The sequence below is a fragment of the Phacochoerus africanus genome, chromosome 6 (assembly GCF_016906955.1).
Source record: "Phacochoerus africanus isolate WHEZ1 chromosome 6, ROS_Pafr_v1, whole genome shotgun sequence".
Classification (NCBI taxonomy): domain Eukaryota; kingdom Metazoa; phylum Chordata; class Mammalia; order Artiodactyla; family Suidae; genus Phacochoerus; species Phacochoerus africanus.
In genome coordinates, this window is record NC_062549.1 from 41,618,582 (window position 1) to 41,731,805 (window position 113,224).

Below are 113,224 nucleotides of genomic sequence, written 5' to 3' on the forward strand. Positions count from 1 at the left end.
AGTGGATCCTTGGAGAAGATCAGCATTCTAGAACTGTAGCTTATTTCAAGATACATTTTTATTATCTCTTGAAGCTCTCAGCTGAGATGAAAAGATTGGGGGCAGAGGTGAAGAAGAGGGGTCACCCCAAAGATGAAAATAAGATCATGAAAGTTGACTTGGGATGGAGCAGCTGAAATGAAAGACTAACCTGGAGTGGCAGGGGAGTGTTTGTTGCTGCCAAGAGTGTTTAGCAGGCCCACTTACAAGCTGGCTGGAATGTCAGAGGCGACTAGCAGTTCCAGCATGTCTCAAGGGCAATGACTGCATGGAGTCCAAAGTAGGTGAGTCATGGAGTTCCCTGGTGGCTCATCAGGTTAAGGATCCAGCATTGTCACTGCTGTGGCTCAGGTTGCTGCCATGGCGCGAGGTTCAATCCCTAGCCTGAGAACTTCTGCCTGCCTCAGGCATGGCCAAAAACAAAAAAGTGGGTGAGAACGCTGTAAACCACCTATAATGGAAAAGAATAAAAATTATTAAAAAAAAAAAAAGTGGGTGAGACAAAGGCCACGGTGGCTCTTGTGGATGAGCATCTCAGGGTTTCACAGTTTGACATATGGTCTAGCTCCTTGTTTGAATTTGTACTGACCAGAAGAATATTCATTGCAGCATTGTGTGTCAAATGTACAATATTAGAAACAACCTAAATGTTTATACATAGGAGAACAGTTGAAAATATCATGGTATGTCGCACAATGGAGGAAAACGCACATCAACCCAAAAAAGCTGAAGAACTGATCTGCTGCTCCTACATGAGAAAAAAGCAAAGTGCAAAAGAATATCGAGAGTAAGAAACCCTTCATGTAAGAAAGAAGGAAATATAAGGAAACACACATGTATCTGCTAATTTGTACAAAATGAAGAATAAACCAAAAACGAAACCTTCAGAGGGCAAGTGGAAAAGTCGGAAGAGAGGAATCAGAACAGGTTTGCAGGGATGCGGAAGGAGCAGCATCTCTCTGAGTGTCCCTCTGGAATAGCCTTGGCTCTTGGAACCATAGTGCTGCTTCCCACACCCTCCATGTGAGTGAAGGAGGAATCCCAAGTAGGAACCAGTTACAATCGCACCTAACTATTCCAAACGAGAACATAACCACACTGCAGGGAACTGCGGAGGAAAGAATTAATTAAGGGGAAATTATGATTCTGACTTGTACTGGAAGGTTAAGACAGAAAGAACTGCACAAATAAACTCAGTAGTAAATCTGTCGCCCACAGAGGAATGAGTTAGCAGTTCTATCCTTTTATGTGTATAGGAGGACTGAACATATGCACTGAATATATGGTGGATGAAGAGAGCTGGTTTCACACCCCACGAGGCAAAACACACCCTGAGGTGACCCCTAGTGAGTCATAGATTCTGGATTACCTTCCCCTTCAGTGAAGGGTGAACCAGTGGTTACTTGTAACCAATAGATTTATGACAGAGGTGCAGGGAGGGACTTTGCAGATGTAATTAAAGTCCCTAATCAGCTGATTTCAGGACGATAAGATTGGGACTCACCAATTGGGCAGGGCATTTGAAAGAGAGTCCAGAGGTCACAGACTTGAAGCATTTGAGGCTTTCCATTGCTGGATTTGAAAAAACAAGCTGCTATCAATTCTTTAGCCACAAAGAAATGGCTCTGCCAACAACACAAGGGAGTGTGAAGGCAGAGTCTCCTCAGTCAAACCTCCAGATGAGAAGGCAGCAGAGAACCCAGCTGCTGTGCCAGACTTCTGACTTACACAAACTGAAATAATAAAGGCGTGTTGTTTTTAGCCACTAAATTTGTAGTAACATGACGCAGTATAGAAAATGAATTACACTGTTGGAGAAAGAAGTTACAACTAAGGAAATGGGGAATACTGGAATAGGCTCTATGGTGCTGGAATGGAAGGTGTCGGGATGAAGTGATTTTTAATATATGTACAGATAAATAGGGAAATACATGTAGATGTGTATGTGTGCTAATGTACACACAAATACACGCACACTTCCTTGAGAGTGCCCCTGAGAGTGTCGGTGACAACACCTAGCACCCAGAGCTTGGTGCCTAGACTGTTTCTGCAATAAGAACAACCAGAGCTCCTTGAAGAAGTGGTTCATTCCAGGGCTGGGCAAGGAATGCTAAAGATGATTTTGGGACATCTTGGGGAGCCAGAAAATAAATCTTTAAAAAAGAATGGGGGGGAGTTCCCATCATGGCTCAGTGGTTAACGAATCCGACTAGGAACCATGAGGTTGTGGGTTCGATCCCTGGCCTTGCTCAGTGGGTTAAGGATCCGGCGTTGCCATGAGCTGTGGTGTAGGTCACAGACATGACTCAGATCCCTCATTGCTGTGGCTGTGGCATTGGCCGGCAGCTGTAGCTCCGATTCAACCCTAGCCTGGGAACCTCCATGTGCCGTGGGAGCGGCCCGAGAAATGGCAAAAAAGACAAAACAAAAAAGGATGGGGGTATGACAGACAGACACGACTTAACTGATGCAGCTCTGAATGGTGAAAAGCTGGAATAATTTGAAACCACTACCATTGTAAAATATTGAATTATTACTCATAGAATGAAATAAATATTCTTGACTCTATGCTGATAAAACTGAATCCATGGAGAAGAGTGAGCTCTTCTATACAGAAGAATTTCAGTTAATAAATGGAGTAGGTGAAATTCAAGATCATCTGTAGACAAACATCATAGCAATAACTGTCATAGGCAAATTATTGTGGGCAGAAATTTGAAGAGAAACGTGGAATCATAGTCCCGATGTATCTCTCCCATTATATTTATCAATTATCAAGGTTAAAATAGTAATAAATAGTTAAAATAGTGGAGAAACCTAGTGGACACCACCTCGGCCAAGTGATCGGGGTTAACAGCACCAATAATAAAGACGTATTAATATCATGTGTCCTTAATATGATAATAGGATCCACGGAGAAGAACACCGTATCACTTCTGCGGCAACCGTTTGACTCTTGTCAAAAAAGGCCTAACCTTGGAGTTCCCGTGGTGGCGCAGTAGTTAACGAATCCGACTAGGAACCATGAGGTTGCGGGTTCGGTCCCTGCCCTTGCTCTGGGGGTCAAGGATCCAGCGTTGCCGTGAGCTGTGGTGTAGGTTGCAAACGCAGCTTGGATCCCGTGTTGCTGTGGCTCTGGCGTAGGCCGGCGGCTACAGCTCCGGTTCGACCCCTAGCCTGGGAACCTCCATATGCCACAGGAGCGGCCCAAGAAATAGCAAAAAGACAAAAAAAAAAAAAAGCCTAACCTTGATCCATGAGAAAACATCAGACAGCCCAAATTGAGACACCCAACCAGCACGCAGGTGTCAAGGTCATGAAACATAAGGAACAAATGAGGAACAGCTTGTCAGAGAATGAAGTATACCAACTACTAAATGAAACATGAGGGTCCTAGAAGTTCCCATCGTGGCTTAGCAGAAACGAATCTGACTATCATCCATGGGGACGTAGCTTCGATCCCTGGCTCGGTGGGTTAAGGATCCTGCCTTGCTGTGAATGTGGTGTAAGCCAGCGGCTACAGAGCCCATTTGACCCCTAGCCTGGGAACCTCCGTGTGCCACAGGTGCGGCCCTAAAAAGACAAAAAAGAAAAAAAAAAAGGAAATGTGTGGGTCCTAGAGTAGAAAAAGGACCTTAAGCGCCATTCAAATAAAGTTGTGATCTTATTTAATACATTGTTAGTGTTTGTGTCCTCATCATGATCATTGTACTGTGATCATATATTTTTAACATTAAGGGACGTTCAATGAAGGGTGCTATTTTTGCAACTTTTCTGTTAAGTCTAAAATGACTTCAAAATAAGAAAGGCTCCAGTGAGTGAAGAGACAGGCCACAAAGTGGGAGAAGGTGTTCACAGCACACAGTCCACAAAGGACTGGTATCTAGAATACATAAAGAAATCTGACAAAACGTTTTTTTTTTTAAAAAAAGTTAAAAATGTCATAGAAAATGGTTTAAAAGCCTTGAACAGTAATTTCACAATAGAGGAAACTCAAAGGGTCAATTCATAGTTGACAAGATGCTAAACTTCATTAATTATCACAGGAATGCATATGCAAATCATAATGAAATACCATTGTATATTCATTTGGCAAAAATTCAACACTGACAGTACTGAGATGTCCACTGTGTCCTAGCAATTCCATTCCATGCAGAAATGTGTGCTTCTGTGCTTCAGAACCTGTGCACCAGAACTTTTTTTTTTTTTGGTGTGTTTTTTTTGGGGGGGGGTTGTCTTTTTTTTTTTTTTGTCTTTTTGCCTTTTCTAGGGGTGCTCCCGCAGCATACAGAGGTTCCCAGGCTAGGAGTGGAATTGGAGCTATAGCCGCCAACCTACGCCAGAGCCACAGGAACGAGGGACCCCAGCCGCATCTGCAACCTACAGCTCACGGCAATGCGAGATCCTTAACCCACTGAGCCAGGCCAGGGATCGAACCCTCATCCTCATGGTTCCTAGTCGGATTCATGAACCACTGTGCCATGACGGGAACTTCGTACCAGAACTTTCTTTACAGCATCTTTTCAACAGCCAGAAGCTGGAAACAACCCCGCTATCACCAGTGGTAGACTGGATAAATTGTGGTGCCCTCATGCAACGGACTGCTCTGTAACAGTGCGAGTGAACAACCTATAACCGTGCACATCAACAGAGATGGGTCTTAAAATATGTGAAGAGAGTTTCTGTCGTGGCTCAGAGGAAACGAACCGACTAGTATCCATGAAGATTCGGGTTTGATCCCTGGCCCCGCTCAGTGGGTTAAGGGTCTGGCGTTGCCGTGAGCTGTGGTGTAGGTCATGGAGGGGGCTTAGATCCCGAGTTGCTGTGGCTGTGGTGTAAGCCAGCAGCTACAGCTCCAATGCAAACCCTAGCCTGGGAATTTCCCTATGCGGGTGTGGCCCTAAAAAGCAAAAGAAAAAAGAAAAAGTCACAGAAGAATGTTTGCAATATGATTTCAACAGTGAGAAATTCAAGAGTTAGGCTGAGCCAACAATGTCATCTGGGAGAGCACATGTAGCCGCAGAAATACAAAAAGCAGGGGACTCATGACCACTCACATTTGGATGGTGGTCACCAGGCGGAGGAGGTGCAATTCAAAGGGCCCAGTCCTCGGAGTTCCTATCATGGGAAACGAATCCAACTAGGAACCATGAGGTTGCAGGTTCGATCCCTGGCCTCGATCAGTGGGTTAAGGATCCATCGTTGCCATGAGCTGTGGTGTAGATCACAGATGCAACTCAGATCTGGCGTGACTGTGGCTGTGGCGTAAGCCAGTGGCTACAGCTCTGATTTGACCCCTAGCCTGGGAAGCTCCATATGCCACAAAGGTGACTCTAAAAAGCAAAAAAAAAAAAAAAAAAAAGAAGGGCCCAGTCCACGAGCTCCTGAAGCCCTGGCCCTGTCCTATTGCTTCGTCTCAGTGTAAGACTCTGGATACGTTTCATTCGTTCTCATACATGAACAGATGGATATTTCACAGTTCTTAAGAGAGAGATACACACACATAGCCAAGTACTGAATACCTCCCAAAAGAAAGACATGAAACTCCTTGTAGGGAGAATTGGGGTCTAGGAACTAGGGCTGGAGTGGGATCCACTTTCCACTGTGTATATCCTTTTGTATTTAATACTACTCAAATAAAACTAAAGAAAATTTTTTTCAGTTTCTTGGTTCTACTCCAGAGCTACTGAGTCAGAATCTCGGAAGACGCCTGGGAATCTGGGTTCTTCAAGCTCCCTGTATGATTTTTTTTAGGCAGCTGAGGTTGAAAACCCCTGGTGTAGTGAGCAAGGTATCAGAAGAGGAAGTTGGCATCTGTGCTGTCAGGGATTCCATGCACTAGAACCCAGAGCTCCTCCTCCTTCCCCAGAAGTTGGGAACCCTAATCCTTTTCTTGGGAGAGGAAATCCAGGCCCAAGTTGGATGGGCTCTGACTTTTGAAGGCTGCTGGTTCACTCTGCTGCTCTGGAAAGAGCAGGCGCTGGTCCACCCACCATCAAGTTCCTTCTTGATCTCAGGTGACCAGCCAGAAAAGCCTGTGACTGCTTCCTGAGTTGTTGTTGGGGTTTCCTTCTACCTTGATCTTCTTCCTTCTTTTAGTGGTACTCAGTCATCTGTTTCATTAGATCATGGATTAGATGCAGTTGAGACTTAGCAGGACCTGAGTTCTGTGTCTTTGGGTTAATTTTTGGTTTAAAATACTAAGGTATCCTTTAGCATACAAATTCATATTTCAAATAAAAACGTCTGTCTGAACTTACAATTTAGGATCCCATAAGACTGCAAACTCTAGACCTGGCCTGTCTAAATATGGCACCCCCAAGCCATATGTGGCTATTTTTTGAGGATTTTTTTTTCTCGTTAGGGCCACACCTGTGACATATAGAAGTTCCCAGGCTAGGGGTTGAATCAGAGCTACGCTGCTGGCCTACACCACAGTCACAACAACGCAGGATCTGAGCCTTGTCTGTGACCTACACCACAGCTCACAGCAACACCAGATCCTTAACTCTGCTGAGCAAGTCCAGGGATTGAACCTTCATCCTCATGGATGTTAGTCGAGTTCATTAGTGCTGAGCCACGGCGGAAACTCCCATGGCTATTTTAATTTTTATTAAAATCAAATAAAATTTAAAATTCAATTCCTCAGTCACACTAGTCAGATATCAAGTGCTCAGGAGCCCCATGTGGCTGGGGGATACCATATGAGACAGCTCGGATATAAAACATTTCCATCATCCAGAAAAGTTTCAGTGAGCATTTCTATAGACCTATCACTAGTTCCACAGCTCCTGTGTAGCAGTCCCAGACCACTACTCTACCACGCAGCTTTCCCCCCAACTTTACCTGCTTCAAGTTATTAGAAATATTCGGGCTATCATCCTCTTTCTTCATGGCCACCCTAATTCCTATCCAGCCTTGACACCATGCTGCCCCGTCTTGACAATTCACATGATCACATGCTCAACTCTGAATCGGTTCTCTTTCAGACATACCTGCTCTGCTAATCTCCAATCTCATTTCAGTCTAAGTGCAGAACTGAGTTGCTTTTTCTTTTTCTTTTTTTTCTTTTTTTCTTTTTTTTGCTTTTTAGGGCTGCACCCAAGGCATATGGAGGTTCCCAGGCTAAGGATCGAATCAGAGCTGTAGCTGCCAGCCTACACCACAGCCACAGCCACACAGGATCCGAGCCACGTCTGCCACCAACACCACAGCTCACGGCAACACCAGATGCTTAACCCATGGAGTGAGGCCAGGGATCGAACCCACAACCTCATGGTTCCTAGTTGAATTCGTTTCCACTGAGCCATGACGGGAACTCCCAGAACTTAGTTTCTATGCTTGAGCTGTCTAAGAGCTAGTGGAGGAAAACCACACAATGTGGGGCATCAGGGCCATGAGACACTCCGGGATACAACTTCTGATTCGACTCCTAGCCAGGAAACTTCCATATGCCTCAGGTGCAGCCGTTTAAAAAAAAAAAAGGAATGCAGATTCTGACCCAGTAGGCCTAGGGTGGGACCAGAGATGCTGCACATCTAACAAGAACACCCTAGAAAAGTCTGTAAAGCTGGAAAATGGATTAATAATTCAAGAGCTGACCAGGAGTTATCTGTGATAAACGAAGTAGCAGTAACAGAGTCTGCTGTGGTCACTTCCCCGGACAGCATATTTCTCCACCGGTCTCCCAGGACCCGACCTGTCACTATAATCTCTGAAACCTGGGGAGGCCTCAGCCAAGGACCCCTGCTTCAAACCAAGCCTGAGGCCCAGGGGACACTGAGAGCACCCTGCTTTGTTTCCCTGATGAGCTCAAACTGTGTCCCTGGCACTAGTCAGGAAGGGAGTCAAACTGATTACTATGATGTACTTAAAGTTTCCTGAGCTTTACACTTTAAGCAGTATTTTTTTCTTTTTTAGGAAAAAAAATTAGAAATATCTATCCTGAAATCCAGAGCAAGTGAGAAAGTTTTGAAACTAAGGCACAACTTACAAAAAAAGAAAAAAGTTTTGCTAATGCAAAAACATTTGACAAAATTTTGCTGATCCGAAAACATGTTGCAATTGGCAACATGTGCTGGAGAATGAACTTGCAGTCCCAGAGGCTACAGAAGTACCAGAGGGACAGTCAGCATAATGAGCTTCTCTTAATATTCTCACTCTTTAAGAGGCAAATGATAGAGAAATTCTTGTATTTTATATTCTTAAAGCAAAGTGAGTAAGCTTAAGAATTATTTCTTGTAGGAGTTCCCACAGTGGCTCAGCAGAAAAGAATCTGACTGGCATCCATGAGGACACAGGTTCGATCTCTGGCCTCACTCAGTGGACTAAGGATCTGGCGTTGCCTTGAGCTGGTGTAGGTTGCAGACTCAGCTCAGATCCTGAGTTGCTGTGGCTGTGGTGTAGGCTGGCAGCTACAATTCCGATTCAACCCCTAGCCTGGGAACCTCCATATGCCATGGGTATAGCCCTAAAAATGCAATATGTATATATATTTCTTGTAAAATTTGTCATAAGATTGTATTGGTAAAACATTAACACAGGAGTTCATAACATTTAGGGAAAGACTTGACAAAGTGAGATGACATTAGTTTTATTCTAAAATTCTTGCCCCATTTTTTAAAAATAAAATTTGTACATCTCTTTGACATTTTCTAAAATTTCTTTAGTGTTGACACACTGAATTTCTTCTTAGAGATTCTTTTGTGATTGTATTTCTTTCTTTCTTTTTTTTTTTTTTTTTTTTTTTTTTTTTTTTTTTAGGGCTACACCTGTGACATATGGAAGTTCCCAGGCTAGGGGTCAAATTGGAGCTGCAGCTGGAGCCTAGGCCGAAGCCACAGCAAATGCCAGATCTGAGCCGCATCTTCGACCGATGCCGCAGCTCATGGCAACAGTGGACCCTTAACCCACTGATAGAGGCCAGGGATCAAACCCGCATCCTTATGGGTACTAGTCAGGTTCTTAACCTGCTGAGCCACAACAGGAACTCTATAGTATTTTTATTGGAGGAACTTATAATTGATATTACTCTTTTCAGTGGTTAGTCTTTTAACTTTATTCTCTGTGGCTGTTTTTTTTTTTTTTTAATAGGTAAAGCTAAAATTGGACCTACTGTGTAGTGATTTTTTTAAATATAAATACTAAATACACTTACGTGGCTGACGGGATGACAGCTGGGATGTAAGAGGAACTGGGTCATTTGTGAGGTATTAAAGGCAGGGCACTGGCCTTTCCCCTTCCGACGGATGGACCAGTGGACAATGGCTCTATTAAGGAAGTTTCTTGCTGTTGGGTGGTACTGATCCCACAGGACAAAGATCTGGCTGGCCTCTGTGTTATTCCTTGTGTTAGGACCACCTCTGATTCAGCATTGAATCAGAAACAGCAGAAGGAAGAGTATTGCATCTAGCTCTAAGAAATTGCATGAGGCTTTATTTCTTCTCCTTTCTGTACCATCTTGCTACCTCCCTCAGCTACTCAGTGACCTTCAGACTCACACTTTCATGCCTCACCGCCTTAGCTGTATACACCATTTCTGCTTATATGCCACTGGGTAGAATTCAGTTGGTGGCCTCTCCTCGCTGCAAAGGAGATTGGGCAATTTAGCCCTTCTTTTAGTAAATAAGGAGATCTATTACTGATGCAGAGGAGGGCACAAATATCAGGGTGGGGGATCCCTAGCAATCTCATCCACCCACCCACTAAAATCCCACTCATCCTACAGGTCTAGGACAGGCGTCACTTACTCTGTAAGGTCTTTCTCTTTCTTCCCCGATTTCCCCAGGCAGACTCCTAATCACTCATCCCTTTGAAGTCCCACTTCTACTTCTAGTTGCTTTTTGGCCTTTAATACAAGATTCATGAACCTATTCAGGTCTCACCCTGAATTATAAGTCCTGAACCATGGACACCTATGCGGCTTCCTCTGTGTGGCTCCACATGTAACTCACCTTTGTACTTTTAAGAACTGTACATTTTTTGGAGTTCCCATTGTGACTCAGCAGGTTAAGAAGCTGACATAGTGTCCATGAGGATGTAGGTTTGATCCCTGACCTCGCTCAGTGGGTTAAAGATCCGGCGTTGCTGTGAGCTGTGGCATAGGTCGCAGGTGTAACTTGGATCCGGTGTCGCTGTGGCTGTGGTGTAGGCCGGCAGCTGCAGCTCTGATTTTGACCCCTAGCCCGGGAACTTCCATATGCCATAGGTGTGGCCATTAAAAAAAGAGAGAGAGGAGTGCAGTGGTTAACGAATCTAACTAGGAACCATGAGGTTGCAGGTTCGATCCCTGGCCTGGCTCTGTGGGTTAAGGATCCGGCGTTGCCATGAGCTGTGGTGTAGGTCGCAGGTGTGGCTCGGATCCCGAGTTGCTGTGGCTCTGGCGTAGGCCAGCGGATACAGCTCCGATTCGACCCCTAGCCTGGGAACCTCCATATGCCACGGGAGCGGCCCAAGAAATGGCAAAAAATAAAAATTAAAAAAATTTTTAAAAATTAAAAAAATAGAACTGTACATTTTGTGTGCAAAATCTGGGACACGTGACTATTTGCAGCCTAAGACCCTTGGGCTTCTGGTAAAACAGTAAAAAGAATCTATGCTATTTTCAATATATATTTAAACTACAATATGTATTAAGGTAATAAATTTTAGGCATCATAACATGAATTGGTCTACAAGTCAAGATATTTGTTGTTTCTATAAATGAAATCATTTCAGTGTGGTTAAGTAAGCTAGTTATCCATGCTAATTAGAAACTTCGGCAGTTGTCTCCAAGGCTAAAGGGTTCTATGGTTAAAAACAAACAAGCGAAAAATTGGGAATCACTGTCCTAGGTGTTCAGGAAACATTTTTTTTTAATTAATGTATGAAGGAACTGTAACTTCTTTCATTCCATAAGAAAATTTCTTCCAAAAAATTAGGCCCAGGTTCCTTATTTACAGTTCTGAAGTCCAAAAATTCTTAAAACCAAAAATTATTCCATAAGTTTGGCACAAAACTTATTTTGCAGCAAAACCTGGCTTGAACTGACCTAAGCCTCAGTTGTGTCATAACATTCCTCCCGAAGTCTTTCCTGAGCGCTGGTGTTTTGTTGCTTTTAGATAAACTAAAATAAGAATAAATGATCTGGCAGGAGCTTGAATTTCAGACAACTGTCAGAAGCCCTCTTCTTTCCTCCCCACTTCACAGCTGGGTGACTAGTAACTGAGGTACCAGATAAATAACCCCTGGAGGGCTGAGGCACCATTGTGCATTATTCTTTAACTCTATAAGTAAAGGAGGGAAGAGGTCCCATCTTGGCACAGCAGAAACGAATACGACCAGGGACCATGAGGTTGTGGGTTCGATCCCTGGCCTTGTTCAATAAGTTAAGGATCTGGCGTTGCCATGTGCTGTGGTGCAGGTCACAGACGTGGCTTGAATCTGGCATTGCTGTGGCTGTGGTGTAGGCCAGCAGCAACAGCTCCGATTCGACCCCTAGCCTGGGAACCTCCATAGGCCGTGAGCGTGGCCCTAAAAAGATGAAGACAAAAGACAAAAAAAAAAAAAAAAAAAGAAAGAGGATGAGCAGGGAATTCCCTCTTTGGTAGGCCAATGCCACATCGCCTACATCAGGATAACACACACGGGTAGCATGTGTTTTATTATTTATTCTACTCCAAATTGCTTGTGTAGAAGGAAAAAGAAACTAACATTTATAGAAGGATTGCAGGAGTTCCCTGATGGCCTAGTGGTTAAGGATTCGTGTTGTCATTGGTGTGGCTCAGGTTGGATCCCTGGCCCAGGAACTTCTGCATGCTTCAGGCACAGCCAAAATGCTTTTAAAATAAATAAATAGGAGTTCCTGTCATGGCACAGCAGAAACAAATCCAATTAGTATCCATGAGGATGCGGGTTCGATCCCTGGCCTCTCTCAGTGGGTTAAGGATCCAGCATTGCCATGAGCTGTGGTGCAGGGTCACAAACACAGCTCAGATCCTGAGTTTCTGTGGCTGTGGTGTAGGCCATCAGCTGCAGCTCCGATTCGACCCTTAGCTTTGGAACTTCCATATGCCATGGGTGCCGCCCTAAAAAGCAAATAATAAGATAACAAATAATAAAAAATCAAAGAGAAGGATTACAATGTGCTACATGCTTTATATACTTTACTTCCTTTAATCAAACAGTAAAGTAGATATTATTCCCCTTTTCAGGTTAAATACTTTACCAAACCTCTCTCAACTATTCAGTGACAGAAGCTAGATTATAACCTATCTGTCTCTCGAACCCATTTTCTCAAAAAATTTTTATTTAAAAAAATCACAATATCAGAGTTCCCAGGTGGCTCCATGGGTTAAGGACCCAGTGCTGTCACTGCCATGGCTCAGGTCACTGCCGTGGCATTGTTGGATCCCTGGCCTGGGAGCTTCCGCAAACTGTACTTGGATTTTGTTTTTATTCTTTTTATTTTTTGTTTTTTTATTTTTATTTTTATTTTTTTTTGTCTTTTGTCTTTTTAGGGCCGCACCCACCGCATATGGAGGTTCCCAGGCTTGGGGTCTAATTGGAGCTACAGCTACTGGCCTACACCACAGCCACAGCAACACCAGATCCGAGCTGCATCTGCGACCTACACCACAGCTAACGGCAACACCGAATCCTTAACCCACTGAGCGAGGCCAGGGATCGAACCCACAACCTCATTGTCCCTAGTCAGATTCGTTTCTGCTGTGCCATGATGGGGACTCCTGTACTTGGATTTTGAATGTTGATCTTTACCCAGGTTAGCGATGCTGGGCAGCAATAGCAGCAGCCAGAACCCCCAGGAAACCACATGATCACAGGCGTAAACATTTTCTACAGGATTCAATAAATTACATGAACACTTTATATGTTTTAGTATAAAATAGGCTTTGTGTTAAATGATTTTGCCCAACTGTAATTTAATGAAAGTGCTCTCAGCACATTTAAGGTAGCCTAGGAGTTCCCGTCGTGGTGCAGCGGAAACAAATCTGACTAGGAACCATGACGTGGCGAGTTTGATCCCTGGCCTTGCTCAGCAGGTTACGGATCCCAAGTTGCTGTGAGCTGTGGTGTAGGTTGCAGACTTGGCTCGGATCTGGTGTTGCTGTGGCTCTGGCATAGGCCAGCAGCTACCCTGGGAACCTCCATATGCCACGAGAGTGGCCCTAAAAAGGACAATAGACAAAAAAAAAAAAAAAGCGTTGCCTAGGTTAAGCTATGACGTTTAAAAAGTATTACACACATTTCCAACTGGCAGTGGGTTAATTGGGAGGTAACCTGGAAGTTCTGTGATCACACATATACAAAGATTTCCTTATTTTTTCCGAAAGTAAGATCATTCCGTTACTATTACTTCGCAACTCTATCACTATATTTTCATAATATATTCACAGACAGCTTTCCAAGTACACAAGGGTAATCTTAGCTCATTAAAGAAATAATTGCATGATATATTCTGTATTACAGATAAACAATAATTTATCCAGCATTTCCTGACAGAAATTCCCATTGTTTTGGGGGTTTTGCAATTACAGACAAAGCTTCGGTAAGCTTTCTTGAGCACTAACCTTATAAACTGGAACCTTGATTTCCACAGGTTAAATGAACAAAAATGACATTACTGAATGTAATCTCTGTGCTTTTTATTTTAATAGGCAGTAGGCTGCATTCCCCAAAGGTACTGCAGTTCCTGTTCACAGCAGCAATGGATGACATGTGTGAGTACTCACGTTCTCACCTTCTTGCCAGCACAAAATATCTAATTTTTTGCCTATATGATTGAAAGTGGTCTTTCAGTGCACTTCTTTGCTTACTGGTAAAATTTTGGTTTGTGCTCTTCTGTTATCAGGTTTGACTCATTAAAAAAGAGTAACTTTCAAGACCAGACAATGGAAACTGTCTTCTCTAAGGCCTAGTAGTTATTCCTGCAAGACAGGGGCCAGATTCTGTTGAATTCAGTGCAGAGCGCATCCTTGATTAGCTAGCAGGGTCTATACCTGGGGCATCGGAGAAAGAAAAGAAAACAAAACTGGACTCTGAGGTGTGAACAGTTCAAAAACAGTAAATAAATGAAGAGGGAAGTGGGATTATTTTTATTAGCTTTCAAACTTGAAGATTTATCCACACCAGATCTTAATGGGGAGAAGTAGGGAACTTTGGAAACTGGATGCCTTTTTGACAACCCTCACCCCTTACCTGCAAGGTAAATGAGAATGAGGAGGAAGAAATGACAGTTGGAGTTCCCGCATGGTGCAATGGGATAGACGGCATCTTGGGAGCGCTGGAACGCAGGTTCAATTCCTGGCCCAGCACAGTGGATTAAGGATCTGGCATTGCCACAGCTGCTGCTTGGGTCTCGACTGCAGCTCAGATCTGATCCCGGGCCCGGGAACTCCTTATGCTGAGGGGTGACAAAAAAAAGAAAAAAAAGAAAAAAGAAAAAGGAAGGGAGGGAGGAAGGAAGAAAAACCAAGTTTCCTTTAGTGAGTCCAGGCCCCTGGCAGAAAGGGCGGAGCTTCCAGGGGCCTCTGGTGCAGAAGCAGAGGAGAGCCTGGTTTCCTACAAGCTTGGTGCACAATCTCCAGCTGAGAGTGAAATCTGAGGACAAACCAGAAGCAGTCAGTGGAGGAGCGAGCTTCAGTGTAATTACTTCTCACACTGGAGGTGTGCCTTTGGATATGCCATTGAAATTCTCCAAATCTCTTCCTATTTTGAAAAATGAGGTGGTGGTGGTGGGGGTGTTTGTGATATGTAAGGCCACTTTCATCTCTAAGATTCTATAATTCTAATTATAACATGTTGGTAGTTTTCTAATAATTAGGTTCTCATCTTCTACTGGTATTCATGAAAAAGTTGAAAGATGACACAATTTGGAGTCAAGGCTTACATTCACGTCCCAAACTGCAAGCTACATAATCGTAGACAAGCCTCTGAGCCTTTTCTGCACCTATAAAACTGACAAAGTGAATCTCATAGTGCTGCTGTAAGATTCAAGTGAGGGGACATTTGTAAGAGTACTTATAAACTGTAAAGGTTAAAACAAACATAGCAGAATATTCTTACTGAGTCTGAGCCAGTCATTTCCATTTCTCTGCTTAAACTTCACTAGTCAAATACTTGAATCATTTTGAGTTCCCTCTGTGGTGCTATGGCACTCTTGGGAGTGCTGGAATGCAGTTTCATTCCACAGCCCGGCACAGTGGGATAAGGATCCAGCATTGCCACAGTTGCGGCTTAGGGCGAAACTATGGCTTGGATCTGATCCCTGGCCTGGGAACTCCATATGCCACAGCCCCCCCGCCAAAAAAACTTGAATCATTCACTCCATAAGTATTGACAGATGGTCTCCTGTTTTAGGCACCAGAGGTATTTTAGTGAATAAGACACTGGAGGTCACTGATTTCAAGGGATTTGGACTTGAAGATGTTCTTTTAACATCTGCATCAGATAAGGAAATCTGGACACGTAAGTATTTTCCCGGAGTTTCCACTGTGGCACAATGGAATCAGTGGCATTTCTGCAGCACCAAGGATGCAGGGTTTTGTGTGTATGTGTGTGTGTGTGTGTGTGTCTTTTTGCCATTTCTTGGGCCGCTCCCACAGCATATGGAAGTTCCCAGGTTAGGGGTCGAATCGGAGCTGTAGCCACCGGCCTACACCACAGCCACAGCAACACAGGGATCCGAGCCGCGTCGGCAACCTACCAAAGCACATGGCAACACCGAATCCCTAACCCACTGAGCAAGGCCAGGGATCGAACCCGCAAACTTGTGGTTCCTAGTCGGATTCGTTAACTACTGAGCCACGACGGAAACTCCAAGAATGGAGGTTTGATCCCTGGTACAGTGGGTTAAAGGATCTGATGTTGCCACAGCTGCAGCATAGGTTGCAACTGCAGCTCAGATCTGATCCCTGGCCCAGGAACTCCATATGGCCAAAAAAGGGGGAAAAAATTACTAAGATACATAAAAGGTAAACAAGGTGTGTCCAGGGTTGTAGAGATAGGAATTCAATAAGTATGTATGGAGCTCCTACTATGGCCCCAGACATAAAGACCAGCACTGTTTTAGGTGTTGGGAGGCTGAGCATTGAACAAGACAGACCAAGTCTCTGGCCTTCTGGAGCTTACTCTCCATCAGAAGAGTTGTATCAATCAGATTACTACTAGTTATTATTATTTTTTGTCTTTTGTGTTTTTAAGGCTGCACCCGCAGCATATGAAGGTTCCCAGTCTAGGGGTCGAATCGGAGCTGTTGCTGCCGGCCTACACCACAGCCACAGCAACCCTGAATCCTTAATCCACTGAGCAAGGCCAGGGATCGAACCCACAACCTCACGGTTCCTAGTCGGATTTGTTTCCACTGCGCCACAATGGGAACTCCAGATTACTACTAGCTATATATGGAAGGCACAGCCAAAGAAAAGTATGCAGCTACTGTCAGATGCGGCTAATGTGAGAGGTATGAACACAGTTCTAGACCCAGAGCTTCTGGCCTCTTCTCTTGGCCACACTCAGTTTCCCCTTATCAGAACGGAAGGCATTATAAATTCTGACTTGCTCTCCCCATGCCTCATTTCTTCCTTCCAATCTTCCTTAGACAAGCTAACAGCTCTTACCAAGAGAGGAGGCATTTGGGCATAGAAAATAACCACAGCAATTTTTCAGCTGTGGTCAATTGTTGCGACTTAAGTAGATTTTCAAAGAGCATTCATGCATTTTGCAAAAGTGGGATTCAGCTTTACCCTTCTTGCAGGTTCCATGCCTCAGTTAACATGAGGACTCCCATAGCTGTAGCTCTAGTGGAAGGAAGAGGCAGGGAGGGACGCTGATCCTACCTGGACCGTTTTGCTTTCCCTGAAACTGTGGCCCAGGGAAAGGGCACCAGGATTAACAAGCTGGGGTTCTGCATCTATCCCTGGTGGTGGGTGGTGGGTAGCTTCTGATACCAGAAGGAGGACAGAGGGAGAAATTCATCTGGGTCACCTAAAACATTGGCTACCATAATGAGGCTCCTGGAAGAAGCTCTGCAGTTGTGGGAAACAGCTGGAACAGAGAAAACAGAATGTGCACCGTGCATTCCTGGGATGGAGGGAGCTTAGTCTGGCTGGAGCTGAAGCCGTGGTTACACCTAAGAGCAGGAAGAAAAATCAAGGCCAGACTGTGGAGGACTTTGAGTGCCTGGATAAGGACTCCAGGACAGTCTGATGGGTACGTGGTGACAGCTTTGTTCAGAATCTCTCCACTTCTCCTGAAAATCATTCAGAGCAATGAGAACAACGGTTTGACACACTGCAAGCATACATCTTCACTGAAACAAGGACGTGAGAAATTTCACACATTTCATATGGTGTGTAGCACCGCCCCCAGAACCAGCACAGGAAATCATATGTGTGGTTTCGTGGGTGCCACAGGGAAGATCAGAAATGGCACAAGAGTCCAGGGACTGCAGATCCCAGCAATTTTCAGCAACCCCCAGAAAAAACTCAACCAGGAGAGGACACAGGCTGGGTGGGAATGGCTGTGAGCAAGACTAAGAAGGAAGAGGGCAAGAGCACTGGGAAAGGAACACCTGGAGGAACCACAGGTGCAACTTAGGAGAAGAAGAGCATGCTGGCAGGAAGGGCAGGATGCCTGGCACTCACTGACTGGGAGAAACCAAAGGAGCTCCAGATTGGTTGCAGGAACTTACCTGAGGCAGGTTAGAATCCTAAATCTAGAGGATGCCCCGTCACACAAGAGCACCACAAGGTAAAGTAGACACCACGGTACCGAGAGAGGGAAGCTCCCTTATTCCCATCATGGGATTCTCTTGCTAATAGTTATTTTAGAAAAATCCAACTCATTCCAAAATGATAAAAGGTTATAACTCAACATCCAGGAGTTCCCGTTGTGGCTCAGTGGTTAATGATTCTGACTAGGAATGGGTTGCAGGTTCGATCCCTGGCCTTGCTCAGTGGGTTAAGGATCTCTCATTGCCATAAGCTGTGGTGTAGGTTGCAGACACGGCTTGGATCCCACGTTGCTGTGGCTCTGGCATAGGCCAGTGGCTACGGCTCCGATTCAACCCCTAGCCTGGGAACCTCCATATGCCATGGGAGCGGCCCTAGAAAAGGCAAAAAGACAAAAAAAAAAGTTATAACTCAACATCCAATCAAAAGTACCATAAGAAAAACATCTATACAAAGGTACTTGCCATGGAGTGCCTGTCGTGGCTCAGTGGAAATGAATCTAACTAGTATCCATGAGGACGCAGGCTCAATCCTTGGCCTTGCTCAGTAGGTTAAGGATCCAGCATTGCCATGAGCCATGGTGTAGGTCACAGACATGACTCAGATCCTGCATTACTGCGGCTATCGCGTAGGCTGGCAGCTGTAGCTCCAATTCAACCCCTATCCTGGGAGTCTCCCCATGCCATGGGTGCGGCCCTAAAAAAAAAAAAAAAATCAAAAAAAGGACAAAGCTACCGCAAGGAAAAAAATCTTCAAAGGAGGAACAAAACTTCCTTGCAGACTAAGAAAACTCATCAGAGAAATGTAGCCCCAAAGCAGAGGAAAATGTTAACCCAACAGCCTATTATAAATTTTTCTAAGTGTCATGAGGCAGCTATGCAGGAAGCTGACAGAGCAGAAATAACGCAAGGGAGGGATGGTCAGGCCAAGGAACAGAAGGTGACAGACAAGAGGAGGACAAGGAACAGAAATGGGTAGACTTAGGAAGTATGGGTAAGAAAAATAACACAAAATATTTCAACAAAACCCAAATTGAGAGACACAAGAAAAGAAGAGACGACTTAAGGGATACCATGGAAGATATCAAGAATAGAAATAAGGAGTTCCTATCATGGCTCAGCGGAAACGAATCTGACTAGGAACCATGAGGTTGCATGTTCGATCCCTGGCCTCACTCAGTGGGTTAAAGATCCGGCATCGCCGTGAGCTGTGTAGTTCGCAGCAACAGCTCCAATTAGACCCCTAGCCTGGGAATCTCCATATGCCGCAGGTGCGGCCCTAAAAAGACAAAAAAAAGAAAAAAAAAAGAATCGAAATAAAAATGAAGATAAAATAGAAGTGAATAAAAATCATTAGCGAGATGTGATAAGGAAGACAGGCAAAGGAAATTGCACAAATGTTAAGTCAGAGTCCCTGAAAGAAAAAAGAGAACAGTTACTTTAAAATAAAGCTCAATTTTAAGTAGGGTTTGGAACTGGGATGGGAGGGAGAAGTAGGCCCAGGTCACAGGCCTAAATTTAGGAGTGAGGTGGGGAAGGCAGCTCTGGAAGGCATTCTCAAGTCTTCGGGAACCAGAGCATTTGTCAGGCCCCACTCCCTCGGGTCTCTAGGGAGCCACTCCTGAACCAGCCACTAGAGGGAGACTCTGAGTGGATGAGCAGCTCTGCTCCCAAGTCATAGTTCAGCCCAGTCTCAACCACCTGCAGAAGTGGAGGGGGAAGGACAGTGCCTACACACGTTCGCAATCAGAGACCCCAAAACTGCAGAGATTAATATAATGAACATGTATACAGCACCTAACTTTATAAAATCTTAACATTCATTTATTTATTTATAGGGCCGTGGCATGTGGAAGTTCCCCAGCTAGGGGTAGAATCAGAGCTGCAGCTGCTGGCCTACACCACAGCCTCAGCCATGCCAGATCCGAGCCACATTTGTGACCTACAGTTTATGCCATGCAGGAGCCTTAACCCACCGACTGAGGCCAGGGATTGAACCCACATCCTCATGGAGATGAGTCAGGTTCTTAACCCACTGAGCCACAGTGGGAACTCCCTGCCTCAAATATGTTTAAGGAAATACACCTTTACCAATATAGTAGAAGCCAGTTTTGCACCCCTCTGATTTCATCTGTCTCCCCAACCCCTACTTAAGATACCACCATCCTGGAGTTCCCGTCGTGGTGCAGTGGTTAACGAATCCAACTAGGAACCATGAGGTTGTGGGTTCGATCCCTGGCCTGGCTCAGTGGGTTAAGGATCTGGCATTGCCGTGAGCTGTAGTGTAGGTAGCAGACGCGGCTCGCATCCTGCATTGCTGTGGCTGTGGCAAAGGCCGGTGGCTACAGCTTGGATTAGACCCCTAGCCTGGGAACCTCCATATGCCACAGGAAGCGGCCCTAGAAAAGGCAAAAAGACAAAAAAAAAAAAAGATACCGCTATCCTGAAATTGATTATTTCTGCAAAACTTGCCTTTATGCTATTATTGCATGAGTAAGTATCCATAGCTATAGGTGATATTTGTTTCACAAGCTTTCAAAGTTTATATAAAGGTAACATATTGAATGTTTCAGTTAAAAATTGCTACCCCTCCTAAACATTATGTTTTTCAAATTTATCCATGTAGATACATGTGGCTTTACTTCATTTCAACCGAGGCACAGCATTCCATAATATGAATATATCATATCACAATGTATGTGTTCTATTGTTTCTGGGCCTTTGGGAAAAGGTCTGACAGTTCCTTATAAAATTAAAGCATATATCTCCCCTCTGACCCAGAAATTCCCCTCTTAGCTATTACCCAAAAGAAATGAATATGCCTGCCCCAAAAAGGAAAGAATCCAGCAAAAAAAAAAGAGAGTATATGTAAGATAATATCTGTCTGTCTATCTATCTATATTCATATTCCATAGTATAGAACTAGTAAAACCAATCCTATGGTGGAAAAAATCAGAAAAAATCAGAGCAGTGTCTCCCTCAAGAAGGTGGAAATGAGAAATAAAATGCAAAGGAAACTTTCTGGAAGTGACAATAATGTTCTATAATTTATCAGGAGTTTGGGTTACAGGTGTATCCATTAAAAATGTACAGTTAAGATTTGTACTTTACATTGAAATTTTACCTCAAAAAAACTAGACAAATATTGAACAATGGAGAAAAGACAGTCTCTTCAATAAGTGGTGCTAGGAAAACTAGACAACCACACGTGAAAGAATGAAATGAGAACATTTTCTCACACTGTATGCAAAAATAAATTCAACATGGATTAAAGACCTAAATGTAAAACCTCAAACCATAAAACTACTCGAGTAGAACATAGGCAGAACACTCTTTGACCCAAATCGCAGCAATATTTTTTGGATCTCTCTCGATTAAGGCCAAAAAAAACAAAAGCTAAAATTAAAGCCAAAAGTGGGACCTTATTAAGCTTAAAAGGTTTTGCACAGCAAAGAAAACCATCAGTAAAATGAAAAAATAACCTACTGAATGAAAGAAAATATTTGCAAGTGATATGACTGTAGAGGGTTAATATCCAACACAAATAACTAGCTCACAGACCTCAATATAAAAAAAATTTTAAGTGGGCAGAAGACCTGAAAAGACTCTTCTCCAAAGAAGATGCACAGATGGCTAACAAGCACATGAAAAGATGCTAATTGCACTAATCATCAGAGAAATGCAAATTAAAACCACGATATCACCTCACACTTGTCAGAATGACTATCATCAAAAAGTCTACAAATAACAATTGTTGGTGAGGATGTGGAGAAAAGAGCACCCTAGGACCATGTTGGTGGAAATATAATTGGTGCAGCCACTATGGAAAACAATGTGGAGTTTCCTCAAAAAAGTAAAAATAGAACCACAATATGATCTAGCAATTCCACTGCTAAGTATATACTCAAAGAGAATGAAAACACTGATTCAAAAAGGTACATACAGGAGTTCCCGCTGTGACACACAAGGTTAAGGATTCGGTGTTGCCACAGCGGTGGCATAGGTTGGAGCTGCAGTTCAGACTCAGTCCCTGGCCCAGGAACATCCACATGCTGCAGATGCAGCCAAAAAAAGGTAAATGCAACCCAGTGTTCACAGCAGCATTATTTACAATAGTCAAGATATAGAGGACTGACAAGCTTTTACACAGCAAAGGAAACCATAAAAAAAAAAAAAAAGACAATCTACAGAATGGGAGAAAATAGGTTCAAATGATGCAACTGACAAGGGCTTAATCTCTAAAATATACAAACAATTTATACAACTCAACAGCAACAACAAAACAACAACCCAGTTGAGTAATGGACAAAAGACCTGAATAGACATTTCTCCAGAAAAGATATACAGATGGCCAACAAGCACATGAAAAAATGCTCAACATCACTAATTATTAGAGAAATGCAAATCAAAACTACCATGAGATACCACCTCACAGCAGTCAGAATGACCATCATTAATAAGTTCACAAATAACATGCTGGAGAGGGTTGGAGAAAAGGGTACCCTCCTATACTGTTGGTGGGAATGTAAATTGGTATAACCACTGTGGAGAACAGTAGAAGGTACCTCAGAAAACTAAATATAGAACTACCATATGACCCAGCAATCCCACTCCTGGGCATATATCCAGAAAAACTTTCCTGGAAAAAGTCTCGTGCACCCGCATGTTCATTGCAGCACTATTCACAATAGCTAAAACATGGAAACAACCTAAATGTCCACTGACAGATAAATGGATTAAGAAGATGTGGTATATATACACAATGGAATACTACTCAGCCATAAAACGAACAAAATAATGCCATTTGCAGAAACATGGATGGATCTAGAAACTCTCATACTAAGTCAGAAAGAGAAAGACAAATACCATATGATATCACTTATATCTGAAATGTAATATATGGTGCAAATAAACCTTTCCACAGAAAAGAAACTCATGGACTTTGAGAACAGACTTGTGGTTGCCAAGGGGGAGAGGGAGGGAGTGGGATGGACTGGGAATTTGGGGTTAATAGATGCAAACTATTGCATCTGAAGTGGATAAGTAGCAATATCCTGCTGTATAGCACAGGGAACTATATCCAGGCACTTGTGATGGAACATGATGGAGCATAATGTGAGGAAAAAGAATGTATATATGTATGAGTGGGTCACTTTGCTGTACAGTAGAAATTGACAGAACACTATAAACCAACTATAATGAAAAAGATAGAAATCATTAAAAAATAATAAAATAGTACTATCACAGCAACATGGATGCAACTAGAGATTAACATACTAAGTGAAGTAAATACCATATGATATCACTTATGTAGAATCTAAAATATGGCACAAACAACAGTGTGGTACTGGTATCAAAACAGACAGACAGACCAATGGAACAGAATAGAGAATCCGGAAATAAACCCTGACACCTATGGTCAATTAATCTTTGACAAGGGAGGCAAGAACATAAAGTGGGAAAAAGAAAGTCTATTCAGCAAGCATTGCTGGGAAACCTGGACAGCTGCATGCAAAGCAATGAAACTAGAACACACCCTCACACCATGCACACAAATAAACTCAAAATGGCTGAAAGACTTAAATATACGACAGGACACCATCAAACTCCTAGAAGAAAACATAGGCAAAACACTCTCTGACATCAACATCATGAATATTTTCTCAGGTCAGTCTCCCAAAGCAATAGAAATTAGAGCAAAAATAAACCCATGGGACCTCATCAAACTGAAAAGCTTTTGTACAGCAAAGGAAACCCAAAAGAAAACAAAAAGACAACTTTCAGAATGGGAGAAAACAGTTTCAAATGATGCAACTGACAAGGGCTTAATCTCTAGAATATATAAACAACTTATACAACCCAACAGCAAAAAAAACAATCAATCAATGGAAAAATGGGCAAAAGACCTGAATAGACATTTCTCCAAAGAAGATATACAGATGGCCAACAAACACATGAAAAAATGCTCAACATCGCTGATTATAAGAGAAATGCAAATCAAAACTACCATGAGATACCACCTCACACCAGTCAGAATGGCCATCATTAATAAATCCACAAATAACAAGTGCTGGAGGGGCTGTGGAGAAAAGGGAACCCTCCTGCACTGTTGGTGGGAATGTAAACTGGTACAGCCACTATGGAGAACAGTTTGGAGATACCTTAGAAATCTATCTATAGAACTTCCATATGACCCCGCAATCCCACTCTTGGGCATCTATCCGGACAAAACTCTACTTAAAAGAGACATATGCACCCGCATGTTCATTGCAGCACTATTCACAATAGCCAGGACATGGAAACAACCCAAATGTCCATCGACAGATGATTGGATTCGGAAGAAGTGGTATATATACACAATGGAATACTACTCAGCCATAAAAAAGAATGGCATAATGCCATTTGCAGCAACATGGATGGAACTAGAGACTCTCATCCTGAGTGAAATGAGCCAGAAAGACAAAGACAAATACCATATGATATCACTTATAACTGGAATCTAATATCCAGCATAATGAACATCTCCTCAGAAAAGAAAATCATGGACTTGGAAAAGAGACTTGTGGCTGCCTGATGGGAGGGGGAGGGAGTGGGAGGGATCGGGAGCTTGGGCTTATCAGACACAACTTAGAATAGATTTACAAGGAGATCCTGCTGAATAGCATTGAGAACTTTGTCTAGATACTCATGTGGCAACAGAAGAAAGGCTGGGGGAAAAATGTAATTGTAATGTATACATGTAAGGATAACTTGGCCCCCTTGCTGTACAGTGGGAAAATAAAAAAAATTATTTAAAAAAATAAAATATGGCACAAACAAACCTACCTACAAAATAGAAACATATTCGCAGGCATAGAGGACAAAGTTTTGGTTGCCAAGGGGGAGGAAACTGGGGAAAGGAAGGATTGGGAGTTTGGGGTTAGGTAGATGCAAACTACCACATTTAAAATGGATAAACAACATGGTGCTACTGTACAGCACAGGAAACTATATTCAACCTCCTGGGATAGACCATGATAGAAAAAAATATTTTAAAAAGAATGTATATATGTATATGTGTGTATATATATATATAGTGTGTGTGTATAACTGAGTCACTTTGCTGTACAACAGAAATTGCCACACACAGTAAATCAACTATAATTAAAAAATTTAAAGAAAAGAAAAGATACGGAGGCAACCTAAGTGTCCATCAAAAGGTGAATAAGATATATACACAGTAGAATATTCCTCAGCCATAAAAAAGGAATGAAATTCTGCCATTTGCAACACCGTGGATGGACCTAGAGGGTATTATGCTTAGCGAAATAAGTCAGAGAAAGACAGATACTGTATTTCATCAGTTATATGTGGGATCTAAAAAATAAAACAAATGAATATAACAAAACAGAAACAAACACAGATATAGAAAACAAACTGCTGGTTACCTGTGAGAAGGAAGGGGGCAGGGGAAAGGCAGGGGTAAGCGATTAAGAGGTACAAACTACTATGTATAAAATAAAATACAAGGATATATTATACAGGACTAGAAAAACACCAAGATTTTCTAACTTTAAATGGAGTATGATCTATGAAAATACTGAAACACTGTGTTGTGCACCTGAAACTAATATTATAAATCAACTATACTTCAGCAGTAATGAACCTGATTAATATCTGTGAGGATGCAGGTTCGATCCCTGGCTTTGCTCAGTGGGTTAAGGATCCAGCATTGCCATGAGCTGTGGTGTAGGTCGCAGACGCAGCTCAGATCCTGCTTTGCTGTGGCTGTGGCGTGGGCCAGTGGCCACACCTCTGATTCGACCCCTAGCTTGGGAACTTCCATAAAAAGACAAAAAAAAAAGGGGAAAGAAAAGGGGAAAAGAAAAACAAAGACCAGAACTCCTGCTGTGGTGCAAGGAGATCAGCAGGGCTTGGGAGCCCTGGCACATGGGTTCTTTCCCATGCCCAGCACAGTGGGCGTTGCTATGGCTGTGGCTTAGGTTGTTACTTGTGGCTTAGGTTGCAACTGTGGCTCAGATCTGAGCCCTAGCCCAGGAGCTCCACATGCCACGGGGTGGCCAAAAATGGGAAAAAAAAGAAGAAGAAGAAGAAGAAAAACAAAGACAAAAAACAAATATCGAAGTCTCTTATTACTATGATGCTAAAGTATTTGGGGGAAGTGTATTGATATCCCCAATTTTTTTGAAAGGGTATCAAAAAATAAGATGGAATGATGGAGGGAAGAAAAATGGATAGATGGAGAGCTCAAGCATGGCAAAATGTTGATAAATACAGATGATGAGCATATGGGTGTGCATGACTTTTGACTTTGACGAACATTTACAATTTTCATAATAAAAACTTCCCCTTACATTTTAACATTTAACCTGTCCAAAACCAACTCTCATTCCGCCCAAAAGGCACTTTTCCCTTCATCTTCCCCATTCCAGTAAGTGACAGGTATTCAACTAGGTGCTCACCTTTGGGTAGTCTCTGTCCCCTGCATCTAATCCAGCAACCATCTCATGCTTTTGGCTCTACCTTCAACATATGTCCTGAATGCAACCACTCCTCATCAACCCTCCCACCTCGCCCTATTCCAAAGCCACCACCATCTTCTACCTGGACCTACTGGTCTACTAACTAATCACCCTGCCGCTACTCCCCCAGTGAGAATCTATTCTGCACACAGCAGTCACCCTGATCATTTTAAAATGCTTCTTCCTGCTGCCTCTGCTCCCACTCTCTCTCTTGCTCACTCCATCCCAGCCATCCTGACCTTGTGGTCCATTAACTATGCCAAGGTCCCCTGGACCCTCTGTTTCCCAGCCTGGAATGTTCTTCTCCTTTATCTGCAGAGCTCATTCTCTCACTTCACTGTTCTCTGCTCAGCTGTCACACGTGAACATTTATCTAAGAGAGCGCTTCCCATCACAGCCCTTATATACCTGTATTTTTCTTCTGAGTTATTACTATTTAACGTATGTTTGTTTTCCATGCCCCTCCCCCACTAGAATTACGCTCCAAAGGAACAGGGATTTTTCTCTACTTCATTATATATTATGGTCAAGAGTCTGTTGAGTTAATGAATGAAATAGATAAAATAACACTCCCTCTGTGACTCAGTCCTATGTCTCTCCCCACCACCTACAGCTAAAGTAGCCCCCTCTCGGAGTTCCCATTGTGGCGCAGTGCTTAACAAATCCGACTAGGAACCATGAGGTTGTGGGTTTGATCCCTGGCCTCACTCAGTGGGTTAAGGATCCGGCGTTGCCATGAGCTATGGTGTAGTTTGCAGATGCAGCTCAGATCCCGCGATGCTATGGCTCTGGCATAGGGCAGTGACTACAGCTCCGATTAGACCCCTAGCCTGGGAACCTCCATATGCCGTGGGTGTAGCCCTAAATGACAAAAAAAAGAAAGAGAGTAGCCCCCTTTCTTATAATATTTTATCTTTTTCATAGTGCATAATGATAGTTATTCATTAACACATTTATTCTCTGTCCCCAACCCCAATAGAATGTAAGCCGATGTGGACAGTCCATGCCCTGCAGTTAACAAGAATAGTGCCTGGCCCAGAGCAGGCTGACCTAACTGGCACCATCGTGCCTGTTTCAACCTCCACCCAGAACTTCTGAATTTCCAATGCTGCCATTTATCCCTATTCTTTTTCCACACTATGCAGTATCGTGGACTCTGGAGGAGCTTAACCACCCGTCCTTTAGGGGGTCACACCCTAAGACGCCCTCCTTCCCGAGAGCTCCCTTCTGAGATGGTGGCCAGCGGCAGCTCCCACAGAGCCAGGGCTCTCTGCCTAGACTGCCTGGTGCCTCTAGAGTCCTAGAGACCGGGAAACAGTCCTGCCTCTAGAGGGCAGTGCTCAGCTGCGACCCTGCTGGCTCTGCAAGGTGCCAGCTGCAAGGCTCTTGCAAGGGAGTGTTCCCTGGAGTCTGGTTAGGAGGACCATCCCACAAAGGGGGCTGTGGGTTGTGGTCAGCGAGGCCCCAGGCCCAGTGTCAGGGTCTCTGGGAGGAGAGGCAGCCCTTGCCCCAGGAGCTCCCTGCAGCCTGGGAAGGGCAGTGGTAGAGGCAAGAACGGGAGAGGGGAGGAGGAAGGGGTGCAAAGAGAGCCCTCCCTCCTGCAGGGCAGGGCAGCTTCTAGAGAAGGTGGTGTTTATTTGGCTATTAACAGGCGGCTGGTAGGAGTTCTCTTCGTGGAGCAGTGGAAACGAATCCAACTAGGAACCATGAGGTTGTGGGTTTGCTCCCTGACCTTGCTCAGTGGGTTAAAGGATCCGGCTTTGCCGTGACCTGTGGTGTAGGTCGCTGACACGGTTGGATCTGGCATGGCTGCGGTGTAGGCTGGCAGCTCGGATTGGACCCCTAGCCTGGGAACCTCCATATGCCAAGGATGCAACCCTAAAAAAAAAAGCAAAAACAAAACAAAACCAAAGCCACTCCTTAGGTGGCTGGAGTTAGTTGGCAGAGACAGTGGAGGGTCGGGGGGTGCAGGTGCAAAGGTGAGAAGGCAGGGGGCATAGAGAACAGCATTCAGTTGGATTTCCCGGGTTCGGGAAGCTTTGTGTGTTAAGTTAGCGGCTTGGCCTTTAGCCCAATGTGATCCATAACAGGCCAGTGGCTGTATGAGCAGATCCATGCTTTAGAAAGAGAGCTTGGGAGATACACTGGAAGACGGGTTGGAAGGGGCAACACGTGTCAGGAAAAGCAGTTAGGAGATTCTGCACTCATTCACCGAGGAGAGAATGGAGTCCTGAGCTAAGGTAGAGGGAAAAAAGAGAATCTGGAGATGATGCGATGGTAAGCAGAGGCAGCACGGCACAGGGCACCAGGGCCAGACTCCATATGGGACTTGGGCAGGTGACCTTTGTGCCTTGACTTCCTCATCTGTAAAGTGGGAATGACAGTAACAGTGCGAGTCCCACAGAGGTAGAAAGTTCCAGAAGTTAATACAAGGTAAAAAGCTCAGAGTAGAGCTTCACATCATCTTATTCAAGAAGAAAGGAATGACTCAGATGACTCCCCAGCATTCTGGGTAGGAAACCAGGTCTGTAGTACCCAAAGTGTGTTCCATGGGCATTTTGGGGTAGGGCAGAGGGTCCCAAATATCCTTTAGGGGACCAAAAGATCACAACTATTTTCACAACAAAATTAGGATATTTGTCTTTTTTTTTTTTCACAGTGCTAATGTTTGCTGGATGAGGCAAATGCAATGGTAGTTAAAACTGTTGGTGTCCTGGCACAAAGCAAGACAGAGGCACCAGACTACACTAGTAGTCATTGTATCACCACTTGCCATATAAAAAATAAAGAACGTTTACTGAAAAAATGTCCTTGATGAGGCAATAAAAAAAGAGTCTAATGGGTAATCCAGCAATAAACTTGCATTTTTTTCTATAGTTGTATTTTTGGCTACTATGGATAATAAGCAAGTCTAATTAAATGGGAAAAAAATTTATTTCTCTTATTATGTGAGAAATGCTGATTATCATTTAGCCATATTTATTTTTGTTTAACTTCAAATTATCCCTCTAACAATAAAAAGGTATTTAAAAAAATACTCTGGCTAGAGCTAGAACAACTTGAGCCACAAGATAAGGATATAAATAAATGGAGGAGGAGTTCCTGCCTGCGTGGCTCAGCAGAAATAAACCTGACTACTATCCATGAGGATGAGAGTTCGATCCTTAACCCACCTCCTCCCTCAGTGGGTTAAGGATCCAGTGTTGCCATGAGCTGTGGTATAGGCCACAGATGAGACAGGATCCCCAGTTGCTGTGGCTGTGATGTAGGCCAGCAGCTCTAGCTCCAATTTGACCCCTAGCCTGGGAACCTCCATATGCCACAGGTGCAGCCCTCAAAACACAAAAAAAAGAAAAAGAATACCAAAGAACTTATGTAGGTATTTGACCCTAAAGGAGGGGAAGCATGGTGTTCCAGTCCTTCGGTGTTGGGCCTCACGGTGTCATCCTTCCAAAGAGTATGCAGAGCAAGGAAAGGCAGAGGGGTGGGAGCGACGTCACAATGCAGAAACTTAACAGATGCTGCCAGATAGATGATCAAGGTCAACACCAGCACCATGATCGCATGTATCTTTGCTATGATATGATGAAAACCAACACTTTACCTACCTCCATAATCTTCTAGCCGTGAGAAAAACACTGGATAAATTCCCATAGAAAGGTATCCAGCAAAATACTTGACCAGCACTCCTCAAAACTGTCAAGGTCATCAAAAAGAAGGAAAGGGAGTTCCCGTCGTGGCGCAGTGGTTAACGAATCCGACTAGGAATCATGAAGTTGCGGGTTCGGTCCCTGCCCTTGCTCAGTGGGTTAACGATCCGGCGTTGCCGTGAGCTGTGGTGTAGGTTGCAGACGCGGCTCGGATCCCGAGTTGCTATGGCTCTGGCGTAGGCCGGTGGCTACAGCTCCGATTCGACCCCTAGCCTGGGAGCCTCCATATGCCGTGGGAACGGCCCAAGAAATAGCAACAACAACAACAACAACAACAAAAAAGACAAAAGACAAAAAAAAAAAAACAAGGAAAGTTTGAGAAACTGTCACAGCCAAGAGGAACTAAGGAGATAGGACTTCTGAATGTGATGTCTGTATCTTGCAGCAGTTAAAAAAAAAAAAAAGACTTTAGGGTAAAACTATGGAAACTCAATGAAGTATGGACTTATTAATATTTTAAATTTTGAATACTACTAATAATAATAATGTATCAACACCGGTTCACACGGTAACAAATGCACCACGCTAATGTGAGATGTTGACAGGGGAAGCTGAAGTGGTGGGGGAAGGCGGAGGAATATAGGGAAGCTCTGTTCTATCTGCTCAATTTTTCTGTAAATCTAAAACTTTTCTAAAAAATAGTTTATTGATTTAAAAAATCCCAAGAGTTCCTGTTGTGGCTTAGTGGGTTATGAACCAGACTAGTATCCACGAGGATGCGGATTCGATCCCTGGCCTCTCTCAGTGGGTTAAGAATCCAGTGTTGCCATGAGCTGTGGTGTAGGTCACAGTCAAAGCTTGAGATCCCACCTTGCTGTGGTGTGATGTAGGCCGGCAGCTACAGCTCCGATTCAACCCTAGCCTGGGAACTTCCATGTGCCTCAAGTGCTGACCTTAAAAAAAAAAGAAGAAAAGAGAAGAAAAAAAAATCCCAGTGTTAACTGGGAATAATTCTGCCACCCATCCCTCTAAACTTACAGAAGTTCTATAATGGGATATCCTATCCACAATTCAGTATTTACCAAGGTCATTCGACGCATGCTTCTGAACTGCTGGGTTCTGGATATAAAAAAAATGAACAGGAGTTCCCGTCGTGGCGCAGCAGAAATGAATCCAACTAGGAACCATGAGGTTGTGGGTTTAATCCCTGGCCTTGCTCAGTGGGCTAAGGATCTGGCGTTGCTGTGGCTGTGGCGCAGGCCAGCAGCTGTAGCTCCAATTAGACCCCTAGCCTGGGAAGCTCCATATGCCAAAGGCTCGGCCCTAAAAAGAGACAAAAAAGACCAAAAAAGGACAAAACAAGTCCAAGCCCTAGTTGGAGATAAAAGACATTTTAATAGGTAATTATAATTCTGGGAGGTGAGCATAACAGAAGAGCACAGAGAAAGGGGTCTGAGAAGGCCTTTGAAATCGCAGTAGAGGCCAATTTACTATGGTGTTTTAACTGCATGGACAATGAAGAAAATATACTTTAGAAAATGCCAACATTTATAAAATTGTTACAAGTATAAAGAAATTTTGTACATTTCGAAGTACAAAACTGGGATGAGAAGAGGGAGCCAAAAATAAACGTACACAAATATGAAACAAAGAGAACATACTGAAAGATGATACCTAAAATAGATACCCACAAAGACAACTACAAGAATAAAATTCTGGGAAAGAGCGACTTTACAATTCAGCTTTCTGTTCTGTTCAGGAGTCTTAATTTCTATGGGTGTAAACTAATTAAGGGAGTGGATTGCAGAGTGAAGAGCTCACAATTAGCATGGGCTCTGTGACAGGTACATATGCAAGAGAGGGTCTCTATACACATTATAAAATGTAATCTTTGAAACTACCCTTGAAATAAGTGTCTTGTTTCATCTTTTCTAGAAGAAATCCATGCTCGTGGCAATTATCTTACAGTAGAGCAGGATCAGACGATTCATCCATTAGAAAAGTAAGTTCTTTTAAGTCCAGTGACCAGATACTTGTAATATGGCAGAACTCATCCTGTCCCTTTCCACAAAGCAGTCTTGGGATGGTTATGAATTTCTCCTTTACTAGGATGGCACTCTGTTCACTTCATAGTCAGCTGGCATTGTGCAAAGAACATTTCTAATTTACCGTCTCCTTAAGAAGTTATTTACTAGTTAGCCCAGTGCTGGGCATCAATATGCAAGACTGGTTCTCAGTTTATTTCGATTACCAAATTCAGTCATAGAGGCCACAAGTTTTGCTTGTGTTCAGGTCACACACGCTTGCTGGAAGACCTCTTACATCGCGTTAGCTCTCTAAAGCTCTACACCGGAACAGCACAGCGTTTTGAAGTGACTGTAAAAAGGAGGCAACTTCCCCCCATAGAGAAAGCCATCATAAGCATCCTAAGTGGTATAAAGTTTCCAGGGACTTCCGATTCCATGTCGCCTTGGGCAAGACTCATTTCCTTTTGCGTCGATCTAGGAGAAAAACAATTATTTTGTAGGCGTCACGTGACTATGGTGAGACTCGAAGAAGAAATTGTGACAGAGGACTTTGCCGACCCGAAAGCCCTCAGGTGCTATGGTTATTTCTAGGGTCTGAGGCCAGCACCGGCGGCGCGGCACAAAAGGCGCGGGGCGGGGACCCCGGGACCTTCCGCGCCGCCGCCTCCTGGTGCATCTCGGGAAGGGCTCCCTCCTGGGCGGCGACGCTGGACGGGCGCTGGAGGCTCCATCTCCCCAGCCTCTCCCAGAGGCTCGCTCCTGCCACGGCAGAGAGACAAACACTGCTAGCCGGCGTCTGGCACGAGTTGCCGCGGGTTCAAGAAAGTCGTTGCACCGCTCCTCCGCCGCAGGGGTCTTTGTTCCCTCCAGCGTGCCTCGCCCCATGCTCCTGCAGCAAACCCTGCTTGCAGAGTATAATCGGCATGTCCTACTTGGAGATGTCCAATCTTGGGACGCACTGGAGCGGAGCGTCAGTAGAGGCAGTGAGGGAACCCAAAATTTAGATACAGGGCGGGGAAAGAGGGAAATAGGTCGGACCGCCCCCCATTACCGCTCGGAGGCGGGAGGCTCCCTCCCGCGCGGGCGGCTAGCGCGGGCTCTGCAGGGCGCGCTAGCGGCCGCTGGGCGGGGCGCGACGGGCGGGTCTGGGGCCTACACGGGGTGGAATCGTGCACCCTGACGGGCGCTGCCCCGGGAGAACTATTGTCTCCTGAGGAAGGGGCAGTGCCACTCCAGGCGCACCTCGGGAGAGGTGTATACCCTTGGGGGCCCCAGAATTGGAGGTTGGGAGGATAAAGAGGGAGCGCGCGGCTTGGCGCGAGCGTTTCCTGTGCTGGGACTTCTGAGTGGGAAGCTGTCAGGCAGGGACAGGGGGCGGAGTGACCCACCCACGCGGAGGATAAACGGGTCTGCGGAGCGGAGAGCAGGAAAGCAGGGTTGATGCGTAGTCAGCAGGCTGAAGCAAAGTGCAAGACAGGCATCCCTGAGCATGGCTGCCCTCGGATGCCACAGCCTTCTCCTACACACACGTGGCCTGCGGCGCGCCTGGCTGTGTTTACATTCTGCAGCCACTCCACGTTGTGCTGCCGTCCTCGCCTCCCATTGGCCAGCTCGCCAGCCAACGCTGCGCCCCTCCCTCCGGGGCGGGCCTTCTAGGTCCCCGAGTCTCTTAGGAAAGCCCGGGTTGCTGGAGGCCTTGGCGGGACAGCCAGGGTGCGCCACAGGATGGCCACTTCCTGACCACTCCATACTCGCCTGTGCTGCCTCCACCTGGCTGTACGTCGAGCCCAGGCCGCGGCCTGACACTCCCGGAATCGGAGAGTTGAGGGAGAAACGGGACGGAAAAGTACTGGGGGGAGATGCGGAAGCCAGGCGGCGGGGACCTGGGCTGCGGGGGAAGAGCCTCTGCGACTCCCTCTAGCTGCCGGGCCACACGGACAGGTGAAATGCAGGTGACCGCGGACCTAGGGCCTAGACGAGCCGGCCCTGCGGCCTCTCGAGGTGGGCGGGCGCGAATTGACTGCAGGGAGCTGCGCGCGGGCCTGCGGGCGCGCTGGCGGGCGCGCGGGGGAGGGGAGCGCGCTGTCCGGAGGTGTCAGTCTGAGGCGCATGCGTGCGGGGCGGGCCTGGCCCGGCCTATATATTGGGTTGGCGCCGGCGCCAGCTGAGAGTCGAGCGGTAGCGGGTCTGGCGGTGAGGAGCTGCTGGTCGTAGGGCGGGATGCGGGAGGAGAGAGAGACCCCTTGGGCCGATCCATACCGTGGGCGGGAGCCTGGGAGAGGGAAAGTGGGAGGGCTGAGAACTAAGCGGCTGGGGGCGATGGGTCTCGGCATTCTGTCCCTGTCACGACCCTTGGCAAGGGGCCGGGGAAGCGGCGGGGGATGGAGGGCTGCCCCTGAGTGGGAGGCCAGGGAAAATCCCCTCATACTAGGGGCTCCTCTGTGCCACCTCCATTTGGAGAGCTATCCTGCAGGAAAAAGGATGTGGGCCCGGGAACCCTTAACGGGGAGAAAAGTTCCCCCACCAGCCCAGTTTTCCCCTTTTCTTTCATTGAACTCGCTTTCCTTCACTCCCATCCCCCAACTGGAGTCGGGGTCCCGGTGCCCCTCCAAGCGAAGGGCAGGGTCCCGTGGGGCTGGGAAGGAGGGAAAGGAGACTGAAGTACGTGACACCAGTTCCCTCCGCCCCCTGCTTCCCCGCCGCCGCCGCTCTCCAAATTGGCGCGGAACCGGCTTCTCCACAGCGTTTCGCCTCCACAACCCCCTCTCTCCGCCGCTCGTCCAGGATGGGAGGCGGGAAGTGGGGGCGCTGCCCAAGTCCCGCTCGGGGTGTCGGGGGGAGAGGGTACAGGACGCAGAAAAGATACATCTGCCTCCCTGAGCGTTCGGGGCTCTGGCGGTGCTTTACAGATTTTTTGAAGACTGTCCCGGCTGTACATTCAGTTGAGGAAATACTGGCATGTGTCCAAAATCATGAGATAATTAATACAGTGCAGAAGACGCCGTGGTAGATGGCTCAGGTCATCTCCTGAGGGACTTGGTTGTAACCTCTGAATCAGCGTCTACCTGGCACTCAGGGAGTATGGATGACAATGTATTTGACTCTGGTTTTTCCTCTTTCCCCTCCAGAGGTGTCACACACCTGAAAGAAGAGAATGTCAAGACGCAGGTAATTTGTCTTGGAGATATGTTTCAAAGTTAACTGCTGCCTTTGAAACGCATGCCTTACTAATGAAACTTCCTTTTTAAAACTGTAGTAGCCGTTTACAAGCTAAACAGCAGCCCCAGTCCAGTCAGACGGATTCCCCTCAAGAAGCCCAAATAATTCAGACCAAGAAAAGAAAAACGACCCAGGTGAGTTAAAAGGGGAGAGAGAGAGAAAGAGAGGAAATTCCTTGCTGGTGCTTTAGTTTAACAAATGGTCTTTTCTGTTTTCCAGGATGTCAAAAAAAGAAAAGAGGAGAAGGTCACTAAGAAACATCAATATGAGATTAGGGTAATGCAGACCTGGGCTGGGTTTGGGGAAAACTAAGGCAGGACGAAAAAGAATAGCATTGTGTTAATTGCTTCGCAATGGGAAGATTCCTCTGACACTTTTAATGCCTCCAGAGGTCAGCAGGAAGGTGCTTGTCTTTGGGTGGTTTTTCTGTCCCTGAATCCTCTACAGCTGCAGAGTAAGTTTGCCTTGAAGCAGCTGGTCCCTCTTTGTAAATCCCTCCCTCTTGGAGCTGCCTGGTGCACCAGGGCCCGCCTAATCTGTCCAATGTACTGCTCTTTGTTCCCTCTCTGACTATAGTGGAGGGTCCTAATAGCTGCTTCTGGGACACAAATAGGCTGTGAGGTCACTGACAGACTGGCACTCAGCCCTTTGCTACCTTTTCTTCCTATGTGTTGTACAGAAAAAACATTTTAAAAGACAGTGATTGTCTTTGAAACCAGCATTGATTGGCAAAAGGGTCCTCTAAGTATTTAAGTAACTGATTCCACTTTTAAGATTTTACTTACCTTCGTGCATTCTAAAGTAGCAGGACAGGCCTTATGAGCGGAGGGGGTGGGAGGTGGAGTCAGCTTTCTATGGAACAAGGTGCCCTGGTCACTATTGCTAAATATAGAGGGAGAATTTTGTAATTTTGAAAGTGATTGGTATTCGACTACAGATGTGTTTTGTTATTTCTCCTCTCCCTCAGTACCTAATGTCTTGTATTTCCAGGATGTATTTTATTGTCTAAAACATCCCACCTGTTACTCTTTGTGAAGATTGATATGAGCTATATGGCTTATTTATAAAATATGAATTCAGATTAACTAGATTGTCAGCAATGTTAGCTAACAATGGTGTTTGGGGAAAACTATAGACTGTATTAGCTTCATTTATAAAAGGTCCAAGACAAAAGCTGGTTCCTATTGCACAGATATTCTCTTTATTATTTTTTTAAATGACAGAATTGTTGGCCACCTGTATTATCTGGGGGGATCAGTCCTTGCATTATTATTGAAACACCCCACAAAGAAATAGGAACAAGTGACTTCTCCAGATTTACAAATTACAGATTTAAAAATCTTTTTATTAATCCTTCACCTTTGCCTGATTTAAGGTAAGAAAAATTTTAATAATTTAATGTCAAAGATTAAAATTTACTGATGTAATATATGGTGCTATTTTGAGCTTTTTTTGCCTTCTTTATACGGATAGGAAAAGTTGTTTTAAAAAACTGTTTTTTTATTAGCATTTAAGCATATATTATCTGAGAGTAGTGCTATTTGCGAATGACATGGATATTTAAACATTGATTCTATAAAGTTATTTTCATTTGCCTGCTGAGGAGTATATGCCTTATCAGAAGACCTGAACTACCTTTTTTTTTTTTTTTGCTTTTAGGGCCACACCATAGGGCATATGGAAGTTCTGAGGCTAGGGGTCAAATCGGAGCTACAGCTGCCAGCCTACACCACAGCCACAGCGACGCCAAATCTGAGCAACATCTGCGAACTACACCGTACGTAGCACAGGATCCTTAACCACTGAGCAGGGAGGGCCAGAGATTGAACCTGCATCCTTTTGGGTACCAGTCAGGTTTGTTTCCGCTGAGCCACAATAGGAACTCCCTGAACCACCTTTTTAATGGAGTTGAAATAATTTATTTAAAATGTTGAGATGGAAGCATATCTTGTTTTGTTTTGTTTTGTCTTTTTTAGGACCACACCTGTGGCATATGGAGGTTCCCAGGCTAGGGGTCTAATAGGAACTGTTTCCGCTGGACTATGCCAGAGCCACAGCAACTTGGGATCCCAGCCGTGTCTGCCGTCTGCGACCTCCACCACGGCTGACAGCAACGCTGTATCCTTAACCCACTGAGCGAGGCCAAGGATCGAACCGAAACCGCAGCCTCACGGTTCATAGTCAGCGCTGTGCCATGACAGGAACTCCCAAGATGAAAGCATTTTAACATGTACAACATTTTAATTTGCTAGAGCAGCTATTTAGATTTCTTACCAAGCTTACTAATGTCCATACTTACTTCTTTTTTGAAATTAATTAATGACTAAGAGGTACGGCTTATATAAAATGAGTAGTGAAGTTATATTTAGCTTTAATAAGCAAATTAATGGACTCAGACATTTAAACTCACCAATCTTCCTCTTCTCTGTACTGTCCCACCTTGCCTCCACTGTAGTGTATTAATAATCTATTTGGAAGTGATTGAGACTGTCTCTACTGGGATCATATATATATATATATTTTTTGTTTGTTTGTTTTTTTAGGGCCACCCCTGTGGCATATGGAGGTTCCCAGGCTAAGGGTCAAATAGGAACTACAGCTCCTGGCCCACACCACAGCCACAGCAATGATCTGAGCCACGTCTGTGACCTACACCACAGCTCGTGGCAAAAACGCACTGAGTGAGGCCAGGGATCCAACCTGCATCCTCATGGATACTTGTCAGATTCGTTTCCTGCTGCGCCATGATGGGAACTCCTGGGATTAAATGCTTTAAATACTTAGTTTTTTAGTGTTGCTCTTGAGGAAACATGGTTATCTTAAAGTGCCTTTGTGAATTTCATATAAATGGGGACTAGAAAGCATTCTGGAAATCTTACCAATTTAGAGTAACAAGGTACAAGTTCTTGCTGTATAATTTCATGCTAAAGAAATGGTTTCTAAAAGTTAATGCTGCAGTTTTTCCTATTTTAAGACCTTTTCCAATTTCCAATTGAAAGTTGGATTTCAGTGTTCGATAGTTGATTTTGCTGTATATGAAACAGGCAGCTTGTATATTATGTAAACCACACAATTATTTTCCCCCTTTCCACAGCTGGGGATGCTCACAGGATGTTTGGCTAAACATGTTAAAAAAAGAGACCAGATATGTTCATGATAAACATTTTGAAGTTCTGCATTCTGACTTGGAACCACAGATGAGGTCAATACTTCTAGACTGGCTTTTAGAGGTATGTTCCAGCAATACATATTTCATTTTTCTCTGTATAATGGAAAAATATTTAGATGTAAATATGCTTTCCATGTGCTCTCATGGTAAATATTATCTATTATTGCCAGGAGCCACTTGGGGTTGGGAGGGCTGCTTAGTGTATTTGATGATTCCAATGTGGAAAATGACTGTCTATAAGAGCAAAGTCATGAGGGCCGCCACTATGTCCCATACAATCCAAACCCAATTCAGAATTCCTGGTATCTCAGTATTGCTGGGGACTAGGAGCTGTTTGTTCTAGGTGCCAAGATGAACATAATATATGTATAGTTGACAAGGTTCTGATTTTTTTGCTATGCAAGTGAAGGGCTAGTCTTTAGGACATTCAGAAATCCTTTTCCTCATCACCAAAATCAAATTATAATTTGGAATCCTTTCTCTCTGTCCTAAATGATATGGAGGTTTTGACTTCCCCATAGCCCTAATCCCTCTAGGTTCCATGTAGCTTCTTTCTCTTATATCCCTCCATTCCTTTCAGAAATACACTGGGCCATTAATTGACAGGAATAATAGTGACCCAGGAGTCCCTAAAGATCTGTGCCAGAATTTTTCTCTTGTTTAGGCCCATTCTCTTTCTCTAGATAATAATTCTAAAAGAATCTCTAAAATTATAACTGAGGAAATGGTTCCCTGTATTGATGACAAACTGGTTGTTCTCTAGCACTTGGATATTTGGTCTCTAGCCTCCCTGTCCTTAATATAGATAGACAATGAGCTCTAAGGGAGAAATACTGCAGGCTTTTTGGTGGACTGACACACGGCCGGAGAGATCTCAGAAGCTATCAGAAAAGTTCTTAAAACTACCAAGTCCTTTCGAGTCAGGTCGTCTTACTCCTTACTCTGACTAATAGGGAAGATGATGTTTCAGTTGTGTGTGTGTTCAAGAAGGTAATTGAGTTTTTACTTGTTCTCAATGTCTAATGATCATGGATGACGTTTCAGCACAATTATGTTGCTTTTATTTTTCCTTTTTATGTTGTACTGATTTTTATTCAATGGTTGTCTATCAAATTCATCCCTATGTTCTTTTAAATATATGATTATATATGCAAAACCAAATAGAATATAAATCAAATCCAGCAGAGCATTAAACTCTAATTTGTCACATATCCTTTTAGTCTAGGAATGCAAAGATGGTTCAACATTTGAAAATCTATTAACAGTTTAAAGGAGAAAAATCACGGAGCTTCCATCATGGCACAGTGGAAACGAATCCAACTAGGAACCATGAGGTTGTGGGTTTGATCCCTGGCCTCCCTCAGTAGGTTGAGGATCTGGTGTTGCTGTGACCTGTGGTGTATGTAGGTTGCAAACGAGGCTCAGATCTGGCGTTGCTGTAGCTGTGGTGTAGGCTGGCAGCTGTAGCTGCTGTAGCTCCGACTGGACGCCTGGCCTGGGAACTTCCATATGCCGCGAGTACAGCCCTAAAAAGCAAAAAAAAATAAAAAATAAAAATTTTTTTAAAAAACAAAAGAGAAAAATCATATAATTATGTACCATAGATGTGAAAGGAATTTTTTGAAATTCAGTATCCATTCCTGATTTAAAAATGTGTATTAAACTAGGAATAGATTTCCTTAACACAGTAAGTGTTTATTAGAAACTCAGGTATGTCTATCCCTCTGTTTCCTCAAAAATGGAGTAATTTTCAGAATAACTTTATGAAGTTATTTTCAGAATTAAGACTTTTCTCTATGTTAAGTATAAAAATGATAGATACTAATTATTAATAACAATAGTGAAACATTAGGGGGATTCCCATTACAGTCAGAAACAAGGAATAAGATAAAAATTTTGTCTATCACCAATGGTATACGTTCAGCTTTCTTCTATAATTCTTAGCCAGTGCTAAGAAAAATAAAACATGAAAAATAAATGAGGTAAGAACACTGAAAGGAACACAGTTGTCATTTTGTAGTTAAATGTGTATCTGGAATGATGAAGAGAATCAGTTGGAACTACTAGGATATAAACTAAGCATGAGAACTTACCTATTTGTCAACAATTAAAAATTAGGAAATTAGGAGTTCCTGTCATGGTTCAGTGGTTAACGAATCCAATTGGGAACCTTGAGGATGCAGGTTTGATCCCTGGCCTCTCTCAGTGGGTTAAGGATCCGGCATTGCTGTGAGTGTGGTGTAGGTCACAGACGTGGCTCAGATCCTGCGTTTCTATGGCTGTGCAATAGGCCGGCGGCTACAGCTCCAATTTGACCCCTAGCCTGGGAACCTCCATATGCCGTGGGAGCAGCCCAAGAAAAAGGCAAAAAGACAAAAAAAAAAATAGGAAATTAATAGGAAAAAAGTTCTCATCCATAGTCAGCAAAAGTGTAAATGTATCTGGGTATACATTTATAATGTATAAATTACAAATGTAACACATTAAATCTGTGTAAAAACCTATAAAACTAGTTAAGAGTAAATGAGGACAGTAATAGATTTATTTATTTTATTAGCACATGTTAATTTTTTCCCCCATCTTAGCTTTGGTATCCTAAAAAACCTAGTTGGGCTTAAAAGCGCTCTAGGGAGTTCCCGTTGTGGCGCAGTGGTTAATGAATCCGACTAGGAACCATGAGGTTGCGGGTTCGATCCCTGCCCTTGCTCAGTGGGTTAACGATCCGGATCCGGCGTTGCCGTGAGCTGTGGTGTAGGTTGCAGACGTGGCTTGGATCCCGCGTTGCTGTGGCTGTGGCGTAGGCTGGCGGCTACAGCTCCGATTCGACCCCTAGCCTGGGAACCTCCCGTATGCCTCAGGAGCGGCCCAAGAAATGGCAAAAAAACAAAAAAACAAAACAAAAAAAAAAGTGCTCTAAAGTCTGGTATGTTAAGAAATAACATTTTAATTTGGAGAAATTTATGGAATAACATTTAAATGTTTGTATTCTTCTGTAGGTATGTGAAGTATACACACTTCATAGGGAAACATTTTATCTTGCACAAGACTTTTTTGACAGATTTATGTTGACACAAAAGGATATAAATAAAAATATGCTTCAGCTTATTGGAATTACCTCATTATTCATTGCTTCCAAACTTGAGGTAAGTTCTCAAAGTTTACCCATAGACATATTTACCTTTTTTTTTTGTTTTAATCAGTGCATTAATCCTAGAGAATACTATATGCCACTTTCGATATGTTAATTCTTAGGAAAGATGAGTTTTTTTCCAAAAGGTTTTCTGAACATTATGATTTGAATGGAAGGATAAATATCAAAGGTTCTCTTTGAAGTATCTAAGCCTATTACAAGTCTCTGGTTTGATCTGGGAATTAGTATCTAGGTAATATTTTCCATGGCTCATTGTGCCAAACAAAATAATTGATGCTATCTCCTGGGTTAGAATGATGGTCCATATGCAGCCTAACATTCCGGTATCTGATGGTGGTGCCAGCATAGAAGGAAACTCCTTTCCTGCCTGAGATTTTGTTTCAGACAATTTTTTTTTTTTTTTTTTTTTTAGGGCCACACCTGTGGCATATGTAAGTTCTAGGCTAGGGGTCAAAAAGGAGCTGCACCTGCCAGCCTACACTACAGCCTTAGCAATGCCAGATCCAAGCCACATCTTCGACCTACACTGAAGCTCACGGCCTACGCCATAGCCACAGCAATTGGAGATCCAAGCCGAGTCTGTGACCTATACCACAGCTCACATCAACGCCAGATCCTTAGCCCACTGAGCGAGGCCAGGGATTGAATCTGCATCCTCATGAATACTGGTCAGGTTCGTTACCACCTGAACCACCATGGGAACTCCCTCAATCTACTTTTCTTAAATTCAACACATTATGGATATCATTAGTACCTTCATCTGAAACTTTTGAAGCTTGTATCATGTTGAGGGTTAGGAGAGGGACTGTGAATCATGCATTAATTTCCTTAAGCGTATTTTTCTTCTCTTCCACATTTGTCTTTTGAGCTTTAAGGCTGTCCCCAAATTCTGCCAAATTTGATGAACAAGTCTGTATTCAGTGTATCCTTACCTGAAATCATACTGTTTGTTTCAGGTATCTTTCTAGAATAAAATCTTGATCAATAGCCTGTTCTCATTTGTGGCAGGCTTCTACTCCTCTGATCATTCTACTTGTTCTTCTCTAAACTGTTAAGACAGACCTGCCATCAACCAAACTGCACACATTATTTTTTGACTAACCGTACTTTTGCACTAGGGTAAAGGAAATGGTTTCAGTTTCTAGATCTTATTTGTTGAATATCTTGTTTTGGTCTGATATACTAGCCAATCCCAAAACAAGTTTGGCTTTTTGTTTTAATCAGTCACTGAAATGACTGGTTAAACTACTCTAATTGTTTATTAACTAAGATTCAAGATTAGTTCTGTCAGAATGTTTCAGTCAATATAGTTGGCTAATTTAGATACCTAGGTATGAAAAATATCTTTAAATATAAAGTTTCTTTGGTTATTGTAGAATTATTTTTACTAAGATTTATCATCACTTTTGAAGCTGTTCTTTTTTTTTTTTTTAATTTTTTGTCTTTTTTTTGCTATTTCTTGGGCCGCTCCCGCGGCATATGGAGGTTCCCAGGCTAGGGGTCGAATCGGAGCTGTAGCCGCCAGCCTACGCCAGAGCCACAGCAATACTGGATCCGAGCTGTGTCTGCAACCTACACCACAGCTCACGGCAACGCCGGATCATTAACCCACTAAGCAAGGGCAGGGACTGAACCCGCAACCCCATGGTTCCTAGTCGGATTCGTTAACCACTGCGCCACGACAGGAACTCCCTGAAGCTGTTCTTTAAAAATAAAGTCTGGGAGCTCCTGTTGTGGCTCAGTGGTCAAGAACTCAACTAGTATTCATGAGGATTCGAGTTCGATCCCTGGCCTTGTTCAGTGGGTTAAGGATCCGGCGTTGCCATTAGCTGCAGTATAGGTCACAGACGGGGATTGGATCTGGCGAGGCTGTGGTATAGGCTGGCAGCTGTAGCTCCTGTTCGACCCTTAGCCTGGAAACTTCCATATACTGTGGGTACAGCTCTAAAAAGACAAAAAATAAATAAAAATAAAAATGAAGCCTGTATGCTGTTTGTATATAATTCTTTAGTTTTAATCTCACTCTCAATTGTGTTTGATATTAATTATTAAATCCATTTTAAAGGAAATCTATGCTCCTAAGCTCCAAGAGTTTGCGTATGTCACTGATGGTGCTTGCAGTGAAGAGGATATCTTAAGGATGGAACTCATTATATTAAAGGTAATAATAATTATATTTTTGATAATTCTAGTTGTAATTTAGTAACTTTGTAGTTTAGTAATCTCAGACTACAATGTAAGTAGTCAAAACAGAGGTTTTAATATTAGGATACAGTTCCAAGATGGAAGTGGAATTTGCTTAACCTATAACCTCCATTTTTCTGTATCTTTCAATTTTCCCATATTGAGAATATTCTTTTTCTTTCTTTTTTTTGGGGGGGGAGCTTTTTAGGGTCACACCCATGGCATATGTAAGTTCCCAGGCTAGGGGTTGAATTGGAGCTGCAGCTGCTGGCCTACACCACAGCCATAGGGATATGGGATCCAAGCCTATACCGAAGCTCACAAATCCTTAATCCACTGAGCAGGGCCAGGGATCGAACCTGCATTCTCATGGATACTAGTTGGATTCGTTTCCACTGTGCCATAATGGAAACTCCAAGAATATTATTTCTTAATATAAAAGTGTTTAATGATAACACTTTCAAAATATATAGTTAGCGTAGCACATGTGTATAAATGAATTCTAGCAATGATTCTCAAATTTTAGTTCTGATTTTCCACTTCTTTCAGCAGATAGAGAATGAGAATTATTTTACTGTCTTTTTGCTTTTCTACATGCATGGAAGGGGCTACTAACAGAATGGTAGAGGAGAAAAGTGTAAAGGTGTTTACTTGGCCCTGAATTAGAGATTAAAGGGTGAATGTTAGCTACTAGAAAGTATGTTATGAAATCTGAACATGATATCATGGTTTTATAAATAGGACATATAAGAAAACACAATCCGGAGTTCCCATCATGGCTTAGTGGTTAACGAATCAGACTAGGAACCATGAGGTTGAGGGTTCGGTCCCTGGCCTTGCTCAGTGGGTTAAGGATCCAGCGTTGCTGTGAGCTGTGGTGTAGGTTACAGATGTGGCGTGGATCCCATGTTGCTGTGGCGTAGGCTGGCGGCTACAGCTCTGATTCGACCCCTAGCCTGGGAACCTCCATGTGCCGAGGGAGCGGCCCTAGAAAAGGCAAAAAAAAAACACCCGCACAATCCATATAAATGTCATAAAGGATGTTTATAAACGATAAACATTTTATTAGTTATTTATTTGCTTTTTTAGGGCCACACCTGCAGCATATGGAGGTTCCCAGGCTAGGGGTTGAATTGGAGCTGCAGCTGCGAGCCTACAACCACAGCCACAGCAACACCAGATCTGAGCCATGTCTGTGACCAACACTGCAGTTCACAGTCACACCAGATTCTTAACTTCCCTGGGCAAGGCCAGGGATCAAACCCACATCCTCATGGATACTAGTTGGGTTCGGAACCTACTGAGCCACAATGGGAGCTCCTATAAACTATAAACATTTAGGGTAATAGCTCTGTTAGAATGGGATCTTGACCTACCAATATTTTTAAGACTTTTATTCAAAAATTTTTATTTTATTTATTTATTTATTTATTTTTTGTCTTTTTGCTATTTCTTTGGGCCACTCCCGCAGCATATGGAGGTTCCCAGGCTAGGGGTCGAATCGGAGCTGTAGCTGCCAGCCTACGCCAGAGCCGCAGCAACGTGGGATCTGAGCCGCATCTGCAACCTACACCACAGCTCATGGCAACGCTGAATCGTTAACCCACTGAGCAAGGGCAGGGACTGAACCTGCAACCTCATGGTTCCTAGTCGGATTCGTTCACCACTGCGCCACGACAGGAACTCCTATTCAAAAAATTTTAATATAACATAGTTGTCAAGACTGTGTTAATTTTAGGTATACAGAAAAGTGATTCAGATATCTATATATATATGTATGTATGTGTGTATATACATAGATATACACACACATAACTATTTCAGATTCTTTTCCATTATAGGTTATTACAAGTTATTGAATATGGTTCTTATATTGTTGTAATAACCAAGTTACCCAGATTTAGGCTTGAAGTATAGTGTAAGGAGGCTATGTAAAGGAAAGACGGAATTCTCTGGGTGGTCTTACAGACACTTAGGACTGTGTTCTCTAAATATTTTAGACTTCTTAGAAATGGTAAAGTCCCAGGGCTTCATGAAGGGAAAAATATCATAGATTTTTAACTTTTACATTTTGACCAGAAGCCATTAGAGGTCACAGACAGAAAGAAAAGTGTCAAAACTGTTCTTGGAAGATCTGAACAGAATTAGCTGTGGAGTCATTGAATATAATTAAAGGGGCAGTTTATAAGCAGAAAACACATTTGGAAGACCAGGGGGCTATGAGAAATGAGAAAAGTAGGAATGATTAATAGGCCCAATGAACTTTGTAAATAATGACAACTAGAGAATAATAAAGAGGTCTATATCAATAATAGACTGAAATACAAGGGGCTTTTAGATTGTGAGGTATCTATAAATATTTTTATTAAAATAGGAAGAAATAAGCCTAAAGCAAAAAGTTTCTTAAATGGCTGTAAAGCAGCTATAGGAGTAAAGTAGAGCAGCTATAGTTCTTATTGTGGCTCAATGGATTAAGGACCCGATGTAATCTCCAGGAAGATGTGGGTTCCATCTCTGGCCTTGCTCCGTGGGTTAAGGATCCGGCATTGCCATGGCTGTGGTACAAGCCTCAGCTCCAACTCCAGTTTGACCCCTAGCCTGGGAACTTTAACATGCCACATGTGTGTGGCCATAAACAGAAAAAAAAAAATAGCTCATATATGTATACACGTATATTTATTAACAGACATTTTCATTTTATTAACAGGCTTTAAAATGGGAACTTTGTCCTGTGACGGTCATCTCCTGGCTAAATCTCTTCCTCCAAGTTGATGCTCTTAAAGATGCTCCTAAAGTTCTTCTACCTCAATATTCTCAGGAAAAGTTCATCCAGATAGCTCAGGTATTGATATTTTTATTGAGTGTATGCAAATATTATTAATTACAGGTTTTCTTTACTGTATTAAGTGTTAAATAGACTACACCACAAACTGGCAGCATACTGAATTAAATTTACTCCTTAACTGACCAGAGCAAAACTTCTAATGTATAAAATTCTGTCCCCAATATTTACATTGCTTCCTGAAAATTCTAGAAAACAAAGTTTTCACACTTTGAATTTAAATATATTATGAGCACTTTTCCCTCTTTAGGAGTATAAAATAGAGTTAAAGACCTCTTTTTTTTTTTTTTTTGTCTTTTTGCCATTTCTTGGGCCGCTCCCGTGGCATATGGAGATTCCCAGGCTAGGGGTCGAATCAGAGCTGTAGCCACCAGCCTACGCCAGAGCCACAGCAACGTGGGATCCGAGCTGCATCTGCAACCTACACCACAGCTCACGGCAACGCCAGATCGTTAACCCACTGAGCAAGGCCAGGGACTGAACCCGAAACCTCATGGTTCCTAGTCGGATTCGTTAACCACTGCGCCACGACGGGAACTCCAAAAGACCTTTTTGATGTAAAATGGGAAAAGTATTTCTCAGCCAATTGTTTCAGGTTTTATCATGCTATGAAGTTATTTCTGTCTGATTGCCTTAACTTTCTTATATTTGACTACACAGGAAACCTATTTTACATATTAGAATTAAAATCATCTCATTTAGTTATAACATTATTTTAAATTCTAAGTTTAAATTAAACTTAGGCCAGTGTATAACCATTATCCCAAGAGACTGTGGTACTCTGGATGGGTTTGTAAGTAACCTAGGTGGAAATTCAACTTGTGTTTTAAATCTAGTAAACACACTATGAACACAAAAACCTGGATAACCAGTAAATACATTGGAATTGGTTCATTTGGTAGAACTTTCTAATGAAGGCATATTAATTTTTCCCCATCAGATTTCCTAGCATCCCATATTATTAGAGACAGCTATTGTACCCTTTTAATAGGCAAACCTTTGATAAGCTGATAAACAATGTAGAAAATTTCTAAAGGTATATAATTCATTTCCAGTTCCTCAATTTGTGCTTCTATCCTCTGGACCAATGGGGGCAAATAATTTAAGTTTTACTATCACTTCAGGCCTCTGAAACCTAACCCTATTACACGATTGATTTCACTGCTCGAGGGTTGTTCAGATCTTTTATTGCCTGGATTGTACTGCCTCTTAACTAATCTCTTTATTTAGAAACACGTTCCATTCTTGTGTCTCTGCTTCTCTGTGGTTTAAGGGATTGTTTTGTTTTGTTTGGCCTTTTTAGGACTGCATATGTGTGGCATATGGGAGGTCCCAGGCTAAGGGTCTAATTGGAGCTGTAGCTGCTGGCCACAGCCACAGCAACGCCAGAGCCGAGCTGCATCTGGGACCCACACCAAAGCTCATGCCAACGCCAGATTCTTAACTGACTGAGCGGGGCCAGGGATCGAACCTGCATCCTCAGGGATACTAGTCTGGTTAGTTTCCACTGAGCCACAAGGGGAACTCCTAAGGGATTGTTCTTAAAATGTAACTTTCCTGATTTAAAATCTTCCAGTAATTTTAATAATCAGCCAGAAGCTAATAGTTCTGACTTCCTAAAGACCCTATATGATCTAAACTAGGCCAGACCTCTCCAGCAACCTTTTAAAAAGCATGAAGGAAAGCCACTCCTTATTTCATATTTTTTACATGGTGTTCTGAACCACATGAGTTTCAAGGGGAAGTAATACTTTCTCATTTATCTTTGCAAATTCTGTTTCTTATATTTAGAGTATTCTCTCCCTCCCAGTCCTCCTGGCTACCTTGTCTTTTAAGACTCATTTGAGCAGAAGTCTTCCCTGTCTTCCTCACTCTGGATCAGATGCTCTAATAACATGCATCTTGCTGCATCCTGACAGTCCTTTATTTGTCTATTTACAAGACTCTATCCCCTTCAGGGTGGCAGCCTATTTCTCTTTGGATCCCTGTAGTTTTAGTAATTCTTGGCATATGGTCTGCATCTAAGCACTCCAAAATGTTAGCTGACTGATGTTTAGTAATGACATACAGTACTCACTCTTCTAAATACTTCTGCTTTTTCCTCTGTTAGCTTTTGGATCTGTGCATTCTAGCCATCGATTCACTAGAGTTCCAGTATAGAATACTGGCGGCTGCTGCCTTGTGCCATTTCACCTCTATTGAAGTGGTCAAGAAAGCCTCAGGTAAGGTAGTGTATTTTGTTCTCCTCTTACCTGTTCACAACTTTTAGGACTATTGACAAACTTACCATTTTGCTGAACAAGAATTTAAATCCATTTGAAGTTAGTCGACTACAGATTATCGTTGAGAGTTCTTTGGGTTTTGACACTTTCGATTTCCTATGTACCAGGTACTGGCTAGGAAGCTCTAAGACTTTTTCTCCCTCAAAATAGTCACATTATAAACATAGTTTGGAAGTGATAATATGTTTTGACTGGCTAAACTTGTTGTAGATTATCTTATGTGCTTATTTTGGTTTCCTTTTTACATGAGTTTCAAATTAACTATCTTTAAATTTTGAAGCATAAGCAAATACATTAGGCGTGTATGTTAGTTTCTGATGTAACCTTCACATTTTTCTGACTTTATCTAGGTTTGGAATGGGACAACATATCTGAATGTGTCGACTGGATGGTGCCTTTCGTCAGTGTAGTAAAAAGTACCAGCCCAGTAAAGCTGAAGATTTTTAAGAAGATTTCTATGGAAGAGAGACACAATATACAGACGCATACAAATTACCTGGCTATGCTGGTATGTTTCTTGTAGTTTTTTGGTCTTACTATCTGGGAAGTCACTGAAACTGATACTAAGGAGACTATAGAATAATATTTCAGGCAGATGGTAAGGCATAGATGGTACAGGGATAGAAAGTTCCAATGAGCACATTAATTTCAAAATGTAAAGCTAATAAAATGATTTTGAAGTCAAAGCAAGACTCAGGAAGTATCTCAAGATTAATGCCAGTAGTCCAGGTAAGATTTTTAAAAAATACAAGTTGAAGGCAGTTCATCTTGTTGAACCTCCAGAATGTGCCTAGTTACAATTGGAAAGATAAAGAAATGACTACATTAGGCCTAAGTAGCCTCAAACTAGTACACACAAGTCAGGTTTGACTTTGCTTTACTGTATCAATGCTTTAGCTTAGCTATTAATCTCTGCCTGATTTCTTCCTCTGCATAGGATGAAGCAAATTATGTAAACACCTTCAGAAAAGGGGGACAGTTATCACCAGTGTGCAATGGAGGCATTATGACACCACCCAAGAGCACAGAAAAACCACCAGCGAAACACTAAAGAAGTTAACTGAGCAAACAGGTTGGAACTGATGGAGTGCTGCCTAGCACTTCATAGAACTTAACTACTTTTACAGCAAAATTGTGCTGTGACTGTCCTCACCAATTCAGAAGTTTCACTGCCATTCTCTGATTTTAAAAACCACTTAAAATTGGCACTAAGGAAGAAATTTATAAAATTCCTATGTTAGCTGTTTAAAGAAACAGCAGAACTTGTTTACAAAGATGACTTCCTGCCCAACACTGACTGGATAGAAGCCAGCCACAATCTATGCCATAACATTTTTTTTTTTTGATCCAGTGTTAACTATGTTTATCTACAAACTAGGAATTTTATCATTGGTGTTTTCGACTAGATAAGCGCTACCTTAAAGGGTACATTAAGTGATAATAGTACTTTGAATCTAGTTTTTAGATTCTCAAAATTTATCATCAACTCTTGCCTAGTGCAATTTGGTTCTTGAAAATAAAATTTAAACTTGTTTACAAAGGTTTAGTTTTGTACTAAGGTGACTAATTTATAGCTGCTTGTAGCAAGCTATTATAAAACTTGAATTTTTAAAAAATGGTGAACTTTAATCCATTTGACTTATTTGCCATGCCATAACATTTTTAACCAGTAGGGCTTAGATGAATATGGTGTTTGAACTGTGCTCTAAACAGTGGGAATACCAAAGAAATTATAAACAAGGTAAATGCTGTGGTTCCTACTTGGGGCTTTGACATATAGATTGCTTTATAACTTTTTTGTACATCACAATTTGAGTGGAAAACTTAAGTATTCTTTCAAACTATTTACATGAGAAAGTCACTTTATTACTCTAAAAAGAAAAATCCTTAGGGTTATCACAATTTAGTGTGACTAAGGCTTTATTTATGTTTGCAAAACTGTTAAGATCCTTTTAAAATTCCTACATTATGGGTTAAGGACAGTGTCAAAGTGATGAAGCTTAACACTTGACCTAAACTTCTATTTTCTTAAGGCAGTAAATGTATACTGATTCCTAGAAATCTATTTATTTAAAAAAAAGACAAAACCTTGACATAAGAACTTGCTGTATATAGATAGCTACTTCCACATAAATATTGTAGTTTTTTTTAAAATGAAATTTCAGCCTCAAAAGTGGATCTGATTAGAAAAATCATACTAGATTATTAGTTTATTCTGTTACTGGACATGTGAATCTTTTTTTCCTTTGAAGAAATTATAAATTTAAGCTATTGTTGTGGTATGAAGTCTTCTGTACAGTTTTTGTTTTTAAACTAGTATGTTTCAGCATTTTGTCTGAAAAGAAAACACCACTATGTACATATGTATTATATAAACTTAATCTTTTAATACTGTTTATTTTTAGCCCATTGTTTAAAAAATAAAAGTTAAAAAATTTTAACTAACTGCTTAAAAGTAAAGTTTTGCCATTGCTTGGAGAAACTTTTTTTTCCTTCTTTGTGCTGCCAGCTGCAACACTTCTTCTGGGTTGCTTGCATTCAATTCAGTCTGGCCGATGGCTTTGATCTTCCAAGACAGAAAAGTGATGTTATTAGCGGTCTGGTAAAAAATAAAGTCTTGCTACTACACCTAATATAAAAGTACCTACTTGCTAACAATGATAAACCGAACCTCTAAATGCAGTTGCTAAGAGGTGTGGAAGAAATGACCCAAAAGACTAACTGCCACTCAAGGAGAATCAATTACTGAACCATAGTTTACAGACTTAATCTTCCGCAAATGGTAAGTATATCCATGTAAGTTTATTTGACCAAAAATACCAGTAAGGACTTCCTGCTATGGCGCAGTGGGTTAAGAATCCAGCTGCAGCAGCTTAGGTCGCTGTGAAGGTGTGGGTTCATACCCAGCCTCACACAGTGGGTTAAAGGATCCAGTGTTGCCACAACTGTGGCATAAGGTTGCGGCTGGGGCTTGGATTCAATCCCTGGCCCAAGAACTTCCATTTGCTGCAGGTGCAGCCATAAAAACAACCATCCAACCAAAAAAAAAAACCAAAACCAAAAAACCCCCAGTAAATAAACTCTACAAATAATCTGACACATTTTTACAGTTAAGACTCCTACAACATAATTTGAAAAATCAAAATCCACGGAGTTCCCATCGTGGCACAGGAGAAATAAATCTGACTAGGAACCATGAGGTTTTGGGTTCAATCCCTGGCCTTGCTCAGTGGGTTAAGGATCCAGCGTTGCCGTGAGCTGTGGTGTAGATGGCAGACGAGGCTCGGATCCCACATTGCTGTGGCTCTGGTGTAGGCTGGCAGCTACAGCACTGATTAGACCCCTAACCTGGGAACCTCCATATGCCATGGGTGCAGCCCTAAAAGGACAAAAGACAAAAAAAATCCATGTTTCAAGGCTTTACTTTCTAATGTGTAAATATTTAGCTACTTGCTTAGCACTGTAATATACAGTGCCCCATCTTGTTCATGATTAGAAAGAAATACCTCTGCCTGATAAAAATCCATGATAGTAGCCATGGAGTGTTTCGTGAGAGCATGTTTTAGGACCTTACTTACCTTTATACTTACTGAAGAAATTCTAATTTTGTCCTTTTTTAAAAAAAAAAACAAAAACGACTAGTCTGATAGGTAGCTTGAAAAGAGCCAAGACTGTTCAGAAATGATTGTCAGTTAGGTCAGGGGATAGGAGGACTTGTTGCATGACGCCACTTTATTATGGAAGAATGCATGCAAAAAGGCCTAGTAGTGGAGTACAACTAAAGCATTATTTCAAATAAAATACAGCTGGCTATAAAAACCCAAAGACAGCTGGCTATAAAAACCCAAAATATTAGACAGAAATTGGACTAGGAAACAAATGTAAGAAATAACACACCCCAGGTGGGTAGTTGTCCAAACCATGAGTAGATGACGTTACCTAGGGAGAGTTGAGGGCAATCGGAAAATTCCCAAGGACTAACTTCTTGGGAAAACCAAATGTCAGGGGAAGACCGAGGGAAACAAAAGGCAGAAGAGTCAGGGAAAACAGTAAAAATGATGTTAGGGTAGCCAAAGTATTAAAAAGTTTCAAAAGGGAAAGTGATATAAACAATAGGATAAAGACTGAAAAGTATTCACTGGCTTTGACATCTGGGGACCCCTGAGAACAGTTAGAATAGGGATGGAAGAAGCCAAAACTGTCCTGGGTCGAAGGATTCAAAAAAACTAGGCAGAGAAGGGAGGAGAGAAAGGTGGAAGCACGATCAAGGGAAGTCTTTTTTTTAATTTTTATTTTTTACGACTGTAACCAAGGCATAGGCAAGCTCCCAGACTAAGAACTGAAGCTGAGCTGCAGGTGCAACTTGCGCCACAGCTGTGGCATCACTGATCCTTTAACCCACTCCGTAAGGCAGGGGATCAAACCCATCCCTCTGCAACAACCAGAACTGCTGCAGTTGGATTCTTAACCCACTGTGCCACAGGTGAGACTAGAGAAGTTTTTATACAGAATGAAATGATTTTGTGGGAGTGGCTCGCAATATAGAGACGGAGATAACTAACTGAAAGGGACAGAATCAAAAGCCTAAAAGCTTGTCCTCATCAAGGAGTAACTCTGACTAAAAGAGCAGCCCTAACAATGAGTGCAGATGCAGATTTTTCTTTTGGCCACATCATGCCACATGGAAGTTCCTGGGCCAGAGATCGAACCTGTACCACAGTTGAGACCTGCGTCACAGCTGCAGCAACACAGGATCCTTAACCTGCTGCGCCACATAGGAACTTCCCATTGTAGATTTTTTTTTTTTTTCCCCAGAGCTGCACCTGCAACATAGAGAAGTTCCCAAGCTAGGGGTCAAATTGCAGCTATAGCTCTCGGCCTATGCCACAGCCATAGCAACACTGGATCCAAGACGTGTCTGCAACCTATGCCTCAGTTCATGGCAAATGCCGGATCCTTGACCCACACTGAGTGGGGCCAGGAATCAAACCCACATCCTCACGGATACTAGTCGGGTTTCTTATTACTGAGCCACAACGGAAACTCCAGTTATAGATTATTTTAAAAGTGGAAAGCAGGGACTTGAAACAGGAATATGAAGCTAGGTCTCAGAGGGCCACTATTCCCAAGACTATAGCTTTCACAAGGCAGAGAGCTGGTCAGGCTCTTTTTTTCTTTTTTCCTCATCTACCCTAAGCATAGGCATGGAAGTTACTAAAAATGGAAAAGGGAGAAAGAGGACAGGGGCTCAGTAGGGAGAAAGTCTAAAATACTCCCTGAAAAGAACACAGACCACTGATGACTAGCAGAAAAATGAAGGGGGAAAAAAAGAGGGGGGGCCACTAAGGCTGGAGGCTGTGGTTTGGTAGTGGCACAAGTTTACAGTTGCAGGACTTTTTCCAACAGGACTCAACAGCTCAGGAAAAAAAGCATACGTTTTTCTTAATTCAGGGTTGGGACTTTTCCAGATGAAGTGATGGACAGCACAGCAAAGTTGCTGAAAATACTGATCAGAGTAGTTCCAACAGTCAGCCATGGATAGCAGGGATTCCCAAACTGTTCTGTTATCAGAACTAGCTGGGAAACTTGAAATGTGGATCCAGCGCTTCATCTCAGAAGGAATGAATCAGTATCTCTGGCAGTGCACAGACTGATATACGCTGTACTCAAGGTCAGTAGGGAAGGAAGGGACGTTGGGAAAGGGCAGACAGACTGGGAGAACCTAGTCATGAACTTGAACATGTTCATGAGGAACATGGGATCGAGAACATAAGAAAGGGATAGATTACTGGCAGAGAGATCTTCTGAAGAACAGTTCACTCAAAAAGGCTTGGCTGTGGGTATAGGAGGCTGAGGAAGAGTGAAGGTGACCACAGAACTTGGAATGCCAGGAATGCTGAGTAAGCTGATTACACATATTTTGATGCATGTAGAGGGAACAACCAAGCAGTTGGTGAGATGAGCTAGTAAGGAGGTTGGTGTAAACTTCCAAGGAGAAGTGGCTTTGAAAATGATGCAAGTTGGAGTTCCCATGTTGGCGCAGTGGTTAACGAATCCGACTAGGAACCATAAGGTTTCGGGTTCGGTCCCTGCCCTTGCTCAGTGGGTTAACAATCCGGCGTTGCCGTGAGCTGTGGTGTAGGTTGCAGACGCCGCTCGGATCCCGAATTGCTGTGGCTCTGGTGTAGGCTGGCAGCTACAGCTCTGATTCGACCCCTAGCCTGGGAACCTCCATGTGGCGAGGGAGCGGCCCAAAGAAATAGCAAAAAAGACAAAAAAAAAAAAAGATGCAAGTAGAAAGAATCTGGAAATGCCATCAGGCAACAGGGAAATGTTCAGTATTGCCTTCCAGCCTTGGATAGGCTGAAAATGGGAGCCTGAGTAGCTTCTAATCAAATAGAACTGGCACTATTTTTTTCCTTTTTCTTTCTTTCTTTTTTTTTTTTAAGATGCTGTGATCATTCTGTTTCCTCTAAATAATGGCCATAAAATTTAGTCCAAGTACAAAGCTTTAAAAGACACTTATAACAGCACATACTTTTAGTAATGACAGAGCAAGAGAAAATATATATGCTGATACTGGTGTAGCAAATGTTAGGCTGGTATAAATGGCCATGAATTTGTAAATTTTTGGCTTTTAAGTCAAATTTAAATAAATAATTTACCTATCCAGTAACTAATGAGCACCTATATGTGCCAGGCATCATTCTAGGTATCAGTTATGTGGGAACCAATTTTCATCCTTACAGGGAGACAGCCAACAAATAAGTAAATATACAGCATGTCAGATGTAGATAAGTGCTGTAGAGTTTTCCAAGGGGAATGAGAATAAGAGTTTTGGAGGCGAAGGGGTAAAGAGATATTGCTGTTTCATGAGATGATCACTAAGAAGGTGACATCTGAGGAGAGGCCTGACAGAAGTTGAAAGAATGTTCCTGAAAGAGAAAATCTCAAAGGCGAAAGATTTTGGTGGAGAAAGTTCTTGGCATTTTCAAAGAATAGCAAGGGTACTGGTGTGGCAGAAGTTGGCAAAAGGAAGTTGCATGAATAGAGGTCAAATCACATGTGGCCTTGCAGGCCATTAAGGACTCTGACGTTGTATGAGATGGGAAATGGTTTAGTATTAGGGAAATTAAGTCTATCATTGAAGGGTCAAGGCATAAAATGACTTACCGCAATTTGTCTTTTATCTGTTTCTCCTCTTTTATGATGAAGATCTATATGAATCAGTTAATAAAAATCCTGATACCATTAAATATCATGAGAGCATCTCGACTGCTCATTTTTTACTTGGAAAAGATACAATATTAAATGCTTCTTTAATTTACGGAAATGAACTGTTCTAGTATCAGACACACATGTTGATGAAAGGATACAAGTCAAGTATTCCAAAATGGTAACATCCCATATGTAGTCATAGTAGGAGTCCATAGCATCATGACTGAAAAACAGAATTCAGTTACTTCCTCTTTCTTAAGCAGAAAAATCTCAACTTCATTTTATTTTAAAAACCACTCATACCTGTTTTGTTCCTGCAGTGATTTAAAAGCTGTTTTATAGTCAATCTCTCTGAGGAACTGACATAAAATTGCCACCTACATAAACAAAGAATTGAAAATGGTTTCACATAACTAGTCTTCATGGATGACTCTACTGGTTTCGGAGGGGGTAATTTTTAATGGTTCTTATGTCAAGGATATATTTTAATTTAAGAGGCCTTGCAGATCAGGCTGAGTGGATCAGCGGATATTTATGGAATCCATCCAATTTTAATTGTAAAAACTCTTACCCAAGTGTCTATCCAGTATTTTCTTCACCAGTGACCTAAATCATAAATTTTTAGAGCTTTACTTGAATAAGAAGCTGGCAAAAAGCCAGTATGAAAAACTGAAGGGAATGGAAAACTGCCAAACAGAAGGGTCAGGCATTCAAGGACATACAGAGCATCCAATTAAACCTTATTTCACAGCTAGCAGCTAGAGAAGCTCATTTTGGCAAGATGTAGGCTGCCAGTCTGCTAAATATAGAAGAGAGATCCATTTCAATCAGGTATGCAGGTCACGATACTGATCTCATTTTTAAAAATTTAAAGATTTTTTTAATATAATTCATATACCATAATATAACACTTTTAGAGTATAAAATCCAGTGGCTTTTAGTATATTCACAAAATCGTACAACCATCACCACCAATTCCAAAACATTTCATTACATGCCCCCAACAAAAAAACTCCATACCCATCAGCAGTCAATCTCCATTCCTCCCCTACCTCCCCACCCCCCAGTCTCTGGCAACTACTAATCTACATTTTGATTCTATAGGTTTGCCTATTAATACTGAACATTTCATACAAATGGAATCATATAATACAAAGCCTTTTTTATATGGCTTTTTTCATTCAACATAAAACTACCATGGTTCCTCCCTGTTGTAACTTGTATCAGTATTTCATTCCCTTTTATGGCTGAATAATATTCCACTGTATGGAGTTACCAAATTTTGTTTATCCATTTATCAGCTGATAAACATGTGGGTTGTCTCCACTTTCTGGCTATTGCAAATAATGCTGCTATGAACATTTCATGTACAAATTCTTCTGTGGACATATGTTTTCAGTTTTCATGGTTATATACCTAGGAGTCAAACTGCTGGCTCATATGGTAATTCCACATTTAACTTCTTGAAGAAGTGCCAAAGTGTTTTCCAAAGAAATTGCCCCATTTTATATGCCTACAAGCAACATATGAGCATTCTAGTTTCTCCAGATCTTCACCAATACTCGTTACTGTCTTTTATTTACAGCCTCCTAGTTGAGTGTGAAGTGCCATCTCATTGTAGGTTGATTTACATTTCCTAAATGATTCATATATATTTCTACTCTTAAGTATAAGAAAACACACTTGAGAAATGCTGTTTTCCATTTATAAAGTTCAAAGACCAATGTTATCTAACTCCTGCTTTCCTTTTGGTTAAAATTTTGTATTAACTATTAAAAAAATTTAGAGAACATGCCAAATTCTTAAATGCCATAAATTTAAGCAATTATGAGGTGGAAAAATAAAAGCTACTTCCCAGTCTACTAACGCCTTTTACTTATTATAAACTCTAATATACATGAAAATAGACCAACATCAAAATATTATAAACTAACCTGCGTGTGGCAATTCAGCAAAGAACAGCACTTTATCATTCGTTTTATTACCTGCAAAAGCAAAATTCTGATTATTTTCAAAAGCTAATTAATGTCAACTGTAACAAATGTACCACTCTGATGTGGGATGTCAAAATCGTGACATCGGTTGTATGTTTGTGGGGACGCAAAGTACATGAGAACTGTATTTTTCACTCAGTTTTGCTGTGAATCTAAAACTGTTCTAAAAATAGAAATTAATTTTAAAAATCAGGTTACTAAAAAATTTCAAATCATATTTCAAAAGCCATTATTGTAAGTATTACAAAATGCCATTTACTAAATTATGATATTAGCACGTCAAAAGAAAATGAACAAAATTTGCTATTTAGAAGGTAGAATTAACACACCTTGAAGGCTGAGTGGTTGTCGGTGGGAGGGTCAGGAAAGAGGATAACACCCAGGATTTATGCTTGGCTAACTCAAAGGGCTAAACAAAGCTGATTGGTATTTTGGTGGGTTTTTTGTTTTTGTTTTGTTGTGGAAAGGTCATCAGGAGGAGAGAACGGTAAAGGAGAACGTTGAATGAGTTTTGGAAAGGTTGCGTTTGAGGTTTTTTTGGGAAATCAAAGCAGCAATGTCAGTGGGCACTGGACATATGGAGAGCAGTCTGGTCCAGAGCAATTGATTTGGGGGTGACCATCACATACACGGAAATAACTAAATGCACACAAAAAGGGGCCTGAAAGAAAAACACTTATGGATACGCAAGAAGAGGCAGTTCCTGTGTGGTACAGCAGGTAAAGGACTGGCATTGTCACTACTGTGGCTCAGGTCGCTCCTGTGGCACTAGGTTCAATCCCTGGCACAGGAACTTTCACATGCCGCAGGTGCAGCCAGAAAAAAAGAGACAGTAAGATGCAAGCCCACCGAAACAGCTTACCTGGTCTGTATAAACATCTGGGGGCACAGCCTTATTAAAGAAATCAGAACACACGGCCCCTGCTTGGAGGTAATAGTGAAGAGCTGCTGAATACTGATTCGTTGCTTCAAGAAAAAAAAGAGACAAAGAATTAGCTGTCATTAACATACACAAAGCTGGAAAAATAAGGCCTTTTGTGAAGAGTCAGGTATTACTTCATGTTTGACAAAAGCAGATTCAAACCACAGCCCTAGGATAACACTTGGCCATGACAACAATGAGAAAAACTGCCTTTTTTTTTTTTAAACCTCTTTTTTTCTTTCTTTACTTGGCCAGGACAATGAGAAAAATTACCTTTATTTTTTTAAAACCACTTTATTTATTTATTCATTTATTTGTCTTTTTAGGGCTCCAACCGCAGCATATGGAGGTTCCAGCTAGGCTAGGGGTCAAATCAAAGCTGAAGCCATCAGCCTACACCACAGCCACAGCAGTTCAGGATCCAAGCCAAATCTGCGACCTACACCACAGCTCACAGCAACACCGGATCCTTAACCCACTGAGTAAAGCCAGGGATTGAACCTGTGTCCTTATGGATGCTAGTCAGGTTCGTTAACTGCTGCACCATGACGGGAACTTGTTAACCACTTTAAAGAAGCTGTATAGATAGATTCTTTCCTTCTAAAACTGATAGCGAAAAATTTAGCTCAGATGTCTCTGTCAAACTTCCTACTAGAGAATTTAGTATTTGGAGGTATTTCCCAAATGCACATACTAGAAACATTATCTTAAATTTTTCTAGAGTTCCCACAATGGTTCAGCAAAAACAAATCTAACTAGCATCCATGAGGGCGCAGGTTCCATCCCTGGCCTCTCTCAGTGGGTTAAGGATCCGGCATTGCTATAAGCTGTAGCATAGGTTGCAGACGCAGCTGGGATCTGACGTTTCTGTGGCTGTGGCGTAGGCCCTCGGCTGTAGCTCCGATTAGACCCCTAGCCTGGGAACCTCCATTTGCCTCGGGTGCAGCCCCAAAAAGACAAAAGACAAAAAGAAATAACAATCATAGTTACTGTCAACTAGGAAAAAGAGAGATGTCAAAAACAAGACAAGTTTAATAAAATACTCTAACAACGTGTAATATATCTACTTTCATTTCTAAAAGTGCTACAAAAAAAGAAAAACACAAAACAATCTAACTTACCAAAATAAATGTCGGCCTGAATAATTAACCATGAATGGTTGTTTGGGTTTATACTGAGGGCATACCGAACTAGCTCTTTCACTGTGATCGCCACTGCTTCAAAGTCCACTGACTGGAGGCTAAAGGAAAGAAAATAAACATCTCTATTTCAAGAGTCAACTTCAAATTCCATACACACATTTATTAAAAACAAAAATTAAAAGACTCAGTCAAAATTTAGAAGGCCATAAATATAATGCTAAGTATTACTAGCAGTATTTTAAAACTATGAAAATAACTAAATCTAAGAACATGCGATAAGCTAACTTTTTATAAGGGGCTGAAAACAATCTGATTTTTGTTTCCCTTTTTCTCCTCAAATGCCAAAGAAGCCCACTCTAAAAAAGTTATCTCTAAACTTGTTTTACAACACAAAGGATATAAAAGTGGTAACATCAAAACCCTATCAGTACCTTTTACGTACAATTTACAGGCAACAATATTAAAGAGACAGACTCATAAAAATTCCTCAAATGATTTTTAAGTTGTTATCTAGAAGAAGCTACAAAAAACAAGGGCTCAAGCACTAACAATACTGCTTTGTGGCCTTAAATCCATCTTATGGCTTCTTATAAGGGTAACTAACTTCTCTGGTCCTCACAGGGTTAGGGGTTAGAGGTGGCAAGTATCCCTTCAGTGCATTTGGAAACAACAAACAATCCAAAAAAAGGGTAGGGAATGGGACCAGCTACCGCGAGCCTGGTCAAACCTGCAAGTCTTGAGGTAAAGAATGAGGAGGTAGAACTGTGAGGATAAAGTCCAGGCCAGCACCCAAGAAACACACTGACAGCTCCTACCTCCCAGATGCAGTGAGACCCTCTGGTAGAGAAGACAGGCTCTGGATTGAGAAACACCTGAGGTTCAAGTCCTGGCTCTATTAATTTACAAGGTGATCCTGGACAAAGTATTTCTGTTGCCCTGAGGGGTTATATTTTACCATAAGTAAGCACTGTTCCCAGTATAGTGGGAAAGTACTGTGGTGCTATTAGCAAATACCCACCTCTTTAATTATATACAACTAATTTATTTACAACTGCTTGAGTTAAACTAGTTTATGATTATATTTTCTAGAAATTTACAAAATGCTAAGTCTAACAATTCTATCTACATATGAAACAATTTTAAAAAGTCATATTTAATCCATGCCATCCACTGACACCATGAGTCAATGAAGACTCACTCAAGAGAAATTCTCTTGTCGGTCAAATATTTAGTCACATTTTTTTTTACTCTGGGTTGATTTACATTAAAATAATTTTATCATGAAAATAACAGTTAAAGCCTATTAGGTGGCAGTCCTTACACAATAGGGGAAAACAAATGATTCCATTTTGGATCTGTTTCCTTTACCTTAAAAGCTTTGTATTTTATTGCTTTTGCTACAAGAATGTTGCATATATCCTGAAATATATGGGATGGCCCATTCTCAAGGCTCTGACCTTTAAAGGTATAACACTTTACCATTCATATCGAGATAAAAAGTTACAGAACAGAGAATAATATTTGTTCTATGGGAGGTTTAGAGGAACATCATGACATGGAAAGATGCAAGAACAAAGGATTCCAATAAGAAGTCTGCAACAACCAACCACACCTCCTCCCCTTTCAGTATTAAAAGAAGCCTGAGATCTAATTCTTTGGAATACCAGTCTTGGTCTGCTGACTCTCCAGTCATTACTTCCTACCCCAGTAACTCATCTCTCAGTTTATCAGCCTGTTGCATGGTGAGCCAGTACAAGCTTGGACTTGGTAACACTTATCCTAAACACCTAGCTTAGAAGGTATATTATTATTATTATTTAATGGGTTGGCTACACTCTCAGCACCAGAGATGGAACCAAAGCCGTAGCAGTGACAACGCTGTATAGTTATGCTGCAGGCTACAAGGGAAGTCCAGAAAGTATATTGCTTAACTCTTACAAGGTAGGTACTATTCTTACACCCATTTTACAGATGAGGAAATTGGCAGAGAAAGCAACTAACCCAAGGTCATATACCTGATTTAGTGGAGAGGCTGGGACTCAAACCCTCTGGCTCAGAGCCTCTATGGTAAACCATTCTTTTGCCTCGTTTATAAACACTGCAAAATCAATCATTAGTTTACAGTCTAAACTTAGGCCAAAGAGGTAACACCAAAGTGGTGTTACAACTGTTAATTAAAAAGGCAAAATTGACCTCTGTCTGATCCTAGGACTGCTACCTAATATACCTAATTGTATGTAAAAATCTGCAGTTATTTGCTTCAGGGAAGCGTGGTGCTCTTGTGGGGAACAAGCCTCCCTAAGAGGAGGGAAAGGTCACCACCCACTTCCGACCCTCTGATCCTGCCTGAGACGGAGAACTCACCCTCTACGACTGAGATGGAAGCAAATGACTCTCATTCCATTGCCTGCTTTCCTCCTACTACAATCTTTTCTTCTTCAAAGATGCCACTAAGAGCAATAAAATAAGGCCTAGACCTGCCCTTCAGGCACAGAGAAGACAATAAGGCCTAGACCTGCCCTTCAGGCACAGAGAAGACGACTAACAGGGAGGGAGAAAAGGAAAAGTAACTTTTGTGAAGAAACAAATAGACTCTCCTAAATAAGAAGGTGCTGTGGGAGAAGAGAAAAAGGTAAATGGTTTCTTCCTCCAGAAAAGAAACATTTTCTTCTCCCCTAGAAAAATTCCCCCGTCATCTCACTGTGATTCTTCCATGAAGAAAGTAGGAGGGAAGATTTCTTGAAAAAACTTTTTAAGGCAACTAAAAAGGGTTAGGAACCTCTGACAACCAAGTATTGGAAAGTCATTCTTTCATCCACCTCAATTTTTCAGTTCCACCACTGGTAAGGAATTAGGACTACTTAAAAACCATCTAAGTTCTACCTAAGGCTAGTATATCTTGGGCCTTACTCCTAATTTTTAGGAATATTTATTACTGTAATAGAGAAACACAAAGTTGGCTGTAGAATCCTAACAGACTATATAGCCTTTTAATCAAATTATCCCAGGTTATCTGTATCAGTCAGGATGGTTTCTAAACACATAAACAATTTAATAAAATGTAAGATATAATACTTCTTACTTGGGGATAGACGATGGCCAAATAGAAATGTGTTCAGCTGTAATGTCATTCACGATATCCTCCTTAAAAAGAAAGGAAAAAGCGTGACTTAAAAGGAAATTTCCTTCAAAGATGTTTTTAAATAAAATCATGCAATACTGACCCGAACATTGTGAAGTTTCACAAAGAGTGATAAAATAATAGTCAAAACCAATGGTTCCTATGAGAAAGAAAACACAGAATCCTTAATTACCTATATTTTAATATTTCTCCCACCAATCTCAAGGATAGCAAGTATTTTCTTTCAAAAGATTCTTACCCCTTTGAAAGTTACCATCTGCTTTAGTTTAGAGCACACTAAAGATCAACTTTATTTTTAATCTCATGAAAGAAACCACAGCATACAATTTACACAAAAATGATCAAATTTAGGTGTCCACATCTTTTGAAATTGAGTAAAGAGAGCTCCTTCCAGCTAGTACTTCCAGCTACCTCTAAAAATTTTTAACTTTTAATTCCTTAAAATAACACTTAAAAGGATGGAATCTATATCCAATACATAAATAATGCCATTAATCTTATCAATAAAAGTTAAAGCTAGGCTTCACACATCTAGCTCTATTATGAAGACTTCTTACAATTAAAAAAAAAAAATCTGTTCTTTTCAGTAACACATGGTAAGGTAAATGCAAAATAAACTCCATACAGATTCTCTCATCTTCCAAAATATGATCACTGAAGATAAAAGGCACATTAACAGATTACTCAAATGATCAGCACTTAAACACTTGATATTTTTAGTCATATTCTACAGAAATCAGCAATAGTAATTCAATCAACTTTTATAAAACTTACCCGTAATTTTTTGATAAAAGAAAGCAGCTCACTCCTATAAAAAACACAAGTATTTGCATATACATTTAATATCAGAAATTAAACATAACATCAAGAAAGTAAATTATAGGCGAAGGTTTATCCGTAATTTTCCAGTTATGCCTGTATAAAGAGTGTAATACTCTAGTGTCATACTACCCTAATAACATTTCTTTCCTGTTTTAATTACATGTGACATCTTCAGTACTACCACTGTTGATGTTGAATTTAGTTTGATTATATTAAATGATTAATGAGTAGTCTCTGAAAGTAACAAAGAAACAAGGTATTTCCAGAGGTGGCTGTATCAGACAAGTCCGTCAGAGATCAGCACCAGAGAATTCTCCCACTGTCCATCTTTATGATACACAAGGATCATGGTAGATGTTCTTGAAACAGTACAAAGAGTATAAATAAATAGCTAAAAAAAAAAAAAAAAACCCCAAAACTGATAGAAACATACCGATACATTATACCTAATGTAGATTCCCTCTGCTTTATTAAACTAACTCTGCCGTCATTTCCTCTTTTGTGTTGACTGGACACACTACAGATCTGAACGACAACTTCCCAAAGGTCTTTAGCAGTCCGTCTGCTTTCTTTAGGGCCTGGAAGTTCTTTGCATGTAGCTGCTAAAAGCTGTCCAAGCTGTAACATGAAAACCAAACAGAAAATACACAAGAGATAATCTGTAATGTCATACATGCTATTTCTACTATTGAAGAACAGTTGGAGAGAGATAGACAACTGCCCATTACACACAAAGTGCAGTTATTTGTTGAGCCTGCTATCCCACCACTGAGGAATTCAGAGCTCACTGTCCACTGACAGGTCTCAAGTGGATCTGGGAAGAGGATCCCTTGGTTCCATCTTATTATGAACCTCCTTGTTTCTAAACAATTATAGTCTAATGAGAACAAAATTGAGACAATAGAAAGAGGCATGTGATCTATTAAGTGGGGGGGGGGGAGTTGCTAAACACATAGTTATGATCCCACAGGGGGTTAAAAAAAAAAAGGCACATAATGGAACATATACACTACAAGGTTAACTGTAAAAGCCCAGAGATGACATTAAAATAGTGCTTAAATTTCACTCAAACACACACATTAATTATTTTCTTAAATCTTTAATGAAAAGATGAAGAAAAAAATACGGACATTGAAGTTGGCAGAATAAAGGAACAAGACTAAGAGCAACTTTTCCCCAAGAAAAATGACAGAAACTGGGTGTAGAGCTACTGTTGAACTAAGGAGGTAGAATTAAAGGACAGATTCTTGAAAGTGAATGATCTGAATAAGGGCAGCCTTCAGGACCGAAGGTGTAGGAAGGACCCAGAAATAAAGAGTGAAAGGGCAGAGAGCGAAAGGCAAAAAAAGACAGCCCCAAAATACGTAGAGAAAGAAAGAAGCTTATATGCCAAATCCATTGCTTAAGAAGGCAGGATTATGAAAAAGGTTCAAAGGGAAAAGTGCTTTTCCCCCTAAAATTTGAAACATACAAATACTGAAAGAACAGTCCAATAAACACCTGTATACTTGATTTACTGTGGATATTCTGCCATATTTGGTTTTTTTTATCTATCTACACTGACTGTTAAATTTTATTACAGTAGTTGCAGACACGACATTACACCCCGGTTGTACTTGAAAATGCATCTTTAAGGACAGGACATTTTCCTACATAACCACAACTCCAGGATCACACCTAAGGAAATGTACAAGAATCCTGGTGCTTCCTAAAGCTAGTGAAAATGGTGTCAAATGCCCTAGCTATGCTGTATGAATGGAAATCAAGGGTCCCTGGTCTAGTAGAACATTTCAGCCTACTTGCCGACTGCAGGCAAGTACTCTTCTCTGACAACCAGGATCACAACACATGCAAGGTATTTCCTGCAGTTCTCCACTTCATTTTCTGTTGTCAGAAAGCACACGCTTAACTGAAGGTCACTACATTAAGCAAGAAAATTCACTGTAAGGATTATTCAGAGGTATTAGGTCTCAAGTCAGTTGACTTCCACAAACATTCTTTTTTTTTTTTTTTGTCTTTTTGCCTTTTCTAGGGCCGCTCCCGCGGCATATGGAGATTCCCAGGCTAGGGGTCAAATTGGAGTTGTAGCCACCGGCCTATGCCAGAGCCACAGCAACAAGGGATCTGAGCCTGTCTGCGACCTACACCACAGCTCATGGCAACGCCAGATCCAAGCCACATCTTCGACCTACACCACAGCTCAAGCAACGCCAGATCCTTAACCCACTGAGCATGGCCAGGGGTCAAACCTGCAACCTCATGGTTCCTAGTCGGATTCATTAACCACTGCACCACGACGGGAACTCCCACAAACATTTTTGAGCATCTCCTACGTGCTGGGTATCAAGCAAAGTACTGAGAATATAAAAATTAACTGTCCTCAAGAAGCTCTTTCACAGAGCAGACAGGTGAACAAATAATTTACTACACAGTATAATCTCAACAAAAGAAACATGTCCACAGTACAACAGTAATGAGAAGAGCAAATCTGTGGAGAAAGGAAGTACGGAAAGCCTCAAAGAAACTACAGCAACAGGCAAAAGGGGGAAGGGCATCCCTGCCAAGTGAACAAGGAGTGCTCGCCCGCACAGGAGTATGAGAAGGCAGTGTGTGTGCAGGGGCCCCTGAGCACCAAGGCACCACAGACAGAGCTGGCATGGCAGGGAGCGGGAGATACGAAAAAGTGGGGAAGGAGAAGCTCCCAGAGCTTACAAGGCCATGAAGGCGAAGGCCGAGGTCTCTGTCCTACCACCAACCTCCCCTCTGCCTCCCACCAGCCAGACTCTTATAATCCAAGCGCCCATAGATCCTGTACATTTTCCAGTACACTACACCACCTCCCACCTTCATCCAGGGGAGAGGAGAGGCAGTTTTTATTATTTTAAAATGTCATATTTTAGTCACATGCTTAGGATTTTCTCCTGTGCTTTGTTTGATAATACATTGTCAAAGAAATAAAAAATATGTAATACAATGGAAAATAAAATTGACTAAAATCACCTAGTATTTCACTACTCAGAGATAATGACTGTTCATATCCTTCCAGACTCTTCCCTTTCCATAAGTATATATAGTCCTCACCAAATTTGTAATTTGGAAGCTGCTCCAAACTGTATAACTTTATTTATTTATTTGCCACACCCAAAGTATGCAGAAATTTCCTGGGCCAAGGATCGAACCTATACCACAGCAGTGACAAAGCTGGATCCTTAACAGCTAGGCCACCAGGGAACTCCAAATTGTATAATTAAAAAAAATATAATCCCAGAGTTCCCATCGTGGCGCAGTGGAAACGAATCCGACCGTGAGATTGCGGGTTCCACCCCTGGCCTCATTCAGTGGGTTAAGGATCTGGCGTTGCTGTGAACTGTGGTGCAGGTCCCAGACTCTGCTCGGATCTGATGTTACTGTGGCTGTGGTGTAGGCCAGCAGCTGTAGCTGGACCCCTAGCCTGGGAACCACCATATGTTGTGAGAAAGAAAGGAAGGAAAGGCCCTAAAATATACACACATACATATATATATATATATATATAATTCCTGACTCTAGACTTCTTTCTCTGATTCTTTTCCCCCCGACATTAACAAGGGAGTAAGGGGCCAGCTAGGTTAGGCACACAAAACCTTAACCCAGCTGAGACCATGAGATGCCCCAGTGGCTCTGCAGCAAGGTCACCACATATCCTTCCTCCTCTGTAGCCAGAACAGGGGGACGTGCAGGAAGTACTGAGATAACCCAGCCCAAGGTTAGGCAACCTACAGCACAACATCCTGTGCCCTTCCACACTGCAGGCCCTCAAACACGTGCCCAGCCCTCCTGGCACACGGCTTCACAGAATTCACTGCCAAGAGAAGCAAAGAGAGAAGCTACTGCACTGAGCACCAACCTACCAGTCTAAGTGGAGATGATAATCTTGAACAAAACAGGCTCTCCTCTGAGAGTTTACTAAAGACAAAGGGACTGCTGAGCATAATCAGACAAATACCCTAAATATTAGAAACTCCTACCTCACAAAGTTCACTCAAAAAAACAGAATGTCTGAAATTCCAAAGAGAAGGATGATTCAAGTACGATAATATATTTTTATGAACACCTTGAAGAAGACAAAAAGAAGGAAAAAACAAAAGAAATCAATAAGTCTTCAAAGGGTTGATTGAAATGAGCTCAGTTTTTAGACATGAAATAAGAAGGAAAAAACAAATAACCAAAAACAAATTGGTACAGTCTTGCAAGGTTCCAAGACAGTCACTGATTTAAGGGACAATGTACTAAAGATGAAATGAGGGCAGATAAGAACAAAAGGTAATACCAAGCATTAAGAGAAGAATAAGGAAATCTGAAGGACCAAACACATACAAAAAAAAAAATGTTAAATCATGAAATGGTTTGGTTTTTTTTAACTGCCAGATCAGAAAAGGAGAAAAGTTCACTGTTTATTCAGGGTAAACATAACATCAACACATGAAAGATAGAATCTTACGGAAAATCTTTTGTATATCTTTATTTTTTATTTATTTATTTTTTTGTCTTTTTGCCATTTCTTGGGCCGCTCCTGAGGCATATGGGAGGTTCCCAGGCTAGGGGTCGAATCGGAGCTATAGCTGCCAGCCTACACCAGAGCCACAGCAACTCGGGATCCGAGCCGCGTCTGCAACCTACACCACAGCTCACGGCAACGCCGGATCGTTAACCCACTGAGCAAGGGCAGGGACCGAACCCGCAACCTCATGGTTCCTGGTCAGATTTGCCAACCACTGCGTCACAACAGGAACTCCGTATATCTTTACTTTTGACATTTTCTTCACCCAGAAGCATTTTCAGTTGTACAAAATAGATGTAATTAAGAAGTGAGAATACACAATAACCTACCCTCAGTTCACTAAATGCCTTCATATGGAGATAATTACTAATAAGAAGCAAATACACTAGGCATCAACTTAAGAGAGTTTAGTGGGGTCTAACCAAGGGTAAGTTGCTCAGATGGAAAAAGGGTGCAGCTCAGCCTTGACCACTCCCCCAGTTCAACCCAGGCAGACCTGGGTATTCCAGAGCTGAAACCAGGGTTTGATTACATCAATTAATGTAAGAAAAGCTGATTAAAATCTCACTAGTTTAGGATTATACCAAAACGTTGGCTCCTAACTAAATTTTTTTGCTGGCATTCTCATAACTATGGTGTATTAGGAAAAAATATTAGGAAGGGCAAACTCAAGCGCCTGAATTACCAAAAGCTATACTTTTACCTATAAACCAATAAGCATTTGTCCAATCTTTCACTGCATCTTAGAAAATGGACAAGATCCCTAAGTAGTATAGATCTAAAGAAACTGGTCCAATAATCCCACCCAAATAATCCTTTTATTTAGATTAAACACAATTACCTTTACATATGGATTACTCTGAAGCAGAAATGCAGGAACCTGAAGCGTAAGGTACTCATTTTCTTTCCAGTTTAACATAAAAGCAACACACTCCTCGGCAATAACCTGACGAAGAGGAATATCTAATAAAGAAAGAAAGTAGTTGGAATTACCATCATTAACGTTAGAAGAACAAAGCAAAGAGTTCCTCAAATTCCAGCTAAACAAATTAAAAACAACAGAGAAACTAATACAACATTAAGTCAACTATACTCCAATAAAATTAAAAAAAAAAAAAAAAAAAAGCAACTCTCAGAATTCCTGCCAGTGGTACAGTGGGTTAAGAATCCAACCAGTTGCTGCGAAAGTGCATGTTCGACCCCTGGCCTGGCACAATGGGAGGATCTGGTGTTGCTGCAGCTGCATCTGGGACTTCATCCCTGGCCTGGGAATTCCATTTGCCATGAGTATGGCCATAAAATTAAAAAAAAAAAAAAAAAGCAACTCCTATCAGAATGGAAAAAAAAGTTACAGATGAAAAAAATAGAAAAACCCTAACAATTTACACTTTTCTCTAGAAAGTTTAGGGTTTCTCAATAAGAGACTGCCACAGTCTCCACTGTTAATCAACAAAATTCTGTACTAACGGCTTAACCTAAAATGACTAACACTCTATGTGAAGTCTAAAAGTTGGTATCTAACCTTTACAAATTTATCATTAAATTGAGCAGAGAATAATCACACAAACAAAACAAGTATGTAATGGTACAGTATAAACTTCTGGCACATTTAGAGCACAAAAACAGGTTAAACCATGTGTAAAACTGTAATAAATCTGAGTTAATATATTTTTCATTTTTTAATATTTTCTGATTAAAATGTAATAAGTATTCTTTTTTTTTTTTTTGTCTTTTGTTCTTATAGGGCCACACCAGCAGCATATGGAGGTTCCCAGGCTAGGGGTCTAATTGGAGCTGTTGCTGCTGGCCTATGCCAGAGGCACAGTAATGCCAGATCCAAGCCATGTCTGCAACTTACATCATAGCTCACAGCAACGCCAGATCCCCAACCCACTGAGGGAGGCCAGGGATCGAACCCGAAACCTCATGGTTCCTAGTCAGATTCATTTCTGCTGCGCCATGACAGAAACCCCCCAAAAACGTAATAAACATTAAGAGACAAATCATTCACTGACTCAAAAAAGATTTACTCTACAGATAACAATTTTTTTTTCTTTTTTACCCATACCTGCTGCATATGGAAGTTCCTGGGCGGGGATCAAATCTGAGCCACAGCTGTGACCTGTGCCATAGCTGCAGCAATGCCAGATTCTTAACCCACTGTGCCTCTGCAGGAACTCCTACAGGTAACAATTTTAAATTTTAAAAATATGAAAATAAAAATCACTCAGAATTGTTCAACCATTATTTCCTTTGAAACTATTATTAAACATACCTTTATATTAAATGCTACGAATTTCTGTAGTTCAAAGCATGTAATACTCAGGTTTTAATGTATTTCAAGAAAGAGAAAAAGAAACCCAATGGGTACTAAGTAACAATGCTAAAACTTAAAATGAAGAGAGCTACTGGAGGAGTTCCTGTTGTGGTGCAGCGGAAACTAATCTGACTAGGAACCATGAGGTTGAAGGTTTGATCCCTGGCATCACTCAGTGGGTTAAGGATCTGGCGTTGCCATGAGCTGTGGTGTAGGTTGCACATATGGCTTGGATCCTGCGCTGCTATGGCTGTGGTATAGGCCAGCAGTGGTAGCTCTGATTTGACCTCTAGCCTGGGAACCTCCATATGCCTTGGGTGCAGCACTAAAAAGCCAAAAAAAAAAAAAAAGAGAGAGAGAGCTACTGGAGTTCCCCACTGGCTCAGCAGGTTATAGATCCAGTACCACTACTGTGGCTCAGTTTGCTGCTATGGCATGGATTTGATCCCTGACCCAGGATCCCTGTGGCCCATATGACACAGGGACAGCCAAAAGAAAAAAAGAGGAAAGCTATTAAACTTCTTGAGTACCTATATATTGCCATTTCAGTCTTTCTAAAGAGTCTGTGCCTATGGCTAAAATAATTTGTTTATATCTCACTTTATTCCAAAATCAAATGGAGTCAACAAAAAAGGCCTAAGAACACAGCAAAATAAAATAAAAATACATTATTTGCCTCATCTTCTTAAGGAATGAAAACAGAAGTGAATTTAATCTCCAATGCACAGCAGGGCACTGTGCGCTGTGCACTTCGCCAAAGGAAGGCCAGACAGCATTTGGCCCCAAGGCTTCCTTTATTCACTGCACATCTCTCTTTAGGAGTCCACAATGGATCTTGAAGAATCAGCATCTAGAGAGGAGGGTTCAATACTTTTCTCTGTAATAGTACATCCATCCCTTCCTTCTCATTTCAAACACTGTTTACAACACGGTTTGCAGAGCACGCGGTTTATAGCACAAATCATGGGATAAGTAGATGAACATTCAGTAAGTTAGGGGAAGAAAGGAGGAAAAAGCGAAATTACTCAAATGCCAGAAAGGTAAAACAAAGAGACTACAATTATTTAAAAGCATTTCTCATCATTTCAAAGAGTAAAAGCATACACTTAAGCTGGACTAAGAGTTTAAAACATAGTTTTCTGTCTTATCGTGACTTAGGCCAGATGCCTTAACCTCAGTTTCCTGATTTACAAAATGGGGAAAATTAAATAAGAAGCTACTTCAGGAGTTTTCTTGTGGTACAGTGGGTGAAGGATCCAACAATGTCAAATGTCACGCAGAGGCTCTAGTGGCTGCTGTGGTGAGGGTTCAATCCCTGGCCTGGGAACTGCATAGAGCTGACGTGAGGACTAAATCAGTTATGCACCTAAGCTCTTAGAACAGTGTCTGACGTGTAGTTCACACTCAACACTAGGGGTTTTTTTTTAATTCTTTTTGTTTTTTATTTTAGAGAAATCATGTAGGAAAAACCAATCTTCAACCTTTAAAAAAGAAAATACTCCATTGACAGTATATATTAGATCAATTTGTATTATGCTATTGAAGGGCACTGATGCATTAAGGTTCAAAGGTATTCTAACTACAGAGAGCTAAAAGTTCTAATTTCTTAAAGAAATCACAATGTAATGACAATTGAATTCCAAAGATCTGAGAGGGCCAGCAGCCATTTGTTTGGACACATTATTACCATCTTCCCTCTACACCTCAATTTTACTGTTTACAGTATTAAATGTGGACAGTATAATTTCATTGCTCTAAATATGATTAAAACACGTAAAATTCAGAAAGTGCTTTAACTAAGCAAGACTTATCTGTAATCCAGATGATAGCTCTTATGATAAGCCCCTTTTCATAACAAGATATTAACATGTAGAACTGGAAAAGCAAAATCTGTTCCTAAAGTGACAAGTGAGTTTCTGACGCACTGGAAATCATTTTGAGGGCTATCTACGGCAGCAATGAGGAAAGAAACCTTCGATAATAAAGCATCAATGTAGCCTCAAGGGCATGTTGAGTCCTCTCTTAGAAAATCTTAAAACTGCAATACGATTTCTGTAGTGTGTTGAATGGTGTCCCCTCCAAATTTATTCCCAGCTGAAACTTCAGAGGATGACCTTACTTGGCAACAGAGTCTTTAAAGATCTGGTTAGATAAAATGAAGTCAGACTGAATTAAGGTAGATCCTAAATCCAATGATGGGAGTCACGGGATTAAGACTGCGGAATAGAAGGACTGGAGCTCAACTTCTCTCCTAAAAACAACGAAATTCACAACTAAAGACTGAGCACACTTCACCAAAATGGACCAGAAACCTTAAAAAAGATACCCTACTTCAGAAGAAAAAGAGGAGGCCACATCAAGAGGTAGGAGGGGTGATTTCACAATATAAACAACCCCATACCTCCTGGGTGGGAAGCTCCACAGACTGGACACTGGTTCACAGAGACTCACCTACTGGAGTGAGAGTTCTGAGCCACACATCAAACTCTCACGTATGGGGATCTGGCACAGGGAGAAAGAGCCCTGGAGCATCTGGCATCGAAGGCCAGTGGGGCTTGTGCACAAGAGCTCCATGGGACTGGGGGAAACGGAGACCCCAGGGCAAAGCAAAGTCTTCAAGGGAATCTGGGTCAAACCTGACTGCAGTTCTTGGAGGACATCCTGGGAAAACGGGGTGAATGTGGCTTGTTGTGAGGGAAGGACATTGAAAGCAAAGCTCTCGGGAATATTCAGCAGCAGTGCCTTTTTCTGGAGGTGGCCATTTTGGGAAAATCTGGCCCCAACCGTCAGCCAGCTGCTGAGAAGCCCCAGGGCAAACAACAACCCAGGTGGGATCACAGCCCCACCCCTCAGTAAACAGGCTAAAGACCTCTCAGGCACACACCTGCCTCTAATCTCATGCAGAGACTAAGCCTTCACCCACCAGAGGGATTAGAATCGGCTCCTCCTACCACGGGGCAGGCATCAGCCCCTTCCATCAGGAAGCCTACACCAAGCCCCCATACTGACTTCAGCCACAGGGGCGCAGACATCAGAAGTAAGAGAGGCTACAACTCTATTTAGAAGGTCACCACACCAAAAACCTATAAAAATGAAAAAACAGAGAACTATAACTCAGATGAGGGAGAAAGAAAAAAACCCAGAAAAACAGCTAAGCCATGAGGAGATTCTCAGCCTCCAGGAAAAAGACTTTAGACTGTTGATGCTGAAGAAGATACAAGACATTGGAAATAAACTGGAGGCAAAGATGGATAACTTACAGGAAACACTGACCAAAGAGATACGAGATATAAAACTTAAACAAGAAGAGATGCAAAATACAATAACTGAAATAAAAAATTAACTAGAAGCAGCTAACAGCAGAATACAGGAGGCAGAAGAACAAATAAGTGAGGTGGAGGACAGATTAGTGGAAATTACGGATGCAGAACAGAAAAGAGAAAAAAGATTGAAAACAAATGAAGAGAGTCTCAGAGAACTCTGGGACAACGTGAAACGCACCAACATCTGTATTATAGGGGTGCCAGAAGGAGAAGAGAGAGAGAAGGAGACAGAAAAAATATCCCAAGACATAATAGCTGAAAACTTCCCTAACATGGGGAAGGAATCACTCACTCAAATCCAGGAGGCACAACGAGTACCATATAAAATAAACCCAAGGAGGAACACCCCAAGACACATACTAATCAACCTGACCAAAATTAAAGACAAAGAGAAAATCTTGAAAGCAGCTAGGGAAAAGAAACAAATAACATACAAGGGAACCCCGATAAGGCTATCGGCAGATTTTTCAACAGAAACTCTGGAGGCTAGAAGGGAGTGGCATGATATACTCAACGTGATGAAAGGAAAAAACCTCCAACCAAGATTACTCTACCCAGCAAGGCTCTCGTTCAGATTTGAAGGAGAAATCAAAACCTTCACAGATAAGCAAAAGCTGAGAGAATTCAGCAACACTAAACCATCCTTACAACAAATACTAAAGGAACTTCTATAGACAGAAAAGAACAAGAGAAGAAGGAAAGGGAAAAGAGCAGCAAAAACAAACCCAAAGTAATTAATAAAATGGCAAAAAGAACATACATATCAATAATTACCTTAAATGTGAATGGACTAAACGCCCCAACCAAAAGACATAGACTGGCTGAATGGATACAAAAACAAGACCCATATATATGCTGTCTTCAAGAGACCCACTTCACTTCTAGGGACACATTCAACTTGAAAGTGAGAGGATGGAAGAAAATATTTCATGCAAACGGGGATCAAAAGAAAGCTGGAGTAGCAATACTCCTATCAGACAAAATAGACTTTAAAATGAAGAATATTTTAAGGGACAAAGAAGGACATTACATAATGATCAAAGGATCAATCCAAGAAGATATTATAACAATTTTAAATATCTACGCACCCAACACAGGTTCACCACAATATATAAGGCAACTGCTAACAACCTTCAAAGGACAAATCGACAGTAACACAATCATAGTGGGAGACTTTAACACCCCACTTACAGCAATGAACAGATCAACCAGACAGAAAATCAATAAGGAAACACAGGCCCTGAATGAAGCATTAAACCAGATGGACCTAATAGGTATTTATAGGACATGCCATCCAAAAGCAACAGAATACACATTCTTCTCAAGTGCACATGGAACATTCTCTAAGACTGACCACATCGTGGGCTACAAATCCAGCCTCAGTAACTTTAAGAAAATTGAAATCATATCAAGCATCTTTTCCGACCACAATGCTATACGACTGGAAATCAACAACAAGAAAAAAACTGCAAAAAACACAAACACGTGGAGACTCAACAACATGCTACTAAACAACCAATGGATCACTGAAGAAATCAAAGAGGAAATTAAAAAATACCTAGCAGCAAGTGACAATGAAGATACGACACTCCAAAACCTATGGGATGCAGCAAAAGTCATTCTAAGAGGAAACTTTATAGCAATACAAGCCCACCTCAGGAAATAAGAAAAAGCCCAAATAAACAAGCTAACTTTACATTTAAAGCAGCTTGAGAGAGAAGAACAGACAAGACCTAGTTAGTAGAAGGAAAGAAATCATAAAGATCAGAGCAGAAATCAATGAAATAGAAACAAAGAAAACCATAGAAAAGATCAATGAAACGAAAAGTTGGTTCTTTGAAAAGATCAACAAAATTGATAAACCCCAAGCCAGACTTATAAAACAAAAAAGAGAGAGGACTCAAATCAATAAAGTTAGAAACAAAAAAGGAGAAGTAACAACGGACACCACAGAAATACAAAGGATCATAAGAGACTACTATATGCAACTATATGCCAATAAAATGGAAAACCTAGAAGTAATGGACAAATTCTTAGAAAAGTACAATCTTCGAAGACCAAACCAAGATGAAACAGAAAAGATGAATGGACCCATCACAAGAATTGAAATTGAAACTGTGATTAAAAAACTTCCAACAAGCAAGGACCAGATGGCTTCACAGGTGAATTCTATCAAACATTTAGAGAAGAGCTAACACCTCTCCTTCTGAAACTATTTCAAAACATTGCAGAGGCAGGGATACTCCCAAACTCATTCTACGAGGCCACTGTCACCCTGGTACCAAAACCAGACAAAGACTCCACAAAAAAAGAAAACTACAGGCCAATATCACTGATGAACATCGATGCAAAAATCCTCAACAAAATACTAGCAAACCACATCCAACAATACATTAAAAGGATTGTACATCATGATCAAGTGGGATTTATCCCAGGGAGGCAAGGGTTCTTCAATATCCGCAAATCCATCAGTGTGATACACCAACATTAACAAACTGAAGAATAAAAACCATATGATCCTCTCAATAGACGCGGAAAAAGCCTTTGACAAAATCCAACACCCATTTCTGATAAAAACCCTTCAGAAAGTGGGCATAACGGGAACCTACCTCAACATGATAAAGGCCATATATGACAAACCCACAGCAAACATCATTCTCAGTGGTGAAAAGCTGAAAGAATTCCTGCTGAGATCAGGAACAAGACAAGCATGTCCGCTCTCGCTACTACTCTTCAATATAGTTCTGGAAGTCCTAGCCACAGCAATCAGAGAAGCAAAAGAAATAAAAGGAATCCAAATGGGAAAGGAAGAAGTAAAACTATCGCTATTTGCAGATGACATGATACTATACCTAGAGAATCCTAAAGACTCTACCAGAAAACTCTTAGAGCTTATCCACAAATTTGGCAAAGTTGCAGAATACAAAAATCAATACACAGAAATCGATAGCATTTCTATATACTAACAATGAAAAAGCAGAAAAGGAAATTAGGGAAGCAACCCCGTTTACCATCGCATCCAAAAGAATAAAATACCTAGGAGTAAACCTACCTAAAGAAACAAAAGACCCGTACTCTGAAAACTACAAGCCACTGATGAAAGAAATCAAAGATGACACAAATAGATGGAAAGATATACCATGCTCGTGGATTGGAAGAGTTAATATTATCAAAATGACTATACTACCCAAGGCAATCTACAGATTCAATGCAATCCTTATCAAATTACCAAGGACATTTTTCACAGAACTTGAACAAAATATTTTAAAGTTTGTTGGGAAGCACAAAAGACCCAGAATAGCCAAAGACATCCTGAGAAAGAAAAATGGAGCTGGAGGAATCAGGCTCCCAGAACTTCAGACTATACTACAAAGCAACAGTCGTCAAAACTGCATGGTACTGGCACAAAGACAGAAATATAAATCAGTGGAACAGGATAGAAAGCCCAGAATTAAACCCATGCACCTACAGTCAACTAATCTGTGACAAAGGAGGCAAGAAGATACAATGGAGAAAGGACAGCTTGTTCAATCAGTGGTGCTGGGAAAACTGGACAGCCATGTGGAAAAGAATGAAATCAGAACACTCCCTAACACCATACACAAAAATAAACTCCAAATGGATTAAAGACCTAGATATAAGACCAGACACTATCAAACTCCTAGAGGAAATCATAGGCCAAACACTCTCTGACATAAACGATAACAACATCTTCTCGGATCCACCTATCAGAGTATTGACAATAAAAAGAAAAATAAACAAATGGGACCTAATCAAACTGAAAAGTTTCTGCACAGCAAAGGAAACCCTAAACAAAATGAAAAGACAACCCACAGAATGGGAGAAAATCTTTGCAAGTGAATCAAATGACAAGGGATTAATTTCCAAAATTTATAAACACCTTCTGCAGCTCCATACCAAAAAAACAAACAACCCCATCAAAAAATGGGCAGAAGATCTAAACAGATAGTTCTCCAAAGAAGACATACAGATGGCCGAGAACACATGAAAAGATGTTCAGCGTCACTCATTATTAGAGAAATGCAAATCAAAACCACCATGAGGTACCACCTGACACCAGCCAGAATGGCCATCATCCAAAAGTCTACAAACAATAAGTGCTGGAGAGGGTGTGGAGAAAAAGGACCCCTCTTACACTGTTGGTGGGATTGTCAATTGGTGCAACCACTGTGGAAAACAGTATGGAGATTCCTCAGAAAACTAAACACAGAACTACCATTTGATCCAGCAATCCCACTCCTGGGCATCTATCTAGAGAAAAGCACAACTCGCAAAGACACATGTACTCCAATGTTCATTGCAGCACTATTTACAATAGCCAAGACATGGAAACGACCTAAATGTCCATCGACAGAGGAGTGGATCCAGAAGATGTGGTACATATACACAATGGAATATTACTCAGCCATCAAAAAGAATGAAATACCAGCATTTTTAGCAACATGGATGGACCTAGAAACTATCATGCTAAGTGAAGTCAGCCATACGATGAGACACCAACATCAAATGCTTTCACTGACATGTGGAATCTGAAAAAAAGGACAGACGGAACTTCTTTGCAGAACAGATGCTAACTCACAGACACTGAAAAACTTATGGTCTCCAGAGGAGACAGTTTGGGGGGTGGGGGGATATGCTTGGGCTGTGGGATGGAGATCCTGTGAAATCAGATTGTTATGATCATTATACAACTATAGATGTGATAAATTCATTTGAGTACAAAAGAAAAAATGGAAAATAAATAAATAAATAAATCCAATGACGGATGCCCTTGCAAGAGGAGAGGAAACACACACACAGACATAGACACACACACACACAGGAAGGCCAGGGGAAGAAGGCAAAGATTGGAGTGATGAAGCTACAAGCCCAAGAAGGCCAAAGGCAGCTGGAAGCCACCAGACGCTAGAGAGAGGCAAGGAAGGACTCCTCTCGGGCCTTTAAAAGGAGCAAGACCCTGCAGAACCCTTGATTTCAGATCTCTCTTCTCTAGAACTGTGAAAGAACAAATTTCTGGTCCCTATTTATGGCAATCATTTCCCCCAGTGTTCTCAAGTGAACTCCACACCTGAATTCTGTTTTAAGAGGAAAATAATTTTTTCATAGATGTTAAAAAGTCCAGTAAATATTCTTTTAGGATTTTTCCCTCAGAGTTATATGAGTACTGAATTTCTGAAATTTGGTTTTGTAAAGAAGTCTTACCAGGAAGCCTCATTTCCAGATATCCTCGCACTCTACTAATAAGATCAGAAGGAGGTCTCTCTCCTGACTGCCCTGTTCCAGCTTCATGTGTGTGAATATCCAAAAGCAGCATCTCATTCAGCATGACCTGACGAAGTTTTGGTGAGAACTCTGTCACCAACTCCAAACAAGCAGCAAATAGCTGTTTAGCATGGGAAAAGTCCTATGAAAAGAAATAACAGAAGAGCCTGAATCATCCTTCCTCTGGAATAAAAAAATATGTGTCTTTATAAGTAAAGAAAAAAGAGGAAAAGAATTCGTTTAAATGGTTAACACCGGTTATCCAGGGGAGTGAGGCTAGATTATCTTTTTCTTTTCTCATATATATATTTTTTTTTTGGTCTTTTTTTTTTTAAGGGCCGCACCCACAGCATATGGAAGTTCCTGGGCTAGGGGGTCGAATCAGAGCTATAGCTGCCATCATACACCACAGCCATAGCAACTCTGGATCCTTAACCAACTGAGCAAGGCCAGGGATCGAACCTGCATCCTCATGGATGCTAGTCAGGTTCTTAACCTGCTGAGCTACAATGGTAACTCCTAGACTACCTTTTTCTTTATCATCTCTGCATTGCTGATTTATTCCAATTAATACTTAATTACTTTGTAATTACAAAAATACCTAATAATCAACACATGCTAAACAAGTTTTACATAAATTATAAAATAATGAAAATAAAATTTTTATATAATTATACACATACATTGTATAGGTATAAAATTCCATGAGTAAACACCCTTCTCCATCTCTAATAGTCAGAATGAAACTTTACCCCCTTCAGAGTTCCCGTCGTGGCGCAACGGAAACAATCCAACTAGGAACCATGAGGTTGAGGGTTCATCCCTGGCCTCGCTCAGTTGGTTAAGGATCCAGTGTTGCCGTGAGCTGTGGGGTAAGTCGCAGACGAAGCTCAGATCTGGCGTTGCTGTGGCTGGCAGCTGTAGCTCCGAATAGACCCCTTGCCTGGGAACTTCTATACACTGCAGGTGCGACCCTAAAAAGACAAAAATAAATAAATAAATAAATTCTACCCCCTTCAACAAGGTTCCACATTCCAATGTTTTGCACATAACCCTATTAGCCTACATAACCGGCTAATAAATAAATCAAATCAGCTATGATCCAAGCCCTTTCCTACATATGTCCTTCCAACTTTTCCAAAGATAAGCCTTCGCTCACTCTCTCCACATGCTTCCTTCACTCCTATAATCTGGCTTCTATCACCACATCATGAAGAAGAAACAGCTCTCACTAAACAAAGATCTAATTGTACTGCACACCTTTCAGTTACTTACTGGACTTAGAGGCTGCCTTCTCTTAAGAGGCTGGTCATTCTCTTTCTTTTTTTTTTTTTTTTGTCTTTTGTCTTTTTAGGGCTGCACCCGAGGCATATGGAGGTTCCCAGGCTAGGGGTCTAAACGGAGCTGTAGTTGCCGACCTACACCAGAGCCACAGCAACGCAGGATCCAAGCCATGTCTGTGACCTACACCACAGCTCACGGCAACACCCGATCCTTAACCCACTGAGCAAGGCCAGGGATCTAACCTGCATCCTTATGGATGCCAGCTGGGTTCACTAACCACGGAGCCACAACTGGAACTCCAAGAGGCTGGTCATTCTCTTTCTTAACATCCTCTCTCTCCTTAGCTATTATGACTCCACAAGTCTGGTCCTCACACCTATCACATCGCTTTCTGGGATCCAAGGTTGGATCTCCTAAGTTCCGTATATTCTCCCAGGGTGATCTCTGCTGATTCTTAAATCTGTATTTCCAGTCCAGACTATTTCCAAAATAGATTACAAATTCCCTATGTAAAATCTACAAAAATAATTTTAAGGTTCTGTGGGTTTTAGCTTTTTCTTTTTTTCCTTAGCTTGGAATACAATCTTTTATTAACTGAATCTTAAAGAACACAAATAACAGGAAGTTCCCATTGTGGATCAAGGGTAACGAGCCTGACTAGTATCCATGAAGATGCGGGTTCAATCCCTGGCCTTGCTCAATGGGTTAAGAATCCAGCGTTCGGAGATCCCGTCGTGGCGCAGTGGTTAACGAATCCGACTAGGAACCATGAGGTTGCGGGTTCGGTCCCTGCCCTTGCTCAGTGGCTTAACGATCCGGCGTTGCTGTGAGCTGTGGTGTAGGTTGCAGACGCGGCTCGACAAAAAAAAAAAAAAAAAAGAAAGAATCCAGCGTTGCCATGAACTGTGATATAGGTCACAGAAGAGGCTCAGATCCTGTGTTGCTGTAGCTGTGGTGCAGGCCGGCAGCTACAGCTCCACTTCAACCCCTAACCTGAGAACATCCATATGCCACAGGAGCAGCCCTAAAAAGCAAAAAAAAGAAAAAAAGAATACAAATAACAACTATTCATGTTCTCTAATTTTTTTTTTTTTGTCTTTTCGACATTTCTTGGGCCACTCCCGCAGCATATTGGAGTTTCCCAGGATAGGGGTCGAATCAGAGCTGTAGCCACCAGCCTACACCACAGCCACAGCAATACAGGATCCAAGCCGAGCCGCGTCTGCAACCTACACCACAGCTCACGGCAACGCCAGATCCTTAACCCACTGAGCAAGGGCAGGGACCGAACCCGCAACCTCATGGTTCCCAGTCGGAATCGTTAACCACTGAGCCACGACAGGAACTCCATCTCTAATTTTTTAAAAGAAACAGAGTAGTATCCATATGTCCAAGACCATTTCCATACTTACGAGGGTAAATAAAAACGAATAAACCCAAACATCTAATTCTCTTAGGTCTATGATTATGATTTTAAGAGCAGGAAAATGGAGTTTCTCCTGTGGTGCAACAGGATCGACGGCATCTCTGCAGCTCCAGGATGCAGGTTTGATCCCTGGCCCAGCACAGTAGGTTAAAGGATCCAGCACTGCTGCAGCTGCCAAGTAGGTCATAACTGTGGCTCGGATCTGATCCCTGGCCCAGGAACTCCATATACTATGGGGTATATATGCTTCCAAACAAGAAAAAAGATCAGGAAAACATAACTGATTCTAATTCCTGGCTTCAGGATTAGTTAATACAGCATATTCTTTTTTTTTCTTTTTTTTTGGCCAGACCTGCAACATGTAGAAGTTCCCAGTCCAAGAACTGAACCCGCCCCATAGCAGCGACCTGAGCTGCTGCAGTGACAATGCTGGATCTTTAACCTGCTAAGCCACAAGAAAACTCCAATAAAGCATATTCTTAGCCAGAGGTCAAAGAATGTTATGCTTTTACTCACCTTAACAGTGCTGCAGTGTAAACCTTTGGCCATGAGAATGTAAACCAAATCTCTTGTTAAATTGTCTTTAATTCCCAGGATAACACCACTATAAACAGAAGGTACCTCCCACTAGAAGAAACAAAAATACATAAATACACACACACATAAAGCCATATCTAGATCAGAAACTTTCAGTAATAGTCAACCCCATTTAAAAAAATCTCTCAGGAGTTCCCGTCGTGGCACAGTGGTTAACAAATCCGACTAGGAACCATGAGGCTGTGGGTTCAATCCCTGCCCTTGCTCAGTGGGTTAACGATCTGGCGGCGTTGCCATGAGCTGTGGTGTAGGTTGCAGACACAGCTCGGATCCCGCGTTGCTGTGGCTCTGGCGCAGGCCAGTGGCTACAACTCTGATTCGACCCCTAGCCTGGGAACCTCCATATGCCGCGGGAGCGGCCCAAAGAAATAGCAAAAAGACCAAAAAAAAAAATCTTTCAAAGGTCATTTTTGAAAAAGAAAGCTCAATGACAGCCATAATGAAATGCTAATCAAAATGAATACATTCAGTATAATGAGCTACTAAAAAATTAATTAAATGCATGGTCTCTTTCTAAAGGATGGCCTATAAAAATAAAGGGAAAAAAACTCTAGGAGTTTTATGGATTAACCCACATGGTCCTCACAACAGTATTATTAAGTAGGCACCATTATCTCCATTTTACAGATGAGAAAATGGAGGCACACGAACGTTGACTCGCTGAAGATGATACATTAGTTAAGTATGGAGCTGGGACGCAAACTCAGTACCAGAACGCCCGCTCTTAATATCATGCTATATATACTTCCTCATCAATAAAGATGAACATGAAGAGCAATGTTAACGCTAAAGAAACCCAACTAAGGTTCAGAGCAATTTTTCATTTCACTGCATTTTGCATGTTCCAACCCCATAAAGTATACATCAACTTCTGGCTGCTTTCTATTATACATTCAGCAGAGCCAGAGGATGCAGTTAAATTAGAAGCACTGCCATATTACTTTAGTTTCGCCACTATCTATGGACTAGTGCCCTCGTATCTCTAGCTACATTCCACTGAAATGTTTAAAAAGCTATTTTCATTTGCACTTTCCATACAGGAAAACTTTTAAATAGACAACTTCAGAAACACGTAACTAAATCAGCTTGACAGTTAAAAATGTTCTATAAAGAAGTTTTAATGAAGTAGTTCCAAGCTGTAGGTTTTAGACTTCAAGAGTATATTCCCTATAAACACACGGCAAGTATTAGCTACAGACTGCATAAATAATATACCTTATTCACATATTTATAGATGTATTGAAAATGCATATAGAGGAGTTCCCATCGTGGCTCAGAGGAAATGAATCTGACTAGAATCCATGACACAGGTTCCATCCCTGGCCTCGCTCAATGGGTTAAGCATCCAGTATTGCTGTGAGCTGTGGTGTAGGTCGCAGAAGTGGCTCGGATCTGGCATTGCTGTGGCATAGGCTGGTGGCTACAGCTCCAATTCGACCCTAGCCTGGGAACCTCCATGTGCCTCGGGTGCAGCCCTAAAAAGACAACAAAAAAAGAAATAAAAAAAAGAAAATGCATGCAGATGCTGTAACCTGAAATATAAGCTCATTTGTAGCTGTTATTGGTTTAACAGTATCTTTTTTGGCTATTTCCTATTTTCTCTGTCAACTGATGTTCAAAGGACACTGTCATGTGAAGGTCCTTCACGCTGTTAATGAACTGGTGACCAAAAGGGGCTCTTATTCTCAAAAAAGCATCAGAAAACAAGGGTAATTTTCTTATCTGTTCTTAACAGAGGCTTTCTTACCTTATTAGATACTGTCCAGAATTGGCGCTCTGAGGTCATCCCATGTAATTCAATTAAAATCTGTCGAATCCTCCAGGGATCCACTGACAGTATCAGCTGATGCTCCAACTGGCCAATGTTAACACTTGCTGAGGCTAAGAAAGGAAGAGATTTCCCTTTAAACAATGATTTGACTCAAAGGTATACATAACCCTATAAATATAAGAACGGTAATTTACTGAAATTGTGCATGTTTGTTAAGTACTATAAGTTAAAAGCAACTCGTGAAAACTGATTTACTCAACATAATGCAAATTATGTATTAACTTCATCCTCATACAGAAAGCCTAACATAATCCGTATTATGTCTGCATTTAATACACAAATGCATGTAAGATAAAGATAATGAAAATATAAACAGACAAAAATCAATAACTGGTACACAGAGATATATGGAAAAATTTAGCTTATATAGACAGTCTCCTACTTTTGAACATACTATGTTAAAATCATGTATAAAATGTTAATTTTGAGTAATACACATCAAGGATATGTGTTTTTTTGAAGGGAGAGAATGAGGAGGTAGTAGAGGTACTGCCTTTCCAGTGAACCAAAAATGATCATTAAAATCCCTGATTACAACCCAGCTTTCAGATACAGTCTTCAATAATGCATTTCTACCATTTTATGTATGTTAATATTATTCTTTTCCTTTACAACTAGCCAAATTTAAATCTAATGAGGATCAAAGCAGCTAAAATTTCGTTCAACCAAGTGAATTTTCTGTGTCTCCTACATTTTTTAAAAGCTTGTATTTCTTACAGCAACACTGTATTTTCTACTTATATTCATAAAAATGCAAGCAAAAAATGGAAGGAAATAATCAAATAAGGCAAAAACGGCAATGTTGCCAAGGCTGAACGTCTAGCCAGCAGACAGTGTCACAGTGATAAACTGGCTGAAATGCATGAAAGCCTGTACCTTTTTCGGTTCTCAACTGCTCCCCACCCCCATCCTGTTTTTCACCTTCAAGAACACAGTAGCCGAGTGAAGTGGGTCTATTTCCCCAGCTAAAACCTTTCATGTATCTAGGCTTAAATCTCCATTAACCAAAGACTCAGCAGAGTCCCAAGACTTAACTGCTTAGATAGAAATATAACCACAGAAGACAGGTAAACTTCTATTAATTACTGGCCTAAGTGAAACAAATACGAGGATATCCTCAAATACACTGAGGGGCAAAAGGTGCCAACATTTGAGCTAGCAGAGCTAACCTGGGATATCATAAAATGAAGTTACAGGTTTAATGCACAGATTCACTCTAGGGGATCTTTTCCTCATCTGATCAACAAGTAGCTTTCGTTCTTCATCTTTCAACAATGTAATGAAAAGCTCATGTGAAGAAATCATGAAAACATACTGCAGATCTTCCAACCCCAGACACACATTCCTAGATCAGTAAGAAATATTATAAAACAAAGAAGTGTATAATTTTAGTTTGGGGAAAACAACCATATTAACCAATTTTTATTAATAAACCCATATTAAAAAGCCACCATTTCATAAATTGCACAATAATTTGAAATAAGGTTAAGTATTCCTCTTTGGTCCTTATTTAAATTGTGATTTCAACGCTACATATACAAAAAGAGTAAGCGACAGAATCCTAGGTTTTGTGTGGCTACATGAATCTAAACCATAACTGTTCTCAAATACCAATTCTTGACTGATTATAACAAATGCAGAACAAATCCTAAATGATAATAAAAGATATTTTTCTCACAGGAGTATAAGTTCACAGTTAAGGGGAAAAAAGAGAAAAGAAAAGAAAGGCACTTACTTTAGAAAAGCAGCCATGTTCCCTTTCAAAGAATCTGAAGCTTTTTCTAAATTTATTGATCTTGAACATACCTAGAAATTTGAGTAATTTTTATTTGAATATAGGTATTTTAAAATAATTATACTACTACAGCTTGAAAATTTTAGATATAAAAACAACAGAATTTTCCTTTCAAACACATATCAGTCACAGACTTCGTTAAGAAATTTAAGAAATGAGATAAAAGAAGACTCTATTAAGGGAAGTAGGAGTGGAATGTGACCATTTAGCAAACTAAGGAGTCCTGCCGAAATTTATAAAATATGCTGCCAAGTTAAACGGGGTGATCAAATTTAAGAATCACTAGTTCATCAGTAAAGTGAGATAAGATTCATCTGAGACAGATGAAAAGAATGGTCAATATTAACTAAGGTATACAGAACCAATGGTTGAAAAGGTAAGTTTTAAAAAATAAACAATAGGAGTTCCCATCACGGCTTGGCGGTAACTAATCCAACTAGGATATGAGGACACAGGTTCCATTCCTGACCTCACTCAGTGGGTTAAGGATCCAGCATTGCATGAGCTGTGGTGTAGTCTACACACGCGGCTTGGATCCCGTGTTACTGTGGCTGTGGTATAGGCTGGCAGCTATAGCTCCAATTTAACCCCTTGCCTGGGGACTTTCATACGCCGCTGGTGTGACCCTAAAAAGAAAAAAACCCAAAAACAATAAAAGTAAAGAGAAACAAAACTACCTATGAAAATATTAGTTATCTGAAAATAATATTCTTATAATACTATTCTGAGTTTATTAGATTCGCCTCCTTCACACATACTATTAATAATCGTCAAAAAAAACATTATTGGAGTTCCCGCCCTGGCTCAGTGGTTAACAAATCTGACTAGGAACCATGAGGTTGCAGGTTCGATCCCTGGCCTTGCTCAGTGGGTTAAGGAGCTGGCACTGCTGTGAGCTGTGGTGTAGGTCGCAGACATGGCTCAGATCCCTCGTTGCTGTGGCTCTAGCGTAGGCTGGTGGCTCAGCTCGGATTAGACCCCCAGCCTGGGAACCTCCATAATGCCACAGAAGTGGTCCCAGAGAAGCCAAAAAGACAAAAAAAAAAGAAATTAATGTAAAAATCCCTAAACTCAGGAGTTCCCACTCTGGCACAGTGGATTAAGAGCCAGACTGCAAGAGCTCCTGTAGCAAATGCAGCCCTAAAAAGAAAAAAAAAAGGAGGGGGGTAAATTCTGTAGTGAATTACATCTTAGTGAAGCTATTAAAAGGAATAAAAAGGAGCAATTCCCTTGCGTAGCAGCAAGTTAAGGATCCAGTGTCACTGAAGCAGCTTGGGCGCTGTTGTGGCACAGGTTTGATCCTTGGCCCAGTAACTTCCACATGCTGTGGGCGTGGCCAAAAAAAAAAATAAATAAATAAAAAGAAATAATAGTATTTTAAATTACCATGTTCAGAAATAGTATCTCTTAAAAGTACTATGCTCAGACGAACAGGTTACCTTGTCAGTATATATCACATCTGAGCATCTTAGAGAATTACAATATATTTACCTTCTAATAATCTCGCCTTGTGTAGATAAATTAAGAAAAGGTGATATTGCTATAGATGCTATAAACATTAAAAAGATAATTTAAAACTTTAATTTTTTTTTTGGTCTTTTTTTGCCTTTTCTAGGGCCGCTCCCGCAGCATATGGAGGTTCCCAGGCTAGGGGTCTAATCGGAGCGGTAGCCGCCAGCCTACCCCACAGCCACAGCAACACCAGATCTCAGCCTCGTCTGCGACCTACACCACAGCTCATGGCAACGCCGGATCCTTAACCCACTGAGCAAGGCCAGGGATCAAACCCGCAACCTCATGGCTCCTAGTCAGATTCGTCAACCGCTAAGCCACGACGGGAGCTCCTAAAACTTTACTATTAATCAACTTAAAAGTTTAGATGAAGTTGATAAATTCTTAGAAAAGAACTTTTCAAAACTAATCAAGAAAAAACAATAGCTGATGAAATCACTGATGAAATTGAATCAATGTCAAAAATCTTCCAAAAAAATTAAAAAACTCTCCAGGCCCAAATACACCATTGGCAAATTTTAACCAAGAGTGAAAAAAGCCAAAAGTCCATTTTTACATGAACTTTGCCAGGCAAGAAAAATGAACACCAGAGCTCCTTCTACCAAACACTGTACTGGAGATCACTGTCAGCACAATAAAACAAGTCAAAAGAAATAAAAACGAAAAGGTTAGAGAAGGAAAAACTCAAAATGATTATTTATAGATAAAGACTTTATTTAGAAAAATAAATGAACCTACAGATTAAATTAACAGAATTTTTAAGAGTTTAGCAAAGTAGTTGGAAACAAAATCATTATTTACCAATGCATAAACTACTTTTTCTTCTTTTTAGGGCTACACCTGCAACATATGGAAGTTCCCAGGCTAGGGGTAGAATGGGAACTGCAGCTGCCGGCCTACGCCTCAGCCACAGGCAACACAAGATCCAAGCCACATCTGCGACCTACACCACAGCTCATGGCAATACTGGATCCTTAACTCACTGAGTGAGGCCAAGGATCTAACCCGCATCCTCATGAATACTAGTCAGGTTCTTAACCTGCTGAATCATGACAGGAACTCCCGCATAAACTATTTTTAAGTTCATTAAAAAAAAAAAAGACTTCTATGTAAAAATTATAAAGCTCAAAAGGACATAAAGGAATAAATAAATCAAGAGCTACACTAGATCACGGATTAGAATATTCAGTATTGAAAAGATACTAATTTGTCTTAAATGGGTTTTTAAGTGTAATGTAATTCCAAATTAAAATCCAACAGGCTTATTTGTGAAATTTGACAAGCTGAGTCTATAGAGAAATGCCAAAGGACAAGAATAACCAATATAACTTTGAAAAACAAGGTTTGTACTTCAGATGCTATCGAGATAGGGATACTGATATATGGGTAAACAAAACAGAAAGTGGTACAGAACACAGCCCGGATACAGGCCCACAGACGTACAGACATCTGGCATTCAACAGAAGTAGCACTGGAGATTGGTAGGAAAAAAAGATGAACGTTTCAATAAATGGTATTGGAACAAGTGAGAAAAAAGAACATCAGCCCTCCCTACTTCACATGATGCGTAAAAATCAATCATAGATGAATTAAAGACCTAAATATGAAAAGAAGGCTAAGCTCTAGAACTTTTAGAAGATAAAATATAAGACAATTTTCATGACCAAAGGATATGAAAAGCTTCCTTAAGACACAGAAATCCGCTAATCTTCTCTATAAAATTAAGAACTTTTAAAATAATAAAAACATTGTTGGAGTTCCCGTCGTGGCGCAGTGGTTAACGAATCCGATTAGGAACCATGAGGTTGTGGGTTCGGTCCCTGCCCTTGCTCAGTGGCTTAACGATCCGGCGTTGCCGTGAGCTGTGGTGTAGGTTGCAGACGCGGCTCGGATCCCGCGTTGCTGTGGCTCTGGCGTAGGCCGGTGGCTACAGCTCCGATTCGACCCCTAGCCTGGGAACCTCCATATGCCGCGGGAGCGGCCCAAGAAATAGCAACAACAACAAAAATGACAAAAGACCAAAAAAAAAAAAATTGTTAAAGGAGAAGTGAAACTCAGAGAAGATGCCTACAATATTTTAAATTGGTAAAGGAGAAAATATATCAAAAAAACTCTTGTGCCCCAACAAAAAGACAATTCAACGGAAAAATGAGGCATACCACTTAGAACAGGTACCTCAAAAGATGAAATCTACACGTGTAAAAAAAATAAATGAAAAGCTGTTAAATTCCTCAGTATTAAAGGAAATGGACATTAAAACCTCAAAGAGATACCATTATACAGTGACCCTAACAGGAAACCTGACAGTACTAAGTGTTAGCAAAGATGAGAACTCGCACGCACGCTGGTGGCAAAAACACTTTGAAATCATATAGTGATATTGCAGATACACTTTCTCCAGCAATGTAACAGACAAATGGTATGTGTGGACACCAGGATATATGTATGAGTCTGTCCCAAACAGCAAAACAGCCACAAACAAAAAATACACAAATGTCCATCATCATGGGAATGAATAAAGAAACTGTTGCATGGTCATCAGGTTGAATGCCTTATAGCAATGAGGGGGAAAAAACTGTATCTGCACACAATTTGAAAAAAATATCTCACAAATACGTTAATTGAAAGACAGAGTTTATTTTCTATGATTTCATTTACGTAAAGTTCAAAACAGGAAAATTAAAGAATATTCCCTAAAGACGCACACAAAGGTGATACGACTATAATAAAAAGCAAGGAAATGATCATCACAAAAAAGCAGGGCAGTGGTTTTCTCAAGAAGAGGCAGAGAGGGTTTGGGAAGGAGCATAAAAAAGTCTTCTAGAGTGCTGGCAATGTTGTATTTTTGGAACTAGGAGTAGTAACTGTGCTCTATGCATTTCTCTCAAAGTCTAATTACATTAAGACTATTCAAGAGGTAGAAAGATACAGCAGAGACACAGATTCTGGAGCTCAAATAAGAGGTGAGAAGTCAGATCTGAGTGTTTTTAGCAAACAGGTGATTGAAGTTTTGAATGAGAATATAAAATGATATGAGAGGTTGAGTGAGTTAAGGACAAGACTTCTGTAAATAAAAACATTAAAGGGAGAACAAAAGAGAAGTTGGTGGAAAACTAAAGAAAAGTGGATGGAGGAGAACCAGCAGGATCACCCAGAAGATGACAGGGCGGGACAGCACAGTAACTATCAGCCAGAGAGGCAAGTCAGATGAAGACAGAAGAGGGCACTAGGTCTGGCAACTAAGAGGTCACTGTTGGTAAACTTAAAGCAAAATTATAAATCGAAGGGGGAAAAAAATGTCTTACCTCCAGAAGAAAGTCTATTTTCTCTTTATTAGGTCTAAGAAACAGCTGATTAAATTGAACACTAATTGTTCTACCTTCCAATATATCACGGACTGTGTTACAGGCACAGACTTTAAAACAGATTTCATCTAGAGCTTCATTTCTGTAGAATACACAAGTAGATACACTGATGTTAATTTTTTGAAAAAAAGGTATATATTACAAAACTAAACTCACAAGAATAAGTCATTTATTATTGAGAGAGAAGATTCTACCATATTCAGGCACATTAGTAAACATCTAAGTCAGTGGGAAACAAAAAGAACGGAGGGTTCTGAATTTATCAAGGGACAATTTAGCTACAGATTAGATCACAGACTCAAATTCTCCTGTGTACATTTTTTTCCCCAAAGTGTTTTTAAAATGGATTAGATGAGGAGTTCCACATCATGGCTCAGTGGTTAACAAACCCAGCTGATATCCATGAGGACTCGGGTTTGATCCCTGGCCTCGCTCAGTGGGTTAAGGATCCGGCATGGCTGTGGCTGTGGTGCAGGTCTGCAGCTATAGCTCTGATTTGACCCCTAGCCTGGGAACCTCCATATGCTGTGGGTGTGGCCCTAAATAGACAAATTAAATATAAAATAAAATAAAATGGATTAGATGAAAATTAAAGTGGCTCCTCTGGCCATGTTAACTTCCCATATACTAAAAAAAAGGGAAAGTACTATGACAGACATACAGGTAATTTAGAGGGATGCTTTTGATAAACCTGAAATGAACATTTATTCTTTTATTCAAAAACCAAAAAGTAATTCACTTACTTACCCCTGTTGAGCTTTCTGAAAGAGTTCCCTTAGGACTGACTGCCGGAACTGGACAGGCAAACTGAAGGTTAAGTTGTCTTCAATGAAAATATTTATTGCCTCCTAGAACACAGACAAAATTGCATCCATTTCAAAAATCATGACAAAGTTTCTTTACTTTAAGAATCTCTCCCGCCCTCCCTAAAAAAATTAGAATTTGAAAGTCTTTACATAATAGAAAATTCACCCTAAAGAGAATCATTAAAATATCTTGCTAAGAAAATCTTCTTTTTCAAAAATTTTAAAATTACATTAAGAGTAAAAATTGATCACGGGGCATTCCTGTTGTGGCTCAGCAATAATGAACCAACTAATATTCATGAGGACACAGGTTCAATCCCTGGCCTCGCTCAGTGGGTTAAGGATCCAGCATTGCCATGAGCTGTGGTGCTGGTTACAGAGGTGACTTGGATCCTGTGTTGCTATGGCTGTGGTGTAGGCCACAGCTCCAATTCGACCGCTAGCCTGGGAACTTCCACATGCTACAGGTGCATTCCTAAAAAGCAAAAAAAAAAAAATTTGACAATCATGGGCCTAAAATGAGAAGTGAGAGAAGAATCAATAAATAAGCAATTCAGCTACATTATTAGAGAGAATTGTTTTTAATTCTTCTCATCCACTTTACGTTTTTTTTTTGTTTTTTTTTTTTTTTTTTTGCTTTTTAGGGCTGAACCTGTAGCACATGGAAATTCCCAGACTAGGGGTTGAATCAGGGCTGCAGCTGCCAGTCTACACCAAAGCCATAGCAATGCAGGATCTGAGCCACATCTGCAACCTATACCACAACTCACGGCAACACCAGATCCTCAGCCCACTGAGCAGGGCCAGGGATTGAACCCCCATCTTCATGGATACTAGTAGGGTTCCTTACCACTGAGTCACAATGGGAACTCCACTTCTCATCCACTTTATTTATTTATTTATTTTTCTTTGTTTTTGCCTCTTCTAGGGCCGCTTCCCGTGGCATTTGGAAATTCCCAGGCTAGGGGTCTAATCGGAGTTATAGCCGCCGGCCTACACCAGAGCCACAGCAATACAGGATCCAAGCCGAGCCACGTCTGCAACCTACACCACAGCTCACGGCAATGCCGGATCGTTAACCCATTGAGCAAGGGCGGGGATTGAACCCGCAACCTCATGGTTCCTAGTCGGATTCGTTAACCACTGTGCCACAGTGGGAACTCCACTAAGAAACTATTCTAATCAATTTATTTATTTTTACTTAAACAGTAAAAATGCACTTGAGGCAAATGGAAGTTCCCAGGCTAGGGGTCTAATAAGAGCTGCAGCCGCCAGCCTACGCCACAGCCACAGCAACATGGGATCCTCAACCCACTGAGCAGGGCTAGGGATTGAAACCACATCCTCATGAGAACACTAGTCAGGTTTGTTACTGCTGAGCCACAATGGGAACTCCCTCTAATCAATTTAAATGGTTTAAAATATTATTATTTAGTGAATTATATAAAATACCCACATTATTAGTCTTTTTCTCAGCTCTTTAACAAGCAATGGAAGAGGAGAGAAAAAAGAGTGATAATTATGTGTGGGGAGATGGGGAAAATGATTTCCAGAAACGGCTAAAGCTAATCAGCTCTACCCCAAAAGTGCTGACAAAAATGGCTTCAAACTATACAGCAAGCACTATTTCACCTCCGTAACAAAACATGAGCAATGAGGGCTACAAAAGGGGCAAGAAAGCCACTTCCCAAATGTGAGAAGACATATTTGCCACAGCTGTTCGATAACTGCTTGCTCAGCACAAAAAAATATACATAGTTACTACAAAGAGGATACTACCACACACACAAAATAGCTAAATATGATTTCTAAGATACTCCCACATACATAACTGAAGTGAAAAATTTCAGAGTTCCATCAAAATTGCTCTTTCCCTCTTCCTAGCTACTAACCCCACTACTTTCTGAGTTACACATTTTGGTACTTTATTATACTGACAGTAACATACGCCCATCTACGGTAATAAATCCAAGGTCTTGTTTGCACAGGTCTTACCATTAGGGACTTCCTTAAAGATTTTATCTCTTACAATTGATCCTTGCCCTTCATAAGCCTTACTAGGGATGTGTAACTGAAAGATCTGAGTGTTTTTTAATAAATTCATCTGTATCTGAAATCCATCTTCAAGAAGGTTTAATTTTCTTCCCTAGGGCAAAACAGAATTTGAAAAAAAAGGGGGGGAGCAGAGAAGGAGGGCAAGGAAGGACTCTCTCCTCACTTCTTCTATGTCCTCGGGCCAGGGAGGGGGTGGAGGTGGGGGTGGGGGGAACCAACTCTAGTTGAGAGAAATAAACTAAAACCCTAGGCTCAAAGTCCCATCTTTTTTTTTTTGTTTGCTTTTTGCTTTTCAGGGCCACACCTGCGGCATAGGGAAGTTCCCAGGCTACGGGTCCAATGGGAGTGGTAGCTGCTGGCCTATACCACAGCCACAGTAACACAGGATCTGAGCTGCGTCTTCAACCTACACCACAGCTCACAGCAATGCAGGATCCTTAACCCACTGGGTGAGGCCAGGGATTGAACCTGTGTCCTCATGGATGTTAGTCAGATTTGTTAACCGCTGAGCCACGATAGGAACTCCTCAAAGTCCACTGGAGACACAAAACTGAAAGGTATTTTTTAGCTTTGTCATTTAATAACATGAAGGCACTATTCACTTTCTAGAATGAAGGCTTTCCAATAAATATTTTAAAAGCTAATTCCCAGTAATTTTCATTACAAATTAAAGATACACACCCAGAGGGGACAAGAAAAAAATCTCAACAGGCTAACCTGAGCCCTTTTCATGAGTAAGGCTGAGACGATGACCAGGCTGCCCGACAAGCGGGCTCTGTAATAGCCTATCCAAACCTGTCAAAACTGCTCTGCTCACTTCCTCCTTCAGTCTTAACATCTACAGTGGCTAATAAGGCAGGGCTTCAAGGCCATATTTTCACATCAGACACAAGACTTTAGAACTAAGAGAGAAAACTAAAAGTTCTCTTTCTGTAAGTTAAAAGCTCTACCTACAGAGTTTCTTACAGAATGTATTTAAAATGGGCGATGTTCCCATTGCGGCACAGTGGAAATGAATCCGACTAGGAACCACGAGGTTGTGGGTTCAATCCTTGGCCTTGCTCAATGGGTTAAGGATCCAGCATTGCCATGAGCTGTGGTGTAGGTCGCAGAAAGGCTCGGATCTGGTGTTGCTGTGGCTGTGGCGTAGGCCAGCAACTACAGCTCCAATTTGACCCCTAGCCTGGGAAACCGCCATGTGCCATGGGTGTGGCCCCAATGAGTCAATGCTTTGTCCAATGTGGTCCAATGCTTTGCCTTGGAGTTTATCAACTAAAATTTCTCACTTGATTCTTGTAAGAAGCTTAATTACTAAAACTGTTTTATAGGCTAAGCAGACAGTTTGACTTGCCCCAAATCACATAATTGCAAATGGTGGTGCCACGATTTGAACTCAGCTCTCTGGCTTCCAATACTTTTCAATTAACACTACTGTAGCCTCATCATACATCTTACCTGATAGTTGCCAGATCTCAAACAAATATGGACTTGACTATATGGAGTCAACTGTTGAGATGTACTATCAGAAGAAGGTACAAGAACATCACATGCTTGACAATAGCCAGCTAACCGCTTCTCATCTATGGTACAATGAAGAGATAATGAACCTATCTGTAAAGTAAGAGGTATATATCATTATCCATCAAAGTAATAGAAACAACAGGCTAGCACCCACTTAGTGCATTTTAACAGTACGAGAAAACGCTAACAGAAAATTCAGAGCTGGTGGAACCTTAAAACTAAAAAGGTTAAAGGATCAGAGCAGGGGTCAGCAAACTATTGCTCACAGGCCAAATCCAACGTGTGGCCTGTTTTTACAGGACTTTGACCTAAGAACAATCCTTAAGGTTGTAAGGGGGGGGAATGATAATATGCCACAGAAATTGTATATAGCCCACAAAGTCTAAATTATCTATTAATTAGCCCTTTATAAAAAAGTTTTCTGACTCCTGCTTTAGAGTTTCAGCCCAATATAAAAATGCAGACATTATTTTCACTCTGTGGGTATGATGATGAAGATATTAATAAAGAATGAAAAGTGTTAAAAACAAACTTTAAATATTTTAAAACCCATATGCTTGGCAGAGATTTAAAGGCAGACAGCAAAGAAAACTAAATCCTCACCCGACTGGAAAAAACAGAAATGCTTCCACAGGAGTTCCCGTCATGGCTCAGTGGTTAATGAATCCGACTAGGAACCATGAGGCTGTGGGTTCAATCCCTGGCCTTGCTCAGTGGGTTGGGGATCCGGTGTTGCCATAAGCTGTGGTGTAGGTCACAGACGAGGCTCAGATCCTGCATTGATGTGGCTGTGGCGTAGGCTGGTGGCTACAGCTCTGATTAGACCCCTAGCCTGGGAACCTCCATGTGCCATGGGAGCGGCCCAAGAAATGGCAAAAAGACAAAAAAAAAAAAAATGCCTCCACCAAAACAGAAAAAAAACAAAGTTTTAAATTGCAACACCTGAAATGCCATAAAATTAGAAATCTGGTGAGTTCCCCACACAAAGTAAAATGGGGATTCCCAATTAGTCTAGAACAGATTTAAAGTAAATCTCTAGCACATTTAATCAACATCTTTGGTGAAAAAAGGAATGACTGAAGTGGGAAGTTTTTGGGCACCAGGCATACAAAAACCTAGTCATATACCTTAAAATTCAGTAGTCTGAATCATAAAAAGAAAAATGAAAATAACATGAAAGTTATCCTAGTAGGAATTAAACGAATGCATTTTTTAAAGATACTATAGTTCACACATCAGATTAGCAATTAAAAAAAAAAATTCACTGCTGATGGGAGTACCCTCAATGAAAGGTACCTGGAAAGCAATGTGGTTTCATATATTACAGTCTTTAAAAAGTTAATGACTAATCTGAACCTAATACAACATTGTAAATCAACTAAACCCCAATAAAATTTTTTTAAATATTAATGATGATTAACATGGTAATTCTACTTGCATGAATTTAACCTGAAAGTTTCTAAAGCCCATTTATGAGAGAAGATCTAAGTTTTGCAGCCTTATAATAAAAACAGAAAGCATCCTAAATGCTCAAACATTAGGAAAATGAAATTACAGCACATCTATATAACTGAATAGAACATTTAAAATGTCTATTCAAGTATTTAAGCAAGACAGAAAAATTGCATGTTATAGATGGGCTTAACTGTATAAAGACACAGATAATAAAAACTGGAAGAAAATAATTTTCTTAAATTTTTAGATGTTTTCACTACTACTTTTTTGAACTGCCAGATTTACTATCATGAACATACTGGTTTTTTATGTTAAAATTAAATTAAAAGCCAAAAAATAAATAGATGCTTTAAAGGAATGAAAATTAAACATCTGTTATTATTGTATTTACCTCTGCAATTAGTTCTTTGGTTCTAAAAAATTTTTCTCTGGCATTTTCATAGACAGCTGAATTTGTAGAGCCTTGCTGGAAGTATGCTGCACCCAAATCAAAACACACCTAAAATGGTAATGAATACCAATTTGCTTAGTAATTTTTCATGAACTTAAGCACTAACAGAACTCAAAATCATCTTTATCTCAGCAAAACACAGGTACAAACAGCAAAAAACATTTCAATGAGCAGTAAACAATCAATGTTCTTAGATGCAAGCAACAGAAATCAACTGACTGATTTACACACAAAACAGACTTACTGGTAAGATTTCAGGTGGCCTAATTGTTTACTGGGAAAACCAAAGAATCAGGCTTAAAAAACAAATCGGGGCGGGGGGAGGAAGGCAAGCAGCCAAAACAGGAGCCAGAACTGATGCAGTGAAACAAACACTACTGAAGCCTCTCAATATTAGACTCCACAGTTCATGTCACCTGCAGCCACTAACACCAGACACCAAAAGCAGCAGCTCCACTCCTGGCAGGGCTGCCCCTAAAAACTAGATTCTACTGTCACTGCTGCTATGACACAAAGGATTCTCTATCTTCCTTACTTCAGTGACTCACTAGCTAGCTCTGGATACACAGTCTAAACTAAGTGTATTTGTCTGTCACACCTCTGTGACATGCTTGCCCTCAAGCAGCATAAGGCTAGAGAAAGCCAGTATTTGGAGTTTCCAGTTTTATTACAGGAAGAAGGCTCTGCCTCCCATCAAGTCACACTGGTAGGGGGTTCTTCTAACACAGAAGCGGGGACAGACACTGGGGAGTCCCTCCAAAAGGGGTAGGAAGGGCAAATGTCTATCACAAAACTGGCCAGAGTACAATATTGAGAAACTTTAATTAACAACTATAAAATGATAATGCATTTCCTGTTGTCTTTTTCTAAGAGAATCTGTCTATTTTTCTAGGGACTTTCATAAAATGATACCTAGATTTACCAAATGCAGAACTCAAAGACTGAGTTCAACTTGGCCATTTTATGAACCAGAATACAAAGGTCCAGAACATGACATGTCTGCTTAGAAGACTATAACCAAGTACTGGCAGAGCCCCCAGGCCTAAAGCCAGATCCCTAGGTTGCCAATATTCTGCCCCAAATCTACTCTCCACGTGGCTGACTGATGAGTCTTCTCAATCTGATGTTCTTTAAAGGCGTTCAGATTATCCCAAGTAGGATAAAGTTCAAACCCTGGGGCCTAATCTTCCAGGATCTCAAAATCCGGACTCAGTGCTCTCTCCAAACCTCTCTATTCTCCTCTATTTCAGTCACACCAGTTTCCTCAATTGCCCATGCACATCAGATCTAGAAACAAACTTCACTCCACACCCTTTATTTCCATTTACACCAAACCAATTGTAGCCCACAGGCACTTAGTCCTCCTGCACACTCCTAGCTGTGATGGTCTCTGGTACTTACGATCAAACTATTGTTTACTGATACGCATTATAGGTACTACTTTGTCCTGTTCAACAAGTCAAGATGGCCTTCTCAGAGTTTCCATCGTGGCTCAGTGGTTAACGAATCTGACTAGGAACCATGAGGTCGTGGGTTCAATTCCCGGCCTCGCTCAATGGGTTAAGGATCTGGCGTTGCCATGAGCTGTGGTGGAGGTCACAGACACAGCTCGAATCCCACGTTGCTGTGGCTCTGGCATAGGCCAACAGCTACAGCTCTGATTAGACCCCAGCCTGGGAACCTCCATATGCCGTGGGAGTGGCCCTAAAAAGACAAAAATAAATACATAAATAAAGATGGCCTTCTCAGCCTCTAGAATTCTCTACACTATTTGATCCAACTTAACGTCTGGCTAATTTTCATTCTAGAGAGCTTCCTTTTACCTGGGGTAAAGGGATGCTAAAGAAGTTAACAACAACAAAAAGTATGTATGTATATATACATAAGAGGAAAAGATTTATACACACATAAACACACATAGATATGCATACATATTATAGTTACCTATAATTCCCCTTTCCAGAGTATAAGATACCAAAAAATTATTTTTAGGTATTACTATACCTACTAGCCATTAAAACAAGTTTAAATTCTGTAGTTAAGAAGTGTCAATAGGTTAAAAAAAAAAGCCAAACAGTGAGCTCCCTGGTGGTCTAGTGGTTAGGATTCAGCACTTTCACTGCTATGGCCAGCATTCAATCCCTGGTCTGAATACTGAGACCCCGCATCAAGCTGCTGCACACTGGTGGCCAAAAAAATCAAAGCAAATCAAAACAAAAACAAAAAGAATCCAATAATGAAGCTGCCCTGAGGGACAGTAACACTTTCAGTTTAACTAGGAAAAAAATGTAAGATTTTTCTTTTGAGCCAGGTAAATTTTAGTAACATAAAGACAATAAATTTATTTTAAATATTAATATGCCAAGAAATGAGTATTAACAATATGCCATTCAAAAAAACAGAAATTATGACTCAGCTATGTGATTAAAAGAAATTTGATAAGGTTTACCAGCACATGCGTTTTGTAAGTTTCTTTTATCAGGCTATATCCTCCACTATATTGTGAAATTAGAAATGTTATCAAGACCCTTAAACAGACCTCCTGATTATAAGATACAACAGTACCAGAGACCTCCTGCACACAAGTTTCACTGATGAATTTTTGGGGGCTATGCCCATGGCATGCAGAAGTTCCCAGGCCAGGGTTCAAACTGACCACAGCAGCGACCCAAGCTGCTGCGCTAATGCCGATCCTTAACCTGCTGTGCCACAAAGGAACCCTCAATGACAATTTAAAGTGGTTAGCAGAATTCCCATCGTGGCTCAGCAGTTAGTGAACCTACTAGCATCCATGAGGACGTGGGTTCGATCCCTGGCCTTGCTCAGTGGGTTAAGGATCTAGCGTTGCCATGAGCTATGATGTAGGTCTTGGATCCGGCGATGCTGTGGCTGTGGTGTAGGCCGGCAGCTACAGCTCCAACTGGACCCCTAGCCTGAGAACCTCCATATGCCATGGGTGTGGCCCTAAAAAAAAACCAAAAAGACAAAAAATAAATAAAGTGGTTACCAACCATCAGTGCCTCATAATTCCTATTCCTACTGTAAGAGAATCATCATTTCATTAGGTCTTAAAAAGAGACTATCTTCAGGTCTGGAACCAGCTTATCTGAAAAAGTACTTCTCAACCCTTTGAAGTCACAGCTACTTCTGCCCTTTCAGGAACGAGAAATGGTGATTAAAGAAGTCATGCCAACTCACACAATAAAGAGAATATAGAACATAAAAAGACTATCCTGGGAGTTCCCATTGTGGTTCAGTGGAAACGAATCCGACTAGTATCCATGAAGATACAGGTTCAATCCCTGGCCTCACTCAGTGGGTAGGCGATCTGGCATCACCATGCACTGTGGTATAGGCCACGGACTCAGCTCAGATCCCACGTTGCTCTGGCAGTTGTAGGCTGGCAGCTGTAGTTCCAATTAGACCCCTAGCCTGGAAACTTCCATATGCTGCGGGTGTGGCCCTAAAAAAAAAAAAAAAAAGTACTACCCTACTGGCCCATACTAGTCAATCATCAAATATTTTTAAATTTCTATGAAACTCGAGATTCTAACAAACATCAACTGAAAGCATCAAAGGAAACAGGGCACAGAGTTACACAAAGTAGGCAATCTTAAGATCCTTGAAAAACCAGGTATTTCTCTAGGGGCCTACATGTTTCAAAGTCTAGTGCAATATTAATTTTGTCTTGTTTAGACAAGACTCTGATTAGATTTCTTATAAAAATGAACTGTGAATCTGTTACATAATCACCACATTGTCAATATTTAAACTTTGTCTCATAAGTACAACTTGGGAAAGTAGCTCAGAGACAAAAGACCAAACAAGATTTTCCTTCCATTTCTTTTTAACAATTTTCAAAGGAGGTCTTACAAAATTCACAAATTAAATATAATGCAAAGTTTGAGCACCATCTTAAGTGAAAATCAGAGGGACAAGGGCAGAAATAAGTTCTAAATAAAAATACTAAGATGATTTCATATAAGATTTCTCAAAAACTTGCCATGCATTGATTAAATACTGAAATAAATACCTGGCACTGCATCTCCTCGGTTTTGATTTTCAATCCAGCAGTGGAACTCTCAGTTTCTCCATTGACCATGCCTGGCTCCACGGCCAATAAATCTAGTGTTCTCATTGTGTGGACATAAAGATCCTTGTTTAACTTAAGGGCTGCCTCTAGTACCAAGATAGAATCCGAAGCTTGTTCTTTTAGCTACAAGAGTTCAATAAACAAATTATTAAAATACAAAAATGGCAACTCTGGACTAGATTAACCCAAAAATTTTTATAGGACACTTAGTAGCTTGTTTCTAACACCGCAGGAGTACAAATACATTCATGAAAATTATTAAATTTTTAAATAATACATTTCTCTTGTGTAATTAGGAAACAAATTGGAAAAGACTGATTTTTTTTTTCCTATAAAAAAAGTTAATGAAGAAAAATCTTTCAAAGGTTTGCAGGAGTTCCTGTTGTGGCACAGAAGAAACGAATCCAACTATGAACCATGAGGCTGTGGGTTCAATCCCTGGCCTCAAGACGTGGGTTAAGGATCTGGCATTGCCATAAGCTATGATGCAGGTCACACACACAGCTTGGATCTGATGTTGCTGTGTCTGTGGTATAGGCCAGCAGCTGTGGCTCCAATTGGACCCCTAGCTTGGGAACCTCCATATGCCACGGGCACAGCCCTAAAAAGAAAAAAAGAAAAAAAAAAAAGATTTGCACTGGTCTATTGATTTATTCAAGAAATGTTTGGTATGATAGGGTTGCTTTGCTGCAGAGCAGAAATTGGCACAACCTTGTAAATCATCTATATATATACATTTTTTTTTTTTGTCTGTCTTTTCTAGGACTGCACCTGGAGGTTCCCAAGCTAGGGGTCTAATTGGAGCTGTAGCCTCTGGCCTACGCCAGAGCCACAGCAATGGGAGATCCGAGCCGCGTCTGCGACCTGCACCACAGCTCTTGGCAACGATGGATCCTTAACCCACTGAGCGAGGCCAGGGATCGAACCTGCAACCTCATGGTTCCTAGTCAGATTCGTTAACCACTGAGCCACAATGGGAACTCCAAATCAACTATATTTTAATAAAAATTAAATAAAAACTGGAGCAATACACGCAAAAAAAAAAAAAAGAAAGAAACGTTTGTAATGTTTCAATGTGCCAGCCATTTTAGTAGGCATTAGATAATAACAATAAAATGATGCAGGTATTTTGCTTCCACATTCAAAATACACCATCTAGGAGTTCCCTATGGCTCAGCAAGTTAAGGATCTAGTGCCGCCCACTGCTGTGGCTCTAGTTACAACTGTGGCACAGGTTTGTCCCTTGCCCAAGAACTTGCGCATGCCACAGGATCAACCAAAACAAAAACAAAATATACTAGGTGTTCCTGCTGTAGGCAGTGGGTTAAGAATCCAACTACAGCAACTCAGGTGGCTTCAAAGGCATAGGTTTGACCTTTGGCTAAACACAGTTGGTTACAGGATCTGGCGTTGCCACAAATGTGGCATAGGTCACAGCTGCAGCTCAAATTGAATCCTGGGCCCAGTAACTTCCATATGTTATGGGTGTGGCCATAAAAAAGTGTGTTTGTATGTATACATATCTATGTATAACAATCACTCTGCCGTGCAGCAGAAATTAGCACAACATTGCGAATCAAGTATACTTCAATAAAAACAGATAAAAAGATTTTTACAGAGATCACTTTGAACTTACAAGAACTACCATGTGTCTATTTTTATGTTAATTGGAGTAATTTAAAAAGTAACTATTTTTCTGACTATAAAATTAATTTTTTTTTTTTTGGTTTTTTAAGGCCACATCTGTGGCATATGAAGTTCCTAAGCTAGGGGTCAAATGGGAGCTACAGCTGCCAGCCTACACCACAGCCATAGCAACACAGGATCCAAACCACATCTGCAAACTACACCACAGCTCATGGCAACACCAGATCCCTGATCCACTGAGCAAGGCCAGGGATACTGGTTGGATTCGTTTACTCTGTGCCACAACAGGAACTCTGTAAAATTAATTTTAAAACACAATATGTGTTACTTGCAGATTTTTTGGAGAATATAAAATATAAAGATAGCACCTATAAGAGTGATTTCTAACATCTGCTAAAGTATTGCAAAATATTTGACAACAGAATTGGTGATAAAACACTCTCTTTAACATTAAAAACATGCACAATTTAGAATATTACCAAACTATGTTCTACCCAAAATGTCACTGCATCTAGACCTTGCCAATTTTTATATACCTAAGACTAAAAGAAGAAACCAAACATGCCCTAAATATGCCCCAGAAAGGCTGGAGTGTAACTGATGCCAATACTCACCACTTTCAAAATATTTTCTGTTAGCTCTTTTTCCTGTTGCATCTGATTCATACTAAAAGAGAAAGGATTGAAGAGTATCAATCTTTCATTACTTGAAAGACTGCAAATTCAAAACTTAAAGATCATTTTTCAAAGTGAGGTTGAAGTTAAATAAAAATAGTTTGGACTTCCCTGGTGGCCTAGTGAGTTAAGGATCTGGTGTTGTCACTACTGTGGCTCAGGTTCAATCCCTGGCCCCAGAACTTCTGCATCCCATGGGTGCAGCCAAAAAAAAAAAAAAAAAATGTTTTTAAGGCTATTTCTTGCCATGTTTAAAAAATAAACAAAACTCAATTATGACGATGCTGCTTTATTATTATTTTCTCATTTGTTCTGCATTAAAAAAAAAATCCTCAATTTAAAAATAAAACTTACCGGCAGCAAAAGATTATTTATATCATGTTAGGGACTACATTCTCTAGGTCTAAATTTGGTAAACTACCACCTGGAAATTAAGAACTAGGTTTAAAACTCCAGATAAGGGGAGTTCTGTGTGGCACAGCAGAAATGAACCCAACCAGTATCCATGAGGATGCGGGTTCGATCCCTGGCTTTGTTCAGTGGGTTGAGGATCCGGCATTGCTATGAGCTGTGGTGTAGGTCACAGATACAGCTTGGATCCAGTGTTGCTGTAGTTGTGGTGTAGGCTGGTAACCGTAGCTCTGATTAGACCCCTAGCCTGGGAACTTCCATGTGCCACAACTGTAGCTGAAAGAGAAAAAATTAATTAAATGAAAACAATTTCCCACATACAGAACAAATACATCTTCTTCAAGTAAAGGATTAGACCCCTAGCCAAGGGTGCAGCCCTAAAAAGCAAAAAAAAGCAAAAAAACAAACAAACAAACAAAACCCCTCCAGATGTGATCAAACTATCATAATTAACTTTTTCTTCTTTTTATGGCTGCACCTGCAGCATATGGAAATTCCTAGGCTAGGGGTCAAAATGGAGCTGCAGCTGAGGCCCACGCCACAGCCACTTCAATACCAGATCTGAGCCACATCTGTGACCTACACTACAGCTTGCAGCAATGCCGGATCCTTAAACCAGTGAGTGAGACCAGGGATCAAACTTCACGGACACTCCAGAGGGTCTTTAACAAACTGAGCCTCAACAGGAACTCCTCATAATTAACTTTTGTACTCTAAATTTAAATAATTTCAGGAGCTCCTGCTGTGGTGTAGTAGGTTAAGAATTCAACTGCAGCAGCTCAGGTTGCTGCAGAGTCACAGGTTCAATCCCCCAGCCAGTGCAGTGGGTTAAACGATCTGGTGTTGCCACAGCTGTGAAGTTAAGTTGAAGCTGTGGCTCTGACTCCATTCCTGGCCCGGGAACTTCTGTGTGCAACAGTTGCAGGTGAAAGAGAAAAAAGTAATAAATTCAATGAAAACGATTTCCCACATACAGGACAAACACATCCTCTTCAAGTAAATTTAATTAAATGAAGAAAAATCTTAATAGTTGGAGGCAGGTCAGCTATGATGAAAGGCACAATTTACAATATGTTCTCCTTCTTTTTCAGAGCTCTCAACTCTGAAATCCAAACACAACCCAATTCCCTCACCCTTCCAGCTCCTCCAAACCCACCTTCATGCAGGCCTCCTGCCCTCTGATTTCTGCTCTACTCCTTTTATACCAGGAATTATTCAAAACTTGCAAAAAATTTTTCAAATTCTGACCATAAAAAGTGCCACATGAGGGTCTTACTGGCCAACTTACACACTTAATTGAGGAGGTCCAGGTTTTGCCTGTTTGACAGGAAAACTACTTTGAACAATTGTCCTAATTGCCCTGAAAGAAAAACAAGAAACCCCAAATTCAATACATTATAAATGCCACTTCAAGTATTTTTTTAAGCACTCCTTAGAACAGCTGTCATATAAATTATATGAAGTTCTAATTGACATATAATAAAAACTTTATAAATCGTCTACATCTTTATCATAACGCTTTTCACCTATGCAGTCCTAAATTTTCTCCATCAGACTCGCTGTTCCCAAGATCCTCTGTGAGAGCCCCAGAGTAGAAGGGATGACTTAAAAGCACACCCTGAAAGCCACAGTGCAGTTAAAGAGAGGCTGCCTGATGTTTTAGGTTTATGAAAAAATTTACCATCTATTGTAGAGAAGTATAGCCATGGCAGTGGTTGGAGGTAAAGTGGCCAGATCCATGTCTACATGCTTTGTCCCAGGAGGAACTTTACTGATGCACAGCAGTTCGTTTAGCAACATATTCAATACTGGAACAGACAAACTGAAAAAGGAAGACCCAAAAGATACATAAGCTGTGTAAGCACTAAATACATAACTCAGTACCTTTGCTGATAAAAACTATATTGCTAAAGGACCAAAGCTACAGGACCATTGCATTAATCTGTCTCAGCAACTTACATGAAAATTTATTGAGCAAATTTTAAGATTTTTTTAAGCTTTCATCATGAGAACAATTTAAACATGTACAAAAGCAGACAGAATAATACACCCCAATGTGTCCATTATACAGCTTCAACAATTACCACCTGAGGGTCAATCCTGTTTCCTCTCTACTCTCATCCACTTCTTTCCGTATTATTGTGAAGCAAATTCTCAATATTAAATTCCCAAATCATTTCTTCCACAAGTGTTTCAGAATATATCTAAAAAATTACTTCCTAATGTGACAGTGTAAGTTTCACATCTAAAAATTTTTTATTGCTTATTATCAAATATCCAATCAGTGCTCAATTTTCCAACTGTATAATATACATCATACTTTTTTGGACACTTGCTGTTGATATGCCTCTTGAGTCTATAGATGGATAAGTCACCCTTTAGATTAAAGAATAAAACTTTTTGTTGTTGTTGTCTTTTTGCCTTTGCTAGGGCCACTCCCCAGCCATATGGAGGTTCCCAGGCTAGGGGTCTAATAGGAGCTGTAGCTGCTGGCCTATGCCACAGCCCAGCAACACCAGATCCGAGCCTCGTCTGCAACCTACACCACAGCTCACGGCAACGCCGGATCCTTAACCCACTGAGCAAGGCCAGAGATGGAACCTGCAACCTCATGGTTCCTAGTCAGATTCATTAACCACTGAGCCATGACAGGAACTCCTAAAACTTTTTCTTAATTCTAATATTTAATGCTGCAGTAGGTATGGTGGAAAAAGGACTGTTTAAATATACCACTAGTGTGAGTATAAACTAACACTGCTTCTTAAAAATGTTTATACCCCTTAACCCAGCATCTGATTATGTAACTCAAAATTCAGATAAAATTTATTAACAAAAAGGCTCTGTGGTATATAAAAGTAAAAAACTAGAGAAAAACTGTCAATGGAGGAAGAGTTAATATTATCTATATGAAGAAATAATCTCAAAAGGGGGGGTGTTCATAATATCATGATATCCCTCTACATGAAATAAAACAGAAATCAAAACAGTATATAAGGAGTTCCCGCTGTGGCACAATGGGTTAAGAATCTGAACTCAGCGGTTGCTGCAGAGATGCGGGTTATGTTCCCATCCCAGGGCAGTGGGTTAAAGGATCCAGTGTTGCCACAGCTGCAGCAAAGGTTGCAACTACAACTTGGATTCAATCCGTGGCCCCAGGAACTTCGATATGCCTCGGGTACAGCCATAAAAATTTTTTAAATAAAATTAAATTAAATTAAAATAAATAGGAGAGGCATTCCCATTGTGGCGCAGTGGTTAACGAATCCGACTAGGAACCATGAGGTTGCGGGTTCGGTCCCTGGCCTTGCTCAGTGGGTTAAGGATCTGGCGTGGCCGTGAGCTTTGATGTAGGTCACAGACATGGCTTGGATCCTGCGCTGCTGTGACTCTGGCGTGGGCCGGTGGCTACAGCTCTGATTGGACCCCTAGCCTGGGAACCTCCATATGGCACAGGAGCGGCCCAAGAAATGGCAAAAAGACAAAAATAAATAAATAAATAAATAGGAGAAAAACAACAAAAATTACATAAATGTTAAAACTAATTTTATCCCCTCCCCAATTATTTCCTATTTTCTAAATTTTCCCAAATATTCTATACTGGTAGAAGGGACTAGAAACAAATCATTTTCTAACTATACCCTTGCAAATATTTATGTGTAAACCACCACTGATCCTAATAAGATACTTTAAAACTTTGGGAGGTAGTGACTGATTTATGACCAGCAAAATTGACTGAATTATTCAATAGGGAATGGTCCATTATATTATGTAACATCCATCATTAATTTTTATTCATTTTCCTCAGATATGTAAAAAGTAAACTGAACATTTAAAACTGTTTAGGTATGGATTTTCTCTAGTTATCACATTAAAAAATACTAATAAACTGGTTCATTATTGATAACACCAAGTTTATTCTTCTTTTTTTTTTTTTTTTGCTTTAAATAAAGGGAGGTTCCCAGGGTCAAATGAGAACTTCAGCTGCCAGCTTATGCCACAGCAATGTAGGATCTGAGCCAAGTCTGTGACCTATACCACAGTTCACAGAAATGCCAGATCCTTAACCCACTAAGCGAGGCCAGGGATCAAACCCTCAACCTCAGGGTTCGTAGTTGGATTTGCTTCTGCTGTGCCATGACGGGAACTCCTATTCTCTAAAAAGTGATTTAGGGGAGTCCCCATTGTGGCTCAGTGGTTAATGAATCCGACCAGGAACCATGAGGTTGTGGGTTCGATCCCTGACCTTGCTCAGTGGGTTGAGGATCTGGCGTTGCTGTGAGCTGTGGTATAGGTCTCAGATGCAGCTCGAATCCCTTGTTGCTGCAGCTCTGGTGTAGGCCAGCGGCTGCAGCTCTGATTGGACCCCTAGCCTGGGACCCTCCATATGCCACAGGAGTGGCCCTAGAAATAGCAAAAAGACAAAAAATAAATAAATAAATAAAAAGTGATTTAAATTCAACTAACAGTCAAATATTTTCCTATACCTTTTGAAAAACCCTTGCACATTTTACCAAGAATACACAGAAAAATAACTTTCATTTTAAGGGCCAATATTATAAAAGCATATACAGAACTATACCAAGGTATCTAAATAGTACTCAAAATAAATTCATTTAAACCTGTTTACCTTTTCTCTAAGATGTCTAAGTCCCACTTCAAATGTGCAGCAACTTTGAGAGCTAGTAGCTTTAAAATACGATTTCTCTTGTTATCAGGTGGAGGTTGAACTTGGTTTTGTTCATTAACTGAAGGTTTGGAAGCCTGTTCCAAAAACTGGACTATAAGTTGAACTGGTGCAGGATCTAGGATTTAAAAGAAAACACTTCGTAAATTTCAGTTCTAATTATGAAGTTGCAAAAGCATTCATGGTATTGGTTTTTGGCCACAAAAGGAATCCAAACAGGCCAACTGACACATGACAAGATGCTCAACAAATTACTAGTAAAATGCAAATCAAAACTACAATAAGGTATCACCTCATACCAGTCAGAATGGTCATCACCAAAAAAGTCTACAAATAATGAATGCTGGAGAGGGGGTGGAGAAAAGGGAAGTCTTCTACACTGTTGTGTGAATGTAAACTGGTGCAACCACTATGAAAAACAGTACAGCGGTGCCTTTAAAAACTAAAAATAAAAACTAAAAATAGAGTTACCATATAAAACCTGGCAATCCCACTCCTGGGGATATATCTGGGAAAGAGGAAAAGTCCAATTCCAGAAGATACAAGATATATCCCCCCAATGTTCACAGCAGCATTATGTACAATAGCCAAGACATGGAAGCAACCTAAATGTCTGTCAAAGTGGAATCTAAAAAAAATGATACAAATGAATTTATTTATAAAACAAAAAGACTCACAGACATTGAAAATAAACTTACGGTTACCAAAGGGGAAAGGGGGGGGATAAGTCAGGAATTCAGAATTAACAGACACACACTACTATATATAAAGTAGATAAACAACAAGGGGCTACTATGTAGCACAGGGAACTATTATATTCAATATCTTGCAATAACCTATAATGGAAAAGAATCTGAAAAAGAATATATATGAAAAAAAGAAAAAAAAAAAAAAAAAGGAGTTCCCGTCGTGGCGCAGTGGTTAACGAATCCGACTAGGAACCATGAGGTTGCGGGTTCGGTCCCTGCCCTTGCTCAGTGGGTTAACGATCCGGCGTTGCCGTGAGCTGTGATGTAGGTTGCAGACGCGGCTCGGATCCCGAGTTGCTGTGGCTCTGGCGTAGGCCGGTGGCTACAGCTCCGATTCAACCCCTAGCCTGGGAACCTCCATATGTCTCGGGAGCGGCCCAAGAAATAGCAACAACAACAACAACAAAAAGACAAAAAAAAAATATATGTACAAATAAATCACTTTACTGTATACCTGAAACACTGTAAATCAACTACACTTCAATTTAAAAAAACACAAACATTGTGCAGCTATGACATCTAAGGATTATGATTTATAAGAAGGGTGCCTGGGGATTCAAGTGAAGCATCAGGAACGGTGTAAGGAGGAAAGGTAACAGATCCCTGCAGAAGAAAGCACTTATAAGGAAGACGACAATGGCTATAGATTTCCAGTTCAACAAATAACCAATGTCAATTAAAGGAAAGAGACGCCATTGTTTTAGAACTGTTAACTAATTAGTGAGACCTGCCTCAAGTTACCTCTACAAACCCATTTATCTCCATGCAAAATAGAGGATGACACCACCTACCTCACAGGATAACACCTGGCTCAGTGGCTAATGACCTGAATAGCATCCATGAGGACACGGTTCAATCCCTGGCCTTGCTCAGTGGGTTAAGGATCAGGCGTTGCCCTGAGCTGTGGTGTAGATGGCAGACTTGGTTCAGATCCTGCATTGCTGTGGCCTAGGCCAGCAGCTGGAACTCTGATTTGACCCTTAGCCTGGGAACCTCCATATGCTGCGGATACGGCCCTAAAAAGACAAAAGACAGAAAAAAAGAAATAACAGGTGTGAAGCATTAAGACTAATGCCTGACATCCAGAAACACTCAACAAACGTTAGTCAAAAGCAACCAATTCAAAGAACACAATATAATATAGGCGGTAAAACTGCCCAAGTGAAGTACAGTAGTCTCCACCAGTTAAGACCAGGCTATTAGACTGAACAAGCCACATCTGAATTCAAATTTCATCAGCAAAATATCATCCAAGGAGCTTACCTTCTCATGCTGGTACCTCTTTCCAGAAATGCCTGGCGTTTTCCACCTTCCCTAACAGCACTCATTAACTGGGATATTAATCATGATCATCATTATACAATAACCATCTTGTAAAGTACAGCAGTTCCTGCTTTCAAAGATTTCGTTTTTGATTCAGAGACCAAATTTGAAATACATATATACACATGTAATATAAATTATATATTAATTGTATTTAACATAAATTATATATTAATAATAGTTAACTATATATCCTGGCATCAGGGTCTGACCCAAAATAGCTGATTTCTCTCCATCTCCCCAAATTGTCCCGGGTTCTGTCAAGAGCCAGCCTTCCTAACCCAAGTAACTTTCACTATACTATCTGGCAGGTGACTTAAAAAAAAAAAACCCAAACAGTAAAAGGGGATGCGGAAGGGCCTTTGGGTTGCCCTTTTCATTGGCCTCCCACTTCGATGCCCCCGCACTAGAATGTTTAATGCTTAGCTAAGCGGGCCGCGCCAAACCTCCGCTCTGGTCCCCGCCTCCCGGGTCACAGGTTCGTGGCCGAGAAGGCGCGGGGTGGTGAGAGCCGCAAGGACAGCGCCTGTGGCCGGGTCTCGCTCCCTTCGGGCTGCCGGCGCCGCGCTTACCTGGGCAGGGCTTGCGCAGATGTTTCTCCAGCAGCGACTCCTCCAGCAAGAACTCGAACCAGCACGTTTGCGGCGGGGTGCAGGGCCGGCTGGAGGTGGCCGCCTCCCGGTCCGCCGCCTCCGCGCTCATCCTGCCCCCGCCGCCGCTACCCCCAGGGACGCTTCCTGGCTCCAACCTGACACTCGGACGCGGGCCCGGGCCTGTGATCTGCGGAACCGCGGGGTGTGAGGAACACTCGGAACTTCCCAGAAACCCACACAATCCAAAATGGCGGCACAGCCCAGCCGTAGCTGGGACTCCTGGATCCGCCTTCCGGCGCCACAGCCGCGCCTCCAGGCCAATCCTTGTTCGAGTTGAAGAAAGAGGGCGGTACCTGTCCCCAGACCACGCCTCCTTCCGGTTGCTATGGGAGATGGTTTGAGTATAAGTTGGGTCGCAGGTTGGTTTTCCCGGTACCCTGGGAGAGTCTCAGCGAGAGAAACGAACAGCCTTATTAATAGGCCTCAGCGTCTGAGGAAAAGACAGTGAGCACTGCAGGTTGAAACTGTGATCTATGCAAAGTTTGTTTTCGGTGCTTTCAATTTTCCCATTTCCATTGCTAAGATTTCCTCCCACCTACGTCCTCTCAACAGATGTGCCCTATTGGTCTTGGCCAACAGCGTCCCCACCCCCTTTCTCGGACAGCTGACGGACCCCCTGAGATCCAGCTTTTCTGCTATTTCTCAGGACTAGCACTCAATATTTAACGCCTAATTCTCTTGATATCTCAGCTAGAGATATTGTTTTAACCCCATTTTTCATATACCCCCATTCTGTAATGCGCTTTTTATTAACAAAGTTTTTTTTAAGTGAATTCATAGACTATATACACGATCTATATTAGCGCAAATTATAGCCTCTCGGAACCTTAATTATAATAGTGCCTAATCTTAGGTTGAGAAAAGAATTTAAGGAAGAACTTGATAATACAGGTGATCTTTTTAAACAAGGCCTGACGTCTAGAAACATAGGCAGATGTTAGCTAATATATAGTGCTTTTTTCATATACATGATTTCTTGTTTTCTTCTGTAAACAACCCCATAATACGTCTTTTAACCAATGAAGACACTAAGGTTCCAGGTTCGATCATTTGTCCAAAATTTCCCAACAAACAAGGGACTAAGTTGAGCCTTTGATGGTCTTTCCACTGTACTTACTCAGGCCGCTAACACTGGATAGAGAAGATAAGTTCAATGGCTTCCAGAATGAAAAAGTAAAGCTTTGAAGTTTTAGGAAAAATAAGTGGAAGTAGCTCCTCCATAAGTGGAAGTAGATCAGTGCTTCAATGGCAACCATTGTCTTATCTCTTCTGGCACAATACTCTTTCTAGAGTTTGCCCTGCCTCTTTCATTCCGATGTTCCCCAGAGTCCTGTTCTCAGTCCTTTTCTCACTATAAAACCATCCTTGGGTCACTC

The 113,224-nt window shown here is 41.2% G+C and overlaps 2 protein-coding genes across 5 annotated transcripts; one reads left to right on the forward strand and one right to left on the reverse strand.

Annotated features, from left to right (window-relative positions):
* Nucleotides 1-33,621: 33,621 nt before the first annotated feature.
* On the forward strand, nt 33,622-51,254 carry CCNE2 (cyclin E2). 4 transcript variants are annotated; one of them, XM_047783585.1, is made up of 12 exons: nt 33,622-33,967; nt 35,095-35,134; nt 35,223-35,319; nt 35,405-35,461; nt 36,409-36,560; nt 38,280-38,415; nt 41,351-41,497; nt 43,571-43,666; nt 46,397-46,531; nt 48,642-48,753; nt 49,164-49,321; nt 49,751-51,254. In XM_047783585.1, the coding sequence occupies exons 2-12, from the start codon at nt 35,121-35,123 to the stop codon at nt 49,862-49,864; spliced, it is 1,218 nt and encodes a 405-aa protein (XP_047639541.1). In that variant the 5' UTR covers nt 33,622-33,967; nt 35,095-35,120; the 3' UTR covers nt 49,865-51,254. The 4 variants fall into 4 exon arrangements, with proteins under 4 accessions (XP_047639541.1, XP_047639539.1, XP_047639540.1 ...); XM_047783583.1 differs by having other exon boundaries at nt 33,622-33,918; XM_047783584.1 differs by having other exon boundaries at nt 33,622-33,907.
* INTS8 (integrator complex subunit 8) lies at nt 51,179-112,065 on the reverse strand. The gene is made up of 27 exons (XM_047783581.1): nt 111,768-112,065; nt 109,067-109,241; nt 106,121-106,261; nt 105,728-105,799; nt 103,969-104,020; nt 101,648-101,830; nt 97,555-97,662; nt 95,643-95,798; nt 92,074-92,174; nt 91,267-91,408; nt 86,390-86,460; nt 85,824-85,999; nt 84,571-84,704; nt 82,743-82,853; nt 79,457-79,658; nt 69,435-69,556; nt 64,487-64,671; nt 64,006-64,039; nt 63,314-63,370; nt 63,172-63,233; nt 60,069-60,187; nt 58,888-58,991; nt 57,966-58,016; nt 56,335-56,408; nt 56,190-56,254; nt 55,987-56,030; nt 51,179-51,379 (listed from the first exon to the last, which is right to left on the reverse strand). The coding sequence occupies exons 1-27, from the start codon at nt 111,895-111,897 to the stop codon at nt 51,263-51,265; spliced, it is 2,988 nt and encodes a 995-aa protein (XP_047639537.1). The 5' UTR covers nt 111,898-112,065; the 3' UTR covers nt 51,179-51,262.
* Nucleotides 112,066-113,224: the final 1,159 nt, after the last annotated feature.

What these genes read in the sequence shown, in the direction of transcription:
- CCNE2 (XM_047783585.1), top strand. An exon ending in AGAAAAGAAAAACGACCCAG is followed by an intron (nt 35,320 to 35,404) that starts GTGAGTTAAAAG and finishes TCTGTTTTCCAG; the next exon opens with GATGTCAAAAAAAGAAAAGA. An exon ending in TTCTAGACTGGCTTTTAGAG is followed by an intron (nt 38,416 to 41,350) that starts GTATGTTCCAGC and finishes ATTCTTCTGTAG; the next exon opens with GTATGTGAAGTATACACACT.
- INTS8 (XM_047783581.1), bottom strand. Translation starts at nt 111,897, where the DNA reads ATGAGCGCGGAGGCGGCGGACCGGGAGGCGGCCACCTCCAGCCGGCCC. An exon ending in ACATTAGGTATAATGTATCG is followed by an intron (nt 64,040 to 64,486) that starts GTATGTTTCTAT and finishes TGTTTTTTATAG; the next exon opens with GAGTGAGCTGCTTTCTTTTA. An exon ending in CAGATAAAAGACAAATTGCG is followed by an intron (nt 51,380 to 55,986) that starts GTAAGTCATTTT and finishes CTGTCTTGGAAG; the next exon opens with ATCAAAGCCATCGGCCAGAC.